The sequence below is a fragment of the Musca autumnalis genome, unplaced genomic scaffold (genome assembly GCF_047663935.1).
Source record: "Musca autumnalis isolate F117 unplaced genomic scaffold, ASM4766393v1 scaffold_5, whole genome shotgun sequence".
NCBI classification, from domain to species: domain Eukaryota; kingdom Metazoa; phylum Arthropoda; class Insecta; order Diptera; family Muscidae; genus Musca; species Musca autumnalis.
The window spans coordinates 170,163,332-170,307,510 of record NW_027412088.1 but is presented as its reverse complement, the minus strand read 5'-3'; the positions used below and the strand labels follow the sequence as shown (position 1 = coordinate 170,307,510).

The 144,179-nt window shown below is 35.0% G+C and overlaps 5 protein-coding genes across 8 annotated transcripts in view; 4 read left to right on the top strand and 1 right to left on the bottom strand.

Annotated features, from left to right (window-relative positions):
- Positions 1-20,954, top strand: part of nw (narrow) — a 22,789-nt gene extending 1,835 nt beyond the window's left edge. The window contains exons 2-4 of one of the 3 annotated variants that reach the window (XM_073958001.1): positions 13,145-13,520; positions 17,648-17,797; positions 19,273-20,954. In XM_073958001.1, the coding sequence (XP_073814102.1) occupies positions 13,145-13,520; positions 17,648-17,797; positions 19,273-20,155 (1,409 nt within the window). In that variant the 3' untranslated portion in view covers positions 20,156-20,954. Of the gene's footprint in view, positions 1-13,144; positions 13,521-17,644; positions 17,903-19,272 lie in introns of those variants that run through there. The other 2 variants (XM_073958000.1, XM_073958002.1) reach the window with 2 other exon arrangements.
- A 15,110-nt stretch (positions 20,955-36,064) lies between these two features.
- On the top strand, positions 36,065-37,220 carry RpS18 (ribosomal protein S18). Its single transcript, XM_073957196.1, has 3 exons — positions 36,065-36,169; positions 36,444-36,629; positions 36,706-37,220. Exons 1-3 carry the CDS (start codon positions 36,167-36,169, stop codon positions 36,973-36,975), a joined length of 459 nt encoding a protein of 152 aa, XP_073813297.1. The 5' UTR covers positions 36,065-36,166; the 3' UTR covers positions 36,976-37,220.
- Positions 37,221-43,592: 6,372 nt separating this feature from the next.
- LOC141406485 (uncharacterized) lies at positions 43,593-44,310 on the top strand. The gene is made up of 2 exons (XM_073992014.1): positions 43,593-44,003; positions 44,072-44,310. The coding sequence occupies exons 1-2, from the start codon at positions 43,734-43,736 to the stop codon at positions 44,222-44,224; spliced, it is 423 nt and encodes a 140-aa protein (XP_073848115.1). The 5' UTR covers positions 43,593-43,733; the 3' UTR covers positions 44,225-44,310.
- Positions 44,311-84,256: 39,946 nt separating this feature from the next.
- Positions 84,257-113,896, bottom strand: LOC141406486 (putative sodium-dependent multivitamin transporter). Its single transcript, XM_073992015.1, has 3 exons — positions 113,443-113,896; positions 91,936-93,113; positions 84,257-85,458 (listed from the first exon to the last, which is right to left on the bottom strand). The coding sequence occupies exons 2-3, from the start codon at positions 92,909-92,911 to the stop codon at positions 84,653-84,655; spliced, it is 1,782 nt and encodes a 593-aa protein (XP_073848116.1). The 5' UTR covers positions 92,912-93,113; positions 113,443-113,896; the 3' UTR covers positions 84,257-84,652.
- Positions 113,897-124,970: 11,074 nt separating this feature from the next.
- On the top strand, positions 124,971-143,903 carry Ate1 (arginyltransferase 1). 2 transcript variants are annotated; one of them, XM_073957547.1, is made up of 9 exons: positions 124,971-125,251; positions 134,630-134,756; positions 134,829-135,193; positions 135,254-135,438; positions 135,803-135,952; positions 136,040-136,221; positions 136,286-136,449; positions 136,515-136,666; positions 143,575-143,903. In XM_073957547.1, exons 1-9 carry the CDS (start codon positions 125,167-125,169, stop codon positions 143,665-143,667), a joined length of 1,503 nt encoding a protein of 500 aa, XP_073813648.1. In that variant the 5' UTR covers positions 124,971-125,166; the 3' UTR covers positions 143,668-143,903. The 2 variants fall into 2 exon arrangements, with proteins under 2 accessions (XP_073813648.1, XP_073813649.1); XM_073957548.1 differs by lacking the exon at positions 135,803-135,952 and adding an exon at positions 135,608-135,754.
- Positions 143,904-144,179: the final 276 nt, after the last annotated feature.

Below are 144,179 nucleotides of genomic sequence, written 5' to 3'. Positions count from 1 at the left end.
AACTGGACTGAACTGAATTTGTCAAAAAATACAAACCCATCATAAATAAGGCGTTCTCTGAAAATTTCTTCTAATTTAAAATATCTTTGAGATTTGGAGTTTTATCCATCGAAAATAATAAATTCCTTTGTTGTTTCATAAAGAAAACTTCAATTTTTTGCATCCAGTTCCCAAAAAAATATCTTTTCCTAATTCCCAAATATGTACAAATATTTTCCTTTTTTAAGGAGAATTTTTTTAAATATTATTTTCAAATGCGAGTTCATTCTCATTTTATATATGAAAAATATATAAAATGAAAAAAATAATCGAGTGGATTTCGTAAATGTAAACGTAGTATTAAATAAAATAATTGTTTTAGGAATGTCTAAATTAATATAAATAACTTGTAATTAATTTCAAAAATGTTTAATTATTTCTAATCCGTTGAAAACTAGAATTTCTTTACAATATTCCACAAGAGGGATTTATATAATTTTGATTTTTTTATAAATTTCAACATTAAAATATATATTCTTTTTCAAAATTCTTAAAACAATAACTGCTCTTCAAAGAATATCTTATAAATTTGGATTTATTATCTTCAGCAAATTTTTCATCCTTCAAAAAATAAAAATTTTATCACAATAAATAAGTCAATATTATTTCTCATGGTAGAACAAGAAAAGGTATCAGCAAAACCCAACTGACTGAACTGAGCTGTAATCTTAGTGTCAAATTCCATACAAAATTGTATATATGTATTTATTTCTATGTTCGATGTATATTAGGGATATATATTTTTTGAAGAACAAATTTATTAATCTGAAAAATGAATGAATAATAAATGAAGTTGAGCCAATGGGGGAATACACCACTCAAACAATCGAAAATGAGATTGAACTTCAACAATAAACAAAACAAACAATCTGAAAAAACTATTTCCCATAAAGACTCCTTCATATCATTGACATGTAACCTCCTCCAGGTCCGAACGACATGTCGCACACTAAAACACCGCTTATAGAGGCGGTACAATATTTGTTAATATGTGTGGTATTTTGTTAAACTTGAAAATAATAAAGCCCTAATAAACATGTACCTTTTTGTTTTCAAAAGCAAACGATTGAAACAGCTTCTCTATTTTCAATGAATTACCCCAAACATTTTTGCAAGAATTCTACTTTGTTTTTTTATTATTAGTTTTTTTAAATTCCAATAATTTATAGACATTTCCTTATTTTGTTTACATTTACCGTTGACACTAGCATTCCAAACAGAAACAAATTTCTATGTGGTTGTTGTCGTATTTGTTGCAGTATTTACTTTACCTGGTTTGTTCTACCATGATTATTTCTGAAAGCAAACATATTCCTTTCAGTGAATAATCATAATTCGATACAAATATATTCTGTGTATATTGTTCTAATACTGCCTTTCAAATGCTAATTTTTCATTATTGTCAATAAGTACATGTTCTTAATAATTCAATCCTTTGTAAACTTAGTGTTATGTCTAGATATTTGTTTAATAACCCTATGTTTACATTAAAGCTTTTTGTTGGGATTAATTTGACGTATACGTAATGGATTTGGCAGTCTAAATCCACCGGTTTAACTAAATCTATTCAAACTTTGCCCTGATTTACACTGATAAATATTATTGCAAAATTTGGCGCCAATCATCTCCTATTGACATACTAATGCTAGGCTTACATTTGCGAAATCCACTCGATTTCAACTGTCAATTCCATTGCTCAAACGTCAAACGAAATCTTATCTGAAATCCATTGGATTTCATTTGACGTTTAACCAATGGAATTGACATTTGAAATCGAGCGGATTTCGTAAATGTAAACCAAGCATAAGTTTGGCATCGATTATACTGTGTTCACGTAGAAATGTTTTATGTTATTTTTACAACGCTCGATGGGCACATTCTGCACCGGTCCACTTTACTTAGTCTTTATTTACACTGTGTAATATAATTGCAACATTGGCCGCCACCCATCTCCTATTGACACACAGAGGTTGGTATCACCTAGCTGTGTCCAATTAGAATTATTTTAATCTATTGGAATCACTAAAGCCATCCAAAGGGATGCATTCTATCTTGGTCTTTTTTACTTAAGTGGGGTACACACGATCAGTTTTGACTGTAAGTTTTGCTCATATAATTGGTTGCTTGCCAGTGTGGCCGTTCATTTTTGTCAGTCATCAAACTGTAGTTGCTGGAAAGTTTGACATTTAACGATATTTCCGAAAAATCGACAGTCAAAACTGATCGTGTGTACCCCGCTTTAGCCTTGATTTGCAGCGTTGGGAGCCACTCGTATTCAATGGATCATGGTGGAATAAGAAGGTGTTACATCAAATCATGTCAAACGTCAAATTTGCTCACAACAATGCATTACTGTGACTTGCTTGTTTACATTTTGTATGTGATTTTATTCACAATAACGCATTTTGACAACTGGTATGAAGATCAGCTTTTTTTGGCGTTACACCTTATTATTCCACCATGCTATGGATGTACTGAGGTTGGCATCGCTTTGGCTGTGTTCACGTAAAATTGTTTTTTTTTTCGGCAAACGTTTCTGCAACGCTCAACAGGCGCATTTTGGTGTGGCCTGCTTTACTTAGTCTTGATTTACACTGGCAAATATAATTGCAGAATTGGGCGCCACTCATCTCCTATTGGCACACAGAGGTTGGCACCGATTATGATGTATCCACGTAGAATTATTTTTTTTGTTTGGCAAAAGTTACTACAGTGCTCAACTGACTCATTCTGGGGCTCAATTCTGTTTCTATTAAAGCCTTTACCTATTTAACTGCGTGTGCGTTCAAAAATACAAAAACAAAATACATGTATTTCAAATTGAAAACAAAAACAAATACATGTATTTTGTTTTTGTATTTTTGAACGCACACGCAACACGCAGTTAATTAGGTAAAGGCTTAAAATGTGAAATGAAAAAGTTTAGAAAGGAAAAAACTGTCAAATGAAAAAAAAAAATTATAAGGGAAATATTTTTCATTTCATTTCCCAGGGGCTGGATTCTTGTTCTATGAAAATTTGAAATGAAAAATATTTCCTTTATAATTTTTTTCATTTTACAGTTTTTCCCTTTATCAAAGTTTCATTTCAAATTTTCATAGAAGAAGAATCCAGCCCCTGGTCCAGTATACTTTACTAAGCCTTAATTTACACTATGTAATATATTTGCAACATTGTGCGCCATTCATCCTCTATCAATACACTGAGAACTTACACATAAGTTGCATTCCAGAATCTGCAATATAGTAATATCTAGTGTTTTTTTTTTCCAGTTTTATGCTAGAAAATCGTTCCTGCAATCAAAAAGACTAGCAAAGCTTTAAACAAAAATGGATATTAATGACAATCTCTTCTCCTATTTTCTGCTAGACACATTTGTCTGAATAGAAACTACATTTCTGTTTGTATGTGAAAGCAATTTTAGACAGTTAGCTATTTTGCTAACTCTACTATCAAAAAAGTATGGGAACACAATGAGAATCGAATTATTTGTTATCATAAGTCATCAGCTAGAAATATGAAGGATCAAAGAACTCATTTGACATATGCTTATTATATGAATGTGACAACTTAAATCACTGGATTTGCTAAATCAAGCATAGTATAAACGTACTATTATTCTGAGCTTTGTAGTCACCTATCATCACAGAACGATAAACATGTAAGAAGATAGTCCTGGTCCACACTAGAGTGATTTCATTACAGAAATTTCAGGTAATTATGCGTTCATAGGTCGAGTTCTATACTAAAGTATTTTTTTTAGCTGCTGTAGTGGGAAACTCGATCTAATAACGCCTAATTTCATGAAATTATTGCATAAGAATCGCTCTAGTGTGGACCGGGACATACTGACAACATTAGCTCCAGTTATGACATTGCAATAAAGTAACCCGCTGTGATATTGAACTAAACTAACAAAAGTCAATAAGCTAATCAATGAATGCAAAATTGTCGGATAGTTATGCCAGGTTTACATTTACGAAATCCACTCGATTTCAACTGTCAATTCCATTGTTTAAACGTCAAATGAAATCCAATGGATTTCAGATGAGATTTCATTTGACGTTTGAGCAATGGAATTGACACTTGAAATCGAGTGGATTTCGTAAATGTAAACCAAGCATTAGAGTGGGTCTTGTATTAACCCTGCGTTTACACATGACAGGACAGTTGAGTTCATGTATTGATTGTCAAAAACCCAAAACTTCCCTGCGTAGGCGTTCCGACAACTGCAAAAACAGGTGTAAAATTATGAATGAAAATCGTCGATTTCTTTTTGTTTTTCATGTTCATGTTCTTTTGTTTTCAACACATTTTAATTATTATCTCACTTCTTTTTCACAAAAATTTCAAAAATTTGTTAACCCGACTGTCTGTGAAAAAATGATGGACAGCTGGAATCCAGCTGACAAAATTATGTTTGGGTTAGTAAATCAGAGTTGTATTTGAAGACAAACAGTCTGATGTAAACGTCTAGTTATGAATTGTACAGTAGAATCCTAGTCCCGTTCCAAACTAGAGTGGTTTCAATGAAGTAATTTCATGGAATTAGGCGTACTTATATTGAGCTACCACTACAGCAATTTCATAAAATTACTTTAGCATGGAACTAGATCTAAAGGAATGTACAGGATCAATCGTTGCTTGCTTTGCGTGCTTTCCAAATGTCAAATTATAAAGGAATTCCAGAGACTGCTAGAGGGGAACGCAGGCGGATTTGCAAAGAGGCTTTGGTATTCCTTTATAATTTGACATTTTTTGAAGAAAGCAAAGCAAGCTACGATTTATTGTATTCTCACCTTAAGAACGCATAATTTCACCACATTTTTTCAATGAAATCGCTCTAGTGTGGACTTTAAAATATTCTAGAAATTTTACAATATTCCAGTTGCTGTTGCTACTTTCGTTCTGAATTTATATATTATAAATCCCAAATAAGTCCTGTATATTTGAAGAAAGTTATCAAACAACATTTTGCAACAACTTGCAAGAAAGTCAGCAGTTTCTGAAAATGTGTGAACAATTGTTGTGTTTACTTGGATTTTTTATTTTTATATTTAAATTTTCGGAGAGGTTCTTTCCAATTTTAACTGAGGACCTAGTATCAGTTAAAGTCATCCGGATGAGCTTTGCGGGGATACCAAATTCAGACATTGCGTGGAATACCTTTGATCGGAGGGGACTGTCGAATGCTGCTTTATAATCGACAAAAAGGTGAAATATGTCGATCTGCATCTCTTGGGTCTTCTCTAGGATTTGCCGCAGGGTAATGGTCAATGGTGGACTTGCCAGGTCTAAAGCCACATTGGTATGGTCCAATTATTTCGTTGACCATTGGCTTTAGTCGTTCGCACAATATCCCTGACACTATCTTATAGGCAATAGGGAGAAGACTTATGCCCCTATAGTTGGAGCATACAGTCTTATCTCCTTTCTTGTCGACGGGACATAGGATGCTCAGGTTCCAATCGTCGGGTACGCGTAAGCCATCGGCTCCTGCTGCTTTATTATTCTTCAGCAGGTTGATTGCTGTCTTTACCTCATCTTGGCCGGGTGGTATACATTCTATACCATCTTCTGGGATTGGATCTGTGGTATCATCGTCTTCGCTACTATTGGATACCAGCAGATTGGAGAAATGTTCCTTCCATATCCTGAGCACGCTATCTGTATCTGTTACCAGATTACCTTGATGGTCTCTACAGGAGGATGTGGCTGTACCAAAGCCATCTGTTTGATGTTTCATTCTTTGGTAGATATTTCGGACTTCATTCTGGCTCCTATACATCTCGATTTTTTCCCATGAATTATCGCATAATTTTCGCAACTTTAGTTTGTGTTTAGAAATTTATCCATTCTCTTGTCTTTAAAAGAAATGCTGTCGCTACTTGTAGGGATCTGCAAACTGACTTGCTTGTAGGAGGGATATCTAAACAAATGCACTACTTGTGCAAAAAACAGGCAGTTAAATTACGACTCTACATTGCAAGACTTCCAAATGACGTTGCTGGTTGGTTCTTATTAAAGTATGTTTACATTTAACTGAATTTTGTAAACCTAGTTGATTTAAATTGTCAGTTCCATTGCCTATACGTCAAACAAATCCTCGTAAGGAAGGTTAACCGGGAAAAAAGGAAAATTAAATATATTGGGCTGTTCCAGAACTGCAAATATCTATTAATTTTTACTATTTTTTCCGATAACATAAAGGAAAAAAGTTATCGTTGTAAAAAATAGTAGATTCTTACAGACCATATATTATGAAAATAAACTAATGTTTCTTGTTGTTGTTGTTGTTTAGTTTTCTAACAGTTTTCTCCCACTTAGTTATTACCAAACAGCCTTTCTCTTGTTTGTTGCGGTATTGCAATATAAATTATTTAAATCATTATTTTTACTTTAGCATATTCTAATAAAACGTTTTTATGGCGGCTTTCTTAGATTTTCCCCCTCAACTTTCTACTTTCATTTTTCATTTGTTGCACCACAAAAAAAAACTTACAATGCATATATCATATTTTCTTTCAAAATTTATGACATTTACATGCCTCGAGTAATATTAATAGTTTCAAATGTCAAACGTGTTCAAAATATTAGTAAATTTGTATTGTTTTCTATAAAAAAAATTTTTAGATTTACATTATTATTTTTTCATTTGGTTAAATTTGAACAATATCCAAACAATGAATATCAATCATGTGCCATAAATTATAGCTAGTTGTAATTTCTTTCATATGTTTATGACGTAGATATTTTTGTTCAAGAAACTTATTAATAATTCTGTTAGCATTCTGCAATATATGTTCGTTTATTTGTGATAAAAATAATAATTAAAAAATCTTAAAAAACCAAAAATTTCTTATTCACAACGAATCTGAAAGATATGTATGTAATTATTCTGGGAAAGTACACAAATCAATATGTTATTAAAGAAGATCAAATATTTGATAACAATTCAAAAGAACCTTGCAGGTAAATGGGTAAAAAGGGTACGTAAGCTAAAAGTTATCGCAAAACCGTTGTGATTTTACAATTTCAAAACACGTACAATATTTAAAAGAGCATTAAGAATATATCGATCTTTTGGGATTTTTTCATATACCTATGTATGTATGTCTTATAACGAGGAGTCCAAATTTGTGCAATGGTTACCATGTCCCTCTTGCACAACGTAGTTATTAGGTTCAAAACTCCACCAAGTTACATTTCCCAACTATATCGGCTGTGTGTAAATTCACTATTATGGTGGTAATATGCACAGTCTATACAGTCGGACACTCAGCCCAAACTAGTTTGCCCTGACTATTTAGTTTGCTGTCAAATACATTATTGTGACATAAAATACAAAGGAAATCAAATAACAATAATGAACAATCTATTATGTTTGTTGTCAAAAGTTGTTAACAGAACTCTGAATGGCCGACCATCTGTATGCCTTGGTAGCCTTGGTAATATGTTTGGTATGCTCCATGTGCATTCTAAATTAAATCCTCATGTAGCTAAAGACTTTCCACAAATTTCCTCTTCAAGGTCAATTTAAGTAGCACAAAAACAACTCAATTTTGGCCGAAAATTCTTCAAGATATCAACATTTGTGTTATTGTGAATAAATCGTATGATAACGTAATACAATTTATTCACAATAACAACAAATTTGACAGATTGAAACCTCGACGCTGGTGTTTTACGTCACCTTAGAATTTCATAATGGTCAACCCTGTCAATAACTGCAACCAGAGGTTCGACGGTCCAATCGACAGAAATATCCTAGCGATCAAGATCTATTTACCAGGTCACGCAAAGAGCACAACAACAACTCTTGCTCTGTTCCAGAACCTGCAAGAAGTTACTATTTTTACTACGATAATATTTTTTCCTTTATGTTATCGGAAAAAATAGTAAAAATTAGTAGATTCTTGCAGTTCTGGAACAGATCATCTATTTTGACCGAAAATTCTACAAGTTGGCCATGGTGGAATAATACCCCGGTTACACTTAACCGGATTAACCAAGGGGGTTTGGGTCTCAAATGTCAATTCCATAGCGCAAACGTCAAATAAATCCTCATGAAGTGGGTTAACCCGGCAAAAAACTCTAATTTAACCGTACTATAAGAAGGTGTTATATGAATAACAATAATTGTGCCATTAATCATACCAAACGTCAAATTTGTTCACAATAACGCATTACTTCGAATTGCAAGTAGTTTGATAATCAGCTGTTTTTGCCGTTGTACCTGTATTATTGTACCGTGAAGTTGCCAAAATATGAATTTACGTTTTCATACAATTTATTCACAATAACAAAACAATTTTCCACATTAAAACTAACCACCTGGCCTTTTACTTTTACTACGCGTATACGTCAAATGAAATCTCATTTGAAATCCATTGGATTTCCTTTGACGTCTAAGCAATAGAATTGATAGTTGAAATCGAGTGGATTTCTTAAATGTAAACCTAGCATTCGTGTAGTATTTAAGGCCAGACAGAATCAATCGTCGCTTGCTTTGCTTGCTTCCCCAAATGTCAATTTTTAAAGGAATGCCAGAGCCTCTTTGCAAATCCGCCTGCGTTCTCCTTTAGGAGGTTCTGGTATTCCTTTATAATTTGACATTTGGGAAGCAATGCAAGCGACGATTGATTTTGTTCTGGCCTTTAAGGTAGAAACACAATGAAATACGCCGCTTTTTTACGCTCAGTTTCATGTAAAAGACTATAGGCCAAGTACTACCTAATTCAAACGAATTAGGCAGCATTTGAATTAGGTGGTACTTGGCCTTTAATCTTATACATTTCATTCTGTTCACACCTTTACTGCCGCCAAGGAGGATTTCTTATTTTCTTTTTCTTTCTTTCGTGTGTACGTCAAATAAGTACTCATAACAGATGCTTTATGCCTTGTTTACATTATAACTTTTTACCGGGTAATGGTTTTGAAACCCACTGAATTCACTAAATCCATGTTTTATGTAAACGTGCTGTACCCCGGCTAAATTATTAAATCCGATTACACTTTTGGACCTTCTTATATGCCATTTAGATATGGCATCATAAGCCGGATTTGGCCCATTATCAGGTTTTATTTGCTAAATCCAGCCAAAATCTACCAGATTTCCCATACAAAAATAAATCCTCCTATTGAGTGGATTTGTTTTAAATCTGGCATAAATCCTCGTTTACAACTCTGTTTTTTGCAACATGTTGCTAGAAAATACGAAAAGTTGCAAGCTGGCAGAAGAAACAAGGTAGATGCATCGGCGAATTGCTACACTAAAAATAATTAAAAATGTAAAAATTTGCAAACAAGGCGGAAAAATTAAATTTGTTTTGATGTACAAAGTTGATATTAATTAACCAAGAATAATATTTATGATGTGTAAACGATAAAATAATTCGTTTATTTATTTTAGATGGACAAACTGCGATAAAATAATTCTTTATTTGCTCTTTAGTTAGCATTAGTAGCATAATGTGCTAACATTTTCAGTATTAAATAAAAAATTTGTAATTTGACGTGTGTTTCTTGAGACGAATTCAATTTACAAAAAATTCTTTTAACGCTTCAAATTCGTTCAGATGGGCTGATGCATCTACCTTGGTAATTGTGCTATGAACAAAAATCAGCTGACTACCATTTAAATCCTCCAAAATGTATATCTAAATGCAATGAGATTTGTACTGGATTTATTAAATCCAGTGGAGCATTTATGGCTAGTCTAAATGAGCTATTAAACGCCTGTTAGACTATACTCTTATAACATGGATCTACTAAATCCACCCTAGTCTAAACGTACTATTAGTATCAATCCTTTCTCGCCGGTGGTTTCATTCGCATGCATCCACTGAATTCACGAAAACTTCTCAATTTAAAATGTCAATTCCATAGCTTTATTTGTCATATACGCTTTAAAATATCAATTCCATAGCGTATACGTAAAATAAAACCGAAAAGATTCATGGCGAGAATTTATTTGTCGTATACGTTATGTGATGACAATTCAAAGTCAGTGGGTTTCGTAAATCTAAACGCACTATAAGTCCTCAATTCTATTGAATATCTGTCAAATAAGTTAAGTATTTCTCTTTGGACTTTGTCAAAGGATTGTACCTGCTTCTCCTTGCATGGAAGTTTTTATGCAATGCCCCGCATTGATGTTCCCCGCTCTTTAGCCACAAATTCAGACTTTTTCCGAACGTAAATTCCCCGTGAGTTTTCTCACATTCTCCTTTATGTTGAAAGGGGAGAGATATGTACCCTGAAGCCTCTGGCTTCGAGGGGTTTGTCATCTTAACCCTTTTGGCAACCCTTTTTATTGCTGTTGGGGTCTAAAGCCTTCGGGACCGAAGAATGCGTATTACAGACTTTATTTACTATCCGTAACCGTGTATGCCACATAACCCCGGATTTGTTATACTACACGATCTGGCCTCTTAAGTATATTTGGATATTTCCTCATATGTCTAATAGCTTATTTATATTATAGGTTTTTGAAGGGTTAACCTTCTTTATGTGAATTCATTTGAAATACAAGCAATGGAATTGACATTTGAAACCCAGTGCATTTGTTAAATCCGGTTATATATAAACGCACAATAAGCTTCGCCCTGATCTTCCTTATTTTTTTATCAGTGGAATTATCTGTGATCTTTCGAGTAACCGACTGCAAAGATAGGCTACCTTTTGAAATTAAAAATTCGTTAGTCATTTTATGAGAAGATCATTTTGTCTGTGGTCTCTCATAGCACTTGGTCTTCTATGACACGATCAGATAATCTTCTGTGAGAATATCATTTGGTTTTCTATAAGAAGATCCCTTAGTATTCTGAGAAAATCAGTTCATCTTCTATGAGAAGATCACTTGATCTTCCATGAAAAGATGACTTAATCTTCCATGAAACCATCACTTAATCTTCTATGAGAAGATCACTTATTCTTCTGTATGATGAACATTTAGCCTTTTTGAGATCTCTATTATAAGATCAATTAGTCTGTGGTCTTCCCGTACCACTTGGTCTTCTATGACATGATCACTCGATCTCCTGTGAGAATATAATTTACTTTTATGTGAGAAGTTGTATTGGTCTTCTATAAAGAGGTGACTTGGATTTCTATGAATAGATCCCTTAGTCTTCTGTAAAAATATCCCTTGGTATTCTATTATAAAAGAATCAATTGGTCTTCTGTGGAAGGGTCACATAAAGGTTACTTGATGTTTTATGAGAAGAACACTTGGTCTTCTATGAAATATCTACTTGCTCGTCTATGACAAGTTTACCGGGTATTCTATGACAAGATCACTCGGTCTTCAATGTAAAGATCAATTGGTTTACTTTGAGAAAATGGCCTCCTATGCAACTTTCTATTTTTTATTTATTTATTTTATTTTTTTATATTCCATGAGAAGTATACTTGGAATGTAATTGGTCCTTTTTGAGAAGTTAACATGGTCTTCTTTAGAAGATAATTTACTCTTCTATGAAAACAGCACTCTGTCTTCTATCTGAAGATCCTTTAGCCATATTTGAGTCTTCTTTTAGACGATTAATTGGTCTTTTATGTAATATCAATATGTTTATCTAACAGAAGATATTCTGGTCTTCTTCTTAAGCCCGAAAATTGTTTTAAGTGACACTGTAAATACAGTCTTAGACTTGTTAATTGTGATTTAAATAGCATTTACACTAACTCTTATTATGATGAAAAACAGCAACATCATTATTTCGATTTATGGATATGACATTGCGTATGTCTTTAGGTCTTGTTAAACGTTTCACCGCAATGGCGCCCAACCTTATAATTGCTGAGTAGTTTGGTTAAAGATTAATAAGGTAGCAGATCGACAGTCAAAATTCTAGGAGGAGTTCAATTGGTCTTCTGTGAGAAGATTCCATAGTGCCGGTCCACACTAGAGTGATTTCAATTAAATAATTTCATGAAATTAGGTGTTCTTTGATCAGTTTCCCCCTGCAGCAAATTGATAAAATTATTTTAGTGCTCGATATAAGAACGCATAAGTCCCGGTCCACACTAGCGTGAATTTAGTAGTGTGGCCCGGGACTAATTTGATGAAATTATTTCAATGTGGACCGGGACATAATATTCTACAAGAAGATCACTTGGCCTACTAATAAAAGATCACTTGGTCATCTATGGCATGATCACTTCTATACTTCTATGATCATTGTCACAATACATTTGTCTAGAATAGTCCCAATTATTTGGTTTTCTTTGCAATTACTTTTTCCTTTGATAATAAATAGTGAAATCCCCTCATCCCATAATAAAGTTCCGCCAACCTAAAAATAATTATGGAAATAAACACAAAATTTCTATAACCAAAAACCAGTTTTCTGGCAACCGAAACTCTTTAACAAATTTCCTTTATTACAATTGAAAAAAAGAGAAATATAATTTCCCTTTTTCTTTCTTCACCCACAATCGTAAAAAAACGCTTACTACTAATTTTCTTTCCATTCAATTACAAAGAAACCAAACAAAATTTTATTTCTTTTTTTCTTTGGCATATTTTAAATCATTGTCCATAATTTTTATGTTCTACAAAGTGGTGGAACAGCTATTGTTGACTTCTCTCCGGGAAAATTCTAAAAAATTTCTTACGAGTTTGTCGCCAACAAATAATTAACATTGGCCAGAAAACACACACAAGACGCAAGTGTGGCTTGACGTTATGAATTTTAATTACAGGAAGTGATTCTTAAGTCAATGTGTTCTGTTGGTGGCTAGAGAGACACATTGAAGTGTAATGGCTAGAACAGTAAGCCAGCCGTTCAACCAGGGTAAATGACCATAAAAAATGGTCATAGAAATAAGGCCTAAAGACAAAAAAATAACTGTTAGCAATAGATTTAAATTAAAATATGGTTACAAGAGAGTTATCCACACAACCATTTAACTTTTCTTTCATCCATCCATTCATTGTTTGTTTCGTTTTGTTTTGGCACATTTTATGCGGGTTGAATCCAGAAGTTAATGAACCCCATTTTATTTGTTATTATTAACACTAAAAAAGGTCATTAGCAATTGTTGTGATAATAAATTTGTTAATTTTTTCTTCTCTTTGTTTTCTTTCTCCCATATACAGGTCAACGTATTACCACCATACACTTGGATGGTGTACAGTACTTCATTAGCCGCATGAATCCCTATTCACCTGAACTAAATTACTTCTTGGCCTATCAATATTGTCGTTCATTGGGTCTGCAATTGGCCTCGTTCGAAACGAAAGAAAAAGCCGAATCAATGACAACATATTTGAAAAATGCCGGCTATGGTAATTATGATTTCTGGACATCGGGTAATCGATTGGGCACGGGCATGTTCCTTTGGATGAGTACCGGTCTGCCATTTAATGCCACATTTGATTTCTTCGAAAATACCATCGATTCGATACAGGCTGGTCTTTTGGATCCTGTCGATCATAACAGCAATACATCACCACAGAGAACTGCAAGAGACAGGTAAGTGAAAGAGGATCTATTTTTTTTTTTTTTGCAAAAAGGAAATGCAAAATGGGAAATTTGTGAAAAATATGGACTAAAGCTAACATAACTTTACGTTATGTTAACATTAGAGCTGTTTGCCGGGTTAACCTCCTTTATCAAGATTTATTTGATGTATATGCATTAGAATTGACATTTGAAAATCTGCTATATATGTAAACGTTCTATAAATCTGATTTGTATATAAGTCGATGGTCACACTAGAGAGTTTCATTGAAACAATTCCATGAAAACAAGGGTTATGTACATTTGTACTGCTGCTTATTATCATGTCAAATATTCTATCCTGATTTGGTTGACAGATGTTTTAATACATATTAGGTGTGTACGATAACTTCGCAAGTGAAAAGTACTTGCAAGCACTCAGCAAGTTCTCAGTAACCTCTCTCCATCAATTTTACTCTCTCGAAGCAAAAAATTTGCAGATTGTTATCGAACAGCAATTTGCAAAAACTTGCAAGAAGTCAGCTGATTTGATAAACAAGAAGTTGTCGGAAAAGATTAAATATAACAATTGCAGGTTTCTAAATTTTTTTTGATTTCTATTTATCACTTCAAACATCGTTTTCCATAATTAATTTAATAATTTGTTCCCTTTTTTATATCTATTAATTTTAATAGCGTTTGTTTATGTTTTTGCCAAGATTTCCGCCACAAAACATTCGAATTTAAATCAGCCGATCGAACTTGCAAATTCTTACAAGAAAAATTTTCCTTGCAAAAACTTGTAAACAAAACTCTCCAATATTCTCTGACAATTGTCTCCAAATTCTCACTCTTTTACTTTGCAAGTTTGTTATCGAAAAGCATTTTGTAAAAGTTTGTGAAAATTTGCACAAACTTTTGGGTTATCGTACAGACCTATTATGTCAAACCAAATCAATATAACGCAATTATTCTGGCCCCATTAAATGTTTCCACAGAAAAAACAGGTGATCATGATTTAAGCTGTCAAAATACAAACAAATAACTACTCAGTTTTGATATTTAAAGTAAATATCAAGTTTACATTAGGTCTTCTTTGCTGGGTTAACCTACTTTATGAAGATTTATACGGCGTTTAGATTATAGTTTTTTGTAGGGTTAACCTTCTTTATGAGGATTTATTTGAAGTATACACAATGGAAATGACATTTGAAACCCAGACCCACTGGGTTAACCCGGTTATATGTAAACGGCCTATTACCTAACGTATATGCATTAGAATTGATAATTTGTATCCACAGGATTCACTTACTCCAGTGTAATGTAAATGTACTATAATACTCCGTTTGCATTTAACCGGATTTAATAAACCTGGTGGGTTTTAAATGTCATTTCCCAATTCCATGGCTCAAACGTCAAATAAATCATCATAAAGAAGGTTCACCCGGCAAAAAGCTCTATAGGCCAGTACAGAATCAATCGCCGCTTGCTTCCCCAAATGTCAAATTATAAAGGAATGTCAGAGCCTCTTTGCAAATCCGCCTGAGTTCTCCTTTAGGAGGCTCTGGCATTCCTTTATAATTTGACATTTGGGAAGCAAGCAAAGCAAGCGGCGATTGATTATGTTCTGGCCTTAATGCAAACGTCATTTAAGTTTTAGTAATTTTTGAAGGAGATCTGTGTCTACCCGGCATCTTTAATGAGCAGAGTAATAATCTGTTTATATTATAGGTTTTTGCCGGATGGAATTGGCATTTGAAATCCAGTGGTTTTATGAAATCCGGTCACATGTAAATTTACTATAATACACTAAAAAGATCCATAGACGAATGCTAGGTTTACATTTACGAAATCCACTCGGTTTCAACTGTCAATTCCATTGCTTAAACGTCAAATGAAATCGAATGAATTTCAGATGTGATTTCATTTGAAGTATACACAAAGCAACTCACAGTTGAAATCCACTAGATTTCGTAAATGTAAATGTACTACAAGCCAATAAGAAATAATTGAACAAAGGAAATTTTTAAAGCATAGTTTACATTCCAGCTTTTTGTCGGGGCATTTCATTGTCCGATATTGCGGCAGCAGATTTATCCTCAAGCCGAAAACACATCCAACGTTTGAGTAAAGTTTTGCGTCATTTCTGGTAATAGAATAAAATACCAAGGATCGAATTTTTCTTTATTCTTTTATCAGAAATGACGCAAAACTTTACTCGAACGTTGGATGTGTTTTCGTCTTGAGGATAAATCTGCTGCCGCAATATCGGACAATTAAATGCCCTGTGTTAATGTGGTTTAAAGACAATTTCTCACAAAATTGAAAAGAGAGCCAGCACTTTAGTAGGTCTCTTATGTAGAAAATGTCTCCTATATGAAGGTCTTCTATCTGCAGAAGATCCCTTAAACTCTTCTATTTAGGAGTCTTCTATTTAGGGGATAACACTATAAATGGTCTTCTATCAAGAGAAGACTCTTTTCGGAGGGCTTCTATGCAGAGAAGACGCCTTTAGGAGGTCTTCTATGTAGAGAAGACGCCTTTAGGATGTCCTCCATATAGAGAAGGTCCCTTTTTGGAGGTCTTCTACTTAAAGAAGACCCCTTTACGAGGCCTTGTATTAAAAGAAGAGCCATTTATCAGGGCTTGAATTAAGACCACTTTAAGGGAACTTCTTCGTAGAGAAGACGCCTTTGCGAGGGCTTCTATGTAAAAAAGACCCCTTTGGAACGTCTTCTATATATAAAAGACCCAATTATGAGGTCTTCGATGTTGAGAAGATTCCTCGAAGATGCCTTCTAAAGAAGATCTCTTCAGTAGGTCTTCTATATAGAGAAGACCCCGTTATTAGGTCTTCTATCTAGATAAATCCCCTTTTCGTGGTCTTGTATCACTCTTGTCTTTTACCGATATTATCATACGCACCCTGCGTCCCAATGATAAGTAAACTATACTACAAATTGTTTCGGATTATTCCATTGCTATGCATGTCTGGCCTGAGAATTCGGTGTTTATCAGAATGGTCTGATGGCCGCCTAACCAAGCACAAGTTTTAATTTTTAAGAATGAAATCTTAAGCCATGTTTACATAGAACCGGTTCATAAAAAACACATAATTTAAAACTCTTTGATCTAAATGACGTATTAGTAAACAGTACATATTTTAGGTGTTAGTCATGGTACAAATACACAGGTAGCCGCATCGGCAATTGTTGGCAACATAAGATGTCAGATTTTGACATCAATTCAAAGCTATTAACACATTATGTTACCATCAGCTGGCATGATAATGCTACCTGTATTATTGTACCATGGTGTTAGTGTAAATCATGGCACAATTAACCAGGTAGTGGCATCGTAAAATTTTCAATATGTTATGTCCAAACTTTCTTTATGTTGTTGGGGAAATTACAAAAAAAAAATTATAAAGGGATTTGACTTTTCATATTCGATCAGCTGGTGTGATGCCACTACCTGGTAGTTCTGCCATGGTGTAAATAAAGATTTAAATCGGATTAATATGTCTTAAATAGCATTTACACTAACCCACCCTGTGTACCAATGATAAGTAAATTATACCACAAATCGCTTCAGATTACTCATAAACCAAACATTAGTTTTATAAACATTTTACTAAAAGCACTTTATTAGTGACACATTTTATTAAAGCTCTTTGATCTTAATGATGTATTTGTCAAAAATATATGTTTTAAGTGTCAGTGTAAACATAGTTTTAGATCTGTTTAATGTGACTGAAGTGGTGCCAACCACTTTCTTTATGAGATAAAGGAATGACAGAGCCACACTAAAGCGCTACAACAACCACATGAAAAATGTGTAAGTGATGCCAAGTTTTTTGAAAAACAACAACATGGCTGGCGCATTAAAATTAAACATAATTTAACTGTTTTGGGACAACGCGTGTCCCAACGTGTCACTAAACGGACCGTATAGCCCTCGCTTATGTGCCGAGGGCTTTAAATATGTTGCCGTCGTAGCTCCTTATTATAAACAGAATAGCAGAAACAAAAATTCCTTAATGTATTTTCTACTTTAACAACATTTCTTTTTAGTTAATTATATATTTATTAAAGTTCCATTTAACTAAATATATTTCTTTTCTTTCTCGCTTTTCTCTTCTCCTTTTCCCCAAACAGCAGCAGCGGCGCCGAAAAAGGCTGTGTCATTTTGAAACAACCCACCTTGAAATGGATGCCCGAAGATTGTTCAGCCGTTAAGGACTTCATTTGTGAGCAGACACGTTGCTATTATTATAATTATGGCAGTATTCCTGTATCATCAGCGCAGGGGTAAGAAGAGCCCTAGTACTTGCTACTCTCACACAAAGTATAGGAGTTACTCTCTCTCACTGTCTATAAATACAATACAAAAGAATGAAAAAAAAAACAACAAAACATCACAGAAAATTACGAAAAAATTTTAAATCTTCCTTCTCAACCATCACCACAAAACCTTAGACTGTAAAATGTTAATATTTAAGCCTTAAACAAAAAAAAATAAAGAATGAAACACTAAAAACAAAACTCTAAAGAACTGCTCCTCTATGGATTAAAATAAAAAAAAAACATGAAACACAAAATATGAAACGCCGTGTCACGCTAAACTTATTTTAGGTGAGCTAAACCCCAAGTCATACAAAAACAAACAATTATTAACAAATATTTATAAGGATAATATGCTTCCTCCTCCTCTCCTGCTTTTGAAATGTATCCACGATCAATCAAGCTAATATTAAATTATGTAACAGCAATTAAAAGTAACGCCATTCTTGATTAGAGTCCGTTTACAATAATATTTATTACCACGATAAAACTCTATTTTGATTTATTTGACAGTTGTGAAATAAGTCGAAATTAATGAGTTTATCATGTTAATAAGTGCTAGTATAAACGTATACTTACAAACTCAGATTTCTAACAATTTTTAACGCTATTCCTACTGTCCTCTACTATTTATATATTTCATTAATGACTCAATGAACTAATTATGAAAGCATTCTTACTGTCTGTCCCCAACTAATTTGCATAAATATTCCCAAGAAGAAAGGTCTAATACTATGTTTACATTTACGAAATCCACTCGATTTCAACTGTCAATTCCATTGCTCAAACGTCAAATGAAATCCGATCGATTTCAGATGAGTTTTCATTTGACGTATACACAAAGGAATTTACAAATGAAATCGAGTGGATTTCGTAAATGTAATCATAGTATAAGTCTTCTAAATGATAACCAGGATTTCAATTATTAACGGCATTCCTACGGTCCCTTACTACTCGTGATTTTTGTTTGCTTTATCTGTCTCACGCTATTGAATAAAATAAAAATAATAACGTATTTCCTACTGTCCCCCACTAACCGCGTTTTCTATATTTGCTTTCTCTCTTGGTATTAATTTCAAAAATAATTGAAAACGGCATTCCTACTGTCCCCAACTACTCCTGTTTTTTGTATGTTTTCTCTAACTCTCTCTCTCCCCATTACAGTTCGCTTCTCTTTAAGGCTCTTTTTCGATAAGTGAGGGAATTTTTCCCCAAAAAAACTAACCAAAATTTAATCCGCTTGTCTCTAATCTCGTAATCTCAGAATGTGGTGAATTGGGGCTTAGCTTTTCCTAAAACAAAGTAGTTGCATTTAAAGTAGTTTATCCGTAATAATATTTTTTGAATACCTTTTTTGTGGCCATTGCAAATGAAACTAACAAAGCCATCTTTCTCTCTTTCTTTCTGTTTCTTTCATTCACTTCACCTTACCATCTACTCAGACGCCCCATCACCACTACCACACCACGCAGCAATATTGCCGATTCTGTACAAAGTGAAAGCAAAATTACCACCACTCCCTTGCCCCTATTGATGTCATCGTATGCCTCTAGCAAAAAATCCAATCAACCCTCCTATGTTTCCCTGAAACTTGATCAAGAGAGAGCCTTAGAGTCAAGCCTTGAAAAGGATAGCCACCAAGAACAACAGTCCGCTTCTTTTGAACGCGACGAACACGAAGATGAAGAAACCGAACATGATGAAGAAGAAGAGGAGGAGGTTAGCAACAGTGCAGGTGTTGATGAATCGGTACAGGCCCGTGTTTTGGCTAATGAAGAAGCTGATCATGAATTGGAAGAGGTTAGTGGCCAACAAAGTCAAGAAGCATCGGGAGAACAGCATGATGATGACAGTGGTGATCATGAAGATAGTCATGATCAAGAATTGGAGGAGGAAGAAGACAAATCTGAGGCCCAACATGATGACAATAACAGCAGCAGTGACAAACAAACTCTCTCCCACGAAGAAGAGGAGGAAGAACCAGTCAATAACTCCGCCGCCCCTGCCTCAAAGGAGAAATCTGCTGAAGTTTATGAAACCGCCAACTCGGACAATGAAATGCCCGGTGTTGAGGTGCGTCTAAAGCAAATTTCCCAAGAAGTGGAAAAGAGAGCCAGCGAAGAAAATCGCCACATTCCCTCCTTGACTCCAGATCTTGATGATATTGGCCATCAATCATTCTTGTCCCTTACCGATCTCATACGCACCCTGCGCCCCAATGACAAGCAAATTATACCACAAATCGATTCGGATTATTCCAATGCCATGCGTGTCTTGGGTGAGAAATCGGTGGTTGTCAGTAGCAGCGGCAACACTAATGAATAGTTCCACAATCCAAAAACAAACCCTCCAACATCCTCACTAACCAAAACACAAGTTTTAGTTTTTTAAGAATTAAATCTTAAACCATGTTTACATCAGGCAGGTTTTAATAAAATCACCTCATTTATGGCGCGTTTTATTAAAACTCTTTGATATAAAAACAGCCTTACAAATCACACAGAGTTGTATTCCACGTTTAAAACAGAAAATCCGTTTCCTTAAGCCAACGCTAAAGTTCCTTGGAAAATTGTTTACAAGAATATTATTTTTGCAAAGCCAAAAAATAATATTTCTTTTTAATGGACCTCACTTGTTTCTCTCTCCGTCCCCAAACCCGCACAACTAAAATACATTTATACTAACATTTATTACCATGATAAAGATTCTATCTTGATTTAAATTTAAATATATAATTTTATCGTGGTAATATATGTTAGTATAATTACATTTTTACCTTTTTCCTCCCACATAACCTCAACAAACAACAAGCGTTCGTCCATTGAACAAATCACTTCTCTTTGGAACTTTTTTGAATATCTAAATAATAACACAAGGGGCCTGAATTTTTTAAAACGACACAATAACAACAACAAAACGAATGCAAATTAATTTTAAGTTAAGTTAAATACAAACACACACAAAAAAATACTGAAAATAAAACAACGATTCGATTGTAGTTTTAATAAATATAATATATACATATTTGATATAGAAATTCTATGTTATAAGTCTCTTGTCTAAATGTAATTTTTTCAAAAACAAACAAAAGTTTCTTTATACGAATAAAATAAAACACAAAAAACATTGTTTTCATTCTAACATAAAATCTGTTGGGGAAATTAATAAAACTACAAAAAAAAAAGACTAATGCTAAGTTTACATTTACGAAATCCACTCGATTTCAACTGTCAATTCCATAGCTCCAGATGAGATTTCATTTGACGTTTAACCTATGATTTTACAGTTGAAATCGAGTGGATTTCGTAAATGTAAACCAAGCATAAACATCCCAGCAATAAAATAGGAAGTTGTGCAATTGGACTTATGATTTCACAACATCTTTCGATGTAGTCCAACAGAGTTATGAAAAATGCACTCCGTTCGATACATTTTATAAGCAGTTGCTTTAGAGATCCCTACAAAACAAAAACAGTTGGTTGATCCCTACCCGTCGCTGCCGACATAATTTCTTCAAAAGAGAAACAAGAAAGGCTATTCAGAGTTCTGTTAACAACTTTTGACAACAAACATAACAGATTGTTCATTATTGTGATTTGATTTCCTTTGTATATTATGTCACAATAATAGCTGCGTTCCTTTACTTACCTGTGGTTAACATTTTTACCATTTGTTACCATTTTTAACCTGCAAAGCAAGTGCAAAAGTGGTAAAACTGGAAGCAATTTTTAAGAGAGTGAGAGAGCAGAGAGTGCGAAAATGGCTTTCTCTTCTACCACATGCTACCAGCAAAATTTCTGCAGGTAAAAAATGGCAGAACTAATTTTTCGACTTTTGTTGGACGATTATATCACAATGAAGAAGAAAATGGACGAAAAACAGAAGAAAAAGTCGAACGCTGACAAAATGTCTGTACGATAACTTCGCAAGTAGAAAGTACTTGCAAGTACTCAGCAAGTTCTCAGTAACTTCTCTCCACTTGTTTTACTCTCTCGAAGCCAAAATTTGCAGAATGTTATCGAACAACAAATTGTAAAAACTTGCAAGAAGTCGGCTGAGTTGACAAACAAAAAGTTTGTCGGATAAGATTTAATTTTACAATCAAATGCCAAGTTTACACTTGCGCTCTAAAATCCACTGGATTTCACGAAATCCTGAAATACATCCCGGTGTTTACACTTATTTTTTTGCTGATTGAACATGAATTTTCAAAACAAGTTGTTGTAAATTAAATTAGTCATCAAGAATATATGGCAATATAGAACTTTACATCTTTATTTCGAAAATTATCGTAAAATTATCTATATATCTACTCTGAAGTCTAGCAAGACTTGCAATTCTCTTTAAACAAAAATAGCGCCGAATAACACCCTATTCTCCTGTTTTCTGCCATACAATTTTGGCCTAGTAGAAAGCAGCAGCATGTTTGTTGGCATCTAAATACGATTGCTGATACGTTGATTTGCTGCAGTTTTTGCAATTTCCGTAATTTTTTCGTTCCCATATTTTTTAAGAAATTTGTATGGGGAAGCAATTTTTGACAATTCGCTCTTTTTTCTAACATTGCCACTAAAAAAGTACGAGAACACAATGAAAAATAGCATTGTAACAAAGTAATTTAATATTTTTTCACATTGTTTACAAATTTTTATACTAAACTTTTTTGTTGCAGCAATTAACCATCTACCTTGTTTATTGTGATACGTGAAAAGTGTTGCAACTTTTGGTACTTTTTCAGAAAAAAGCAGGGATGTATATCATGTGTACTGTGATTTCGCTGAAATCACGAAATGAGATGATTTCATTTTTGTATGCGAAATCATGATAATTTTTGTTTGATTCCGCGCGAAATCACGAAACGCCTTCGAAATCACGAAAAGACGCCGAATGTAAACCAAACAAAAGATTGTTTACGAAAATTTTTTGATTATCCATTGCTCCAAAAACAATTCTCTTTCCATATCATAAATTAACGGCTGGCCGTCCACACAGTGTTTCTCCTATTTGCTGGGATTTGATACCCTAGAACTAAAACAATCATCATAAACTAAAAAAGTAATGCTAATAGTAAGTTTACATTTACGAAATCCACTCGATTTCAACTGTCAATTCCTTTGCTTAAACGTCAAATGGAATCCAGTCGATTTCAGACGAGTTTTCATTTGACGTATACACAAAGGAATTGACAGTTGAAATCGAGTGGATTTCGTAATGAAAACCAAGCATAAATTTATATTTATGAAATCCACTCGATTTCAACTGTCAATTCCATAGCTCAAACGTCAAATGAAATCTCATCTGGATTTCATTTGACGTTTAACCAATGGATTGATTATCCAATTCTCTTTCCATATCATAAATTAACGGCTGGCCGTCCACATAGTGTTTCTCCTATTTTCTGGGATTTGATACCCTAGAACTAAAACAATCATCACTAACTAAAAAAGTAATGCTAAGTTTATATTTATGAAATCCACTCGATGTCAACTGTCAATTCCATAGCTCAAACGTCAAATGAAACCGCATCTGGATTTCATTTGACGTTTAACCTATGGATTTGACAGGTGAAATCGAGTGTATTTCGTAAATGTAAACCAATCATAAGTTATTTTAAAAACTAATAGATGGTTTACATTACGAAATCGAGTCGATTTCAAACTGTCAATTCCTTTGCTCAAACGTCAAATGAAATCGAACTGATTTCATTTGAGTTTTCATTTGACGTATACGCAAAGGAATTGACAGTTTGAAATCGACTCGATTTCGTAATGTAAACCAGCTTTAAGTCATTTTCCATAATTTATTTAGTTATCTCTCCTCTTTTTATCTTGTAATTATTTTAATAACCAATTGTTTGTTTATGTATTTGCCAAGAATTGCAAAGTCCGCCACATGGTTTAATAAGAAAGGTTAGCTAAAGCTTTCTGTCAAATTAATTTTTTTTTCTTTCGACCGTTCCTAAAACGTCAAAACAAAATACACAATCTCTCTATGTGTGTGTGCTGTGTGAATAGGTCTGTTCGTTTACTCAATAATTTGTACAAATTTGTACAAGTCCAGTAACTTCTTGTAAACGACTAAGGTATTTTGCATGGTACTGTAGAGTAAACGAACAACATCCAGTAGCAATTTGCACAAATTGTAATAAACGAACACACATAATAATATGCCAAACAATTTTGAAAACAATCGAATTCAATGATCTTTAAAATTATTTTTTATTTTATTTTTATTTTTATTATTTGCATGGAAGAAATTCGTCAGATTTGCATTGAAACACACATTTTATCATATCCAAAACTCGATTATGTGGAGAAACCTTGACACTTCATTCATTTTTCGCGTTTTCAATAAAATGCTTAAAAATTATATTGTAAACAAGCCCACTTGTTGCTTTTGTTTTTACTAAATTTGACGTTTTAGGAATTCAGGAAAAACGAGGGTTCTATAGATTGTTTTCATTTAAATCTACCTCTTTATTTATACCATGGTCCGCCACAAAACATTCGATCATCAGCTGGCCAAACTTGCAAATTCTTACAAGGAAATTTTGCTTGCAAAAACTTGTATGTTCTCAGTAACAAAAGTCTCCAAAATTCTCTCACAATTCTCTCCAAATTCGCTCTCATTTACTTTACAAGTTTGTTATGTAAAAGTTTTTAAAAATTTGCACAAACTTTTGTGAAATAAAAGACGAAAAAGTTCACTTTAATGCCAAGTTTACACTTGCGCTCTAAAATCCACTGGATTTCACGAAATCCTGAAATACATCCCGGTGTTTACACTTATATTTTTTGTTGATTTCAAACATATCACAATGATCAAGGTAGATGGATATGCGCAGCTGATCGAACATGAATTTTCAAAACAATTTGTTGCAAATTGAATTAGTCATCAAAAATATACGACAATATAGAGCTTTACAACTTTATTTCGAAAATTATCGTAAAATTATCTATATATCGTATTAATTGCATATAGAACCCGTTCCCGTACTCCGAAGTCTAGCAAGACTTACAGCCTGTTTCTGTATGTCGAAAGAAGAATGTGTGCGAATGAAACACGCCCAAACTTTAGTTTTCGAAATAATTTTACCTTTGCTTTTGCATCAAAACAAAAAACAAATTTGAAAAACACACACGAGTTTGGGCATGTTTCATTCGCACACATTCTTTTTTCGACATACAGAAACAGGCTGTTACACTTCTCTTTAAATAAAAATAGCGCCGAATAACACCATATTCTCCTGTTTTCTGCCATACAATTTTGGCATAGTAGAAACTAGCAACATGTTCATTATCATCTAAATAAGATAGCTGATTTGCTGCAGTTTTTGCAATTTCATTCCCTTATTTTTTAAGAAATTTGTATGGGGAAGCAATTTTAGACATTTCGCTCTTTTTTCTAACATTACCATTAAAAAAGTACGAGAACGCAATGAAAAATAGCATTGTAACAAAGTAATCTAATATTTTTTCACATTGTTTACAAATTTTGATTCTAAAATTTTTTGTTGCAGCAATTGACCATCTACCTTGTTTATTGTGATACGTGAAAAGTGTTGCAACTTTTGGTACTTTTTCAGTCACAAACAGGGTTGTATATCATGTGTACTGGATTTCGATGTTGATTTCGCTGAAATCACGAAATGAGATGATTTCATACCCCGGTTACACTATTGAAGGTTAACCCACTGGGTTTAATAGATCCAGTGGGTTAATCTTTGCTGGTTACACACTAATGAATAGTTCCACAATCCAAAAACAAACCCTCCAACATCCTCACTAACCAAAACACAAGTTTTAGTTTTTTAAGAATTAAATCTTAAACCATGTTTACATCAGGCAGGTTTTAATAAAATCACCTCATTTATGGCGCGTTTTATTAAAACTCTTTGATATAAAAACAGCCTTACAAATCACACAGAGTTGTATTCCACGTTTAAAACAGAAAATCCGTTTCCTTAAGCCAACGCTAAAGTTCCTTGGAAAATTGTTTACAAGAATATTATTTTTGCAAAGCCAAAAAATAATATTTCTTTTTAATGGACCTCACTTGTTTCTCTCTCCGTCCCCAAACCCGCACAACTAAAATACATTTATACTAACATTTATTACCATGATAAAGATTCTATCTTGATTTAAATTTAAATATATAATTTTATCGTGGTAATATATGTTAGTATAATTACATTTTTACCTTTTTCCTCCCACATAACCTCAACAAACAACAAGCGTTCGTCCATTGAACAAATCACTTCTCTTTGGAACTTTTTTGAATATCTAAATAATAACACAAGGGGCCTGAATTTTTTAAAACGACACAATAACAACAACAAAACGAATGCAAATTAATTTTAAGTTAAGTTAAATACAAACACACACAAAAAAATACTGAAAATAAAACAACGATTCGATTGTAGTTTTAATAAATATAATATATACATATTTGATATAGAAATTCTATGTTATAAGTCTCTTGTCTAAATGTAATTTTTTCAAAAACAAACAAAAGTTTCTTTATACGAATAAAATAAAACACAAAAAACATTGTTTTCATTCTAACATAAAATCTGTTGGGGAAATTAATAAAACTACAAAAAAAAAGACTAATGCTAAGTTTACATTTACGAAATCCACTCGATTTCAACTGTCAATTCCATAGCTCCAGATGAGATTTCATTTGACGTTTAACCTATGGATTTTACAGTTGAAATCGAGTGGATTTCGTAAATGTAAACCAAGCATAAACATCCCAGCAATAAAATAGGAAGTTGTGCAATTGGACTTATGATTTCACAACATCTTTCGATGTAGTCCAACAGAGTTATGAAAAATGCACTCCGTTCGATACATTTTATAAGCAGTTGCTTTAGAGATCCCTACAAAACAAAAACAGTTGGTTGATCCCTACCCGTCGCTGCCGACATAATTTCTTCAAAAGAGAAACAAGAAAGGCTATTCAGAGTTCTGTTAACAACTTTTGACAACAAACATAACAGATTGTTCATTATTGTGATTTGATTTCCTTTGTATATTATGTCACAATAATAGCTGCGTTCCTTTACTTACCTGTGGTTAACATTTTTACCATTTGTTACCATTTTTAACCTGCAAAGCAAGTGCAAAAGTGGTAAAACTGGAAGCAATTTTTAAGAGAGTGAGAGAGCAGAGAGTGCGAAAATGGCTTTCTCTTCTACCACATGCTACCAGCAAAATTTCTGCAGGTAAAAAATGGCAGAACTAATTTTTCGACTTTTGTTGGACGATTATATCACAATGAAGAAGAAAATGGACGAAAAACAGAAGAAAAAGTCGAACGCTGACAAAATGTCTGTACGATAACTTCGCAAGTAGAAAGTACTTGCAAGTACTCAGCAAGTTCTCAGTAACTTCTCTCCACTTGTTTTACTCTCTCGAAGCCAAAATTTGCAGAATGTTATCGAACAACAAATTGTAAAAACTTGCAAGAAGTCGGCTGATTTGACAAACAAAAAGTTTGTCGGATAAGATTTAATTTTACAATCAAATGCCAAGTTTACACTTGCGCTCTAAAATCCACTGGATTTCACGAAATCCTGAAATACATCCCGGTGTTTACACTTATTTTTTTGTTGATTTCAAAATGTCACAATGATCAAGGTAGATGCATATGCGGAGCTGATTGAACATGAATTTTCAAAACAAGTTGTTGTAAATTAAATTAGTCATCAAGAATATATGGCAATATAGAACTTTACATCTTTATTTCGAAAATTATCGTAAAATTATCTATATATCTACTCTGAAGTCTAGCAAGACTTGCAATTCTCTTTAAACAAAAATAGCGCCGAATAACACCCTATTCTCCTGTTTTCTGCCATACAATTTTGGCCTAGTAGAAAGCAGCAGCATGTTTGTTGGCATCTAAATACGATTGCTGATACGTTGATTTGCTGCAGTTTTTGCAATTTCCGTAATTTTTTCGTTCCCATATTTTTTAAGAAATTTGTATGGGGAAGCAATTTTTGACAATTCGCTCTTTTTTCTAACATTGCCACTAAAAAAGTACGAGAACACAATGAAAAATAGCATTGTAACAAAGTAATTTAATATTTTTTCACATTGTTTACAAATTTTTATACTAAACTTTTTTGTTGCAGCAATTAACCATCTACCTTGTTTATTGTGATACGTGAAAAGTGTTGCAACTTTTGGTACTTTTTCAGAAAAAAGCAGGGATGTATATCATGTGTACTGTGATTTCGCTGAAATCACGAAATGAGATGATTTCATTTTTGTATGCGAAATCATGATAATTTTTGTTTGATTCCGCGCGAAATCACGAAACGCCTTCGAAATCACGAAAAGACGCCGAATGTAAACCAAACAAAAGATTGTTTACGAAAATTTTTTGATTATCCATTGCTCCAAAAACAATTCTCTTTCCATATCATAAATTAACGGCTGGCCGTCCACACAGTGTTTCTCCTATTTGCTGGGATTTGATACCCTAGAACTAAAACAATCATCATAAACTAAAAAAGTAATGCTAATAGTAAGTTTACATTTACGAAATCCACTCGATTTCAACTGTCAATTCCTTTGCTTAAACGTCAAATGGAATCCAGTCGATTTCAGACGAGTTTTCATTTGACGTATACACAAAGGAATTGACAGTTGAAATCGAGTGGATTTCGTAATGAAAACCAAGCATAAATTTATATTTATGAAATCCACTCGATTTCAACTGTCAATTCCATAGCTCAAACGTCAAATGAAATCTCATCTGGATTTCATTTGACGTTTAACCAATGGATTGATTATCCAATTCTCTTTCCATATCATAAATTAACGGCTGGCCGTCCACATAGTGTTTCTCCTATTTTCTGGGATTTGATACCCTAGAACTAAAACAATCATCACTAACTAAAAAAGTAATGCTAAGTTTATATTTATGAAATCCACTCGATGTCAACTGTCAATTCCATAGCTCAAACGTCAAATGAAACCGCATCTGGATTTCATTTGACGTTTAACCTATGGATTTGACAGGTGAAATCGAGTGTATTTCGTAAATGTAAACCAATCATAAGTTATTTTAAAAACTAATAGATGGTTTACATTACGAAATCGAGTCGATTTCAAACTGTCAATTCCTTTGCTCAAACGTCAAATGAAATCGAACTGATTTCATTTGAGTTTTCATTTGACGTATACGCAAAGGAATTGACAGTTTGAAATCGACTCGATTTCGTAATGTAAACCAGCTTTAAGTCATTTTCCATAATTTATTTAGTTATCTCTCCTCTTTTTATCTTGTAATTATTTTAATAACCAATTGTTTGTTTATGTATTTGCCAAGAATTGCAAAGTCCGCCACATGGTTTAATAAGAAAGGTTAGCTAAAGCTTTCTGTCAAATTAATTTTTTTTTCTTTCGACCGTTCCTAAAACGTCAAAACAAAATACACAATCTCTCTATGTGTGTGTGCTGTGTGAATAGGTCTGTTCGTTTACTCAATAATTTGTACAAATTTGTACAAGTCCAGTAACTTCTTGTAAACGACTAAGGTATTTTGCATGGTACTGTAGAGTAAACGAACAACATCCAGTAGCAATTTGCACAAATTGTAATAAACGAACACACATAATAATATGCCAAACAATTTTGAAAACAATCGAATTCAATGATCTTTAAAATTATTTTTTATTTTATTTTTATTTTTATTATTTGCATGGAAGAAATTCGTCAGATTTGCATTGAAACACACATTTTATCATATCCAAAACTCGATTATGTGGAGAAACCTTGACACTTCATTCATTTTTCGCGTTTTCAATAAAATGCTTAAAAATTATATTGTAAACAAGCCCACTTGTTGCTTTTGTTTTTACTAAATTTGACGTTTTAGGAATTCAGGAAAAACGAGGGTTCTATAGATTGTTTTCATTTAAATCTACCTCTTTATTTATACCATGGTCCGCCACAAAACATTCGATCATCAGCTGGCCAAACTTGCAAATTCTTACAAGGAAATTTTGCTTGCAAAAACTTGTATGTTCTCAGTAACAAAAGTCTCCAAAATTCTCTCCAAATTCGCTCTCATTTACTTTACAAGTTTGTTATGTAAAAGTTTTTAAAAATTTGCACAAACTTTTGTGAAATAAAAGACGAAAAAGTTCACTTTAATGCCAAGTTTACACTTGCGCTCTAAAATCCACTGGATTTCACGAAATCCTGAAATACATCCCGGTGTTTACACTTATATTTTTTGTTGATTTCAAACATATCACAATGATCAAGGTAGATGGATATGCGCAGCTGATCGAACATGAATTTTCAAAACAATTTGTTGCAAATTGAATTAGTCATCAAAAATATACGACAATATAGAGCTTTACAACTTTATTTCGAAAATTGTCGTAAAATTATCTATATATCGTATTAATTGCATATAGAACCCGTTCCCGTACTCCGAAGTCTAGCAAGACTTACAGCCTGTTTCTGTATGTCGAAAGAAGAATGTGTGCGAATGAAACACGCCCAAACTTTAGTTTTCGAAATAATTTTACCTTTGCTTTTGCATCAAAACAAAAAACAAATTTGAAAAACACACACGAGTTTGGGCATGTTTCATTCGCACACATTCTTTTTTCGACATACAGAAACAGGCTGTTACACTTCTCTTTAAATAAAAATAGCGCCGAATAACACCATATTCTCCTGTTTTCTGCCATACAATTTTGGCATAGTAGAAACTAGCAACATGTTCATTATCATCTAAATAAGATAGCTGATTTGCTGCAGTTTTTGCAATTTCATTCCCTTATTTTTTAAGAAATTTGTATGGGGAAGCAATTTTAGACATTTCGCTCTTTTTTCTAACATTACCATTAAAAAAGTACGAGAACGCAATGAAAAATAGCATTGTAACAAAGTAATCTAATATTTTTTTCACATTGTTTACAAATTTTGATTCTAAAATTTTTTGTTGCAGCAATTGACCATCTACCTTGTTTATTGTGATACGTGAAAAGTGTTGCAACTTTTGGTACTTTTTCAGTCACAAACAGGGTTGTATATCATGTGTACTGTGATTTCGATGTTGATTTCGCTGAAATCACGAAATGAGATGATTTCATACCCCGGTTACACTATTGAAGGTTAACCCACTGGGTTTAATAGATCCAGTGGGTTAATCTTTGCTGGTTACACTTAGCTTTTCGAGGATATAAACTTTCAGCTGATGTTTGTTTACGTATACATACAAAATAACTGATAAAGTCGTGTGTTACACTTTTACAATTTCTCGTATGAGATATCATCCCCTCTTTGCTCATATTGGTATATTTTACACACAGGGATACATTTTTGTATCATGGTATCAAGCGTACTTTTTGTTAAAAAAGTGTCTAATGAAAAAAAATAAATAATTTTATGATTTTCAAATAACTTTAGATTTATTAACTCCATAAAATCGCATGCGACCAATCGTAAACGTGTAAAACACGACAAACTCTGTTGCAAATACAGTTGCAACTTTTGGTACTTTTTGAGTAGAGTTGGATTTTTTTGCACAAATACCGAATACAACACTGTATTTTTGGTGGATTTGTGCCGGATTTAAAATAAACCCAGTCGTGAGAGGATTTAATTTTTGTATGGCAAATCTGGTCAGATTTGACCAGATTAAGCAATAAATCCTCATAAAGTGGGTTAACCCGGCAAAAAACTGTAGTGTAACCGCACTATCATTTTTGTATGCGAAATCATGATAATTTTTGCTTGATTCCGCGCGAAATCACGAAACGCCTTCGAAATCACGAAAAGACGCCGAATGTAAACCAAACATAAGACCTGATATCAAATCACTTTGATTTTTGTTGAAGCAACTTGCATTCGCTGCCTCAATTACGATGGTAAAAGTTTTTTTAGGGGCAAGTCCACAATTCTTGAGCAAACAGCCTGAAGAGTGTAAAAACCCCCTATGGCACCATATGTTGTGGCTGGAGACCCACTTCCATAACGGTCAATGTCGATCCATTCCTTTTAGTATCTCCTCCGCAAAACTTTTGATCTTTAATCCTAATCAACATTTTTGTCGGTTCAAACGCCCAAAATTTTTAAAACCCCCTAAATACATACGTTTTTTTGGGAAAAAATTGTTTCAATTTACACAGGCTGAGGGATTCTTTGAAATATATTCACACTTGTTTCCACAGTCTATACAGTCGGACACTCAGCCCAAACTAGTTAGCCCTGACTATTTAGTTTGCTGTCCAATACATTAGCTTTGATCCTTTACTTTTTTAATGGTAAGAGTGGTAAAAGAGAAAAGTGTCAAAATTGCTCTCTCATGAACATTTTTACCAGAAAAGTAAAGGAACGGAAAAAAGGTAGATCTGGAAGCAATGTCAAAAAAAATAAATTTTCGTCTTTTATTTCACAGTTTTTAATTTAGTTTTAGGTCTGTACGATAACCCAAGTGAACTTATCCGAAATTTTGTGTGGGAGGTACCGGATGGAGTGGACAACTATAGTCCATATTTGAACCTGTAGTGGGATTCTGTAACTCATTTTTGCAGTTACCGACAAAAATCGGTAAAATAAAATCGCAAAATTATGACTAAAAACATAAAGAAAAGTTGGCATTACTGTTTGTGTCGGTAGAGGCTAGCGACTACTTTCTATCCATCGTTAACTTACCGAAAAATTTCGTTAATTATCGAAATTATAAGCATTTTAATTTTACCGACAATTATCGATAACAGCAAAAATGAGTTACAGAATCCCACTACTGATCTATATTTGGTAGATATATTAGGATGTGCAAAGTATAGACCAATTCGGCCACTCCCTTCAAGAGTTACCGTACGAAAATTTTTTTCGAACATTTTGGAACTTTTGTGGGGAGGTTCCTGAAGGAGTGGACCGATATGGCTTATCTTCAAACTTAAACTATGTTTGGACAAAATATTACTATGGCCATATTTTGGACCGAATCGGCAGATCCGTTCAAGAGTTATCTTGCGTTCTAACCACCTCACACGGTGTCATAGGGGTTTTTTGCAACTTTCGTACTATTTTCCCAGGAAGTATGGACTTGCTGCTGATGAAACTTGTACCGTCGTATGGAGGGCAGTGAATACAAGTTGCTAAAACAAAAATCAAAGCGATTCGATAGATGGCCCTACACTGAACTTTTTCGAAATTTTGTGTGGGAGGTACCCGAAGGAGTGGACCTATTGAGACCATGTTGGAACCTTATATTACTCTGGTGGAAAGTTTACGCTGTACAAAGTATGGACTAAATCGGTCACACTCTTCAAGAGTTATCGAGCGCACAAACTTTCCGAACATTTTCGAACTTTTGTGGGGGAGGTACCGGAAGGAGTGGACCGATGTAGCTCATCCTCGAACTTAAACTAAGTTTGGGCAAAATATTACGAAAGCCAAAATTTGAACCGAATGGGTTCAACCGTTCGAGAGTTATCGTGCGCTCCAGCCAGCAGGACAGACAGACGGACGGACATGGCTAGATCGACTCCAAATTGTCTGAAACACATTTCGTCCAAACATACTTGGGTCTAAAACCATTATTTCGATGAGGCACATTTTCATCGTATCAAAGTGCATATACCCTCCTTAGCCTAAAGGCATGGCAGAATAAGAATGTAATCTCATTTGAAAAAGCTGTCCTTGAGCTGTCAAATACAAACATGCATTCGAAACAATATGAAAGTTGTTGTTGTTATTGTATGACAATGACAACAATAACAAAATATTGTTTGTTTACATTCTCGAAATTTTGTGTATATTATTAATTTTATTAATTTGGCAATAGAAGTGTGCAAAAAAAGAAACCGACATCGCGGGACATGTGGATATATTGGAATACTCACCGTGCTGTTGTTCGTATTCCCCGTATACTTCATGGATGAAAGTTTTCGGCCTGCTTGAAATCATGCCGGCATTGAAATCATGAATGTTGACAGGTGAACTTGTTAAAATTGGGCCTGGTGGTCATGTGGCTGGATTTTGAATAGTGCAAATTTCATCAGCGAAGCCTTGGGTAACTTAAAGTGATTTGTAAATATGTGATATAATAATCAGTTTCAAAAAATATGTTTCTTTTCTTTTTCTTATTCCAAGCCGATCAAATACCGCATCATCCTTAAATACATATATATAAGTAACATTCCATATATGTAGGTGCAAGATACATTTATGCAAATGTGACCAGGGAAAATTGTGCGGGAATTGTGTTTGGAACATAGTGTAGTGAATACCTATGGGAGCGTTCAAGCACACCGACCTGGTACAATCCCATGGGGACCGGTTCTATGTACCGGATTGACTCGGAGTAATCTTCAATTAGGGGCCGCCACATCAACCAGAAAGCTGGAAAGTTGGTTGCAAAATAGAGTACATCCTAGCTGCGCGCTCTCTTGTAAAACTCATAAGTGAATTCATAGAAAAAGATGTACTCCAACGGCAAATGTACTATACACTTGTACTGATTAAACTGCATCCACGGATGCAAACTTTTTGCTGGGTAGGAAAAGATGTACTCCAACGGCACTTGTACTGTACACTTGTAGCGATTAAACTGCATCCACGGATGCAAACTTTTTGCTGGGTACCATGATGAAATAATAAGGTGGCGTAAAACGGCCAGATGATTGGTTTCAATATGTCAAACTTTTTGTTATTGTGAATAAATTGTATGAAAACGTAAACAAACATTTTGACATATTGAAGAATTTTCCGCCAAAAATGAGTTGTTTTTGTGCTACTTACGTGACCTGTTAAATAGATCTTGCTGGGTACTCAGTTTCATTATAAAATCAGATTCTGCATAGTCCCGGTCTACACTAGAGTAAACTTCATTAAAAAAGTTCATGAAAGTAGGTGTCTTAGGCCGAATTCCCCATTACAGCAATTTCATGATTTTACTCTACTATGGAACTCAATCTAGAAACTCATAATTTCATGTTAAAATGTCAGTATAATTATTCTAGTGTGGCCCGGGATATATTAAATATCAGCTTCTGAATATTGATGATTGGTTTTGCTACATAATAACAAGGTAATATTTGCAAAAAAAAAATTATTAATAAACCTAATAGTACGTTTATATGTCCCGGTCCACACTAGAGAGATTTTATTGAAAAGTTTGCATGAAATTATGCGTCTCTAGATCGACTTCTATGGTAGAGTAAAATCATAAAATTGCTGTAGTGGGGAATTCGATTTAAAAACGCCTAATTTCATGAAATTTTTTCATGAAATTCACGCTTATGTGGACCGGGACTTGCGTATACATCAAATAAATCCTCATTAAGAAGATTAATCCTGCAAAAGGCTACAATATAAACATGGCCATAGGCTATAAATCAAATTTAATTAATAGTACGGTTACACTAGAGTTTTTTGCCGGGTTAACCCACTTCGAGAAGATTTATTTGAAGTTTGCGCTATGGAATTGACATTTGAAATCCAAACCCACTGGGTTAGTCTCATCTGGATTTCATTTGACGTTTAACCTATGGATTTGACAGTTGAAATCGAGTGGATTTCGTAAATGTAAACTTAGCATTAAACTTAACCTGACTAACCCAGTGGGTTTGGATTTCAAATGTCAATTCCATAAATGATTTCGTTTTACGAAATCCTAAAATCAAATGAAGTGTATTTACATCTGTTTTTTGCGTCCTTTGCTTATGCACACAATCACACATACACATTTATACAATAACACAAACACACGCACACAATATATTTATTCAGAAAAATAGGAATTTCACAACACAAATGTGTATCAAATAACTTAAATTAATTCCAAAAACAAAAAAACATAATTTTTGCAAGATTTTTAACCATTTATTTTCACTGTTGTCATCGTTTGAGTATTTTTGTTTTTCTACAACACACACAAACAAACAAAGACATCATAAAACAGTTGCATTTTTTGGTAGTTTATGGCGAAAAAGCAGGGTTGCGTATAAAAGTATGGTGTTTTCGTGCGTTGTTTAGAATAAATGACGTAGCTATCGTCATTTATTTTTGTATGGTAAATGACGCAAAATGTTGCCTGTTTTAGCAAATAAATGACGAAATTGGACATTAAACGGGGTATAAAACCCCTCTCGAAACTTTTATACTCTTGATGCGCCATCTACAAGTCACCCACGAAACTGACATTTTGTAGTCATTTTCCAACACTGAAAACTATGTTACTACATTCACATCCAGATGCCGCTGCAACAGCTGTCCCTGTCAAAGTTTGACGTTTGGTCGACATCCGTTTTTCCGTCTTTTTCGGCTTAAAATTGGTCGCTATCAAAAGGGCAAAATGGTACGTGTGTGAAAAAAATCGAAATTTATGCAAAACATCCCACAACAAATGACAAAATCCCAACAAAATATGTTGAAATCGCATACAAAGTAAATATTTGTGAAGAAATTTAAACAAAATTGTTCAAGAAATGCTTGCAAAAATGAAATCTAAATCTATGTGTTGACTAGATATTTTTGTGGATAAAAGATTTGTTGTTGGTGTTTGAAATGATGAAATGAAATTTGGAATATGTTAATCATGATTCTTGTTTATTTTGTGTTTTTTTCCGTAGTCGCTCGTTATCCCAGAAAAGTTCCAACACATCTTGCGTATCATGAATACCAACATTGATGGTAAACGCAAAGTTGGTATTGCCATGACCGCCATTAAGGGTGTGGGTCGCCGTTACTCCAACATTGTCTTGAAGAAGGCCGATATTGATTTGACCAAACGTGCCGGTGAATGCACTGAAGAGGAGGTAAGTTTTGGAAACAATTATAATAGTCATGATTTGTTTACTCATGTTGTTTTTGTTGTTGTTTATATTCTTTTAGGTTGAAAAGGTCGTCACCATCATCTCCAACCCATTGCACTACAAAGTTCCCAACTGGTTCTTGAACAGACAAAAGGATATCATTGATGGTAAATACAACCAATTGACCTCCTCCAATTTGGATTCTAAATTGCGTGACGATTTGGAACGCTTGAAGAAGATCCGCTCTCACCGTGGTCTTCGTCACTACTGGGGTCTCCGTGTCCGTGGTCAACACACCAAGACTACCGGTCGTCGTGGTCGCACTGTCGGTGTATCCAAGAAGAAGTAAATCTCTTACAACTTTTTGGTTTTACATCCTATGCTGCTGTATTTTATATTTCCAACCAAACAACATCTCCAATATCCAAAATATTTTTGGATACTTTTTATTGCCTGTATAATCAGTTAGAGTGTGTTTTCCTGATGAAGGATATCAAAGTGATAAATTTTGTGTAAAACAAAAGTGTGCGCTCTACAAGAAAAAAAATGGAATGAATTATTAAATGAAGGATTTTTATTTAATACAACAACAAATTTGTGTGATTATTGTTTTGTTTTGGAATTTTGAGATATTGAGGACTGAGGTGTTGTAGAGAAATTAAATGGTGCATAACATTTGCATGGACTGTAAAGAAATGACTTCAACTAAGATTTGAAATTTATCGTTGAAAATGTAAACAAATTGTCAAGTGATTAGAATCTGTAGATACATACGCAAATTATAATGCAATTTTGATTCGAGTGAACAAGTTTTAATTACGTGCGACCTGTAGTCTTTTTCTTACTTTCAAGGCCAATATATTGTTGTATTCTGGACAATCTGTTCTATGTGTGGTAATTTCAAAAGAATCTGAAGGTTGCATGTAAATTCGTCTTATGTCCTGTTTAGGGCCCGTACGCGGACGATGCTGATAGGTGTACAACAGATATTCCCTAGATATGAGCCTTCAAAGTTCAACCAATACTAGCGACTTTTTTTCAAAAATTTTAAAGCCGACCATGGGAATTATTGTAAATCACTGGAGGCCTTGATTCCTACTACCCATAAAACCCCAAACATTTCGGAGAGGTGTTCCTAAACTAAAAACTAATTCTGGCATATCTTTTCTTTACCGACCCAACGCAGAAAATTATGAATTATTACCACAGATAGTGCTTTTCATGCCTATTCCAACGATGCATTTCGTTTGTTGGGGAAATGTATACTTACCGAGACATAGGCCTCCGAAGTTCCGAAAATTCCCTTGTTCACTTGGGGAAAAATTTACGATTTAAAAAAAAGTTTGTTCGCGTAGCCGAAATTCGCTCCTACCCACAGGAGAAAGTCTTTAATCCCTGGCCGAAGCCCGTCTACTTAAGAAAAGTACGATTTAAAGGAAATTTTTGTATTTTTTTCTACGAAGGGTCGGTAAAGGAAATATGTTCCCTAATTCCTCTTGACGAAACCTGGAATAGGACCACAGTCACGTTGGGCGACGTTACGTTACGTAATTAAAATACTTGCAAGTATTTTAATTGACAATTTGACGAGCACCAGCAGAGTCGACGCATTAGATCTCTTCATGATACAATTACTTGTAAGTAATTGTACCATGGATCTCTTCCTATATCGTCCAAACCGTAGGGCTCTGGCGGAATCTCAGTGGTAATGCTGAAACATCTGGATGAGACAGGAGTTGCGCATCACGATTGGATCTATGCTCCGGCGACCCGAATTCAACTCGACCAAGGATAGTCAACTCTACAGCTGCAGCATCAAACACCCTTTTCAGCTTTTGAAATCCAGGGAAATCACGGATGAATCATCTGAACTGTTACAACAATAACAAAAGAACAACTCTAGGAACAAGTTGAGTTTACCAACTAAAAATGTAAATTTTTCTTAAATAGCCGGCCTTTGGCCGTGGATTTAAGACTTTTTCCTATGGACAGGAGCCAATCTCGGGCACGGGAACTCAATTTTCTTTTAAATTAAAAATTTTCTCTAAGTGGCCGCCCTTTAACAAGGGAAAATTCGGAACTTCAGAAGCCTATATCTCGGGAAGTATAAACTTCCGCAACAAATGTTATATTATTTGTGATCAGGGTGACGAGACCTACCTGTTAAAAATGTTCATTTTGATCCGAGCATAGTTGACCAGCTCGTCTTATGCCCAACTTTAGTTCAGTGATGGCCAAAAACAGAATTTAACTTGCGCTAGTGTGAGTGGAAATGTAAACAAGACATTAACCTAACGAATGTGTTTACAGTGTACGTGTGTGTCGTATGCCCGCGGACATAGGAAAGTTGTTGTTGGTGGCCATCACAGCTCTAGTTTAGTAAAAAATCTCCGATATTTTGATTGATGTTGTTGCGCTAATCACGGGAATATGTAATTTTCTTGGGGGACGGACCCGGTTATTGGACCCGAAAGTCAGGGTACAAAACTCGGGTTAGACCCGGCTCGACTAAACCGAAAATTCAAAAAAATCGGAAAGTTTTTACTAAACTAGAGTTAAGTCACAACCTATCGCTAGCCACCCCTATGTATCCTAAATCAGGAAAATGAACAGGGATCCCGCCAGGTAAGCGTTCACTTTTGTTGCCCGTACCAGAACCGTTTGAGATTTTACTTCACCGAGGCAGGCATTAGAAATAGCTATTCGGTTGACGATCATCAGCAGGGGCTTCGTCATCACACATATCAGTCGATGACTCAACCAGTCATGCGAAAGAACAGCTGTTGGTGACGCTCGACTTATAAAAAACCTTTGATTCTGTGAATCCCTCACATTGTTTAAGTACATCGAGCATATTACCCTCCGGAAATATGTAACTGCAGTCGGACCGTAAACAATGGTCCAAAAACCATCAGTGAAAGGGAAATTTAGCTGGTAACACCAAACCTCAAGTTCGTGAGGAACTATTCTGACGTAGCTTCAAGAAGAGAAGAAACAATTGTCGATGGACCTATGCAGGTTTCGACCAAAGCAGCATCTTGTTCAGGTAAAGGTGCGTCTTCGACCAAGGCGGGACTAAGTCGCAGTCTTCTATAAAGATTGAGAAAAAGCCAAAATAAGTGTGAAGACTGCACCTAGTGCTTATGAGCATATTTAACACGATTAGTTAGGGAAGGGGTCACTATAGGGTTAGACTTCTAATGTCAAAATGGGATGATCTCAATTTCTTATCAGACATAGCTCCCTTATCCATTTTAAATTTACCAAAAACTTATCATTACTTTGCAAAAACTACTCAATTTCTTCTCTCTATCTGTGTGCGGACACCAGGCATACGTGGAATCCAGGAACTAAAAGTCAACGCCCTGGAAAGAGTGAAAAAAGTGATCTGTTTAAAATCTACCTTTCCTACATCTGACCCCCATCTATGTAGACGGCATTGATATCGTTACGTGTGAGGATGATTGTACGATTTTGGCGTAAAGAATAAAAAAGAAAAGGACAACCCAGTTCGAAATTTCCTCGGCCTTCTTTATTCTTTTATTTTTATTATGTCAAAAATGAAGCAGAAAAGCAAGGTAATGAGGCAGAGCAGCTTATGTACGCAGGTCTTCAGGCAGAGCAGTTTATGTACGCATGCCTTAAGGCCTGCGTACATAAGCTGCCTTGCCTGCTTACCTTGCTTACTTCTGATAAAAGAATAAAAAAGAAAAGGGCAACCCAGTTCGAAATTTCCTCGGCCTTCTTTATTCTTTTATTTTTATTATGTCAGAAATGAAGCAGGAAAGCAAGGCAATCAGGCAGAGCAGCTTATGTACGCAGGCCTTTAAGGCCATGTTTATATTATAGCCTTTTGCAGGGTTAACCTACTTAATGAGGATTTATTTGATGTATACGCAAGGGAGTTGACATTTTAGAACCAGTGGGTCTTTTAAATCCGGTTATATATAGACGTACTATTACATTGATTACTAACAAGTAAATTTTGTCGGCAGTGGGGTTGTTAGTTGGTGTGGCAGTGAATATGTGTGAGTGTATTGGTATTTTTCGAACTGTCATTTGCATGTGTAAACGGGGGGTCAGTAACCAATGCACAGTGTCCGATTTTCCAAAAAAACCTGGTAAAAAATCGAAAAAATATCAATTTACACTAAATATCGTCAGATATTGTTTATAGGATCCCAGTGCGTGTAGTTATGAAAATATATATACATTTAATAAATGGGTATAAAAGCAGGTCGAAATGACCCTATTTGGAATTTTTTTAATATTTAAGTTGTTTATAAATCTATGATAATATGCAAAATAAACAACAACATAAAAAAGGAAGGGTTTTTTTACCAATTTCCATCGAAACATCCTGCACATACTTGCACTTTTCGTTTTTATGTGATATTTTGACTTGCAGGTATATACAGATTTTCTTTCATTCAGAATGTCAGAATATAGTGTAGGGTCACTTTCTGGCACTTTTGGGAATAATTTAGAGTTTTGATGTATTTTAAGATCTACAGTAAAATTTTATGGCGAACAAATTTCTAGAATATTTTGGTCTGATCCAACCACATTTTATAGGAGATTTTAAAGATTTGTGGAAAAAGGGACCAAAAGGACGCATTTTATGACTCGCACGAGGCTTAATTTTTTAAGACAAATATTCCTTGCGTTCTTGTCAGTAAAGTTGCCAAAGACATTATACACCTAAAGTGCAAGGATTCCAAGTGATCTTAACTCAAATATTTCCAAAACTGTAGAAATTGTGGAAGCTTGCACCCCTACCTTAGTTTCTTGGTTTTTTGGCAAAATTGATACCGATATTTCCTTGGTATGTAATGCAAATAGAGATTTCATTTCTTTGGCGACTTATAGTGTAATTTAGCGGAAAACATTTTTGTCTTTGACGCCGTTTTTCTAAAATGATGTTTTGTATTACAAATTTGCCAAAACTCACATGAATTACGACCTTAACCCTAAAATGTGTTTTTAATTTTGCATATTTCTGGAGTTTACGTAAGATACCTATCGTGTTTTGATGTATTCTAGGACCTATAGAAAAATTGATGGCGAACAAATTTGTAGGACATTTTGATCTGCTACGGTCCTGACCGTCTGAGGATTAAATAATATCAAAAATGTAATCAGCGGCACGAAAAACATAAGGACCAAAGATTAGGTCAAAATCCATTCATTTTTAGAGTTTTGGCCAGGTTTTTCGGAAAATCGGACACTGTGCAATGTAAGTGCTTTGAAAGCGCCCCATACACCAGAGTGAGGCAGAGAACATTTTTGGGTCTCTCTTGTGCTCTCAATGAGCGTAAATTTGTTGTTGTTCACAACATGTTAGCATCTACACAGGCTGTGAGCGATAAGAAATTTACGCTCACTTAGAGCACATGGGCTCTCTTGTGAGTCACAATGCCTCCTCCTGGCATACACGGTTGCCACAGTTGGTAAAATATTACCAAATTTGGTAACAATTTATAGGGTTGGTAACTTGGTAACTTCGTTTTTGTTTTGGTAACTTTTTAAAGTTTGATTGAACAAACTATAAATGCTCTGTTCCATAACCTGCAAGAAGCTACTATTTTTTACTAGTATAACATTTTTTCCTTTATGTTATCGTAAAAATTGTAATAATTAGTAGATTCTTGCAGTTCTGGAACATACCATTTGTTATACTTATTCCGTTTCTGAGAATTAAAAATTTGTCCATATTTTAACCTTAAATGCGTTGGGACACACAAACAAGTCTTTTCGCAATATTCACCCATTTATGTTTTTCCTGAGAATATTTTTAAAACGACACCATTATTCAATATTTCTTTGACATTAAATTTTCAGTAACAACAATGTGGTTTTTGTAAATTTGTTAGTTGTTGTAATTCATGCATTTACTGTATATAAATATGCCTTGATCTAGAATATATACATTTTACAGGGTTTCCGATGCATAGTTCGATGTGTAACAAACGAAATGTTGGTAACGTTTTGGTAACATTTACGGAAAATTTTGGTAGACAATTTTTTTAGCCGGTGGCAACCGTGCTGGCATACACTATCAAATTTTGATGTCAACATTTGTAGTAGTATGTGTACATTTTTCAAAATATGAGAATGTGCGTGTGTATTTAATGGATTGAGGAAAATCTAATTAATATGCTGTTTATATTAGAGCTTTTTGCAGGGTTAACCTTCTTTGAGAGGATTTGTTTGAAATATAAGCAATGGAATTGACATTTAAAACCCAGTCGGTTTGTTAAATCCGGTTATATATAAACGGGGTATTATTTTGATTTTCAAAATGAAACCCAATCAATCCGATAAATATGGTTTATTTTCAAAATTGTCAAAAAGAAAACATTGTGTTTGGACAGAAATAAAAAAAAAATAAATGCATTCGTTTTTAAGAGGAAAATTTGAAGATTTCGGTTGCAGATTGAAGGCTGATTGAATACTTTGCTACACACTTATCAAGCACACACGTACAGAAGGAGTTCATCGGATGGACAAACCAATTTGATAATGTATGGCCCGCTGAAAGTAACTTCAAATTTTTTCCGAACGTTTAAGCGGGCCTTACATTATCAAATTGTGTGACGCGTCCCGACAACTGCAAAAACAGTTGTAAAATTATAAATGAAAATCATCGATTTATTTTGTTTTCCGTTCACATATTTTGTTTTTGTTCATTGTCTTTTGTTTTCAACACATTTCAATTATTATCTCACACATTTTAACAAAAAATGTCAAAAATTTGTTAACCCTATTGTCTGTGGAAAACTGATGGACAGCTGGGAGACATGCGACAAATGTATGTATGTGTTAGTAAATCAGAGTTGTATTTGAAGACAAATTGTCTGGTGTAAACGCCTAGTAATATGTATACACAACTGTCTGCAAGTTACTTGCATGTGTAATCATCGGGTAAACGGGGGGGACTCCACTCAACGTTTATTAAATTCAAAGTACTCCAAGAACATAACATCAAATTTTGACAAATTTGAAAATATATTTTTGTCACATTTTCAGTTTATATTTTTTATTTAAATTTAAAACATTAAATTTTGTTGTGTGTGGATCAGAATATTTTTATTTAAAATTTGAAAAATGGCGACAACGGCAAATAAAATGCAATCGAATGCGGAAAGAAGACGAGCCAACTGTGTAATGCAATGTGCAGCACCAAATGCTGCTACATCATCTGGTGCTGGTGGACGATGCTTAAGGCCAGGTCCAGTTGGACGAAATCCATATTTGAATTTCCTAAGAGAATTTCGTAAGAGTAATTGTGGCCTATCGGCGGTGGAAACAATAAGAAAAGGAGCTGAAGAATGGCGAAAATTGCCACCGGAGCAAAAATTAAAATACATAGCAGAGGTAAGGAGGTTAAAACATCAAACTATTGTGGATACAAATAAGATTAAAATGACTTTCATGTTTTTTAGGCATTCTATGCTCCAATACGTAGACGCCGTCGCCGTCGCCGCCGCATGAATGCAGCAATGAGAATAGAGGGCTCCACAAGAACATCGTCCAGAAGAGCTAGACAAAGAAGTGGCTCAAGACGTCGCCGCCGCAGTCAAGTCAAATCGGAATAATATTGAATTGTAATGAAATTGTGCTGTTTGTTAACCGACATGTATTTATTAAATAAAATTAGGCTGGACCTATTAAATAATTGGAATTTAATTATTGTTTATTAAAGAAACGGCAAAAATTCCAAATTACGTCAAACAACCCGTTGCAACACATCTATATTTGAGATTAGCATACTTTTAGGCTACAACTAAAATATACAACTGTCAGAAAGATGCTGTGTTATTTATGTTTAGAAAAAAATTGCTTAAAAACATATTAAAATTTTAAAATTAAAATTTTTTGCCGAATTGCAGCATTTTGGAAGTATTTGACAGAAAAACTTCTCTTGTTATCTGAGAACAGTGATGTTAACAAGAGTAGAGGAACCGGAACAGCAGTCATCATGGATTATAGAAGAAAAATGTTTGATGTCAAAGATGTAGTTGACTGACTACTCATGGGTGCAATAAATTCCTGACTACATCTTTGTATGTAAAAAAGACATGACTTTTACAAGAACGTGGTACGGCTAAGTTTCTGTCTATTTCGCAACAGGATGAAAGGTAATAAATAGGTATGTATTTAAATGTTGTTCAGTTTCTAGAGCTATTTCATTATCTTTTCGTTCTACGCATACGACCGCCTCTATTTCTTCTTCGACTTCAAATTGTCAAGACCACTGACATACCAATTTGCAGTTATTTGGTTCTAGGATGCGAGATCACACAGCCCACATTATCCTGGACATATTTCATTTGCCAGTTTTCTCAGATTTAGAGATTTAGATTATATGTACATACATAGATCTATCTATTTAGAGCCAGCCAGAGCAATTTTTACAGTTTGTTGATGTTGAAATGACCAGGAATCCGGCAATGTATAAAGTAGTTTCGAAGACGTCTTCGAATTTATGGACCATCATTTGAGTTTTGGGTCACCTGACTATCGACATATGTATAACTCAACTGCCTCAACTGTGTGTTGTGGTTGGACGATATGTGACGATGGAAGATGCTGGACTATTACGGATTTATTTGTGAAGTTGATTGTGCAGGTGATCCTGTGATGATGGATGTAAGTTTATAGGTTGTTGCTGAGGTTGTGATGATGGATGTAAGTTTATAATCAAGTTGTTTTGTGTGGTGACTGGTCTAATCTGCAGTGATGTGCGGTGGGTGGTCTATTATGGAGATGTTTAAGTGTTGTTGTTGAGGTTGTGATGATGATAGGTGACGGTTTATAATAAAGATGAAACGGTGATTGGTAAGTCGCAGATTTGTTGATGTAGAGTGGTTTTGGTGGGGTGGATGTGATGAGTAAGGGTATGTGATGATGATGGATGCTGATTTATAAGATGGGTGTTGAAAATGGTGACTGGTCTATTCTGAAGTAATATACGGTGGTTGGTCTATTGCAGGTTTTGTTGATGTAGAGTGGTTTGGTGTGATGGATGCGATGAGTAATGGATGTGGGTGTGCGGTTGCTATGGTTGTGGCAAAGATGTTGATATAGTGGATGTGATGCGGATATGGATGTGTTGCCGCTGAGGGTGTGGTTCAGAGTTGAGCCGATTTCCAACCCCCTGTGCGAAGAAGAATGAGAAACAGAGATTAATTAGTTTTGTTTGCCAAGCCATGTGAGATTTTTGGCAAATTGGTACATGTAGGTGGGGTCTATGTCGGAGAAGAAATTCAGAGTATTTATCTCATATCTACCGAAAAATCGATGTCTCCTCGTGAGTAACGAGGGGCACCTACATAGTAGATGTTCGACCGTCTCTGTTTCTTCTGGATCTTGACATAGCCTACAGTAGTCTACACTACTGTTGTCCCATTTAGAAGTTAGGGACCTGACCATGTTGTGAACGGTAATGAGACCAACAGTGGTCTTTATCCCAAACTTTTTTGATGAAAACAGAGAGTTGGTTCTATGTTGAGAATAGCTGGGCCAGATTGCCTTGGATACCTTACAGCCAGGTTCCATTTGCCATCTTTGCCCCGCCTTCTCAAGGAAGTAACCGCGAAGTTTTCGGATGTAGTAGCACTTTGGTGGTCTGATAGATGACTCAACTGGTAAGTCAGTCGACTGAGAGCCACCCCGTGCTAGTTCATCCGCCTCTTCGTTTCCGTTTATATCACTGAGTCCTAGAGAGAACCCAGCAAAGACCAACGAAGTCGCGTACTTCAAGCAGATTGTTTTTGCAGTCGAGGATAGCTTTTGAATTTATGGTCCATGACTTGAGAGCCTTAAGGGCCGCTTGACTATCGACAAAAATAGTCACCGGTCCTTTAAGGGTACTCCCAAGTTCTTTCACCATCTCCACTGCTTTCCTTATTGCAAAAATCTCTGCCTGAAAAACGCTGCAGTTATCGTTGAGTTTGAAGGATTGCTTAATTTGTGGGTTTTCGCAGAAGACCCCGGCACCTGTGCCATCCTCCATCTTTGAACCGTCTGTATAGATGGCCAGACCGCCAAGAGGAGGGCTACCACTAGACCAGGAATCCCTGCTGGGAGTTGTTACGTTAATTTGGTTGAAGTTGAGTGCAGTGGGTATATAATCACTAATGTGATTAAGTCCACTGAACTCAAGTATATTGGTGAAAGGGGAGAGGACCTTTGCATGTCCTAATCGTGAACACTGCCACATCCCTGACTCTCTAAGCCTGAAAGCCGTCGTCGCCGCCTGAAAGTGGATAGTGATATCCAGAGGTTGGAGATCCAGAATCACATTCAGGGCGGCTTGAGGTGTGCTTCTGATGGCACCGGAGATTAGCAGAGATGCGGCTCTTTGTACACTAGATAATTTTGACAGAAGTGCACTGTTCCTGAGAGCATGCCACCAGACAAGTACGCCATAGGTTAGAATGGGAAGAACCACCGTATCATACAACCAGTATATGATCTTTGGTCTGAGACCCCAACTTTTACCGATACAGTTCTTGCCTTCCTTAAGTCACTCTCGAATCTTGGGAAGAAAAATAGGACCTCAGTCACGTTTGGCGACGTTACGCTTACTTATCCGAAAAGTTGGGCGAGTTATTTTAATTTGGGCGAGTTATTTTTATTTATATATTTTGATTGTTGTGATGTATCTTGGTGGGGGGCCATGCCACAATTACCCAGGTAGAGGCATCGTAAAATGTTGAATATGTTATGTTAAAACATTCTTTATGTTGTTGGGGAAATTACAACAAAAATATTTTTTTTGTAAAGGAATTTGACTTTTCATATTAGATCAGGTGGTGTGATACCACTACCTGGGTAATTGTGCCATGGTGGGGGCAGAATATGTATTGTGTTGTTGTTGTAACTGTGCGCAACTTCACCACCGAGCGATTGGTCAGGTTTTATGACATGCTGAATTTCCGAATTTCCGTTTGGTAGCATCTCACGTTTCTTCGAATGTGCCTAGGTGGAAAGTTGTTGCAGAATGCTATAACTGGGATGTCCTGACTGATGATCTTGCCATCCGCAATTGTCAGGTTAATAGCACATTGTGCTGATGTACTGGTAATACCTTGCATTCTACATGTAGATGGTAATACATGCCACTGGGTTTCGCTGACAAATGACGTCCAGACGGAGGCCGCGTAATTTATGATGAAGCGGCCTATGGCTTCATAGGATTCGAATGTAAGTTCCAGGATATTGTAATAGTTTCACGGTCTTGACTTCCCTACATGTGTCTGCACTGTGTGGATAATTTGTAGGGTTTAGTTGGTATTGTGTACGAGTGTTTTATTTGTTTTATTTGGATTAAATTGGAGTATGTAGGAAATTTGCCTCTTCTATTGGTCGGAGCCACAGATCTATGGGCGCGAAGGTCTGTGAATGTTTGACAAAGGTCTGTATGACTATTGACATGTTGTCTCTGTTATCCTTGATAGGTGTTGAGTATCGTTGGAACAAGAATCAACAAACAAGAATCTACTTATTTTTACTACTTTTCCCGTGAAAAAAATAGCAGCTTCTTGCAGGTTCTGGAACAGAGCAGTTATGATATACATATTTTTTCTGCTTTTTTTTAGAACAAACATTTGCTGTTTAATGTGGACTTTACCACTGGGAAAATGTCAGTTGAAACTGCTGCACAGCAACAGCAGCAGCAACAACAACACCCACAACAACAACAATGGCCAACATCACCACAATATCAATGGCCAACAACACAATGGCACAACCACCCATACCAACAACAATACCAACAACAACAACAACAATACCAACAACAATACCAACAACAACAACAACAATACCAACGACAACAACCAGAACAACAACAATACCAACAACAACAATACCAACCAGAACAACAATACCAACCAGAACAACATTACCACCAACAACAATACCAACAACAACAATACCACCAACAACAATACCAACAACAACAATACCAACAACAACAACCAGAACAAATTACAGACCTACGAAGGCAATTTTTAAACCGCCACTTTGCTGCACGCAGCAATGATTATAAAATAAATAAATATACATGGCGCAGACCAAATTACAGAAAACAAAACAAACAAAATGAGCCAATAACATCCGCCGCAGCCGCCGCAAATCAAAATCAACAGCAGCAACAACAACAACAACAACAAGATGAACTGCCAACAACATCCGCCGCAGCCGCCGCAAATCAAAATCAACAGCAGCAACAACAACAACAAGATGAACTGCCAACAACATCCGCCGCAGCCGCCGCAAATCAAAATCAACAGCAGCAACAACAACAACAAGATGAACTGCCAACAACATCCGCCGCAGCCGCCGCAAATCAAAATCAACAGCAGCAACAACAACAACAACAACAACAAGATGAACTGCCAACAACATCCGCCGCAGCCGCCGCAAATCAAAATCAACAGCAGCAACAACAACAACAACAAGATGAACTGCCAACAACATCCGCCGCAGCCGCCGCAACAACAACAACAACAACAAGATGAACTGCCAACAACATCCGCAAGTCAGCAACAACAACAAGCTGCAGCGGCTGCGGCAGCTGCTGCCCATCATTGCAACAACAACAGCAGCGGCAGCCAACAACAGTTGCAACAATAATAATTTTTTTAATTTAATTTAATTTTTATATTTTTTTATGTTTTAGTTTATGAATTTATGAATTTCAATAAATGAATAATATAATAAATAAAATTTAATATAATAAATAAAATTGTTTTAACAGAGGGGGGGGGGGGGGGGGATGTGGGTTGTAAATATGAAAGCATGAAAAGCAGAAAGTTATCGTACAACAATTTGTAAAAAGTTTTTGCATCACTATTCAGATAATCTGAAATAATTACTCAAAAAAGAAATTCCCCAAAAATCCACAAATATTTTTCCCCATTTCAGAGAAAAATTCCCCAATTTGGCGAAAAATCCCCAATACTGATACAACAACACTGGTGAGAACATAACCTAAAACAATATAACAGCTGTTGTTTTGGCGACAATCAAAACAATAGTTTTTGAACTCATGTTCAGTGTAGATTACACAATCAAAACAATAGTTTTTGAACTCATGTTCAGTGTGAGATCAAAAACCTAAAACATAACCTAATAACCGTTACATCCTGGCAACATCAATTTCCGTACCGTATGATCGTATTCGCCGATATGTTCTAAAATTTTCCAAATGAATGTGTACATAGTTGTAATGAATATGAGCATCTAAGGGACAAATTCATTACTAAGTTCTTCTAAGGTACATATGTATGTCTATGAAACAAGATATCCGTATCAATCCAGTTGATCGGTAATATGAGACGTCAAAACAATTTAATATTAAAATTTAAAAAAGAAAAATATAAGAAAATATAAAGTGTGTCTGCGTACTCGATAATTTGAAATAATTATTACAAATGTTCAAATTTTGACAGTAGTATAAAGGAAAAGTTGCTGAAAAAATTGTTTCAGCAACATTTAGTAAGCAAAAAGACACACCAATAATCTCGATAATCAGGACACCACATCCGAATTATTCAATTGTCCGGATTACCAAATGGTAACAAGAATAAATTATATTCTCTATTTGTACCATGCTGTGTTCTAAACAAGATTTATTATGTAAGGTAGGACAGTAAGCCCAGATGACTATTAAATTTGCTGTCAAAACACATTATTGTGCATGGTTTAATAAGAAAGGTTAGCCAAAGCTTTATGTGAATTTAAATTTTTTCATTCGAGTATGCCTAAAACTTCAAAACAATATAAACAAACTGTGTATGTGTGAGTGGTGTTTGAATAATATGCCAAACAATTTTAAAAACAATCGAATTCAATGATTTTTAAAATTGTTTTTAGACCATTTGTATGGAAGAAATTGGTAAGATTTGCATTGAAACAAGCAGTTTATCATATTCACAACTCGATTATGTAAAGAAAACTTAACTCTTCATTCATTTTTCGCGTTTTTTATAAAATGCTCAAAAATGCATTGTAAACAAACCCACCGGTTGCTTTTATTTTGAAGTTTTAGGAATTCAAGAAAAACAAGGGTTCTATAGATTTTTTTCATTTAAATCTACCTCTTTACTTATACCATGATTATTGTGATTTGAAATTCAAAGAAAATCAAATAATAATAATGCTAAAATTATTAAGTTTATTGTTAAAAGTAGTCCAACCTTGGTTCTAACTGTTACCAATTGCGAACAAAATATTATTTTATTTAAATAAATAGGTATTTGCACAAACCATTGTATTGATTTACTTTCTTAATTTTCTGTGTTATAATGGTATTGTTCTCAATGCCGTTACGCAAATGCCCCAACATTATCACGTGTTTGACCCACATTGATGATGATTGGCGGATGATTTTTTTTTCAATGTTAATTGTTGTGTTTTCCAATAAAAAAATCTTTCCACAGAAGTGAAAGATGTCTCAATATATAATTTGTTATGGGGTTTCTAATATTCTTCGTTCATCACACATTCATTATTAGCAATTAAGACAAGTTGAATTGAATTGAATGCGGCGTAATGAAATTGTTGATACCACACCACCATAACGCAAAACATTTAATTGGTTTAAGAGCGAACGAAAGAAATATTCGAATAGCAATTAAAACAAGTTGGGGGTTTGTTTTTGTCTATTTCAATTAATATGGTGTCTGGGATGGTAATAACTCGTGTTATTTTTATTTGCATATTGAAGTACCCGACTTGATAAATGCGTTTAATATGAGGTCTCCAACAAATAGAACAAAGTCAAGGTTCTGTTTGTTTCCAAATAATTGTTATTTCAAATTTAATTGTGTATTTTGAGTAAATTTGAGTAATGAGTAATACTCTGAATAATTCGCACGTGTTTGTAACATCTAAAGTTTTTCAAATTCGTCATTTCATTTATATCAGCTACAGTACATACATACATATGTACATACAGTTAGTCAATTTAATTATTGCAAAACCAAAATTATTACAACATTTTAAATAAAACATGATTTTATTGGTATAAATAAATATCATTATTTATTAGTTTTATTAACAGTTTAATTCTTACAAACATTTATTAATAAAGTATAAAGTAGCTGTGTCCTTTTACGTGATAATTTGTAATAATTATTACGAAATGTTACTAAATGCTGTCTTTTAACACAAAAGTTCAGTAAAAGAGAGCGAAATGAGAGAAAAATTTTGACAGTTGTTTGCTGAGAAATTGCTAAAAGTCGCTGAAAGAATTTTTCCCAGAAACATTTAGCAAGTTCGATCAGCAGTTTTTAATCATCTGCTAATGGTCAGCTGCTCAATGTTTGTCTGATTTTTGTGGAACAAGTAAAAAAGTATCAGTCGGCTTCGCCGACAGAGATATACCCTCAGCCTGTGTGGATTGAAATACTTTTTTCCAAAAAAAAAAAACAAAAACTAATGTATTCAGGGGGGTTTTCCATGGTAGAACAAATACAAGGTAAAGTTAATACTACAACAAATACAACTCGAACAACAACCACAAAGGAATTTGTTTTTGTTTGTAAACCTTAGTGTCAACGTAAATGTAAACCAGGGTCGAGCTTCTTTGCTTAGATCGTATAGTGAGGGCGCCCACTGAGTTGTTTTTGCATTTGCTTCTCTCTCTCACGTACAGTGTAAATTAATGAAAACAAACAAAAACATAATGTGGTTGTTGCTTTTTTCACTCATACGTTCATACATGTCTTCGCTTTGGTTGTATTTCTGTGGTCGTCGCTGATGTAAACAAAACAAGGAAATGTCTATAAATTATTGGAATTTAAAAAAACTAATATTTTTTCACATTTGATTGAATATTTTGGAAAACATGAATGAAAACTCGTTAGATTTTCAATATGTTTCCATATCATTCCACTAAATGCATAATTTCTCGCAGAAAGTAGAATACTTGCAAAAATGTTTCGGGTCGCTGGTAATTCATTGAAAAAAGAGAAGATGTTTCAATCATTTGCTTTTGAAAACAAAAAAGCACATGTTTATTAGGGCTTTATTCTTTTCAAGTTTAACAAAATACCACACATATTAACAAATATTGTACCGCCTCTATAAGCGATGTTTTAGTGTGCGGCATGTCGTTCGGACCTGGAGGAGGTTACATGTCAATGATATGAAGCCGTCTTTATGGGAAATAGTTTTTTTTTCTGATGAATAAATTTGTTCTTCAAAAATATATATCCCTAATATACATCGAACATAGAAATAAATACATAAAATGTCGAATGGAATTTGACACTAACACTACAACCCAGTTCAGTCAGCTGGGTATTGCTGCTACCTTTTCTTGTTCTACCATGGGGGTTTTCAAAAATTTGGGCGTATCGACAAAAGTATATATAGGATTAAAGCTCAAAAGCTAAGTTTCGACAAAATTGAGAGATCCTAAGTTTGGACCAAATCGGTTGCTACGTCTATGAGAAATCGCGCGTACCATTTTGCCGAATATTTTCGAACTTTTGTGGGGAGGTATCGGAAGGAGTGGACCTATAAGCAACACCTTCGAATTTCATCTAACATGCGTAGAAATATTATAATATCCAAAGTGGGGACGCAGTAGTCAGTTCGAGCACTCCAGCCACTATATACATATGGTTACATAGGAGTTTTTACAACATTCTTGCTGTTTTCTCAGAAGTATGGGACTTGCCCGTCGTAATTGAGGCAGCGAAAGCAAGTAGCTTCAACAAAAATCAAAGTGATTCGAGAGCAGGTCTGAATGTGAACTTATCCGTAATTTTGTGTGATAGGTTCCCGAAGAAGTGGTAGATATATTAGGATGTGTAAAGTATGGACCAAATCGGTCACTCCCTTCAAGAGTTATCATGCGAACAATTTTTTCGAACATTTTTGAACTTTTGTGGGGGAGGTACCTGAAGGAGTGGACCGATATGGCTTATCTTCGAATTTAAACTATGTTTGGACAAAATATTACGAAGGCAAAATTTTTTATCGAATCGGCAGATCCGTTCGAGAGTTATCTTGCGCTCCAACACCACACACGGTGTCATAACGGCTTTTTGCATCTTTCAGGCTATTTTCTCAGGAAGTATGGACTTGCCCCTGATGAAACTTGTACCGTCGTATGAGGGGCAGTGAATACAAGTCTCTGCAACAGAAATCCAAGCGATTCGAGAGCAGATCCTAATCTGAACTTATCCGAAATTCTGTGTTGGAGGTACCCAAAGGGTTTACCGAATGAGTCCATATTGGAACCTCATCTAAGTCTGGTACACATTTCACGATGTGCAAAGTATAGACCAAATCGGTTGCTCCCTTCAAGGGTTATCGTACGTACAAATTTCCCGAACATTTGTGGGGGAGATACCGGAAGAAGTGGACCGATAGAACCCATCTTCGAACTTAAACTAAGTTTGGACAAAATATTACTAAAGCCAAATTTTGGACCGAATCGGTTGATCCGTTCGAGATTTTTTTTTGTGCGCCACCAGCCTGACGGACAGACAGAAAGACGGACATGGATAAACCGACTCCAAATTGTCTGAAACACATTTCATCCAAACATACTTGGGGTCTAAGACCATTATTTCGATGAGGCACATTTTGCCCGTATAAAAGTGTTTATACCCACGTTAGCATAAATGCTGAGGGTACAAAAAGTATGGACCAAATTTGTTACTTTCATCGAGAGATACGCACCATTTTTGCGAAAAATTTTGAACTTTTGTGCATCAATATTTTTAAACTTGATCTAAATTTGGACAAATATTAAGAGAGCAACATTTTTGACCAAATCGGTTGATCGGTTGAAAAATTATGAAATTATGAGAAATTCAGTTATAGGTTTTTTGTGGGGGTTTTCAGACATAAACCACTATAACTTAGCCATTTGTTAACCGATTTAAAACAATAATAGCTTATTCAAAAGATACTGTTCAGGCCTTTAAAGGAAGAAGGATCAAAATAAATCCGTTGTGAAAAAAAAAGATATGCCCGTTTAAAGTTGAAAATATAAGAAACCCAGATTTTCACTACTTTTACCGTTATAAAAAAATAAAACAAAGTGACCCAAACAAACTAAAGGTATTTTCGTTCTCCATGGATCCCAACACGATGGAATTTTGCATCAGAACGCTTGAATATTTTTCTGGTCAACTTTTGTAGCACAGTGTCATTTATCGACACTTTCCGAAAAGTTTGCACCTTCTCAAGACCAAAACTGTCTGAAAAAGCGTTCCAATTCTTTTGCGATGTATTAGAGAGTTCTTAATTACTGTCTTGGCTACAATTTTTGTCTTTGTGTTGGCTCGAAAATCTCAATGGACCGGCTGTTATATGCCAAGATGTCAAAAAAACGTAGATAAAAAATTTAAAGTCAAAATCGGGAGGCTCGATTTTCATCGTAGTCATATGGTCCAGTAGACATTTTTGCTCAGTTCAATCCCAGGAATCAGAAACGCGAAGGGCTCATTAAGGTTTTCAAATCGCCCCAGCCTAGTGTGTATATTTACTCTTTGAAATTTGTCATAATGAGAACAATCAAAACAAAACATATAAAAATGGGTTTGACACAAATCGGTCACTAACAGAAAAAATTTTAATCAGCTGTGAGCTCTGCCATACCTTTCTTATTATACCATGAAAAAACCAAACATTAGCTCTGTTCCTTTACGTGCAAGAATCTTCAAGTTTTACCACTTTTTACTCGAAAAGCGTTCCTTTACTTCATAGACCATACAATTCATATGGGAGCAGTTTACAACTTTTGCTACTTTTGCCGGTTTTACCACTTTCAAAAGTAAAGGAACAGACCAATTATTGAATGAATTTCTAGTAGTAATTCCTAATTAAAAAAAAAATGAAATTTTTAAAAATTCATCGTTTGCAATAATTTATGTATTTTAAAATTGCATTTTATAGTACGTTTATACATATATAACCGGATTTAGCAAACCCACTGGGTTTCAAATGTCAATTCCATTGCTTATATGTATTTTAAATAAATCTTCATAAAGAAGGTTAATCCAGCAAAAAAGCTATAATGTAAACATGCCATTACTTATTTAAAGCAATAATAATCCTATCCACAACGCTTTAGAATCTAAAAAAGTGAAATTGTGATATTTTCTTGGTCAAAAATGTTAACGTTTCATGTTGTTTTTATTGAACAGCTGATTAAAAGTCAGCTGGCCGAATTTACAAATTTTTACGGAACAAATTTTTCCAGCAAAAATTTGCAAGTTTCCGTCACAAAACTGTAAACAAATCTCTCTCAACTCACTCTCTTTTACGGGATAATTTTCCCAGCAAAATAAATTGGAAGTAGTGCAATGTGGACTAGTTCTGTCACGGCATGTTTTGATGCAGTTCAACCAGAGTCGTGAAAAAGGCACTCAAGTCCTCACATTTTAACCGCATTTGTATGCAATCCAAAGAATCACATCCACTTGTCACATTTTAACAGCATCCGGATGCAGTTCAGCGTAGTCGTGAAAAAGGCACTCCAATTCCTCACAATTTAGCAGCATCCGGATGCAGTCCAAACGGAGTCGTGAAAAAGGCTACATTTTATTAGCAGTTGTTAGTGATCCCTACATGTACATAAATCAGTTTGTACATCTCTACAGGCAGCGGCATACATTTTCCAAAAAGAGATAAGCGTGTTAACATTTCCAAACATTTGTTAATACAAACTAAATAATATTTAATTTGTGAACATTTTTCCGGTAACTCACGAGAAGGAAATTTCCGATTGGAGTGCTGTTGGAGTACATGTCGAAATCTTAACTGGTGATGGGAAGACAACCCATTTAGCAGATGAAGTAAAACAGTTCAGCTTGGATTAAATGCAGAGCGGAGGAAACACGCATGTTTGCGATTGAATTCAATAGAGAATTTTCATAATTTGTGTTAATGTAATACAGTTCTTAATATTTTTGTTTTACACAAATAATAAATGCATTTTATTTGTTCTGGGATATGTTGTAATGGCTTGCACAATTTCCGCAGAATGCCTGTATCAAAACATGTGCTTTGGACTGCCTCCTATTCTACCCCAAAGGGTTAGTTAAAATGCAATGCCAAAGGGTCAGTTAAAATGCAGTGCAATGGAGTGCCTCTTTCAGTAGTCACGCTCTTGTAAAAATCATGAGTGAAAATGCATAATTTGATGCACTTCCAGATCACTTGTACATATCATTTAACTGCCTCTTTGGAGGCAAACTTTTTGCTGGGTTGTTAACGGACAGCCATGGTAGAACAATATAAGGTTACAGCAATACCCAGCTGACTGAACTGAGATGTAACGTTAGCTTCAAATACCGTACGACATTTTATATTTTTATTTATATTTTCGATGTATGTTAGAGATATATATTTTTTTGAGGAAAACATTTATCATTCAAAAAAACTTTTTCCCATAAAAAATATCAATGATATGTAACCTCCTCCAAGTCTGGGGCCTAATTACGACATTCGATTCGATCAAGTATTTACTCGTGAATGAAAAAAATCGAACTATTAAAACCTATGTGTTCTTATAAGAAGATTGAGAAGGTAGATGTTAAAAAATGTGTTTATTTTGAAGCAAAAACTAAAAAAACATATTTATTAATGTAAAAATTGTAAATATTCGTTGAAATTGTTGGATAATAATTCCGGAATGAAGTTGTGCTAGAAAATTGTACGAAATGATTTATTTTTGTAAAACTTGTTGACATTGTTATAACAAATTGCTAATGTATCCACCATAGTAAATGTACAGTTGTTGGCGCGAATAGGTTTTCATAGCTTGATTTTTTCATTCTCGAGCAAATACTCGATCGAATCGAATGTCGTAATTAGGCCCCTGAACAACGTACGGCACACTATTGGTCTGTTCCTTTACTTTTGAAAATGGCAAAACCGGCAAAAGTAGTAAAAGTTGAAAACTGCTGCCATATGAACTGTATGGTGTCTAAAGTAAAGGAACGCTTTTCGAGTAAAAAGTGGTAAAACTTGAAGATTCTTGAACGTAAAGGAACAGAGCTAATAACACCGCTAATAGAGGCTTTACAACATTTATTAATATTTGTGGTATTTTGTTAAATTTAAAAAAAAAATGAAGCCCTTATATACACGTACTTCTTTGATTTCAAAAACAAAAGTTTGAAACAGCTGCTCCTTTTTTGATATGGAAACATTCAAACTAAAAATGTAACGAATTTTCATTAATGTTTTTCAAGCTGAAATAAACACAAAGATGTTTTTCAAAATATTCAATCAAATGTGGAAAAATATAAATTTTTTAAATTCCAATAATTTATAGACTAGGGTTATGACTTTTTGACATTTTTCCTCAAAAATGATTTCCTGTAGCAGGGATGAATGAACTTTTGCCTATTAATCACTATGCTATCGTTTATTCCATTGAAATATAAAAAAAGTTCACGCACAAATCGATTTTAAAAAAATAATTTTTTGAAAAAATATATGAAATGAAAAAAAAAAATGTTTTTCAAAAAATTATTTTTTGTTGCACGAATGAATAAATATAAGCCTACTAATAACTATAATAACGTTTATTTCATTCAAATATTAAAAAAGTCGCGAAAAAAGTCACTTTGAACAAATTTTAATTTTTTTGTCTTTTTGTTAAAAAATTATATTTTTAAATAAAAGTGTTTACGACATTTTTACGATTCTCAGAATTGAAGAAAAATAGTGAGAAATAAATTTTATGTCATTTTAATTATCTCATGTGGCTCTAAAGTTTATTTTCAATTATATATCTGTTTTCAGTGACTTCAAAAAATTGTCCATAATTTTGATAAATTCAAATTTTAAAATCATTTTGCGCGTGAGGTTTTTTCACCGAATCACATTATAATTAAGATTTTATGTAATCTTATGGCAAAACTCATCACGCTATGATACAGGGATATGAGGTTGTAAAAAAGTCATAACCCTATTATAGACATTTCCTTGGTTTGTTTACATATACCGGTGACACTAACATTACAAACAAAATCAAATTTCTATGTGTTTGTTGTTGAGTCATATTTGTTGTAGTATTGACTTTACCTTATATTGTTCTACCATGTCGAACAGCATTGAGCAAAAATTTGTACGAATTTTTGGATTATTTTACAGACATTTTGTTGCCTAGTGTAAACAAAGACTTAAACCTTATCTAATAAGACCTATTTGGTGTAAATGCGACTTCACTGCCCTTTATAAATTTATTTTTGTATCAAATATTTCACTCCAATATATTTGTTTACAATAAAAAACGATTCTCACCTATTAAACAAATTCCAATTGGGCCAGAAAATGAATTTAGTTGTCAACGGAGGGCCACATGCATACATATTTGACCGGTACATATGTATTTCTTCATATCACAGTTACGTGCCAGTGGGGTTATATAAGTAACAGATAAGCTATTTTGTAACATTTAATTTTTTGTTAATTAAATTACAGTTGGTAGCTAAAAAATCATATAACCAAAAATATAGAACATTGACTTCGTAATATGACTAATTGAAAGATATGCAGATAGTGATATTGGAACATTATCACCTAGGGTCCGAACTCACATTTCTATTCTGTTCACACACTCATAAAAAATTGCACATGAATTTTTTGTATTGCTTTATCGTTGCTGCTGATAATGGATTGTTAAATAATTTCTGCATTGTTGGTGTAAAATAAAACTAAAAAACGAGGGAAAAATAAAAATAAAAGCAATTGATCCGTCACTAGACCCAACTATGTGCTGTAGTGTCATAATATTAACTCCAGTTTAGTAACCTTGAGAATTTAAGTGATAGCTGATAGAAACTGATTAAAAATAGTGATTCTCTTTTTTTTGGTGCAGTGCAATGAAAATATCCAATTTAAAGGTTTTTGGACGAAAATATATTCAGGGAAAGAAAAATAAGTGTAAAATCGGAGTTCAGTTCGACCGGGCAGATCAGTTTTAAGAAATTTCGGTGGAATGATGTGTCTGAAATTTTACAATTCTAAAAATCGAAGTTTCCGTTCTAGGGGGTCTATATGAAAACGTGGACCTATAACGACGGTCTATGAGGGCTATATGAAAACGTGAACCTATACCGACAAATTTCAGGTGGAAAGTTTTATATCCCAGCATAGACTAAATACCAGATTTAAGCCATTTCAGTGGGGTATTGAGGCCACAACCTTCAAAATACCGAAAATCGGGAGGAACTGTTCTATTGGGACTATATAAAGACGAGAACCTATTCCAACAAATTTCAGGTGGAATGTTTTATACCCTCAACGAAAACAAAATAGGACATTTTAGCCATTTCGGTGGGATATTAAGGCCACAACCTTAAAAATACCGATAACCGGCTTGGTACCATTCTATGGGGGCCATATAGGCGTGGACATATTCCAACAAATTTCAGGTGGAACGTTATTACCGTTTTATGGGGGCTATATGAAGACCTATAGGGACAAATTTCATGTGGAAAGTTGTATACCCCCAAAAAATACTAAATACCAAATTTAAACCACTTCAGAGGGATAATGAGGCTAAAGTCCTCAAAATAATACCGAAAATCGGGAGGTACCGTTCTATGGTGGCTATATGAAGGCGTGAACCTATACCGACATATTTAGATGGGAAAGTTGAATATCCCCAACGAAGACTAAATACCAAATTTCAGTACTTTCGATAGATTATTGTGGCCATAACCTTCAAAATACCGAAAATCGGGCGGACAACACACTTGCGCCGCATAGCTTACCACAGACCGACTTATGGCGTTATATGTGATCAACAAGGTTTCCTTGTCTGCACCCCAAGTGCTGCTGTCTAGGGATTTGAGGAGGACCTTGTTCTTGCATCTAAAATGCGCAGGTGACGTGAACGTGCTGTCGAATGTGACCCCTACAATTTAGGGTAGTTAGTGGTCGAAACTTTGTTACCATCGACCAGGGCATTCTAGGAGTTCAGCCTTTCACAAATTTCATTAAGGACGGCAAGATCGTACAATCATTCGCATGCTCAACGATTTCAATGCCGTCTGAAGGGGTGGAATACAGGAAAGGTAGAGGATAAACAGTTTCTGAGATATTCCTCTCTAATTGAGGAAATCCCTGTTTCCCTTCTGTGTAGGTGACCATCAGTCAAAAGACATAGACTTTTTGGCGCGCATGTGATTGAATCTCATTCCTTCTTCTCCTCCATTGACCCTACAGTCCTGTTAGCTTACTGCAAGAGCCTAAATTGGTTCTGGGGCAGATCAACATAGGCTTTGAGTAGTCTATATATACTTTTTATATTTTCCTCTACAATCACTCATTCTTCTTATTTCTCTCTCTCTCTCTCTCGTCTCATCACTCTCCACTTCCCTCCTTTCCCGTCTTTCCAACCTAACACACCATCTCCTCCCATACAGCACACTTCATCATCATCAACAGCTCTGTATCACCATCTGCAGGCAAAAAGCACCATACAGAACATACATCACAGCTCATGTCTCTTGCACACCATCATCACCGTATGCACATATCACCATATACCCATCATCCGTACATCATTATCTACAGACACGTAACATCATACAGCCTCATCCATAACAAACATCACATCACACTTCTACTTCACATCATCACCATTTGCATGCACGCATCACCATATAGCCGGATCCACAATCACTTCATCCATAGCCGACTTACATTCCCATCACATCATAACATCATCATCACATACAACACATATACCTCAATAGTCAGGATGATCACAATGGACCTCAAAGGTCTCCGAGTGGAGTGGCTGCCAGCACGGCAGCTGCGCATCCTAAACCTAACCTAACCTAATATGTGTGGAGATGGTTTGCAGCATTTCTCAAGAGTCAAAAGCGACAAAAGCGAAATCGGCCCGTCAGGCTACTCTTCTCTTCGCCCTGCCACTCCCTGCATGCTCGCCATTGTCGTTTTAAATAGCTTGCACACCTCTTCGGATCAGTTAGCATAGGTTGCCAAACGTGACATAGGTCCTATCTTTCTTCTTCCCTGGGTTCGAAAGTGACTTATCCATTGTCCACAATTCATTTATCCGGGTTCCAATGTTGCAACAATATTGCTACTGCAAAATTTGGCTATTTGACCAGTAGGTACATATATAGCGAACAGCTACAGTAGTGATGTTGTTCCGAAATGTCCTTTCTGCTACCCAAACATCAGAAGGATTCTGGCCGTTCTTTGAAACTTTCCTATGATTGATGAAAATGTCATAGGGTACCTCCTCGATAAAAATTCGCTAAAATGGTATGTGCTATAACACTCGATAGGAGTAGCCGACGATTAAAAAACCTTGCGCACCTTTTCGGATCAGTCAGCGTAATGTCGCCAAAAGTCCTATCTTCCTTCTTTTCAGGATTCGAGACCGTTGCCCACATTTCACTTATTCCCGTCACACTGTTGCAAATCGTCAGATGATCTGGCCACTTGTTCCGCCTATGATCACCAACCAATCTGTTTACTTTAAGTTTCAACTCCTTGAATCTGGAGTTGGCTTGTCAAAGTCCATCACTTTTATATGGAAGTCCCGCCGCCGCTGCTGGTAAATAACGAGTGGTTGTAGAAGCGATGATGTCACAAAACGTAATTTTGGATAGTTCTCTGAAGCGGTGATAGGTGAACTTTCTACAACTAAGCCATGACTTATGAAAATACGACCTTCAGAGGTTATAAAGTTCGAAGATGGAACATATCAGGGTGCACTTTTACAGGTACCTTCCTTTACCAAAGTTCAAAATTGTTCGCTAAAATAGTGCGCATAACTCCCGAAGGGAGTTTCCAATTTACTCCACTTCGTAATATTTCTTCCAGACATAGATCAGGTTTTAGTATGGACTATATCGGGCCACTCCTTTGGCTTGAACAAAGCGCGAATTTAACCATGGGTTCAACTTACACAAAAGTTTCAAAATTTTTCACAAAATTGAAGTTTAAGGGCATGTCTCATAGTTGAACAAACAAGGTAAAGTAAATACAACAACAAATACAACTCAACAACAACCACATAGAAAATTGTTTTTGTTTGTAATGTTAGTGTCACCGGTATATGCAAACAAAAGAAGGAAATGTCTATAAATTATTCGAATTTAAAAAAACTAATATTTTTCACATTTCATTAAATATTTTGAAAAAAACATCAATGAAAATTCGTTTCATTTTCAATTTGAATTCTTCCATATCATTCCACTAAATGGATAATTGCTCGTAGAAGGTAGATTTCTTGCAAAAATCTTTGGGATCACTGGAAATTTGAATTGAAAAAGGTGAAGCTGTTTCAGTCTTTTGTTTTAAAATCTCAAGGCACATGTTTATTAGGGCTTTATTTTTTTTTTAAATTTAACATAATACCACACATATTAAATGTTGTACCGCCTCTGTAAGTGGTGTTTTAGTGTACGACATTTCGTTCGGACTTAGGTTACATGTAGTTGATATGAAGAAGTATTTATGGGAAATAGTTTTTTTTCGAAATGATATATTTTTCCTCAAAAAATATTTGTCCCTAATATACATGGAAATATATAAAATGTCGTACGTAATTTGACATTAATATTACAGCCCAATTCAGTCAGCTGGGTATTGCTGTTACCTTATATTGTTCTACCATGGGCATGTCTCGGATTGTTTTGAAATGTTTTTCAGTAGGTTTTTCCAGCGACTTTCATTACCACGGTACAATTGTTTTTTCAGAATAAGTCCATATTTCAGATAGTGAAAATTGCTGAATTGGACAACCAGTCCATGCTTTGTTGGTCTAAATATTATCTATGTTTGTGTATATGTATATATTTCCAAAAATATAAATATAAGTACATAATTATGTACATATGTATATTCATTTTCTTTATCTACCATGTTATGCGTTGTTTACAGTGACTTGAAAAAATCACTTCACAAGAAATTGGAATTTACATGTGAACATTTTCATCCAAGAATTTTTCACAACTTTCGACATGGATAATCACCGCAAGAGTGTATCGATCAAATGAAATCTTTGTATGTCGATAAAGCACCATCCTACAGGACTATGAAAAACTGGTTTAATGAATTCAAACTTGGTCGGCAATCGCCAAAAATCTAATGTCGTAAGGGTAACTGAAAATCGGTCGTTGTGTCATAAAAAATTATATGCCTTGCATGAACGGATAATGCGAGATCGCCAGTTTAAATGCCGTGAGATAGAGGCATCCTTGGGCATTTCCTCCACCAACTAACATTTGATATTGCATAAACACCTGGCCGCAAAAATGGATTTTTCTAGTTAGATCCAGCAAAATTGGACAATCTCTCAAAAAAGGCTCCTGTGAATTGGTTCAAAAAAATTGCGCATAAAATCGATCGCGGTTGTTCAAACGACATTTATAAGATGGTCACAGGCGACGAATCTAGGATCTATACTTAGGAGCCTGAAACAAGGCAGAAATCGGCCGTTTGGGTGTTCGATAGAGTTGGGCAATATAGTTCCCGGAGCGGATCAATCTTTCTAGTTCCTTTTTCGAAAAGTTCCTTAATATAGTTCCATAGTTCCAAATAGTTCCGAGAGCGATAAAGTTCAATGAATCTTTCTCTTTTATCGTTTTTTCTATTTCCTTCGTTCCAAATAGTTCCAAGAGTGAAGTAGTTTAACCAATCTTTTCTTTTAGTATAATTTTTGATTATTCAATAGATAAAACGTCCCTTTATTGTAAAATTTTGATATTTAAAGAAGAAGTATGGTAAATGACGTTTTAGAGTCCCTTGGCGTAGGCAACCATGTCGCCCCAGCAGCTTTGCGACTTTTTAGACATTTTGTAAATTCTTAAAAAATATATTTTAAAAACAAAATTATAAACATTTATATATCAAAACTTATAGCCAAGATATGCTTATATTTTTTCCAAAAATAACGGTATTGTTATTAGGACATTTTGAAGAAAAACGTGGCACACCCTTCCCATGTTACCATACATATGTACATAATTATGTATACTGATTTTCTATATCTACCACCCGTAGAATTGCTAATGGAACAAATCACAGTCGATACCAATTTGAAGTACTACTTCAGCAGAATATCATAAAAAACAACATAAATCATTTAAGCGTTCGTTTGTTCGTTCATTCATTTCATCGACACTTAACTAGGTCTGGCTCGCCGGTGGTAAACAAACAAAAACCACCAAAAAATATATTAATTATAAATACATCATGACTTGCTAAATTTCACCACAAAAATACCAACAACAACAACAATGGACTATCCAGAGAATTCATCGATTTGCTAAATTTGTTAACATTGGCAGGTCTATAGCTTTCTTTTAGCAACACAAAAACAAGCGTGAACTTTGAATTTCTTTTAGAAAAAAATCAGTGAAGTATTTTGAAGAACAGAGATTTCATTAGATTCTATGATGGATTGTGTCTGGAAGAAAGAGAAATCTGCAACAAATGACCTTAAGCGAAATTGTATAAAATCGTCTATTACATAGACAAGTTAGAAAACAATATAGTCTGCAGATATCCACATCTCAGTTACCGTATTAATACCTCATGAGCATTCACTTATGCTTGGTTTACATTTACGAAATCCACACGATTTGAACTGTTAAATCCTTTGCGTACACGTCAAATGAAAACTCATCTGAAATCCATTGGATTTCATTTGACGTTTAAACAATGGAATTGACAGTGGAAATCAACTCGATTTCAACTGTCAATTCCATAGCTCAAACGTCAAATGAAATCTCATCTGGATTTCATTTGACGTTTAACCTATGGATTTGACAGCTGAAATCGAGTGGATTTCGTAAATGTAAACCCAGCATTACTATTAATCTGAAATCGCGAGTAACACACAGCTCTTGAAAGCGGAGAGAGGAAAACGTCTGTTTCGCAATGAATAGACAGAAGTGGTGCGAAAAATAGAGAAGTAGAGTCAAAATGAAGTTCGAAAATTTTTTCAAAGAGTGAATTCCAAACGATAACTTTTAGATATTATTTAGGAAATCTAGTAGCACATATGTAAGAATACTTTTCCAGCATATTGCTACACAATTGCAATGGTGACAAAGATGTCTTACTTAGCTGGCCCATTACAGAACATTTGTTCCATAGACCGAACTAAGGAAAGATCTCCAATTCTCTCTGTTTAGTGCTTCGCTTTCTGGAATACCGCGCCTTGTCATCTCTTCATCCACTTGTTTGTGCCATCTATTCTTTGGCCTGCTAATTCTGCATGCACCGCCAAGGGGCTCAAATTTATACGCCTTTTTTGTGGGTTCACTATCGCTCATTCTTTTATATGGCCTAGCCAACGCAATCGCTGCATCTCGATACGTTTAACTATATTGATTGTATAGCAGATACAGCTCGTGGTTCATACGACGTCGTTGATTGGTCCGCAGATCTTTCGAAGAAATTTTCTCCAAAATACGCCAAGCACTGCCTTATCTGCTTGCGCAACTACCCAGGCTTCGGAACCATACATCAGCACGGGTAGTATCATTGGTTTGTAAAGGGTTATTTTTGTTTGACGAGTTGTGGCTTTATTTTTAAAGAGCTTACTAAAGGCAAACTAGCATCTGTTGGCCAATACAATTCTTCTTTTTATTTCACAGCTGATGTCGTTTGTTGTGTTTACGGCGGTGCCGAGGTATTCGAAGTCTTTTACTACCTCAAAATTATAGGAACCAACTTCAACAGTTGGTCCGAGCTCAATGGACGCATTGCGCGTCGACACCATGGTCTTCTCACCGTTTACCGCCGGACCCACTTTAGCAGATTCTCCTTCGATCTTCATAAAGGTATCAGTTACTTCTTTTACTGATCGTCCCATGATGTTTATATCATCAGCATAAGCAAGTAACATGTGGCTATTGGTGTAGATTGTGCCACTTCTTTTGACGTTTGCCTCTCGTATAACCTTTTCCAGCAGGATGTTGAAAAGATCACACAAAAGGCTGTCTCCTTGTCTGAAACCTCTTTTGGTACAAAACTCTTCGGAAAGGTTCTTTCCTATTTTAACTGAGGATCTCGTGTCAGTTAAAGTCATTTTACAAAGCCAGATGAGCTTTGCGGGGATACCAAATTCAGACATGGCTTGGAATACCTTTGAACGTAGCGGGCTGTCGCGACAGCCTTCAACATGTCGAAGGTTGCTTTATAATCGACAAAAATGTGGTAGGTGTCGATCTGCATCTCTTGGGCCTTCTCCAGGATTTGCCGCAGGGTAAATATCTGGTCAATGTTGGACTTGCCAGGTCTAAAGCCGCATTGGTATGGTCCAATTATTTCGTTGACCATGGGATTTAGTCGTTCGCACAATATCCCTGATACGATCTTGTAGGCAATAGGGAGTAGACTTATGCCCCTATAGTTAGAGCATGCAGTCTTATCTCCTTTCTTGTGGACGGGGCACAGTATACTCAGGTCCCAATCGTCGGGTACGCGTTGCCAGATGGAGCTAACTAGCTGATGCATACACCTTATTAGCGTGTCGCCTCCGGTTTTAAACAGCTCGGCTGGTAGGCCATCAGCTCCTGCTGCCTTATTATTCTTCAGCCGGTTTATTGCTGTCTTCACCTCATCTTGACCGGGTGGTATACATTCAATACCATCTTCTGGGATTGGATCTGTGTTATCTTCGTCGACTTCGCTACTATGGATACCAACAGTTTGGAAAAATGCCCTTTCTACATCCTTAGCACACTATCTGTATCAGTTACCAAATTACCTTACTGGTCTCTACAGGAGGATGTGCCTGTACCAAAGCCATCAGTTTGATGTTTCACTCTTTGGTAGAATTTTCGGACTTCATTCTGGCTCCTGTACATCTCGATTTTTTTCACACTCACGCTTTTCCATCTCCCTCTTTTTCCTGCGGAAAAGACGTTTCTCCTTTTCTCCCCATACCTCTCTCATGCGCTACGCGTTGCTACGGATTGTAAAGTAGCCCTATATGCCGCATTTTTCTCTTCGGTAGCAGCACGACACTCCTGATCATACCATGGATTCCTTGGTGGAGGTCTCTGGTATCCATATATGGATTTTGCGGCTGTTTGCATAGAGTGAGCAATACTTTGCCATTGCGCTGATATATTATCGGGATAAGGAGTGCTTTGATTAAACAATTGGGCTAATTGAGTGGAATATGCTGTGGCTATCTGTTGTAATTGCAGCTTACCGAGGTCTAACTTTCGTGTTGTGTCTGTTCGTACTTTATTTGCTACGTTTAACCGGGTGCGTACCTTTGCTGCAACAAGGTAGTGGTCCGAGTGTATGTTTGCTCCTCGGAACGAGCGCACATCCAACACGCTCGATGAATGTCTTCCATCTATTACAACGTGATCAATTTGATTTCTTGTTTTCTGATCTGGATCTGATCTTCCATCTATTACAACGTGATCAATTTGATTTCTTGTTTTCTGATCTGGAGACAGCCAGGTGCCCTTATGGATGTCGAGATGTTGAAATCTGGTACTGCTAACTACCATGTTTTTTGCCGCTGCGAAGTCTATAAGCCTCATACCATTGTCAGATGTTTCACTGTGGATACTGAATTTCCCGACTGTTGGGCTAAAGATATTCTCCTTTCCAATATTGGCATTAAAATCGCCTAGTATAATTTTAATGTCATGGGCAGGACAACTGTCATAAGTTGCTTCTAAGCGCTTATAAAATAAATCTTTGGTCACTTCGTCCTTGTCATCAGTGGGAGCATGAGCGCAAATAAAGCTGATGTTGAAGAATTTTGCTTTTATTTGAATTGTAGCTGTCTTTCATTCACAGGTGTGAAGCTTGAGAACAGGTGTTTTAACCTCCGACCAACTACAAATCCGCAACCAAACTCATGCTTTATGTCATGGCAGCTATATTTGTGTGCGTCACCTTTAGGTGTTGTTGTGACGACTTTCACATTCAATCGTATTTCCTGTATGGCAGTAATGTCGGCCTTGTACTTTTCAAGTACATCTGCCAATGCGTAAACTGCACCTTTTCTATAAAGAGTGCGAACATTCCAGGTGCAGATTCGCAGATCACGGTCCTTAAACTTTTGCGGCGGCCGTTAACTTTTGAGGGATTTGTTTTTCTTTTCTGTTGTTTTTTTCATAGTATGCTGCTTTTTCTAGGGGAGGGTTACTAACCCTGCGCCCAAACCCAAGCTTTTAACGTTCTTATGGGTGAACGCGCGATACATTTTAGCTCACTACCTTTAACGGGTGTTAAAGGCAGTTCCCCAGGTGACACCACGGGGAGGTCAGTGTCCACTTGAGATGAATGAGGGACCAAGATAAATCCTGGACTTTGCCATGTTAAAGCCGGTCAGGACCGTTCCTTGGCATCTTTCATCCCCTACGTCATCCTGGTACGTGCGATATCTATTAAACGGAGCAACCTTCGGATCTCATAATATTTGCAAATGGATCATATCGGTCCACTTCTCAGGGCACCTCCCACACAAAAGTTCACCATTGCAGTGCAATTTAAAGTGTGTTCGAGAATTCTTTGCAAAGGTATTCTTTTGTGGTTCTTTTTACATCGATGGTAGAAAAGCTCTAAATTATACTGTGACCAACTGAAATGACTGGAGGGCGCAATATCTATCGAAAAGAATATCGGCTCATTCTTACAGGTACCTCCTCAGCAACAGGGTTTAAAATGCTGATGCCATATTAGCAAAAGCACCGAATATTTTTTTTTTCATTTATTCATTTATTTAGTCAATGGACATTCATTATCCTTACAGACTAAGATACAATATCTAGTTACAAAATATATGTATATCAATTTACATTAAAAGAAAAAAAATCATATAAGATAGATTTAAAATTCTCTTTAGGCATGCTAAAATCAATTCTTGGTTTATACTCTTTTTGCAATTTATTATTGACTGAGTTTAAACTCAAAAATGTACGCGTTAAGGGCCCATTGCGGCCATAATTAGTGCGGTGGATTGGAACATCAAACAAATTAACCATACGTAATCTTCTCGGAGGAACAAACATTGGAACCAATGTTAGTAAATCAGGAGAATAGATCCGGTTATTAAGTATATCAAAAATGAAACAAGCAGATTGACACTTTCTTCGAGTTTCCAAACTTTGCAATCCCAGTAATAAACACCTAGATTTATATGAAGGTGGATCAACAGAGAAATTTTTAAGGGCAAACTTTGTAAAGCTTCTTTGGATTCTTTCAACACGTGATATATGGGAATTACTATTAGGGTCCCAAATAATTGACGCATATTCGAGTTTAGATCTAACATAAGCCGTATAAACAATTTTTATGGTATATGGATCTGTAAATTCAGCGCAATTTCTTTTTATAAATGCTAGGACCTTGTAAGACTCGGGAATTATGCTGTTCATATATGGAACAAATGACATAGTCGTATCAAAAATAACGCCTAAATCACAGACATTGCTCGACTTTTTAAGAATATTCTTTCCAGTTTTAAAAGTTGTCTCAATTGGGTTTAGACATCTATAAAATGAAACATGAGAACATTTTGAAAGGTTCATACTAAGTTTATTCTCCTCACACCACAAAACTAATTTGTCAAGATCATTTTGCAAATCCATAATATCACATAATGATTCTACTTTTTTAAAAAATTTCAAATCATCTGCATATAAGAGAAATTTAGAGTTATGAAAACAAGTAGAAACATCATTTATGAACAAATTAAAAAGAAGTGGACCAAGAATACTACCTTGGGGTACACCGGATGTTTGAAGATAAGGCTTAGATTCAAATCCTTCAACTTTAACTTTGCATACTCTGCTTGTGACATATGAACGAATCCATTCGAGGAGGTTCGAAGTAAAACCTATGCGTTGTAATTTTGATTATAAAATGCTATGTGAAACTCTATCAAATGTTTTGCTTAAATCAGTATATATGGAATCAACCTGGCTACATTGCTCAAAAGCTGATAAACAATAGTCCGTAAATAAAGTTAGATTTGTAGTAGTGGATCTACCAGAGAAAAACCCATGCTGATGTGGCGTTATAATCGACTTGCAAGCAAAAAATATTTTTTTATGAATTATGTGCTCAAACACTTTAGATACAGAAGACAGTTTAGAGATGGGTCTGTAACATGTTACATCTTCTTTTCTGCCATCCTTAAACACAGGAGTGATTGCTGATATTTTCCACTTATCAATAAATGATATTTTCACGTAGAGAAATGCGAAATATAAAAGATAAAGCTGGTGCAATACTTAATGAACACTTTTTCAAGAAATATGCACATAATCCATCAACATCGCTTTTAAAACTATTTTTGATCATATTAATAGCTTCTATAACGTCATCATCACACAAAAATATATTACCTATTTGCAGATTTGCCTGTTAAAATTTCTTCGAAATATGTTTAGCAACCATGAACAACGGCAACATGTAGCAACAAATTTCACAAAAATATTGCTAGCGATGCTGATGCTATTTGATATTGTCGCTTTAATAAAATAGCATCGGGCACGCATACTCATATTTTGCAGCACACATGATCAACACATATCAGAAAAGAGAATAAGCAACAAAGTTTCCACTTTTTCGTTCAAAGGACACGTGAATTTTTGGTGAAGCTGTTCAATATATCGTCTGCTCCGTCGGAAAAGGTCGAAAGTCCCTTTCAATAAATTTTTCAGGAAGAAGAAAAAACATTACAGCGCTTTCTGTATTAAAGATTTTATTATTTTCCTTGTACAGTTTTGTATTTTTGTAGGGACTTACGACCTTTTCCTACAATTTACGGACGTTTTTAAAATAAAATATTTATACTTTACAAACCAATGTGGAAAGGGTTGTCCAATATTCGTGTAACATCGCGAAGTATTCGTCGTAGACCCCCCTCCCCTTGCCATTTTTATACCCTCCACCATAGGATGGGGGTATATTAAGTTTGTCACTACGTTTGTAACTACTCGAAATAATCATTGTAGACCCCACAAAGTATATATATTCTTGATCAGCGTGCAATTCTACATCGATATAGCCATGTCCGTCTGTCTGTCTGTCCGTCTGTCCGTCTGTGGAAATCACTCTAGCGTCCGAACGGATTGACGTAGTTTGATGAAATTTTGGGAAAATATGTTATATTTACGTAGGACTTTTGGTATTGAAAGCGGGCTATGTAGGTCCACGCTTTCGTATAGCCCCCATACAAAATGACGCGTGACGCGTCGTCGTTTTAAGGAATTTTTAAGATATTTGGCCCATTTTACCACCGAATTGGTTGTAATTTGGTACTTTGTGTCTCCAGAGGCCAAAAAATATTCCTACCAAAGTTGGGTTATATAGGTCCATGTTTTGGTATAGCCCCCATATAAGGCCCCATATAAAGTACGCGTCATTTTAATATATTTTGAATGTATTAAACCCATTTGACCACAGAACTGGTTGTAATTTGGTATTTTGTGTTGTAACTTTGTATTTTGTGTTTCCAGAGGCTAAGAAACATTTCTACCATAAAATGTTTATATAGGTCCAGGTGTTGATATAGCCCCCATAATACAATATCTCCCGATTTTCGATATTTTGAACGTTTTAGCCTCATTATCAAACCGAGATGGCTGAAATTTGGTATTTAGTCTTCTTTAGGTGTATAAAACTTTCCCTAGAACGGTACCTTCCGAATTTCGGTATTTTGAAGGTTGTGGCCACATTAATCCACCGAAATGGCTGAAATTTGTGGTGGAGGGTATAAAAAGTTCGGCCCGACCGAACTTAACGCTTTTCTTACTTGTTTCATATAGCGATCTAGCTATGTGTGTCCGTTAATCCATTAACAATTGTAATAAAACTCCAGGCCTCAATTTTGGACCGATCGTCACGAAATTTTGTGGAGAGGTCGTTATATATAAAAGACAATGTGTGTATGTCTGTATGTTCCGCATAGACTCAAAAACGGCTGAACCGATTTTTTTGAACATTTCAGAGAATATACAAGGAACAACCGAGGTGGAAATAGGCTTTATATTTTTTGAATTTCGGAGGGGGCGGGAGCAGGTCCTTTTTAAAAAAAAAAAGAAGCTTTTTTGCAAAAGTTATGAAGGTATCGGTCAGAAAATTAATTTTAGAGGCAACGGTTGTTGAATCTCCGACCCTAAGTACTTATTCCATGTAATTTTCAGATTATGCACAGGGATGTCCCTTGGTGGAAGTAGGCTATATATTTTGTTGAATTTCGGAGGAGCTGGTTAAATGCGCTATATATAAAACTTTCGAACGATTCCGTTCCCCAAGCAATAAGACCCGACCAGAGTAAAATTCTAAGTCGGTATAACCATGACCGTCTGTCCGTATTTTGAAATTTTTTTTAAGATAGATCTTCGTGATTTGGTATAGAAGTTTCTATTACTTCTAGGAAGTTTAGTATTGACGCCTTCATATAGCCCCCATAGAACGGTAACTCCCGATTTCCGGTATTTTGGAGGTGTGGCATCAATATTCCTCCGAAATGGCTTAAATTTGGTATTTATTCTTCGTTTCGGGTATAAAATTTCTCCCATAAATTTGTCTATATAGGTCCACGCCTTCATATAGCCCCATAGAACCGTGCCTCCCGAATTTCCGTATTTTGAAGGTTAGCCACATTGTTTTACCGAAATTGCTGAAATTTCGTATTTAGTCTACTTCATAAACGAAAGGAAACTAATTGAAGTAAAATTCAATACAACTCACGGTGGAGGGTATAACAATTTCAGTCTGGCCGAATTTAACGACGCTCTTACTTGTTATTGATATTCACTTGCATATCGGCCAACAACGTGGACTGGTTCGGCTAATATTTAATATAAAACATGACATGATTACGACCTTTTCCTTCAATTAAATTTCATGATTAGTTTCGTTAATGTACGTGGTTTCTTAGCTACATTGTAATCCCAAATAGTGTCCTTTTTTGTCTTCCCAAGTATTTCTGCCCCAACTCACTGCATCTTTTGTTTTTGTCTGCAAACCATGTAGAATCTTCAGCATGTAATGTCTTCACGCGTTTAGCAAGTTTATCATCAGAGCTTTCGGAATCTTGGTGAAAACCATAGTGAACTAGACCCATGACACCATCGTCTAATTCCATTCCAAATTCATACTGCTCTTTGTTAGCAAAAACCATGATGTCTTCTTAGGGGTCGATCATCGATAACAATTATCGTTGAGTGGCGTTGCCAGTTGTCAAAATTGATCCACGTATGGCAACTCTCCACTGAAGTTGCGAATCTCAGTTGACGAAGCGGCTGTTTTTCAGCAACCACAAATTTTCAGTTGCAGTGAACATTTTCGAAGAAACAAGAAGTAAAATAGAAGGAAAAATTTATTTAATTTATTATTATTGATTCTTTGCATCATTAATTAATTTTGTGTATCAATATGGTAAAAATAACGACAAAGCAACAGTTCGAAATATTAATTGATAAGCTGAGTGAAAATCCAAACTTAGCCCGAGGAGTTCGGGTTTTTGGTGAAACCAAAGCCACAGCGGATGAACCGTGGAGGTCCATTTCAGACAGTTTAAACAGCCATGGACCTCCAACACGAACACCTGAAGAGATGCAGAGAGTCTGGATTCACTTTAAAGCAAAGTTAAAAAAGAAAATGCCTCAAAATAAAAGAAACTTCAACGTCACTGGTGGTGGTCCATCACAAGAAGTGAATTTATCGCCTTTGGAGCAGACTGCAGCAAATCTTTTGCAAATGAATTTGGTGACAAGTCCAGTAGGTTCAGTTTTTGGTATTGTGGAATCATGGGATGAAGATGAAATAGAAATAATGTCAACTTTTGAAGCGGAGCAAGCCGTTGTTTCTTCTCCCCAACCAGAAATGGACTGAAATAATTTACTGATTATACAGATCTTTCCACATGAACAAAACATACAGTGCAGATGGCAATTCCAATGGATTCGATTGGCCCTCAAATTTCTTCTAACAGATTTAATGTCCTGTACACTTTCTTCATCATCAAAACATAGTTATCATTTTTGGGACAGCAAATAAAACTTGACGATCCGAAGATTCAATGGCCAGGTTATATTCCAATCTTGGGTTGTTTTCCAAATTTGCTCGAAAACTCAACCAAAATATTAAAATATTGTCCAGAATACACAAAAGAGTTATCCAAAGCGCAAATTATTTTAAATAGTTTTTTTTTGCGAATAGAGGTCACAAGTTTGAAAAAACACTGATCGATAACATGTTTATCGACCACCCAGTTGAGTTGACATTAATGGTACAACATTTCATCTCAGTCGCGCAGACAACTGACAACTCAACTCAAGTTAAGTGGCAATGCAAGATAGACCCATTAGTTTAATAACACTTCAATCAATTATTATTTTAGAATCATTTAATAATATAAACATTGCGCTTACCCGTCCGTTAGAAGGTATTACTTTATTGAATTCAGAATACAAACCAATCTCGTTATGTGAATAAATGTCCCTAGGGAAACCATAAATTACCGGCTGATAAAGTTAATGGGTCTATCTTGTATTGCCACTAAACTTGAGTTGCGTTGTCAGTTGTCTGCGCGACTGAGACGAAATGTTGTACCATTAATGTCAACTCAACTGGGTGGTCGATAAACATGTTATCGATCAGTGTTTTTTCAAACTTGTGATCTCTATTCGCAAAAAAAAAACATTTCAAAAATAATTGCGCTTTGGATAACTCTTTTGTGTATTCTGGACAATATTTTAATATTTTGGCTGAGTTTTCGAGCAAATTTGGAAAACAACCTAAGATTGGAATATAACCTGCCCATTGAATCTTCGGATCGTCAAGTTTTATTTCCTGTCCCAAAAAATGATAAGTTCGGTGGAATTATTTTTTGATGATGAAGAAAATGTACAGGACATTGCATCTATTAGAAGAAATTTGCCATCTGCACTGTAAGCTGATGATCATGTGGAAAGATCTGTATAATCAGTAAATTATTTCAGGTTTAAGGCGTATTTTGGATTGCCAAAGGATACCGTAGTTTAGGTTGTGGAAACGTTAAAGGATGACTTCAAAGAAAGTTACAGATCAACAGGAATACCCCCACTTTTAAAAGTGTGCGCAGCGTTGCGATTCTTGGAGGAAGGAAGTTTCCAAAAGTCCCATGGCAATGATTTCAACAATTGCATGGCTCAATCTACATTGTCGAGAGTATTGAAGGAAGTTGTCCACTTGATAGAGGACAAATTGTGCCAAAATTGGATCGTTTCGAAGTTGACAGAGGAGGAAAAAAAGGCAAAATAAAAACCATTTTTATTCAAAAACGAAATTCCCTGGTGTAGTTGGCTATATAGATGAAGGATGTTCGTCATTTGTACTTAAACTGAACCTACTGTATTTGTCACCAAATTCATTTGCAAAAGATTTGCTGCTGTCCGCTCCAAAGGCGATAAATTCACTTATTGTGATGGACCACCACCAGTGTCGTTGAAGTTTATTTTATTTTGAGGTATTTTCTTTTTCGACTTTGCTTTAAAGTGAATCCAGACTTTGCCACTCTTCAGGTGTTCGTGTTGGAGATTCATGGCTGTTTAAACTGTCCGAAATGGACCTCCACGCTTCATCCGCTGTGGCTTTATTTTCACCATATTGATACACAAAATTAATTAATGATGCAAAGAATCAATAATAATAATAACAAAATGTTTATTTTTCCTTCTATTTTACTTCTTGTTTCTTCGAAAATGTTCACTGCAACTGAAAATTGGTGGTTGCTGAAAAACAGCCGCTTCGTCAACTGAGATTCGCAACATTAGTTGAGAGTTGCCATACGTGGATCAATTTTGACAACTGGCAACGCCACTCAACGATAATTGTTATCGATGATCGACCACTAAGTAAGATATACGACAGTAAAAACAGTAAACATTTTGATTTTTTTACACATTTTTCAATACATAATGTATTTGCACACATATAGCATCCCAATTTGTATCGCTTATAGGGGAAAATAGATTTCAAATGTAAATTTTCGTTGCAATATAGAAATTATCACTTTTTTGTTCAAAAGTTTGGTCCACAGGCTCCGCCAAATATCAACCGATTATCATCCAAAGGTGTAGGCTAGTTCTTTACATTGTATCCCAACCATGGATGACGTTAAACATTATATCTGAATTACATTAACTGTAGTATTCTTTTAAAGTATACATTTTCCTGTAGACTTACGACCTTTTCGTACTCAAATTTGTACGTTTTGTGGACTTACGACCTTTTCCGACAACGCGACATACCTTTTTATACCCTCAGCATTTCATACGGGCAAAATGTGCCTCATCGAAATAATAATTTTAGACCCCATGTATGTTTGGACGAAATGTGTTTCAGACAATTTGGAGTCGATTGAGCAATGTCCGTCCGTCTGTCTGCCTGTCTGGCTGGCTGGCTGGAGCGCACGATAACTCTCGAACGGATAAACCGATTCGGTTCAAATTTTGGCTTTCGTAATATTTTGTCCAAACTTAGTTTAAGTTCTAAGATGGGCTATATCGGTCCACTCCTTCCGGTACCTCCCCCACAAACATTCGAAAATGTTCGGAAAATTTGTGCGCACGATAACTCTTGAAGGGAGTAACCGATTTGGTCCATACTTTGCCCATCGTGAAATGTGTACCAGACACAAAATTTCGGAAAAGTTCAGTTTAGGGCCATCTCTCGAATCGCTTTGATTTTTGTTTTAGCAACTTGTATTCACTGCCTACCATACGACGGTACAAGTTTCATTAGGGGCATGTCCATAGTTCCTGAGAAAATAGCCTCAAAGTGGCAAAAAACCCCTATGACACCATGTAAGGTGGTTGGACCGCAAGATAACTCTAGAATGGATCTGTCTGTTAGGTCCAAAATTTGGCCTTCGTAATATTTTATCAAAACATAGTTTAAATTCGCTGACGGGCTATATCGGTCCACTCCTTCAGGTACCTCACCCACAAAACTTCAAAAATGTTTGGAAAAATGTTTCGCACGATAACTCTTGAAGGTAGTGACCGATGTAATCTATACTTTGCACATCCTAATATATCTACCAGATATAGATCACGTTCGAATATGGACTATATTTGTCTACTCTTTCTGATACCTCTCACACAAAATTTCAGATAAGTTCACTTTAACACCTGCTCTCGAATCACTTTGATTTTTGTTGAAGCGATTTGCATTCCATTACGACGGTAAAAGTTGTTCAGGGACAAGCCCAAATTTCTTGGGAAAACAGCCCGAAAGGTGTAAAAAATCCCTATGTCACCCCTAAGGGTACCTGCCCAACAAAAGTTCAACATTTGTGTCTTAGTGCAGTTAATTCCTAATCCACATTTTTGTCGGCAAGTTCAAAATGTCCACAAAATTCTGAAGAGACCTTAAATACATTCGATCTGTCCGGAGGTGAAAGTTTCGCTTCACAATGGCTGAGGGTATATATCTGTCGGCAAAGCCGACTGACACTTTTTTACTTGTTGAAATCAAAGAAGCACATGTTTATTAGGGCTTTATTTTTTTTTTTCAAATTTATCAAAATACTACGCATATAAGCAAATGTTGTACCGACTCTATAAGCGGTGTTATAGTGTGCGGCACGTTGTTCGGACTTGGAAGAGGTTACATATCATTGATATGAAGAAGTCTCTACGAATGATAAAAAATGAAAAGATTATCGGCTCATTCCTGCAGGTACCTCCTCGGCAATAATTTTGAGCTTTAATCCAAATCCGTATTTTTGTCAACTAGTTCGTTCGTCCAAAAAATGGCCACAAATTTCTGGGAACCCCCTAAATATAAAATCTTTGGTGAAGCGATTTTCGTTGTGCAGCCGGTATTCGATCTGTCTATATATTAAAGTTTCAGTTCACACATGCTGGGCGTATATCTCTGTCATTATATTTTTCACATTTTTTATTCTTTTTTCTAGCTTCTTTCCAAGGTAAAAAAAAAATTGTGAAAAGATTTTTGTTGTGTTGCCGGTATTCGATCTGCCTATATATTAAAGTTTCAGCTCACATAGGCTGAGGGTATATCTCTGTCATAATATGTTTGTTTTCATATTTTTTAGTCTTATTTCTCACTTCTATCCACTGTGCATCGACAAGGCATTCCTCATTTCCAACGTCATTCCAATGTCGACGGTGGTATAAGGTGATTTTTTCAATAAACCTACATACATATAGATCATGGGCAGACTAGTTCCAAAGTTCAGCACTGATATTAACGCCACGCCAAAATTTTTTAGTTATCATTCAAAACATTGTTGTTGTTTTTATTATATAGCTTAGTCACCTTGCTAATTGCCACCTGCTGAAGAAAAGAAACTGATTTTTTTCATCACCCGCAAAGAGATTAGAAAGTGTTGAGAGAAGTGGAGTTAATAAAACCATAATAAAGATCATATAAATGTAGTAAAATAATTTACTAGTTTTATTTTTATAATTGTTTTCTTTTTTTTTTGTACAAATATATATTTTTGTTAAACATTTTTATGTCATTTAAACAATTAAGTTTTTGTTAATTTCTTTATTTTAAAAACAATGTATATTTATGTGTTTACATGTGTATGTGTAGGTATATCAACAATAATAATTTGCAATAATTAATCGTACGTGTATTTTTATAAATTTTCCTATTATTTTTGTTTGTTTTTGTTTCAGTTTTTGTTTTGTTTCAATTTTTTGAAATATTGTCAGATCAACAAAAATTGCCCACAGACAACAGCATTTTTCCGCATTCTGTAAATATAATTAGAAATACGCTCATACGCAATTTACATACATACATTTTTACATTTATCTCTAAATATGTATACAAGTAAACAACTACTTAACCTAATATGTGTATAAATTTATAAATATTGCACATACATACATTTATACACAATAATAATATTATTTTCAAAAAATAGACGCAATTTTTTTTTTGTTTCTTACAAAATTTCACATTTCGGCGAAAATAAAGCAGATTTTGTTTTTGGTGTGCACATTATGTGCAAATAAATTTCTACATACATATTTTTCTACAATTACAATGGAAGACTTTGACGCAGTAATATTTTTATTATTTCATATACTTATATCTAGAGGATAGATGTAGGTGCGAACATTTATTTTTATGTTTAAAAGTGCACATGTACTATGTCTGTGTGTTTGTGTTTTTATGTCGTTGCATTATTTGTTATACAGACATCTAAATCTAATTTTGGTTTTCTTTTTTTTATAGACCCATATTTTATTTTGCCAAATTGTAAACATTTCTGCTTCTTTCATTTTTCAACATTGTTTCAAAATTGTTGTCATTAATTTTTATTTACTTATTGGCCCCAACAAATACTGTATTGGACCACTGAAGGACACACGACCCGACAGACGTTTGATGCATTCTGTTAAAAATTGTTGAGTATTTAAATACATTTAATATTGAGACTACCTACATTTCAACAACATTTTCAAATGTTATTTAAGAGAAAATAAAAACGTTTAATGTTTATGTTTAAACAAAAAAGATATATAAAAATAAATCGTTTGCATAAACGTATTTTATTCCAAAATAATGTTTCAAGGACTCTCGCTTGTGGAGTCGTTAACCTCTTAAATTAGCAATATACAAAACCAATAAATACTGCTTCTGTAGAAAGGGTGCTTCTAGAGTCCCTCTCTGATAGCAAGGGTGCTTCTATAGACCCTTTTTGAAAGAAAGGGTGCTTCTATAGACCCTTTTTGAAAGAAAGGGTGCTTCTATAGACCCTTTTTGAAAGAAAGGGTGCTTCTATAGACCCTTTTTGAAAGAAAGGGTGCTGTTATAGACCCTTTTTGAAAGAAAGGGTGCTTCTATAGACCCTTTTTGAAAGAAAGGGTGCTTCTATAGACCCTTTTTGAAAGAAAGGGTGCTTCTATAGACCCTTTTTGAAAGAAAGGGTGCTGTTATAGACCCTTTTTGAAAGAAAGGGTGCTTCTATAGACCCTTTTTGAAAGAAAGGGTGCTTCTATAGACCCTTTTTGAAAGAAAGGGTGCTTCTATAGACCCTTTTTGAAAGAAAGGGTGCTGTTATAGACCCTTTTTGAAAGAAAGGGTGCTTCTATAGACCCTTTTTGAAAGAAAGGGTGCTTCTATAGACCCTTTTTGAAAGAAAGGGTGCTTCTATAGACCCTTTTTGAAAGAAAGGGTGCTGTTATAGACCCTTTTTGAAAGAAAGGGTGCTTCTATAGACCCTTTTTGAAAGAAAGGGTGCTTCTATAGACCCTTTTTGAAAGAAAGGGTGCTTCTATAGACCCTTTTTGAAAGAAAGGGTGCTGTTATAGACCCTTTTTGAAAGAAAGGGTGCTTCTATAGACCCTTTTTGAAAGAAAGGGTGCTTCTATAGACCCTTTTTGAAAGAAAGGGTGCTTCTATAGACCCTTTTTGAAAGAAAGGGTGCTGTTATAGACCCTTTTTGAAAGAAAGGGTGCTTCTATAGACCCTTTTTGAAAGAAAGGGTGCTTCTATAGACCCTTTTTGAAAGAAAGGGTGCTTCTATAGACCCTTTTTGAAAGAAAGGGTGCTGTTATAGACCCTTTTTGAAAGAAAGGGTGCTTCTATAGACCCTTTTTGAAAGAAAGGGTGCTTCTATAGACCCTTTTTGAAAGAAAGGGTACTTCTATAGACCCTTTTCAAAGAAAGGGTGCTTCTATAGACCCCTTTTCAAAGAAAGGGTGCTTCTGTAGACCCCTTTTCAAAGAAAGGATGCGTCTATAGACCCTTTTTGAAAGAAAGGGTGCTTCTATAGACTCTTTTTGAAGAAAAGGTGCTTATATAGACCCTTTTGTAAAGAAGGGTGCTTCTGTAGACCCTTTTTGAAAGAAAGGGTGCTTCTATAGACCCTTTTTGAAAGAAAGGGTGCTTCTATAGACCCTTTTTGAAAGAAAGGGTGCTTCTATAGACCCCTTTTCAAAGAAAGGGTGCGTCTATAGACCCTTTTTGAAAGAAAGGGTGATTCTATAGACCCCTTTTCAAAGAAAGGGTGCTTCTATAGACCTCTTTTCAAAGAAAGGTGCTTCTGTATACCCTTTTTGAAAGAAAGGGTGCTTCTATAGACCCTTTTTGAAAGAAAGGGTGATTCTATAGACCCCTTTTCAAAGAAAGGGTGCTTCTATAGACCCCTTTTCAAAGAAAGGGAGCGTCTATAGACCCTTTTTGAAAGAAAGGGTGATTCTATAGACCCCTTTTCAAAGAAAGGGTGCTTCTATAGACCCCTTTTCAAAGAAAGGTGCTTCTGTAGACCCTTTTTGAAAGAAAGGGTGCTTCTATAGACCCTTTTTGAAAGAAAGGGTGCTTCTATAGACCCTTTTTGAAAGAAAGGGTGATTCTATAGACCTCTTTTCAAAGAAAGGTGCTTCTGTAGACCCTTTTTGAAAGAAAGGGTGCTTTTAGAGACCCTTTCTGAAAGAAAGTGTGCTTTTATAGACCCTTTCTATAGGAAAGGGTGCTTTTATAGACCCTTTCTGAAAGAAAGGATGCTTTTATAGATCCTTTCTATAGGAAAGGGTGCTTTTATAGACCCTTTCTGAAAGAAAGGATGTTTTTATAGACCCTTTCTGAAAGAAAGGATGTTTTTATAGACCCTTTCTGAAAGAAAGGGTGCTTCTATAGACCCTTTTTGAAAGAAAGGGTGATTCTATAGACCCCTTTTCAAAGAAAGGGTGCTTCTATAGACCCCTTTTCAAAGAAAGGGTGCGTCTATAGACCCTTTTTGAAAGAAAGGGTGATTCTATAGACCCCTTTTCAAAGAAAGGGTGCTTCTATAGACCCCTTTTCAAAGAAAGGTGCTTCTGTAGACCCTTTTTGGAAGAAAGGGTGCTTCTATAGACCCTTTTTGAAAGAAAGGGTGATTCTATAGACCTCTTTTCAAAGAAAGGTGCTTCTGTAGACCCTTTCTGAAAGAAAGGGTGCTTTTATAGACCCTTTCTATAGGAAAGGGTGCTTTTATAGACCCTTTCTATAGGAAAGGGTGCTTTTATAGACCCTTTCTATAGGAAAGGGTGCTTTTATAGACCCTTTCTGAAAGAAAGGATGCTTTTATAGATCCTTTCTATAGGAAAGGGTGCTTTTATAGACCCTTTCTGAAAGAAAGGATGCTTTTATAGATCCTTTCTATAGGAAAGGGTGCTTTTATAGACCCTTTCTGAAAGAAAGGATGTTTTTATATACCCTTTCTGAAAGAAAGGGTGCTTTTATAGACCCTTTCTGAAAGAAAGGGTGCTTTTATAGACCCTTTCTGAAAGAAAGGGTGCTTTTATAGACCCTTTCTGAAAGAAAGGGTGCTTTTATAGACCCTTTCTGAAAGAAAGGGTGCTTTTATAGACCCTTTCTGAAAGAAAGGGTGCTTTTATAGACCCTTTCTGAAAGAAAGGGTGCTTTTATAGACCCTTTCTGAAAGAAAGGGTGCTTTTATAGACCCTTTCTGAAAGAAAGGGTGCTTTTATAGACCCTTTCTGAAAGAAAGGGTGCTTTTATAGACCCTTTCTGAAAGAAAGGGTGCTTTTATAGACCCTTTCTGAAAGAAAGGGTGCTTTTATAGACCCTTTCTGAAAGAAAGGGTGCTTTTATAGACCCTTTCTGAAAGAAAGGGTGCTTTTATAGACCCTTTCTGAAAGAAAGGGTGCTTTTATAGACCCTTTCTGAAAGAAAGGGTGCTTTTATAGACCCTTTCTGAAAGAAAGGGTGCTTTTATAGACCCTTTCTGAAAGAAAGGGTGCTTTTATAGACCCATCGACCTCCTCGGGAATCGTATGCACCAAATCTATTACTCCGTTCAAGAGACTACAAATACGTTGAGTCTTAGATCATGACTTCGATGGGAATATATTTGACCTATGAAAATATGTATTTGTCATAACGCTGAGGTTATAATAAGAAATAATAGCCCTTCTCCATTTTTTTGATACAAATTTTCCGACCCCCATGCTTTTACCGCTGCATATCTCTCTTAAGCAATCTTATTTGTATATCTAATTAAAGTTTTTGCTTTCTCTTACTCTTTCTTTGATTCATCGCATCGGTTCGTCATTTAATTAACATCAGAACAAACTTTGATCAGTTGCGTCATAAAATCATTTACTTATGACTCCCGAAAAAGCGCCAATTAACGTCACAATAAAAGATAAGAAGCTTAAATGTGGGCAATGTTTTATAACTATGGGCGTGAGGTACCTACCACCACCATATACGAAAATGATAAACAAATTTCTGAAAATAAAATTCCGAAAAATAAGAACTTATCATAGATACAAATTTAAGGCCTTGCATAGAAACAATTCAAAGAAACGACCAAATTTATGATTGTCCATGGACTGGTTGCATTATAAGGTCAGTCAATTTCATTGGCTTACAATTACATAGTTGGTGAAATTATATCAAAATAAAAACTTGTAAAACTTTACAAATATAGGAAAAGAAAGTGGTCAAACTTGTAGATTCTTCCATGTTCTGGAACAAAGCTTTTTTTATAAATTTAAATATTTGTTTTCTTTAACTCCAAGGCACTGTTCCAAATCTGATATTGGCTCAATAGGTTCGGCTTTATCGGTAGATTAATAGGTTGACTCCCAAATAAAAAGTGACAAAATAAAAACAAAACAAAAAAATTATAAAATTATATATCTTTGTATTTCGATTAAAAGCTAGTATTGGAACTTTTAAAGTTCATTTAAACGAAATATTACATTAATAAATACTATACAAAACAGAAGGAAACGAAAACAAAAATTATAATAATATAGAGAAACAATAATAATAAATTGTAGAAAAAATAAGTATATAATATTAAGTGACAATTACAAATTATTGTTAAAGCTTAAGTAATTCCTTTTGCTATTATTTAAATAAAATCTATTATTAAAAATAATTTACAACTACACGCAAATAGAAAACAGAAAAATCTTATAATTTAAAAAAATCTCTATAAACAATATTAAACATTTAAATACAAAACACTACCCTGCTTTTAAAAACTAACGTAAGTATTTATGTACCTGCATAAGTTATCCTAAGACCATTGTTGTGGCATCACAATAATTTAATTTACTAAGCTCATCGTTGGTGTCACGCTCCCTCAGCCTACGCGACAGTGGCGGCACAAACAAATCATAATCGATTTGTCTTCTCAAGGAATCCAAATAGATTTGTGAATTATCAGCCAAGTGGAAATATTCCAATAGGCGGCTGGCACCATAACCCACCACGAGGGTGAGAGTGAAACCCAACACCGAGAACCACAAATACGACAAACGATATAACCAAAAATACTCCTTTGGTGCTGGGATATTGGCGGGAGTTGTTGAATTAAAAATATCCTCCACAAGACTAAGAGATTCCGCCACCAGGGTAACATTGGCCTTGAGGCAACCTTCATCACTTACAGGCAATGTTACGGGCGGTGGTTTTGGTCCACCAAAACCAATCCAAAATGAGAATGCCAATCCCAGTAGGAGACCTATTAGGACACCTCGTTGATTTGCTCTTGTTGTACCTACACCCAGGGTGAATACCGCCAACAGGGGACCACCCACAACTCCGAAAATTGTCAACGAAGCTTGCAATACACCACCCATTGAACCGGCGGTAAATGCCAATGCTATGCAAACAATTCCATAAATGCAAGCCATTATTTTACTGGGTAATGTTGTACTGGAATCTGTCATGGTTTTGTTGAAGATTTTCTTATAGGCAGGTTTTATGTAATCTTCCAGTGTGACGGCGGAAAGGGAACTGACGGATGAGGAGACGGTGGAAAGACTGGCGGAAAATATGCCGGACACAAAAAGACCACACAAACCGGGATAATCACCTGAAATGATAAGGGAAAAATGGAAGGGACAGAGATTAGAAAAAGAAAGAAATGTTTATAAGGTTGGAGGAAGAAATAGAAAGCGTCGGACGACTCAGGCCACAATTTTTGAAAAAACATTCTCTAAAAAATCCACGATTTTTGACAAAATATTCATTAAAAATGCACGATTTTTGAAAAATATTCTATAAAAAATCCACGATTTTGAAAAAATATTCTATAAAACTTCTTTTTAAAAATTTTAAGATTTTAGAAAAAATATTCTTTAAAAATCCACCGATTCTTCAAAAATATGCTTTAAATATTTTTAAAGATTTTTGAAAAAATATCCTTCAAAAAAACATTTTTTAAAAAATCCTAGTTTAGTTGGTTGCCTAAAAAATATTTTATAAAAAATCCAAGTTTTGTTGGTTGCCCTAAAAAATATTTTTTAAAAAATCCACGTATTGTTGGTTGCCCTTAAAAATATTTTTTAAAAAATCCACGTTTTGTTGGTTGCCCTTAAAAATATTTTTTAAAAAATCCACGTTTTGTTGGTTGCCCTTAAAAATATTTTTTAAAAAATCCACGTTTTGTTGGTTGCCCTAAAAAATATTTTTAAAAAAATCCACGTTTTGTTGGTTGCCCTAAAAAATATTTTTAAAAAAATCCACGTGTTGTTGGATTGGAGGAAGAAATAGAAAATATGCAAAAGAAAAAAATATGCAGCAAAGCGTCGGACGACTCACGCCACAATTTTTGAAAAACATTCTTTAAAAAATCCACGATTTTTGATAAAATATTCATAAAAAATCCACGATTTTTGAAAAAATATTCTAAAAATCCTTTTTAAAAAATTTTAGATTTTTAAAGAAATATTCTTTAAAAAATCTACGATTTTTGAAAAAAAATATTCTTTAAAAATTCACCGATTCTTTAAAAAGACGCTTTAAAAATTTTTAAAGATTGTTTTTTTTCAACATTCAAAAAATATTTTGTAAAAAATCCACGTTTTGTTGGTTGCCCTAAAAAATATTTTTTAAAAAATCCACGTTTTGTTGGTTGCCCTAAAAAATATTTTTTTAAAAAATCCACGTTTTGCTGGTTGCCCTAAAAATTATTTTTTTTAAAAAATCCACGTTTTGTTGGTTTCCCTAAAAAATATTTTTTTAAAAAAACCACGTTTTGTTGGTTGCCCTAAAAAATATTTTTTAAAAAATCCACGTTTTGCTGGTTGCCCTAAAAAATATTTTTTAAAAAATCCACATTTTTTTGGTTGCCCTAAAAAATATTTTTTAAAAAATCCACGTTTTGTTGGTTGCCCTAAAAAATATTTTTTAAAAAATCTACGTTTTGTTGGTTGCCCTAAAAAATATTTTTTAAAAAATCCACGTTTTGTTGGTTGCCCTAAAAAATATTTTTTAAAAAATCCACGTTTTGTTGGTTGCCCTAAAAAATATTTTTTAAAAAATCCACGTTTTGTTGGTTGCCCTAAAAAATATTTTTTAAAAAATCCACGTTTTGCTGGTTGCCCTAAAAAATATTTTTTAAAAAATCCACGTTTTGTTGGTTGCCCTAAAAAATATTTTTTTAAAAAATTCACCTTATTGTTGGTTGCCCTAAAAAATATTTTTTAAAAAACCCACGTTTTGTTGGTTGCGCTAAAAAATATTTTTTAAAAAATACACGTTTTGTTGGTTTTGTTAGTTGCCCTAAGAAATATTTTTTAAAAAATCCAAGTTTTGTTGGTTGCCTAAAAAATATTTTTTAAAAAATCCACGGTTTGTTAGTTGCCCTAAAAAATATTTTTTAAAAAATCCACGTTTTGTTGATTGCCCTAAAAAATATTTTTTAAAAAATCCACGTTTTGTTGGTTGCCCTAAAAAATATTTTTTTAAAAAATCCACCTTTTGTTTGTTTCCCCAAAAAAAAATTTTAAAAAATCCACGTTTTGTTGGTTGCCCTAAAAAATATTTTTTAAAAAATCCACGTTTTGTTGGTTGCCCTAAAAAATATTTTTTTAAAAAATCCACGTATTGGTGGTTTCCCTAAAAAATATTTTTTAAAAAATCCACGTTTTGTTGGTTGCCCTAAAAAATATTTTTTAAAAAATCCACGTTTTGTTGGTTGCCCTAAAAAATATTTTTTAAAAAATCCACGTTTTGTTGGTTGCCCTAAAAAATATTTTTTAAAAAATCCACGTTTTGTTGGTTGCCCTAAAAAATATTTTTTAAAAAATCCACGTTTTGTTGGTTGCCCTAAAAAATATTTTTTAAAAAATCCACGTTTTGTTGGTTGCCCTAAAAAATATTTTTTAAAAAATCCACGTTTTGTTGGTTGCCCTAAAAAATATTTTTTAAAAAATCCACGTTTTGTTGGTTGCCCTAAAAAATATTTTTTAAAAAATCCAAGTTTTGTTGGTTGCCCTAAAAAATATTTTTTAAAAAATCCAAGTTTTGTTGGTTGCCCTAAAAAATATTTTTTAAAAAATCCACGTTTTGTTGGTTGCCCTAAAAAATATTTTATAAAAAATCCACGTTTTGTTGGTTGCCCTAAAAATATTTTTTAAAAAATCCACGTTTTGTTGGTTGCCCTAAAAAATATTTTTTAAAAAAATCCACCGATTTTTGAAAAATATGCTTTAAAGATCAACGATTTTTGAAAAAAAAAATGTTCTTTAAAAGATCCACGATGTTTAAAAAAAATATTCTTTAAAAAATCCACAATTTTTGAAAAATTAATCTTTAAAAATCGACGATTTTTACAAAAAAAATGCTGTAAAAATTCAAGATTTTTGAAAAAATATTCTTTAAAAAAATCCACGATTTTTGAAAAAATATTCTTTAAAAAAATCCACGATTTTTGAAAAAATATTCTTTAAAAAAATCCACGATTTTTGAAAAAATATTCTTTAAAACAATCCACGATTTTTGAAAAAAATATTGTTTAAAAAATCCCAGATTTTTGAAAAAATATTCTTTAAAAAATCCACGATTTATGAAAAAATATTCTTTAAAAAATCCACGATTTATGAAAAAATATTCTTTAAAAAATCCACGATTTATGAAAAAATATTCTTTAAAAAATCCACGATTTATGAAAAATATTCTTTAAAAAATCCTCGATTTATGAAAAAACATTCTTTAAAAAATCCTCGATTTATGAAAAAATATTCATTAAAAAATCCAGGATTTCTTTAAAAAATCCACGTTTTGTTGGTAGCCCTAATTTTTTTTTTAAATCCACGTTTTGTTGGTTGCCCTAAAAAATATTTTTTAAAAAATCCACGTTTTGTTGGTTGCCCTAAAAAATATTTTTTAAAAAATCCACGTTTTGTTGGTTGCACTAAAAAATATTTTTTAAAAAATGCACGTTTTGTTGGTAGCCCTAATTTTTTTTTTAAATCCACGTTTTGTTGGTTGCCCTAAAAAATATTTTTTAAAAAATCCACGTTTTGTTGGTTGCCCTAAAAAATATTTTTTAAAAAATCCACGTTTTGTTGGTTGCACTAAAAAATATTTTTTAAAAAATCCACGTTTTGTTGGTTGCCCTAAAAAATATTTTTTAAAAAATCCACGTTTTGTTGGTTGCACTAAAAAATATTTTTTAAAAAATCCACTTTTTATTGGTTGCCCTAAAAAATATTTTTTAAAAAATCCACGTTTTGTTGGTTGCCCTAAAAAATATTTTTTAAAAAATCCACGTTTTGTTGGTTGCCCTAAAAAATATTTTTTAAAAAATCCACGTTTTGTTGGTTGCCCTAACAAATATTTTTTAAAAAATCCACGTTTTGTTGGTTGCCCTAAAAAATATTTTTTAAAAAATCCAAGTTTTGTTGGTTGCCCTAAAAAATATTTTTTAAAAAATCCACGTTTTGTTGGTTGCCCTAAAAAATATTTTATAAAAAATCCACGTTTTGTTGGTTGCCCTAAAAATATTTTTTAAAAAATCCACGTTTTGTTGGTTGCCCTAAAAAATATTTTTTAAAAAAATCCACCGATTTTTGAAAAATATGCTTTAAAGATCAACGATTTTTGAAAAAAAAAATGTTCTTTAAAAGATCCACGATGTTTAAAAAAAATATTCTTTAAAAAATCCACAATTTTTGAAAAATTAATCTTTAAAAAATCGACGATTTTTACAAAAAAATGCTGTAAAAATTCAAGATTTTTGAAAAAATATTCTTTAAAAAAATCCACGATTTTTGAAAAAATATTCTTTAAAAAAATCCACGATTTTTGTTGGTTGCCCTAAAAAATATTTTTTAAAAAATCCACGTTTTGTTGGTTGCCCTAAAAAATATTTTTTAAAAAATCCACGTTTTGTTGGTTGCCCTAAAAAATATTTTTTAAAAAATCCACGTTTTGTTGGTTGCCCTAAAAAATATTTTTTAAAAAATCCACGTTTTGTTGGTTGCCCTAAAAAATATTTTTTAAAAAATCCAAGTTTTGTTGGTTGCCCTAAAAAATATTTTTTAAAAAATCCACGTTTTGTTGGTTGCCCTAAAAAATATTTTATAAAAAATCCACGTTTTGTTGGTTGCCCTAAAAATATTTTTTAAAAAATCCACGTTTTGTTGGTTGCCCTAAAAAATATTTTTTAAAAAAATCCACCGATTTTTGAAAAATATGCTTTAAAGATCAACGATTTTTGAAAAAAAAATGTTCTTTAAAAGATCCACGATGTTTAAAAAAAATATTCTTTAAAAAATCCACAATTTTTGAAAAATTAATCTTTAAAAAATCGACGATTTTTACAAAAAAAATGCTGTAAAAATTCAAGATTTTTGAAAAAATATTCTTTAAAAAAATCCACGATTTTTGAAAAAAATATTCTTTAAAAAAATCCACGATTTTTGAAAAAATATTCTTTAAAAAAATCCACGATTTTTGAAAAAATATTCTATAAAAAAATCCACGATTTTTGAAAAAAATATTGTTTAAAAAATCCCAGATTTTTGAAAAAATATTCTTTAAAAAATCCACGATTTATGAAAAAATATTCTTTAAAAAATCCACGATTTATGAAAAAATATTCTTTAAAAAATCCACGATTTATGAAAAAATATTCTTTAAAAAATCCACGATTTATGAAAAAATATTCTTTAAAAAATCCACGATTTATGAAAAATATTCTTTAAAAAATCCTCGATTTATGAAAAAACATTCTTTAAAAAATCCTCGATTTATGAAAAAATATTCATTAAAAATCCAGGATTTCTTTAAAAAATCCACGATTTATGAAAAAATATTCTTTAAAAAATCCACGATTTATGAAAAAATATACTTAAAAAAAATCCAAATTTTTTCGAAAATATATTCTTTAAAAAATCCACGATTTATGAAAAACTATTCTTTAAAAAATCCACGATTTATGAAAAAATATTCTTTAAAAAATCCACGATTTATGAAAAAATATTCTTTAAAAAATCCACGATTTATGAAAAAATATTCTTTAAAAAATCCACGATTTATGAAAAAATATTCTTTAAAAAATCCACGATCTATGAAAAAATATTCTTTAAAAAATCCACGATTTATGAAAAAATATTCTTTAAAAAATCCACGATTTATGAAAAAATATTCTTTAAAAAATCCACGATTTATGAAAAAATATTCTTTAAAAAATCCACGATTTATGAAAAAAATATTCTTTAAAAAATCCACGATTTATGAAAAAATATTCTTTAAAAAATCCACGATTTATGAAAAAATATTCTTTAAAAAATCCACGATTTATGAAAAAATATTCTTTAAAAAATCCACGATTTATGAAAAAATATTCTTTAAAAAATCCACGATTTATGAAAAAATATTCTTTAAAAAATCCACGATTTATGAAAAAATATTCTTTAAAAAATGCACGATTTATGAAAAAATATTCTTTAAAAAATCCACGATTTATGAAAAAATATTCTTTAAAAAAATCCACGATTCATGAAAAAATTCTCTTTAAAAAAATTCAGTATTTTGGAAAATTTTCTCTTTAAAAAATTCACTATTTTGGAAAAAAATATTCATTAAAAAACCCAAAATGTTTACAAAGAATATTCTTTGAAATATCCACGATTTTTGAAAAAACATTCTGTAAAAAATCCAAAAATTTTGAAAAAATATTCTTTAAAAAATCCACGATATTTGAAAAAATACTTTTTAAAAAATCCACGATATCTGAAAAAATACTTTTAAAAAATTCACAAATTTTGAAAAAATATACTTTAAAAAATCCACGATTTTTGAAAAATATTCTTTAAAAAATCCACCATTTAAAAAATACTCCTCAAAAAATCCACGATTTTTGAAAAAATATTCTTTAAAAAATCCACCATTTAGAAAATCCACGATTTTTCAAAAAATACTTCTTAAAAAAATCCACGATTTTTGAAAAAATATTTTTTTCAAAAAAAAAATATTCTTAAAAAAAATCCACTATTTTTGATAAAAAAATATTCTATTAAAAATCCACGATCCATATCAATTTTTTTTTTCATTTACTCACCCATTGTGTCCACCGCAAACAAAGGCATCAATTGATCCCGCGATTTAATACGCCCATCCAAAACCGGATCACAATTCCGATAGTAATAGAATATTGCCAAACCACTGAACAGCGTGCTAAAGCTTAAACAACTCAATATTGGTAAATTCCACCATAGAGCCGATTGGGCACCTTTCAAATTCTTCACACTCAGCAAACGTTGTACCTGCGTCTGATTGACACCATACAGCGATAGATAAGTAACCATGCCACCAATAATTAAACTCCACCATGTATGACGTACAGTGGGATCAGGTGAAAATTCATCAAAATCTAAACGTCCACTATCCGCTGCAACATTCCAAATTTCCTTTAAACCACCAGCCTTAATGGCCGATACAATTATCACCGAATAGATGCCGGCAAACATAAGAACCGACTGGAAAACATCTGTTATCAGGACCGCCTTCATACCACCCACAGTGGAATAAAAGGTACAGACTATGCCAATTGTCAAAATGGCTGTGACTTTACTTATTCCCGTAACCGCCTCCAAGGCCAGGGCAGGGGCATACAACACAATACCCATATAAAGGATCATTTGTAGTGAAAAGGCAATAGATGCCGCCATACGCATGCTATGACCAAAACGTCTCTCCAGATATTCATAAACAGATGTGGTGCGCATTTTATAGAACACCGGCAGGAACAAATAGGCAGCAATCGGCGTACTAATAACATAGGAAATATTTATCACACAAAACATTGTGCCATATTCATAACTTTCTTTCGATACACCCAATAAGGTAACGGCAGACATAAAACTGGCCATCAAACTGAAGGATACCGGCAGCGCGGACATACTTTGATCGGCCATGAGATATTCTTTGGTAGTTCTTTGTTTACCACCGGACAGGCGATAATATATGCCTATTGCAGCGGATATTAGAAGAATGGTGATCAGCACCGCATAATCCCAACCATCGAAGTTGCTCATTTTGAAGGCAGGTGTTTTGTTCTCTTTCTATTCTTTTAGGTGGTAGGGGTTAGGTGGGAAAAAATAATGATCTCAGGTCTGGGATGATTGTTGAATGTTGATGATTAAGGCAAATTTTGATAAAAATTATTGGCACTTGCGGTGATCACAGCATATTCCAAACCTTATGGTGTATATTCAGGAACAATTTTAATGTATCTGCCTAAAAATATGAAAAGAAAACAAGGGGATTATTTAGTATAATTTACCAGAAAGCAAAGCCGAGATGATAACTATGATAAGTCAAATTAGTTCGATTTGTTTTACTTCAATGCCCTGTTCCAGAACCTGAAGACAACTCTCAAGTAAATCAGTATAGAGTCATTATGGAGAAATTTTGACAACGAATTTTTGCATGGGAGACTGTTCCAAGAACCCTTTAGTAGGACTTGGATTTTTATCTTTAATGATTTTCCAGTTTCCACAATGTAATCCTAATGTTTTTTGTGGTGCCAGAAAAATTCTCTTCATGATACTCTTCCGACTGGGTTTTATTATTTTTCTTCAATCGCCCATTTGATGGGTCCAAAAATCGTTTCTATTTCTTTTTCGACTTGGAATTTTTTACCAACTCTTCCTAACGTAACTTGACTCTAAGAAGAATAACTTCCTTGCTGATGTACATAAATTCTAAAGGTTTCCGAGGTAATCCTAATCTATTTCGTGGTACTCTTCGGACTGGGTTTCATTAAAGGGGTAAATACAATCGGTCTGTTGAGCGTCATTTTACGCGTCAACACAACAACCACATGAAAAATGTCTAAAGGCCTGGGTACATAAGCTGCCTCGCCTGCTTGCATGATACAATAAGAAGGTAGCATTATCAGCTGATGGTAACATAATGTGTCAATTGCATTGAATTTATGTCAAATGTTGACATCTTATGTTACCAAAAACGGCAGTTGCTGCTACCTTCTTATTGTATCATGCCTGCTTGCATTGCTTTCTTCTGATAAAAGAATAAAGAAAAGGGCAACGTAGTTCGAAATTAGCTTGGCCTTCTTTATTCATTTATTTTTGTTATGTCAGATATGAAGCAGGAAAGCAAGGCATGCAGGCGAGGCACCTTATGTACCCAGGCCTTAAGTGATGCCAAGTTTAATTTTGAAGTTTTTATGTGGTTGTTTTCAACGCGTTACGCGAGTCAGAACAGACCGATTGTATGTGACCCTTAATTTCTTCAATCGCTCAATTTTTTGAGACCTGACGCAACATCATATCCTCCTAACTGAGGTCGATTCTCGCGTTTTTCCCAAGGCAACTCTAATATTTTTAGTACCGATATTTAAAATCTCTTCATGGCACTCGCCCATTTGATGGGACCAATAATGTTTTCTATTTCTTCGTCGCTTTGGATCCATTTACCAAATCTTTCTGACGTAGCTTTATTTCCAGATGATGCCAAGTTTAATTTTGAAGTTTTTATTTGGTTGTTTTCAACGCGTGACGCGAGCACAACGGACCGATTGTATGTGACCCCTAATTTTTTCAATCGCTCAATTTTTTGAGACCAAGAATATTCTCTAAAGGCCTACGTACATAAGCTGCCTTGCCTGGTTGCCTTGCTTGCTTCTGATAAAAGAATAAAAAAGAAAAGGGCAACCCAGTTCGAAATTTGCTCGGCCTCCTTTAAGGTGTGAGTACATAAGCTGCCTTGCCTGCTTACCTTGCTTCCTTCTGATAAAAGAATAAAAAAGAAAAGGGCAACCCAGTTCGAAATTTGCTCGGCCTTCTTTATTCTTTTATTTTTATTATGTCAGAATTGAAGCAGGAAAGTAAGGCAATCAGGCAAGGCAGCTTATGTACGCAGGCCTTAAAGGTCTGCGTACATAAGCTGCTCTGTCTGATTGCCTTGCTTTCCTGCTTCATTTTTGACATAATAAAAATAAAAGAATAAAGAAGGCCGAGGAAATTTCGAACTGGGTTGCCCTTTTCTTTTTTATTCTTTTATCAGAAGTAAGCAAGGTAAGCAGGCAAGGCAGCTTATGTACGCAGGCCTTTATTCTTTTATTTTTATTATGTCAAAAATGAAGCAGGAAAGCAAGGCAATCAGGCAGAGCAGCTTATGTACGCGGGCCTTTAAAAAAAAGAATAAAGAAGGCCGAGGAAATTTCGAACTGAGTTGCCCTTTTCTTTTTTATTCTTTTATTAGAAGTAAGCAAGGTAAGCAGGCAAGGCAGCTTATGTACGCAGGCCTTTAAGTCGTTATCGACTTAACTCCTGATGATTTCCAATCAGACTTGCTCTACTTCTTCCAAGAAGCATTTAGTAAGGCTGCGCTTTTTACCGAATCTGCCTGACGCAGCATCCTATCCAAATGAATATTCTGTAACTGAAGTCGATTCTCCCGTTTTTCCCAAGGCAACTCTAATCTCCAAACACAATTCCAACCACAAGGAGAGTGCCATCCTCTTTCTCCTCCCTGTGGAAGACTTCCCACCTCTTCACTTCCAAGGTCTCATTTTGCTTGTCAAAGACCTCGAGCATGCGTTCTGTCTCGAACTTGCAGCCATACCCTTTGACGTAAACCGTCGCTTTAGTCAGGTGAGGTATCTCGTCCTTCCTCACCAGCTTCAATTTGCCGCCTTCCCAAGGAGTTGTTGATCACTTCCTCGAGAGCGGCCGGGTTCGCGTGCGTTCCCAAGTGGTATACTAAAAGGTCCCCTTTGAGCTCGCTTCTGACACTTTTTATTGGCCCACTCTTTAAAATGTGTTCCAGTATTTTATCGCTGACCATATTTTCGATGGCCTGCTGGTGCTCTTTAGGTAATTTACCGGACCCTCTACTGGTATCGATCACTGCATAGCACCTCTCGTCCCTGTAGTTCTTCCTGTCCACATTGGCGTAAGTAGATGGCGGCTCCGAACCAGTCTCTGCGCCCATCTTCCTCTTCTGGAATGCCCTGGGCTTCTTATCAGAGCCCTTGGAACTTCCAGAGGATTCCGCGGTCGCGCTCACCTTCTTCGTGTCCGAGCACTCCTTTTCGCCCTCCGTCGAAGGGTTCTTTGGGCAGTCTCCTTCGCGTGAGTTTTGAAAGGAATTTCTTAGGGCATTTGATGGTGGGAAGCTCATTTTCTTCTTACTTGGTTTGGCGGTATTTTCTTCCTCTGGAGATCTGTACCTCTTCGCCGCTTCCGAAGAAGTGGAGGGATTGTTGATCTCTTTTGGGGCGGCCCGCTGTTCTTTATTTAGCTGTGCCTGGATCCTCCTGTACCTACGTCTCTGGGCTCCAGTCCACCGAACTTTTTTATCCGTTGTAAGTTTAGATATGCTTTCGCTTACCTCTTCTACCATCTTGTGGACCTCCTCGTTAACGGGCTTCTCCACAACGGTGGTGTTGATTTTGCAGCTGCTGTCTGATTCGGAGTCAAGGCCTGCGTACATAAGCTGCTCTGCCTGATTACCTTGCTTTCCTGCTTAATTGTTGACATAATAAAAATAAAAGAATAAAGAAGGCCGAGGAAATTTCGAGGTAGGTGGTCGTGCCACTCCACCCTAAACGGGTCATGTCACAAGTGATTTCCCTCGTAAATGATAGAGTAGCACGACCATCCACCTCCCTGTATCCGCCGGTGGGGACGCGCCCGGTTGGAGAACAGACAAACATCCTGATGTAAATTCTCAAAGTTTTGGAGTAATTCTAATCTATTTCATGGTACTCTTCAGACTGTGCTCATTAATTTCTTCAATCGATCAATTTATAAGACAAAGAAAAGCTTGCCTTGCTTGCTTCTGATAAAAGAATAAAAAAGAAAAGGGCAACGCAGTTCGAAATTTGCTTGGCCTTCTTTTTTCTTTTATTTCCGTTGTCAGAAATGAAGCAGGAAAGCAAGGCAATCAGGCAAGGCTGCTTATGTACCCAGGCCTTAAGGCCATGGTGTATTACGTCTCGAATGCCGTCTTCTTTAAAATCGACAGAATAAGCGACTTCCAAGAAGCTCGTTTACTGGATACTCAAAAATCGAGGTCATCGGAGCGAAAGGGCAACTACGGCCCACATTGGTTTAATCCAGGAACTTTGGACCGTACAGAACCACGTCTCTGGGCTAAACTATATAAATTTCCAAGTCTGGGGACACGAACGAGAATCTTTATAATATCCCACAAAAACGTATGTTTTCTTTCCCCAATACAATATAATATGTTGCCGAACTTTCGCAAATATCAGAACTCCGTTCAGGGTAAACGAGTTTGAAATCCCAAGGAATTTTGTCAAGGGCACAAATTCCTAAAATGAGGATAAAAAATCTCAAGGCATCGGTAAATAAGCGGCTGTTTTTCTTGCTTGACTTAACCTTATAACAACAAAAAAATATCAGTTGTGTGTCGATCAAAATAATTACGGTGCATTATTCAGTGTGAGGTCTAGAACACCAATGCAATTAAAAGGCGTTGTGTACAGTCCAAATTATAATAATCTTTTCTGAATCAAATTTTTGAGTTTCACGTTTAATTTTAGTTTTGATTCTTCAAAAGTAAGATCAAAAGAACACTCCTGAACGATTAAAACATTTTTATTTATACAATTCCACAAAATAATGGCCAAATAAATTTTAGAAATAATGTACTGTATCTTCCGAAACTGGTGGAGTAACGCCCCGCAATTTATGTTATAACTTACTTTTGACATGTACTTTAATCCTATGTTTTCAAAATAACTATTGGCGCATGGAAAAAAAATGTGAGTATGAGAGGGTTAAGCAAGAATATCACGCTTTTTATGTATAAAGATAATGTTAGTTTGAGATTATAGAATTCTTTGAAGAACCAAATTATGAACAACTTTCTCGGATTCGAGGATATTGTTATGATATGTTACTATGATATTTCATGCCGCTTATGTATCTATTGCTTCGTTTACATTTACGAAATTCACTCGATTTCAACTATCAATTCCTTTGCGTATACGTCAAATGAAAACTCATCTAAAATCAATTGGATTTCATTTGACGTTTAAGCAATGGATTTGACATGGAAAATCGAGTGGATTTCGTAAATGTAAACTTAAACGCCTGTTAGACTATGAACTTATACTATGATTTAAACTGTCAATCCCATACAATATCCGTCAAATAAAATCCTGTGGATTTAGAACTACGATTTATTTGATGTATATACTATGTAATTGACATTTGAAGTCGAGTGGATTTATAAGTCTAAACGTACTATTACTATATGCCAAAGTCCCAATTTACATTTGGCGAGTTTACTTGCGGCAATTGTCATTTTGTAGGAGAGAGAGGTGAGGCATATGGTAACCCTTTGCCTCTCAGCACCCTTTCTCACCTACAAACTGACAATTGCCGCAAGTAAACTCGCCTAATGTAAATTGGGACTTACATGCTTTCGAAAAATATGTTTAAAAGGATCCTAAAATATTTTCCTCCTTTTCTCTGAAAATTGTATCCCCAATTTGGTCCATTCTTTTTCCAATCAAGTTAAAAAAAAAGTATGTAAATCCAAATTAAGCCAAGCTCTGTGAGATAAAGCTTTCATTGTTAAAAAGAAAACAACTTCGACCCCATTTGTTGACACGTACGTAGGTGATAAAGACCATTCATACAATTGGAGGACAAATAACAGTTGATTGTGAAAAAATTCTTTACTTATCACCGATGTGTGGCTATTTTATTTTGCCACTTTGACCGTTTGCATAAAAGAAGATGTGAATTACACTGTGATACAAAAGTGGACAAAATTTTTTTGCAGGGGTTCTGATGAATAAATTCGGTATTGTCGGAGTCCATGGAAGACGAAAATACCTTTGGTTTCTTTGGGTCACTTCGTTTTTTGATTTTATAACGGGAAATGTAGTGAAAAACGGGGTTTCTTGTATTTTCAACTTTAAACGGACATAACTTCTTTTTTCCACAATGGAAATTTACAAGTTATTTTTTATTAAAAAGGTGAAAATCATGGCTTTCGAAAAAGCCATAATTCTTAAAAATCGGGTAACAAATGGTTGAGTTATAGTGATTTAAGTGTGACAAAAACGCATTAAAAAACAGAAAAATGCTGTTCCTGGTGCTCTAGGTTGCGTAGAAGACACCAAACTGCATAATTATTTACTTTTATCAAGAAGGAAATTTAGTTGGCTTTACAAAATGGGGAAAACCAATGAAATCGGTTGAAAAATGCGTGAGTTATACCATATTTAGTGTTTTAACTTCTTGGTTTTCCCTTTATAAAAGATTGGTACCTTGTGCGTAATTATTAATCAGACAAATTCAAACTACAATCATACGCGCCAAGGTACCAACTTTTATAAAGGAAAACCCAAAATGTTAAAACACAAAAAATGGCATAACTCACGCATTTTCCAACCGATTTTTTTGGTTTTCCCGATTTTGTAAAGCTAACTAAATTTCCTTTTTGATAAAAGTAAATTATTATGCTGTTTGGTATCTTCTACGCAGCCTAGAGCACCAGGAAAAGCATTTTCCTGTTTTTAATGCGTTTTTGTCACACTTAAATCAATATAACTCAACCATTTGTTACCCGATTTTTAAGAATTATGGCTTTTTCGAAAGCCATGATTTTCACCTTTTTAATAAAAAATAACCTGTAAATTTCCATTGTGGAAAAAAGAAGTTATGTCCGTTTAAAGTTGAAAATCCAAGAAACCCCGTTTTTCACTACATTTACCGTTATAAAATCAAAAAACGAAGTGACCCAAAGAAACCAAAGGTATTTTCGTCTTCCATGGACTCCCACAATACCGAATTTATGCATCAGAACCCCTGCAAATTTTCACTGTAGCACAGTGTTATTATCTGCTAATTGTTGATACATTGCTGCATTTGTTTTTTTTTTATTACATGGCAGACACTTACATCCTGTTTATGTCGTAAGAAATATGTAGGGAGTGCTAAGTCAAGAGAGATTAGAGGTGCCAGTGTTAGATTTGAATTTCGAATATCAAAAGATATTATCTGACAAACTAAGGTGGACACGAGATTTATCCAAAGGAGTGATGAACATTGCTGCAACCTTTCCGCATCTTAATATTTCTCTGATACTTATACCCCGTTTGCACTTAACCGGATTTACAGGGTGTTTTTGTAAAAATGCTTGCCTGTTACACGAACCGTTCGTACTAAAACGTATACGTTCAAAATTTGGTTCTTGTAAAATTTTACGAACCATTCGTTTTTATCTGAAAGCTTTCGTCTATTTCATAAAAGCTTTTATATTTCAGGGTTTCCATGATACTTATTTTGTGAATTTTGCATATGCATCTACACGTAAAATGTGTTACTTGATGGCAATCCCGATAAACAGATGAAAAACAAAAAATAAGAAAAAAATGTAATCAAATTTGTCCAAACATAATTGTGATAATAGCCCTGTTCCTTTACGTTCAAGAATCTTCAAGTTTTACAACTTTTTACTCGAAAAGCGTTCCTTTACTTCAGACACAATACAATTCATATGGGAGCAGTTTTCAAATTTTACTACTTTTGCCGGTTTTACCATTTTCAGAAGTAAAGGAACAGACCAAATATAAAGAAACGGATGTACATATACGCGTGTGCTTCTATGGAAATAAATAAAATTGCATTCCCTTCCAGTTTTCGTGTGTTTTGTGCCATTTATTACTCAAATTATTTAATTTTCATTCAAAACGATGGGTCTTTTCCATTCGTTTATTTTTGACGTATTCGTTCGTCTGATTTTAAGTCTGTCTGGTTACTTTCCCAGCAAGAATTGTCCAGCAAGAACTTTCTCAGAGAGTAAGGGGTTTTTATTCTCTTTTGCTAGTAAATTGTAAAAAGTAAACAGACACCTTCCCAGCAAAAACCAGCAAGCAATCAGCTGACTTGCCAAAACAGAACAATTTGTCCGCCAACAAAGGAAGCAAACACGTTGTATTTTATTAAAAATAAAAAAGAAAATGAAACAAATAAGTATTTTTCCGCTTTACAAATTTGCTCTCCATAAAACAATACAATTAGACAAAGCTATTTCCACAATAAAATTGTTTTTAATGTTCACAAACATAAATCAACAAAAAACTAAAAACAGCTGATTGATTGTTTTCAGGAAGAAGAAGAGCTTGCAAGTGCTTGCTAGAAGAAATTTGTCCAGCAAGAATTTGCAAGCTCTCAGTGAAAGAACGGTCAAAATGTCTCTCTCGAGACATGAAAACCAAATTGTGTCTTCGTTCATGAAATCGACGAACGAATGGGCAAAAACTTTTTACAAAAACACGCTGTTAATAAACCCACTGAGTTTCAAATGTCCATTCCATAGCGCAAACGTCAAATAAATCCTCATAAAGAAGGTTAACCCGGTAAAAAGCTGTAGTGCAAACGCCGTTTTAAGTCAAGTTCCAAGATAGACTATATAGGACCACTCCTTGGATTATCTCCCCAAATGCATTTATTCATGAAGGAAATCTCAAACGGTTTGGCATAACAATCAGTCAGGTACTCTTCGTAAAACAGCTAGGAAATCTCAAATTATGAGTAAGATGAAACTCAGTACTGATTGGGATGCCTACAAAGATAACATCAAGAGTGAAATCGAGAAAGCTAACAGAGCTACGAGTCTGGAATCTTAGCTTATAGAGTCCATAAAGGGAGTAAATGAAGCGGCCAGTCTTCTCAAGGTAACATCTAAGGATCCCAAATTCATGGGTAGTGTATAAATGGGAGTAAAACTACAACCGACACGTCTTCTAATATATTATTATTCTATTCACTTACTATATGTACTTGTTCCACTGCTGAGTACATTTTCAATTGGGCAGAGTCTATGCTATCAATGAATCTTGAAATTAGTACACAGCTACTACGGAAAAGAAATATGGAGGAGCTGACAAAAAAATGTCTTATTGCATTCTACTCCTGCAAGAATTCCATGGGGATAACCTGGGGATTCAAGTTATACTTTCTTGCACAACTGTCCGAACTATCAGTATACAAAAGCCTGCATCAATTCTGATTATCGGAGCAATCAAAAGCAATTCTCAGGCTACGTTGAACGTATTCCAGAATCTCCAACCTCTAGACATCCTGGGGTAATATTCTGTAAATTTTTAACAACTTCACTCATTGTTTATTTTTCAAAAATTTCATTCACTTCGCTTTTAGGCTCCGAAAGTCAGCAACGTGGCCAACTTCACAGCTTGGACATGCGAATGTCTCAAATTTAACTGATAGTTAACCTGACTCAGACGACAGGAATCGCCTTAGGGATTATATGACCACTTCATTCCTATTTTACTCACTCTACTATTTTTTCCCCCCCAGAGCTGGATCTGGATTCATGATGGATGAATGCAAGGGCGCCGGTTTCTACTGCGAAATTCCACTAATCGAACACTCATACAAGCTAAATATTCAAGCAGAGATTCTTGCTATAGTGTTACAAGACCAATATTATAAATTGTAAACACTTTGCGGTTATATTTGGAAGCAATTATAGAAATGTTTTCTGTCTGAAAAGTAATAATTTAGAATTCGATATACATATAAAGTAGAAACTAGTCGTTACAAAGTTTGCAGGAATATTCATATAAGCTTCGTTCCCGCACTTTTTAATGGTAAAACTCGTAAAAGAGAGAACGGCAAAAAATTTGTTCTCTTTTTTGAAATAGTTCGGGAACGGAAAAACGGAAAATACGTCAAACAAACTGGAACAAATGTCAAAGTCGGCGTATCAGCCAATCAGACGCCGGCAACCATGTTACTATTTTTTTACTCGCCCAAATTTGTCGTGTAAAAAGTTTTTAAAGAGAGCGTCATTCAGCGCCATTTTTGTTTAAAGAGAAGTGAACATTTTACAACTTTTTTGTGTACGGGAACGCTTTTTCGAGTAAAATGTGTAAAAGTCGTAAAAATTGTAAAAACTTTTTAGTTCTGGAACACAGCTATAATTTACAAACAAGTGACAAATTTGCCGACGTCTCAGCGTTCTAAGCCACCATCAACTTGTAGAAAATTCCGAAGACAAATATTTATGATAAAAATCTCCGGATAGTCCTTAGTCACACTAGAGAGTTTTTATTGAAAAATGTCATGAAATCAAGGGTTCCTAGGTCGAGTTCCATACTAAAGTAATACCTGTGTCTTTTTACTTTTTCAGTAAGATTTACTCAGTAACTTCTTTTCAGAGAGTACGAACAATTATACGGAAAAAGAGAGAAAAGTAAAAAAGACAGCATTTAGTAAATACACATAAACATTGAACATCTGATCATTAACAGGTGATTGAAAATCAGCTGATCGACCTTACTAAATGTTGCTGGGAAAAGTTCTTCTAGCAACCTTTAGCAAGTTCTCAGCAAACAACTGTCAAATTGTTCTCTCATTTCGGTTTCTTTTATTGAACTTTTGTGTAAAAAGACAGCATTCAGTATTTAGTATTACAAATTATCACGTAAAAAGACACCTAATATCAGCTTTGTTCCTTTACTTTTTTAATGGTGTCAAAATTGCTCTCACGAAACTCGGGAAACTCGACCTATAAATACCTAAAAGTTTCAAGAAAACCACTCTAGTGTGACCTTCGACATACAGAGAGGCAAATACAAATGAGGTGTGGAAAAACCTACCTCCATAGTATGAACATTGAAAAATATGTTACCATCCACTACCAGAGGCCGGGATTACAACATTTCTGGGTATACTGATTTTGGCCGATTGGTTAGATAAGACATTATTAGTTTTATCGACGAGGGAGAAAAACTGAAAAATTGCTGTAGTTTTAAACACAAATTTTGGTGATCGACAGTATCGAATGCTTTCGAATGATCAAAAAAGCAAGGAAGCATTCTTTATTCACATGAATCTCGGTCCTAATAGACTCAGAAACATCTAGCAGGGCAGTAATATAGCTGTGGCCCACCCGAAACCCTGACTGAACAAGTGAAGGTACTGCGTAATTTGTTTATGAACAATCTTCTCAAAGATTTTATAAATGTAATACAATATTGCAATTGACCGAACTTCTTTATTCGATTTGGAAACAGGAATAACCATGACATACTTCCATAATGTTAGAAAAGTACTAGATGTTAAAATATTAGGTCTGTACGATAACCCAGAAATTTGTAAAAATTCGTACATATTTTTACTGAATGTTGTTCGATAACAGAATTATCCAGCAAAAGAGAGCGAGTTAAGAGAGATTTTTTTTTGGCAGTTCTGTGATTGAGAACTTGAAAATTTTAGCTGTGAAAATTTGTCCCGCAAAAATTTGCAGGTCTGATCAGCTGAATTTTAATCAGCTGTTCAATGTAAACAACTTCAAATGTTAACATTAGGGCTGTCTGGTTACCCTAAAATTTGCAACAACTTGTACCAATTGTTGCTGGAAGTCGTCTGTTAACACAAAAAACAGCAGCAAAAGAGAGCGATTTGAGAGAGACATTTTGACATTTCTTTCACTGAGAGTTTGCAAATTCTTGCTGGACAAATTTCTTCTAACAAGCACTAGCAATTCTTCTTCCTGAAAACAATCAATCATCTGTTTTTACTTTTTTTGTTGATTTATGTTTGTGAAAATTAGAAACAATTTTATTGTGGAAATAACATAGTCGAACTGTATTGTTTTATGGAAAACAAATTTGTAAAGTGGAAAAATACGTTTTTGTTTCATTTTCTTTTCTATTTTTAATAAAATACAACGTGTTTGCTTCCTTTATTGGCGGACAAATTGTTCAGTTTTGGCAAGCCAGCTGATTGTTTGCTGGTTTTTGCTGGGAAAGTGTATGTTTACTTTTTACAATTTTCTAGCAAAAGAAAAAATCCCCTTACTCTCTGAGAAAGTTCTTGCTGGACAATTCTTGCTAGGAAAGTAACCAGACAGACTTATTTATGACCAAAAAAAAATTCACAATTGCACATTTCTAAAGCGTTGTGGATAGGATTATTGCTTTAAATAAGTAAAATGTAAAAATTTTTGTTTTTGTTCTATTTGGTTTAAAATATCAAAAGAAACAAAAACAATTTTCATACATTTTCGGAAACAGCCGACTTTCTTGCAAATTGTTACAAAATGTTGTTCGATAACTTTCTGCAATTTTTATTGCTTGAGAGAGTAAAATTCATTGAGAGAGGTTGCTGGAACTTGCTGAGTAATTATTGCAGGAAAAGTTATCATACACACCTATTATTGAAGAGGAATGTTATACAATTGGTCTGTTCCTTTACTTTTGAAAATGGTAAAACCAGCAAAAGTTGTAAACTGCTCCCATATGAATTGTATTGTGTCTGAAGTAAAGGAACGCCTTTCGAGTTAAAAGTGGTAAAAATTGAAGATTCTTGCACGTAAAGGAACAGAGGTAATGCTATTAAAGGAGGAAGAAATATCTTTATAAACTTAGGATCGATTCCATTGGGACCAAGATCAAAACTGACAAATGTTTTGTTGAGTTCATCAGCGTCAGATTTAATAATAATAATCGTTAATAATTTTCTATTTACTTTTGGAATATAAAGCCGAAAACATATCCAACGTTTGAGTAAAGTTTTGCGTATTTTCTGGTAACAGAATAAAAGAACATCGGCAACATAGTTTGAATTTTTCTTAATTCTTTTATCAGAAATGACACAGAACTTTACTCAAAAGTTGTATGTGTTTTCGAGTTAAAGGCTAACTAAATCGATTGAAATAATCGGGGTGATTATGAATGTAAACTCCCCGTGCGTTTTGTCTTTCTGCCGTTTCAACTTAAAGGAAAAAGTGAGAAAACTCACGGGGAGTTGATATTCATAATTGGACTGAATATTCGGGTTTCGCTGTAGAAATGGAATTATTGACTGTTCTTCTCGCAGCACGAAGTTCTTCATACAGATCTGATGTTTTAAATCGCTTCCTTCTGGAATATGCTTTGTCTCTGTCTATTATGATTGATATGGGAATTAAACCAAGGTTTAAGATTTGATCAACAGTTTAAATTTGCCAAAGGGTCTATCTTTTCGTATTTTGACACACAGTATACAAATACGACAATATTTTGAAGAGAAAACGAAATGTTTCGTTATGTGGAAAATCAGGAGATATGTATTTCATACTTAAGGTCTGCGTACATAAGCTGTTCAGCCTGATTGCCTTGCTTTCCTGCTTCATTTTTGACATAATAAAAATAACAGAATAAAGAAGGCCGAGCAAATTTCGAACTGGGTTGCCCTTTTCTTTTTTATTCTTTTATCACAAGTAAGCAAGGTAAGCAGCCAAGGCAGCTTATGTACGCAGGCCTTTAGTCCCAATTTACATTAGGCGAGTTTACTTGCGGCAAGTCTCAGTTTGTTGGAGAGACACGTAAGGGGAATGGAAATGGAAAAAATTGGTCGTACCGGCAATTTTCAGGCAATTCCTTTTATATTTTTCGTATTTGACATTATTTTCATTGTTTTGAAAACAAAAGTTGTCGGAATAAAGTTGCTTTGTATAAATGCAAGAGGCAAGTTTAAAAGGGAACGAGAAAAATTGCCTCAAGTAAACTCGCCTAATGTAAATTGGGACTTAAGGTTTATTGACAGGGGTGCCAACTATTCTGTGGTAAAAATCGCTATATACCACATACGTACCATAGGTATGTAGCGATTTTTGCCTCAAAACAGTTGAAATCCCTCGTAAAAAAGTGTTTTTTGTACGTCAAAAATCACCACAAGTAGCGGAAAACCACCACATTGATATCCCTGTTAATTGATCTTGTCACTTTCTTTGTTTGATGTCATATTGAAAATATAAGGTCTGTTCCTTTACGTGCAAGAATCTTCAAGTTTTGCCACTTTTTACTCGAAAAGCGTTCCTTTACTTCTGACACCATACAATTCAAAGCTCTGTTCCAGAACTAAAAAGTTTTTACAATTTTTTCCACTTTTACACATTTTGCGTTCCCGTACACAAAATTTATATGAAAATCGTTTACAACTTTTACCACTTTATAAAGTACGGGAACAGGCCACAAATGTAAGCAGCTTACAACTTTTGCCGGTTTTACCATTTTCAAAAGTAAAGGAACAGACCAATAGTAAATAAAATCTTATTGAATATCTTTAAAATAATTCGTTTTTGTTTAAACAAAAAAGAAAGCGAAAGAATTATTCACTTTGATACTGATGTAAATTGTCGAGATAGTTGCCCTAAATTTATGTACATCGCTGCTTCCTTGTCTCCAACTTTCGTCAGTGGCTCTGGGAAATCAATTTCATTTATTTTGAACTTAGTTTTATGTCAGCAATCAAGACAGACACATGCTTTAAAAATGAGATGTCTGTCTGCACCGTAAAGGCATCGGAATTCTTCCATACAAATCAGGAAATTAGCATAGATATCACATTTTATTTGCTTTGATTGTAAGAATTATGTTTGAAATGAAATTCGATAGGAAAGAAAAATTTGATACATTCATTGATGGGAGCGAAAGAGGAGTGAAAATTAAAAGGTTTATGGGGTGGAAAGTTTCACATGGAAAAAAATAAAAAAAAAAATACAATTTTACTATACCTTGTTCTGTTCCAGAACTGCAAGAATGTACTAATTTTTACTATTTTTTCCGATAACATAAAGTAAAAAATTGGTCTGTTCCAGAACTGCAAGAAACTACTAATTTTCACTATTTTTTCCAATAACATAAAGGAAAAAATGTTATCGTAGTAAAAAATAGTAGCTTCTTGCAGGTTCTGGAACAGAGGATATGTTATCATTGTAAAAAATAGTAGCCTCTTGCAGGTTCTGGAACAGTGCACCTATATACGGAGAAACTAATCAATTCTATTTATCTATTTAGAATAGTATGAACATTTAGAATAGTAGGAACATCTACTGCAAGAGAAAATCTAATTGGAATCCTGCAGGTGCGATCTCGCATAACTCTTCTGCTCTCTCTAGGGGACTATCAACAAAATTTCAATTACTTCTTCTGTTTCAATATTCGTGATACCTATTTGACTCTTGAAAAAATTTATTTTAAATAACATGTCGTTTCACTTTCAACTCTCACTATCACCGTTGTGATTAACAAAAACCCAATAAGAACAAAAACAACAATAAAAACAAGACATTAAAATACATTGTATTAAGTATAGTACATATACTTAATTCGTAAAAATTAAAAACCAATCATTGTTTGCTGTTGTTGTTTGTCATATCTCTTGACTAGGCAACAACAACCAGTCAGTGTCGTTGTCGCCGTTGTACGTCAAAGCAAAGTTCAAGTTCATTGATCAATGTACGAAAAGAGAATCACTCATTTCATTTTTTGGAGGTTCTCCAAGCAATAGAAGGAGAAATAGGCACCACATACATATGAGGAGAATGGGAGATTAAGACAAATGTCGTTTAGGCCTGAGTAATTTTGTATGTTTGTTGATGTTTTTCTTTGAGATATGGCGCCAAAACAACAGCTTATCAAATGTACGGATCAAGATTTGTGTGTGCAATTGTTTTGTTAGAAGGAAATGCAATAGGTAGGTATTTGTGCTCTTCTATAAACATGAAATGTGTAATGCACATTCAAATTGTTTACAATCAATTTTAAACAACAAATAACGATTGCATGTTTCCAGACTGGCATTAACTGCAAATAAGCAAAAAACATGTGCGATTTTAGACAGATGGTCTGTTCCAGAACTCCCAGAATCTACTAATTTTTACCATTTTTTCCGATAACATAAAGGAAAAAATGTTATCGTAGTTAAAAATAGTAGCTTCTTGCAGGTTCTGGAACAGAGCAAGAGTTGTCAATTTATGAAGTAATATTTAAGGCAATGGTGGGCAAATTGCGAGAGACTCACGTATTTTTTACACTTTTGTGTATGAGGCCGAGCATTTCTGCCCAACAGTGATTTAGGGTGACAAAACGGATACAGTGGTGGGTGTCACTAAAAATTATGCAACCTGAACTAAAGAAAATGTAAACGTTAATAACATCTAAGTGAGTTGAGATTTGTTAACCATTCAAAAAGCAATTTTGTGGGGTGAAAGGTTCTGATTAAGATGGCGTACAAAAATATTCCATTTACAGTACCGTAACTAAAATTTTACCAGAAAACCATGGTGGAATAACAAGGTGTTACATCGATAACAATAATCGTGCCATTTACCAGACCAAACGTCAAAATTTGCGAACAAATGTTGACGTTTGGTGTGGTAAATGGCCTACTTTTTCCGTTGAAATCCCCAATGGAAATTTCTATATCATATTATTGATTGCAGCAATCATTTTTAATATCATTTTCATCCGGTTTTGTAGGGGCCATGGCACAACCACCAGATAGAAGCATAAGCCAACAACTACAACAAAAACAAGTTCATGGGCTGGATTCTTCTTCTATGAAAATTTGAAATGAAAAACATTTCCTTTATAATTTTTTTCATTTGACAGTTTTTTCCTTTATAAAAGTTTTCATTTCACATTTTCATAGAAACAGAATTGAGCCCCAGTGCTGTGAAATGTCAAAAATGTTTTTAAAAATAATGCGATTGAAATAATTTTCCAACAAAATTTCATTAGACATTATTACAAAAAACCCTCAAAAATTCAAAATTTTTCATTTAAATGTTTGTTTTTTATTTTTGTGTTATCAATTACAACAACTTTTTTGACAGCTCGCAGTACATCAGCTGGGCTGATGCGGGTACCTTGTATGATTGTGACATGGTCGGGCCGTAACACTTGGTCTGTTCCTTTCCTTATGAAAATAGTAAAACCGGCAAAAGTAGTAAAAGTTGTAAACTGCTCCCATATGAATTGTACGGTTTCTAAAGTAAAGGAACGCTTTTCGAGTAAAAAGTGGTAAAACTTGAAGATTCTTGCACGTAAAGGAACAGAGCTACTGTACTATGCATGTGTTTCATAATTTGCATTTAAATCTAGCTGTGATGATTCTGTCGGATACAGCTTTGTGTTCAATCATTGTATTTTTTGTCCATACCGAAGAGCACATCTGAGAGAAACCTGTATTCCAGGGGCTCAATTCTAGCTCTGTTCCAGAACTAAAAAGTTTGTACCATAGTATAAGTAAAGAGGTAGATTTAAATGAAAAAAATCTATAAAACCCTTGTTTTTCTTGAATTCCTAAAACTTCAAAATAAAAGCAACAAGTGGGTTTGTTTACAATGCATTTTTTGAGCATTTTATAAAAAACGCGAAAAATGAATGAAGAGTTAAGTTTTCTCCACATAATCGAGTTGTGAATATGATAAACTGATTGTTTCAATGCAAATCTCACCAATTTCTTCCATACAAATGGTCTAAAAACAATTTTAAAAATCATTGAATTCGATTGTTTTTAATATTGTTTGGCATATTATTCAAACACCACACATACATACACAGTTTGTTTATATTGTTTTGAAGTTTTAGGCATACTCGAATGAAAAAATTTAAATTGACATAAAGCTTTGGCTAACCTTTCTTATTAAACCATGGTTTGTACAATTTTTACCACTTTTACATATTTTGCGTTCCCGTACACAAATGCTCTGTTCCAGAACTACTACGTTTTACTACGATAACATTTTTTCCTTTATGTTATCGAAAAAAAAATAGTAAAAAGTAATAGATTCTTGCAGTACTAGAGCAGACCAAATATTTATATAAAAATCGTTTACAACTTTTACGACTTTTACCACTTTATAAAGCACGGGAACAGGCCATCTGTTTCTATGAAAATATGAAATGAAGACTTTTATAGCCCTGCGTTTACAAATGACAGGACAGTTGACTTCATGTATTGATTGTCAAAATCCCACAACTTGCCTGTGTGACGTAGGCGTCCCGGCAACTGCAAAAACAGTTGTAAAATTATGAATGAAAATCATAGATTTCCTTTTCTTTCCCGTTCACAAATTTTGTCTTTGTTCATGTTCTTTTGTTTTCAACACATTTCAATTATTATCTCACACATTTTTACAAAAAATGTCAAAAATTTGTTAACCATACTGTCTGTAAAAAACTGAGGGACAGCTGGGAGACAGCCGACAAATGTATGTATGTGTTAGTAAATCAGACATGTATTTGAAGACAAACTGTTTGGTGTAAACGCCTAGTAAAGGAGAAAACCATGGCATAATTACCCAGGTAGTGGCATTGTAAAATTTTGAATATGTTATGTCAAAACTTTCTTTATGTTGGTGGGGAAATTACAACACAAATAATTTTTTATAAAGGGATTTGACTTTTCATATTCGATCAGCTGGTGTGATGCCACTACCTGGTAGTTCTGCCATGGAGAAAACTGTCAAATGGAAACATTTTATAAAGAATCTAGTTTTCATTTCAAATGTTCGTAAAACAATAATCCAGCCCCAGTTTCTACATTCCGTAAGCTTGCCTTTTTTAGGTAATTTGATCATAATGCCTTCATTGATTCTACTGGGTAGGGACTCACTTGTCCAAAAGCTCTGAATTACCGGTCGTATAATCTGCGCACTGGTTTCGGTATCAGCTGTTATTGAACCTTCTTTGGCACTCTTGTTTTTGAGCTGTTACGTTTATTTCTGATTTCCCTCCTTAAAATCGGGTCAGATTTGACCGGATCAAGGAAATAACTCCTTATAAAGGAGGTTTATGCCAAGTTTACATTTGCGCTCCAAAATCCACTCTATTTCACGAAATCCTGAAATACATCCTGTTGTTTACATATATTTTTTGTTGATTTCAAACATATCTCAATAATCATGGTAGATGAATATGCGCAGGTGATCGAACATGAATTTTCAAAACAATTCAATTAGTCATACAAAAAATACGACAATATAGAACTTTACTGCTTTACTGCAAGACTTGCACTTCTCTTTAAACAAAAAGAGCGCTGAATAGCAAACACCCTCCTCTCTTGTTTTCTGCTATACAAATTTGGCATAGTAAAAACTAGCATCATGTTTATTGGCATCTGAATATGATAGCTGATACATTGATTTTGTCATTTCTGCTGGAGTTTTTGCAATTTCCGTCATTTTTTCATTTCCGTATTTTTTTACGAAATTTGTATGTGAAAGAAATTTTTGACAATTCGCTCGTTTTCTAACATAACCATTAAAAAAGTACGGGAACACAATGGAAAATATTAATTTATATTTTTTTCACATTGTTTACACATTTTGATACAAAATTTTTTTGTTGCAGCAATTGACCATCTACCTTGTTTATTGTGATACGTGAAAAGTGTTGCAACTTTTGGTACTTTATTAGGCAAAAACAGGGTTGTGTATCATGAGTACTGTGATTTCGATGTTGATTTCGCTGAAATCACGAAATGAGATGATTTCGTTTTTGTATGCGAAATCATGATAAATTTTGCTTGATTCCGCTCGAAATCACGAAGCGACGCCGAATGTAAACCAAGCATTACACAGCAAAAAGCACTAAATGTAAAATTTCTACAGGAGGGAAATTGGGCAAGAGTTTGCGATTGCGATTTTAGATATTATTATCGGTTTATACCTATGTTTCAAACATTTTATTAATATTTTTATTAAACAATAAATTGTATATTTCATTCCAGCACCCATGACAATTTACAACTTCTTTTGACTTTTTAAATTCGATCAGATGGGCTGATGCATCTACCTTGGTAATTGTGCTATGAACAAATATCAGCTGACTGCCATTTAAAGGCCTGGGTACATAAGCTGCCTCGCCTGGTTGCCTTGCTTTCCTGCTTCATTTCTGACATAATAAAAATAAAAGAATAAAGAAGGCCCAGCAACTGGGTTACCCTTTTTTGTTTTATTCCTTTATCAGAAGCAAGCAAGGCAGGCGAGGCAGCTTATGTACCCAGGTCTTAAGTCCTTCAAAGGCACATCTAAATACAATAAGATTTGTACTGGCTTTATAAAATCCAGTTGAGGATTTATGGCTAGTCTAAATGAGCTATTGAGTACTGTAAATAAAAACCATATGTGAATTTATGCTCTCCTCAAGAGAAAAGCGGGAGATACTGCCGGTTTTTTGACGTTTATCAATATTTCTTAATCTTTATTGCGCCTCTACCAATCTTAAATCGACAATAATCCCAAACGAATAAGAAAACGATTAACTTTCCATTCGGATTTTTAACAACAACAACAAATAATCAAAAATTTTTGTTTATTTTTTTCTAAAAATATTTAGTTTGCATTTTGCTTCATGGTCATCATTATGGAGCACACTTAAGCTTTCACCAAAGATAACAATAACAACAACACCATATTGCCAAAAAAATAAAGTAACAGCTGTTTTCTTCCTTCTCTTTATTTGGAGAATATTGCCATTTTGCCACCAAAACAGTAGTGGGGGAATTTATCACGTGTTGTATTTGTTTTGTTGGCTGTCATTTCTTAGCTTGTCACACTATTATACAATGCAGTTTGCTTGCTCTTAAACAAGTAATTGCACATGCGCCCTATTTACCAGAGCAAGATATTCAGATTTTTGCATTGGAATGCTGAATAAAACAAGACAAATTATTTCAATTATTGTGGGGCACATTTTTGTTATTGAGTTATTATTTTCCAGTAGCTACGCGATTTTTTTATTATTGCTGATAATCACCTTTTATTTAATTCATCGGCATTACAAAATTTCACTATTTTCAATGCGAAAAAAAAACACAATACATAACACATTTATACTAACAACAGTAGTGGGGTTGAAGAAGAAGAAACTAAAGAGCACAATGTTTTTTTTCGCTTGCTTGCTAAATTTTTTTCTGACGTATCTTTTTTGACGTCACGACACAATCACTAACAAAATTTCAGTTAACTCTACACATGTTTCATTGTTGTTTTTAGTTTTTTTAATTTTCTTTTTGAAAGTGTGCAGATTTTTTTCGGTAATTTTTTACGTTATTTTTAATAGAGTAAATCGCAAGGTAACACAGATTAATAACGCATTGTATTTTCGACTACCGTTAAATCAAATATCCGCATCACACCACCTCCGGATGTCAAAAAAACACTAAAGGCCCCGGCACATACGGCGAGTTGAGCGTTGCGTTACAACAACCACATGAAAACTGCAAGAACAAACTTGGCATCACTTACACATTTTACATGTGGTTGTTGTTTTCAACGCGCAACGTGTCACAAAACGGACCGTATGTGCCGGGGCCATAAAACACAGTCGGTGGCTAGTGGTTGATTTGTTAAGAAATTTTAAAGAATAAAGCTCTTTGTGTTATCAATAGCTCTCTCAGTATTTTTTCTACTATGGGGGAGCAGCGTTGTCAGTATTGGGGATTTTTTCCCCAAAATTGGGTATTTTTTTTTAAATGGGGACAAAAATATCGATTTGGAGATTTGGGGAAATCTGAAAAAAACTAGGTGATTTTGGGACAATTCTTTTAAGGTGCTTTGTTAATTTACCTCATTTATTTGACAGATATTATATGGAATTGACCACTTAAAGCATGTTTTACAAAAGATGTTAGACGCATGGTACAAATACACAGGTAGCCGCATCGGCAATTGTTGGCAACATAAGATGTCAAAATTTGACATCAATTCAATGCAATTGACACATTTGCTCTGTTCCAGAACCTGCAAGAAGCTACTACTTTTTACTACGATAACATTTTTTCCTTTATGTTATCGGAAAAAATAGTAAAAATTAGTAGATTCTTGCAGTACTGGAACAGACCAATTATGTTACCATCAGCTGGCATAATAATGCTACCTGTATTATTGTACCATGGTTAGACGTAAACGCCGTTTTACTCGTATTTAATATTATCTCAACTGCCAGTATAAAACGGCTTTAACATACATATAACATGTTTTATAAAATATGCGTCATTTAAGTTGTCAACTCCATAGAATATTGTCCCGCAAAAATTGCAAGTCTGATCAGCTGACTTTTAATCACCTGTTCAATGTAAACAACTCGAAATGTTGTAATTTTTGACCAAGAAAATTTCACAATAGGATTAAAGCATTAAATAAGTAAACTGCAATTTTAAAATGTATGTTTTTGTTCCGTTTGGTTTAAAATATTAAAAGAAACAAAAACAAATTTCATACATTTTCGCAAACAGCCGACTTTCTTGCAAGTTTTTGCAAAATGTTGTTCGATAACTTTCTGCAATTTTTCTTGCCTGAGAGAGCAAAATTCACTGAGAGAGGTTGCTGGAACTGACTGAATATATATATTTTATTTGAAATTAAGTCCATATTTACATAAGGTAAGTTTCCTTGCGGCAATTATCAGTTTGATGGAGAGGTGAGGCATATGGTAACCCTTTGCATCTCAAAACCCTCTTTCATCGCCTGGTTCCGTTGCTTTCCTGATTAATTTCTGACATAACATACAATAAAAGAATAAAGAAGGACGAGCCAATTTCGAACTAGATGGCCCTGTTCTTATTTTATTTTCTGTTCCAGAACTAAAAAGTTTTTACCACTTTTACACATTTTGCGTTCCCGTATACAAAATTTATATGAAAATCGTTTACGACTTTTACAACTTTTACCACTTTATAAAGTACGGGAACAGGCCATTTGTTATGTCAGAAATGAAGCAGGAAAGCAAGGTCACCAGGCGAGGCAGTTTATGTACCCAGGCCTATAGGGCGTCGACTTCCCCACTACAGCAATTTCATGATATTACTCTACTATGGATCTCGATCTTTTTCAATGAAATCACTGTAGTGGACCGGAATTAAGCAGCAATCACAACGAAATATTGTTCTTACTTTACGCGTTAAGGCCTGCGTACATAAGCTGCCTCGCCTGCTTACCTTGCTTACTTCTGATAAAAGAATAAAAAAGAAAAGGGCAACACAGTTCGAAATTTCCTCGGCCTTCTTTATTCTTTTATTTTTATTATGTCAAAAATGAAGCAGGAAAGCAAGGCAATCAGGCAGAGCAGCTTATGTACGCAGGCCTTTAGTCTTGTCACTTTTATTGAGGCGTTTAAGGAACTGATGAAGAAGAGTGGCTTCTAGCTCATTTAGACTAGCCATAAATTCTCAACTGGATTTAATAAATCCTGTACAAATTTCATTGCATTTAGATATATCTTTGGACGATTTAAATGACAGTCAGCTGATTTTTGTTCATAGCACAATTACCAAGGTAGATGCATCAGCCATCTTATTGAATTTGAAACGTAAAAGGAAGTTGTTGTAAATTGAATTGGTCACAAAAAAAACGTCAAATTACAAATTTGTTCTTTTATATTGAAAATAGCTGTGTCTTTTTACTTGATAATTAGTAATAATTTTTACTAATGTTGCAGATTTTGACAGTTGTATAAAGGAAAAGTTGCTGAAAAAAATGTTTCAGCAACATTTAGTAACTCTTATGTTACACGCTAAAACTTTCATACGAAACTTTCCCATTATTTTGGCGTTCATAGATCGAGTTCCATACAAACGTAATTTTATGAAATTACTGTAATGGGGAACTCGACCTAAGAACGCCAAAATAATGGGAAATTTTCGTATGAAAGTTTCAGCGTGTAACATAAGAGTAAGTAAAAAGACACCAATAATGCTAGCACATTATGCTACTAACGCTAACTAATGAGCAAATAATGAATTATTTTATCGTTTAGACATCGTAAATATTAGTCTTGGTTGATTAAAATCAACTTTGTATATGAAAGCAATTTTAATTTTTCGCCTTGTTTACAAATGTTGACATTTTAAATTATTTTTGTTGTAGCAATTCGCCGATGCATCTATCTATCTTGCTTCTTGTGCCAGCTTGCAACTTTTTGTATTTTCTAGCAACATTTTAAAATAAATTCAATCAATACGAGGATTTATTTTTGTATGGGAAATCTGGTAGATTATCGCCGGATTTAGCAAATCAACCCTGATAATGCGCTAAATCTAATGAGGTCATGTCTAAATTGCCTATTCACCCCAAATTATAGTTATCTCTGCCTTCGCCCGAAGTAAGTCTCGGTCCACACTAGAGTAATTTCAATGAAATTTTTTTGTGAAAAAACACATTTCAAGGAACTAGTTTACATGCTTTCATGTGTTCTGCAATTTGCTTTGATGCAATATTCAATCAGACCTTTTTATTTTACATTTTCATTTTCGATTGCTTGAGTGGAGTATTCCATGGTATAAGTAAAGAGGTAGATTTAAATGAAAAAAATCTATAGACCCTTGTTTTTCTTGAATTCCTAAAACTTCAAAATAAAAGCAACAAGTGGGTTTGTTTACAATGCATTTTTTAGCATTTTATAAAAAACGCGAAAAATGAATGAAGAGTTAAGTTTTCTCCACATAATCGAGTTGTGAATATGATAAACTGATTGTTTCAATGTAAATCTCACCAATTTCTTCCATACAAATGGTCTAAAAACAATTTTAAAAATCATTGAATTCAATTGTTTTTAAAATAGTTTGGCATATTATTCAAACACCACACACACATACACAGTTTGTTTATATTGTTTTGAAGTTTTAGGCATACTCGAATGAAAAAAATTAAATTGACATAAAGCTTTGGCTAACCTTTCTTATTAAACCATGGAGTATTCCCCCATTGTCTCAACTTCATTTATTACCCTCTATTACAGAGAGTAATGGTTTTCAAAACGAACTGAGTGTTGCAAAATTTTTCTGATCGCTACCAATACCATGATTTCATCCCGGCGAAGGGAATTATCTTCAACAATAAACAAAACAAACAAAAAACAGCCGAGGCACGGGCGAATGGAGCTGTGTTAAAAACAAAAAAACTAAATTCCAATAACAACCTCACAGGCAACTGTGTTGGTGTTCTTTTCAACTCACAGAATTCGAAGAATTCTTAGTTGATACGTGCTGACATGTTGCAAAATATTTTGATTTTGGTGTTTCTTTGGAAAAGCCGAAATGTGAGTGTGATTCTCATTCATATAAGAATACTAGACACTTAATAGTACGTTTAGACTTATAAATCCTTTCGATTTCTATTGTCAATTCCATAGTATATACGTCAAATAAATCGTAGTTCTAAATCCACTGGATTTTATTTGACGTATAGGGTATGGGGTTGACAGTTTAAATCATAGTATAAGTCCATAGTCTAAAACGCCTGTAAAAGAGTTCGGTTTTTCGCTAAAAAGGCATCATTTCAAAAACTGAGAAGCCAATTGATAATTCCCTTCGCCGGGATGAAATCATGATATTGGTAGCGATCAGAAAAATTTTGCAACACTGTCAGTTCGTTTTGAAAAACATTACTCTCTGTAATAGAGGGTAATAAATAAAGTTGAGCCAATGGGGGAATACTCGAAAATGAGATTGAATCTTCAACAATAAACAACACAAACATTTTACATTTTCTTCAATTATCAAGTGTTAACATTTTGGTCTTCAAATATGTACAATATGAAGCAGCAATGTATGGACTTTAGCCAAAATAAATCGTCCAACAATTAGTCCCGGGCCACACTACAGTAATTTCACTGAAATTTTGATATGAAATTATGCGTCTCTAGATCGACGTCCATAGTAGAGTAAAATGACAAAATTGCTGTAGTGGGGAATTCGATTTAAGAACACCTAATTTCATGAAACTTTTTAATGAAATTCACGCTAGTGTGGACGGGGACTTAAAAACCAACAGTGAAATTAAAACTATTTGTTATTCTTTTGTAATTATTTATTTTAAAATGTTTGGGTATTTTCTGGCGAATTTCAATAAAATCTGTGGAATTTTTCTTGGAGAATTTGGGGACATGCGGTTGAAAAATACTGGCAACATTGTTGGGGAAAGAGAAAAACGACATGGCCAGATTGACTTTCTCAATTGTTACAGTAACCGGTTACCAACCAAAATGACGGCTATTGTTAAAAAGGCGCCAAAATCAGTGAAAGCTTTATTGTGTAGATTTATTAGAGGTGGTAACGAAAATTATAGAAAGAAAATTGTTTGTAGAGAAAAGTAGATGTGGGATATATGAAATGGTGAAAAAATAAAACAATTAATGCTTTGTTCCAGAACCTGCAAGAAGCTACTATTTTTTACTACGATAACATTTTTTCCTTTATGTTATCGGAAAAAATAGTAAAATTTAGTAGATTCTTGCAGTTCTGGAACAGAGCATAAAAATACACCTACACTCTGAGCAAAATAGGTAAGTTGTTTTCTACTGTTACATTGTGCAACCCTGAAGATGGAAACAACTTCTACTAGGCATTTTGTGAAAGTACATGTCTCACGTACATCAGTTTTGACACCGGCGTCGAATTAAAAAAATTTTTAACTGAGCGTTGTTGTATGTCCGTTTTTTATACTTTCAAACTGGAAAGGACAATTTTCTTCTCAATTTCTTTTAAAATTTCCTTTCAGTTTAGACACCCAAATAAAAGTTCCAGAACTAAAAAGTGTTTACAATTTTTACCACTTTTACACATTTTGCGTTCCCGTACACAAAATTTATATGAAAATCTTTTACGACTTTTACAAGTTTTACGACTTTTACCACTTTATAATAGTTGTGTCTTTTTACTTTTTCAGTAATAATTATTCAGTAACTTCTTTTCAGAGAGTAAGAGAGATTTTACTCTTTGATACGAAAATAGAGAAAAAAGTAAAAGGACAGCATTTAGTAAACTTTAGCAAGATAACAGTTGATAACCAAAACAAAAACATTGGCGCCAATGCATCAAAGAAAAACTAACTCCAAAGCAAAAAAGTTCTTCAATTTTAAGCAAAATAAATAAAAGATTATTAATATATTAATAAAATAATCACCAAAAATATCTGAATCGTGATGTTTATAGTATTTTTCCACAAAAATAAGATAAACATTGAGCAGCTGGCCATTAGTAAATGATTAAAAAACAGCTGATCGAACTTGCTAAATGTTGCTGGGAAAAATTCTTTCAGCAACTTTTAGCAATTTCTCAGCAAGCAACTGTCAAAATTGTTCTCTCACTTTGCTCTCTTTTACTGAACTTTTGTGTAAAAAGACAGCATTTAGTAACATTTCGTAATAATTATTACAAATTATCACGTAAAAAGACACACCTAATATTTAAATTATTTGTTTTCTCTAAAATATATCTCAGACATTCAGAGACATTCGCCAAAGCTAAAAAATGTATACATTTTGTATGTATGTTTACTAATAATTTTTACAGACATATGTATTTTTGTTGAATTTATTTTTTATCACAAACGGATTCAATTCAAATGTATGCGATGATGTTAATTTGCCGACGGAGAAAATAAAATGAAAGAAAATGCAAAAAATCTGCAAAGAATAAAGAAACAAAACAGAATTTGCGAGTACAGGAGTGTGTATACCCCCCCTCTTATTCCTCTCTAATTCCTCGCCCATAAACTCAATTTTCTTTCCCATCAACTTTCCCTGTATAAACACGGATTATGCAACACACAGAGAAATAGAACAAGATAAATTTTTGGACGTCATTGCCAAACGTAAAATTTGACCCAAACGTTGGATGTGTTTACAGCTTAACTTTTCTCTCACCCGCAAAATCGAAAACCTGCGTAATTTCTATTCATATCAATAAATTTACGTTTGGGGGTTTTAATCCGATAATATCGATGGAAAAAAACTATCTATAGATATTGAATTTTTTTAAAAATAATAGATACTATCGATAGTTCCATCGATTTTTAGAACTCGCAAACTATCGATATTGCCAAAATTAGATATTTTTGATATTTAATTTCAAGAAATCAATAGCTATCGATATTAATGTTAATTTGTCGTCACAATTAATTTGGAAATAAAAATGGCGGAAAGGTATATGGTAACATGGGGCGGCTCCGCCAGCACCGATTTTCTCGCAATATATAAGTGCTAGAAAAAATCCGTTAAAGGCAAAATTATAAGTTTAATGAAGACCTATCGTCCCAAAATTTGGCACTTGTGTCATCGGTATGACGCACGTGATTTTGTGTTTTCAGGGTATTGGGAAAAATAATTATGGTAGGTACTTTTTGTGATATCTTCTTTACCTTCTGTGATATCAAAAACACATTTTATACCGGTAGAAGACAACTACTGAAGAATATAAATCCCAATAATTCGCATGAAAAAAGCAATTGCAACTGTCAATATATTAATATTATGAAATACAATGTAAGGGGTGGGGCGCCTACGCCATGATATGGGCGTGGTGGTTTAATGTTACAAATTTATTATGTTTAACTTAAATTCTTTATACTATAGATATACCACACTATAATGTGAAGTTAAAAACAAATATTTTCCTAAACTTATCTTGTTTTAGTTATATTATGATTGTTGTACCTAAATTCAAAGTACTTACTTTATTTAACCGCTAGAATTGGTTACTTTTTGTGAATCATTTTTGATTATTCAATAGACAACATTTTCCTTTTTAGCATAATGTTGATATTTAAGGAAGAAGTATGGTGAATTACAGTTTTAGAGTCCGTTGGAGAATATTCAATATCGATGGCGAAGCTGCCCCATGGGTGGGGAGGCTTCGCCACTTTCTAGACATTTTGTAAATTCTGAAAAATAATATTTTAAAAACAGCATTATAAACATTTATATATCAAAACATATAGTCAAGATATGATAATATTTGTACCAAAAATAATATTTTAAAAAACATGAACGGTGTCGGTATGAGAACATTTTGAACAAAAACGTGGCGAAGGCGCCCCATGTTACAATATGCTTTTGTAGACGTTTTTCACAAGTACTTCACAGCAATTTATGTATAGGAGAAAAAAAAACATTGCTTTTTATTTAATGTAAAGACACAAAAATACAATTTACTATCCGATAAATTTGTACGTGAGACTACCGACTTAGTTTCTCACAACTACAAAACCAAAAAGCCGCGTAATTTTTATTCATTGCAATAGTTTTTATGTTAGGAATTTTTCATCCGATAATATCGATAAAGAAAACTATCTATCGATGTTGAATTTTTAGAAAATAGTGCCATCGATTTTTTGCCAGCTCTACTAGGCATATAAGAAGCCTCGCCTGCTTGCCTTGCATCTTGACAACTATGGTCTGTCCCAGTACTGCAAGAATCTACTAATTTTTACTATTTTTTCCGATAACATAAAGGAAAAAATGTTATCGTAGTAACAAATAGTAGCTTCTTGCAGGTTCTGGAACAGAGCACTAGTGTGATAGTCAGCTGTGTTTGTCGTTGTACTTGTATTATTGTGCTATGGGCAACACCATGGTAGGTCCATCAGCCAACAACTACAACAGAAAGCAATTCAATACTTTGAAAAGTCAAAAATATTTTCCAAAAATAAAGCGATTCACACAATTTTTTTCAACAATTGCTCTGTTCCAGAACCTGCAAGAAGCTACTATTTTTTGCTACGATAACATTTTTTCCTTTATGTTATCGAAAAAAATAATAAAAATTAGTAGATCCTTGCAGTACTGGAACAGACCAAATATGAATAATTTCAATATACAGTGAATCACAGTCAAAAGTATCCACTTCAATTTCTTTCATTAAAACTGCCATTGCTTAAAGTTAATTAATGATAGCGATTTCATTCTTTTTTTATATTTTTACATTAGGGTCTTGACTTAAATATAATAAAACAAAATTAACGAAATTCGGGTAAATTTAGATAAAAAAAATAAAAATTGTTAAACAACATCGACTTCTACCCCACAGTGGAAAGTATCCACTCTAAAAGTTTTATGAAACAAAAATGATTTCTTAGGGTTTTAGCACTTGGTAGCTTTTAGCCTTTTTGGCAAAGATGTAACTAAATTTTTGCTGCAAGATACACATAGCCCAGAAAGTCTGCGTATTAGTTTATACATTGAACATATTAGTTTATACATTGAGTGATAATTAACTATAAACAAATCGGAATTTTGAAGTCAAAGCCCAGATCTGGACGGTCAAAGCTCAGTTTTGGACGGTCAAAAATATTATCAGAACGGGAGGAGCGTAACATAACTAATATAGTTAAAACAAACAGTCCGATAATTACTTCGAAAATTGTTGAAAATGGCATCCAAAAAAAGTATTTGTGCACAAACCGCCAGAAAAATACTGCATAAAGCTGGATATCACGGTATAGTCGCACGGTGAAAGCGTACATATCACTAGTGAACAGGCAGAAGCATATTGAATTTGCTAATGAATACATAAACAAGCCTCCAGTATTCAAGTCATATTTTCGGACGAAAGCATGTTCTATATGTTTGCAATAAAATGACTTCAAACTGTTTGGAGAAAGCTCGAACAGCGCTTGAAAAACAAAATCTTGTTTTACACTGTAAGAAATGGCGAGGGTGCTGTTTTGGTTTAGGGGTGTGTAGCAGCTTCTGGAGTGGGCGAACTTGTATTTATTGAATCGACAATGGACAAGTATGGTTAACTAAACATCATGACGCGCAATTTGAACCAAAATGTAGAAGAACTTGGCTTAGCTACGAAATTTTGGTTGCAACAACATAACGTTTCGAAGCATACTGCATAGATTGTAAGGTTTTGGCTCCTATATAATGCCCAGATCTGGATTTTGACGTAAAAATTCTGGTTTGTTCACTCTATGTATAGACTAATATGTTCTACAAACAGTTTCGCCAATATTTCGATAGCTTTTTACATAATTTACCTAGAATTTTCCTTTTATCGATACCAATTTCTTTGCCCTTGTTTTTCATTCTTGAAATAATTTACTTTTTAACGACAGTTGTGACAATTGCTCTGTTCCTTTACGTGCCTGAGGTTACCATTTCTTACCATTTTTAACCTGTTAAGTGTTCCCTTACTTTTAATAGCATACAATTCATATGATAGCAGTTTACCACTTTTACCATTTCTGCCACTGTTACCATTTTTAAAAGTAAAGCAACATACCAAATATTTATTAAAAATAGGAGAAAACTTCAAACAAATTCAAAAAAACTAACGGTATTATTGCAACATACAAAGTGAACGCAGACTTTTTGGGGCTCTAATTTAGCAGTTGTAACACTTTTTTACCGTTATCTTCGCAATAATAATAAAATATTTTCTGGAATTTTTCTTTTTATTCTGGTACTAAAGAGTGTCAATAACTTATTTATGAAAGAAAAACTGATCTCATTTACCAATTTATTAAAGTTTTAGCATCATTTTTGAAAACTAGTAAGGTGAACGCAGACTTTATGGGCTATGTGTATCTGAATTTTTCCCCATTCTCATTGCAAGGCATTTTTAAGGATTTCTATACTGTAGATGTTATGACTTCTTATATTTGTTTCCAAAATACTCCATAAATTGCCCATAGGATTCAAATCCGTGGATCGGGGAGGCATTTGAATCACTTTTGGATAGTTATATTGCATCCATTCTCGAAAAATTAGTGATTTGTGCTTGTTGTCATGTCTTGATTGGAATGTTGTCCCAAATCCCATTTTTTTAGCGCTACATTTCAAATTATCCTTCAGAATGTTTAAATAATATATCTCATCCTTATTTCCTTTGATAAAAGCAAGATTTCCGTACAGCAAATACGGTCTTTGACCCTAAACACACAATTCCAACCGTAAAGCACAGAGGAGACTCTGTTATTCCATGGGGTTTTATGAGTGTTTCCGGTGTGGGGAACATTCTGAAAGGATAATTTGAAATTTAGGCGCTGAAAAAATGGAATTGGGACAACATTCCAATTTTATCAATATATGAGCCCGAGCACAAATCACATATTTTTCCAAAATGGATGCTATGTAACTGTCCAAAAGTGATTCAAACACCTCCCCGATCCCCGGATTTGAATCCTATAGATAATTTATGGAGTATTTTGGAGACAAATACATACATATGTATAACAAATAATATTTAAAAACTTTTTTGACAGTTTACATTACAAAAAAAGTTGCTTTGTTGTAGCAATTCGCCGATGCATCTACCTTCCTTATTGTACCATGATATAAACGTACCATGGTACAATCATACAGGTAGCATTATCATGCCAGCTGATGGTAACATAATGTGTCAATTGCATTGAATTGATGTCAAATTTTGACATCTTATGTTGCCAACAATTGTCGATGCGGCTACCTGTGTATTTGTACCATGAAACGTACGTATATTCAATCCATATAACCCTTCAAACAGACAACAACACGCTCCATCTGTAGAACCCAATTATTTTGCAACTGGAAAAATCAATCTATAGAACACTTAGTTTTGCAAAGATTCGTTTTTTGCTCAGATTCTATTTATTCGTGTTCCGTTGAGTTTGTTGTGCTGGCCGTCGCTTATTATTGTGTTATTTTTTTTATTGTAATTCACGGAAAAATTGATTGTTACTACCAAAAAAAAGAAGGAATCCAATTTAAAGCCTTGTTATGGACTATACTATCGTGGATTTTTATGGACCACAGAAATCTAGATGTGGTTATTGCAAGGGTGTCGAATGTTCTGTGGGAGATGGTAAGTTCGTAAGTTTAATTGCGTAGTGTTCCCTTCGTGAAAGGGAAGTATAGAAAGGGAAAAACACGGAATGAATGTTCATTCTGATTGGCCTTCTATACGTTTTTTCGTTTTTTGCAATTTTCTTTTCATAATTTTAAACAATTTAATTCACTTTTGTTTAATTATATTACAGAGGACTTTTTTATAACAGAAAATCTGAGCCACAAACGTATGACGATAGATAGCATTTGTTGTTGTTGTTGTATTCTTGGCTACCCAGCAAAATGTTCGATGCCAAAGATTCCATTCAATCATGGGTTGGCATGTCATCTCTTTAGCATCTTCATCGATGAATTTTATATGAGCGTGGACCCCAAAAGATGCTATTCATTTTTGGATCCAAAGCATGTCATTTACACCAATGCTTTGGCATGTCATTTTCACCAATGTTTTGGCATGTCATTTTCACCAACCCTTTGCAATGACATTATCATTACGACGAGAGTTTTAACAACGTTGGTTGTGATTTCGAGTCTCCGACAACATCAAGCCAATTGTAAATAATTAATCGTATATATTTAAAAAAAAAGTTTTATAAATAAAACCACAAAATGCATGGTTCAAACGCTGATGAAAAGATCGGATCTTTCACGACTTCTTTTGCATGGGTTCAAAAGCTGATGAAAAGATCGGATCTTTCACGACTTCCTTTGCATTGATACAAATGATAATGAAAAGATCGGACCTTTCACGACTTCGTTTGAACCAATTCAAAAGATGCCATGAAATCACGTCATCGCATGGAACCCCTTCCCTCAAATTTTGCTGGGTAATTCATCTTCTGTGTTGGCTTTTTGTAGTGAGCGACGCCACCACTACTAAAAGTAGAATAAAGATGTGTGCAAAAACAGGTGCTTGATGCATTGTAATGCAGATAATCGAACCATATTGGGGGATAGTCTCTATAAAACATATACATAAATGACCGACCTTAAGGTTTTTTCCCTGTATTTAACACATTGTCAGTGGTTAATCATCATTTCCTTACATCTTTCCAGCGGAAGGGAAGTTTAGTGGCAAGTCTTTGTTTCATTTGTTGTAAATAATACACCTACGAAACAAGTTAATTTAGTGCACTGTTGGGCAGAAATGCTCGGCCTCATACCTACACAAAAGTGTAAAAAATACATGAGTCTCTCGCAATTTGCCCACCATTGATTTAGTGCTAGCTGTGTATTGTGTTGCACTTGAAAGTATCTACAATGTGACTAATGGAAAAAGTTCTTTGTATGGTATTAGATGAGACTGCCTGCCTCTCTATGAGTTCATTCTACGTGTTGTTAGGTACCTTGAGAATGACGTGTTTTGTTGCTGCCCATCTATTGCAAAAGAAAACAAAAATTTGCTGTTATATTTTTGTATTTTTTTTTCTAAAAATACCCCAAAAGTGAATGCATCGTTTCCATCAAAACAAAATCTAAATTCAATGAACTCAAGATAGCTGTGTACGTCAATATTAAGAAGACGACCTAAATTGTTTTTATTTATTTAAATAATGTCAATACTTCCTTTATATAATTTGTAATTATTGGATGATTTTTGCAAAGACATTGTATGAGAGTGAAATTCGCACATTGACACAATACGTAATCGCATGCATTTCGTGAAAGGTTTTTGAGTTCAGACAGTCCAGTCATATCGCTTTAGACAGGTTCATTGTATAAATCTTTTATCAAAATCTGAAGGAGTTTTTCGGCAAAAGTTGAATACTCCACATGGATTCAGAATCTCAATATTAGATGCCTTTTGTTCAGATGCATATCATTGGTCCACTTGATATGAATGAGGAGCCCAACATAACTAAATTTTTCCATGTTAAATCCATAGACGCTTTTCCCAACATATAATTTTTACTCATTTTAACAAATGGTTTACACCGTTATTTATTAACCGTTTCCGCTGTAAAAAAAATATGTAAATGGATTAGAAAATAATATTTAAATAATCAAAAAATAAAACATGTTTAATGTGTTGTATTTGTTTTTTTAAAGCAAATTCCGCAAACATACTCATAATTCCCATAAGATGAGACGCACCAAAACAGAATGAAAACAAAAACAAAAAATTTTTTGTGTTATAAATCATAGCCGGTTTTTTTTTTTTGTTTTCATTGGACAAATCTATTTTAAAGGCACCAGTTCTGGCACATCAACTATTTATTAATTGTAGTTTTTTTCAAAAGTAGTTACCAAACATAAATAATGTAGATATTTATTTGTAAGCTCTCTAAGATTGTAAAGAATATAGAAGAGGAAATCTGCTAAGATTGCTGTTGTTAACAAATTTTATGTAAATAAGCCAATGTCAAGGCCAAACAAATCTTTTTGTAGTTTAAACGTAAAGCAAGTGAGAGAGGTATAGAGAGAAAAAAGTTCAAACTACATATTTTAAGATAAACCCAAACAGAAAATGGGCAAAATATCGTTTTGATTTAATTTATTTTTCCTTGTGTTAGCAGTAAATAATGATTAAATAAAAACGAATCATTGCTGTACTGTAAATACGTTTTGCCTAATTTTATTTTTATAATTTTAAACACGTGCCTTAAACAACAGCTTGGTGTATTGACATAAATTAGAGGCACAAAAATACATTTTATCAATTATATTTTTAATAAATACTGAACAGAACATTTAATATATGAGATTTTTGAACTTACCGTTAATTCATGTCTTCACAAACAAGAATTGTGGGATCGTGTTGAGTTTGATTGTTATGTGACTGTTCCATGCCATGTATCGGATTGCCTGGAACCCAAGAATATTGATTTAAGTGCAAAATAAAATACAGCGGTGGTGAAAATAACTAATTTTTGATCCCACTAATGTATGTGCGAATATCAGATTTAGGAGCAAACCAAGAACTAATAGTTAACAGCAAATTATCTCCAGATTTTTTGAATTTGTTTGCCTTATATTGTCCTAAAAAGGCACATATGAGAAGTCATTACTTCCCGAGATGTATGCCATTAAAATAAACAATTGGGGAAATATACAGGGTTATCATGAATATTACCCTCGGAATTTTCCGCACGGAAAATAATTTTAAAAAGTAAAATTATTTTAAAATTAATAATTTAAGATTTTGAAAACTACTAAAATCATTTAATTATGGAATATTCTTACCGAATCGACAAAAATATTCCCTTTTCGGACATAAATATGAAAATAAAAAATTATTAATTTGAAAATGTTGCCTTTTTAGGCGAAGATCATTTTTTTTAGTATTAATTATACCCTATACCACAATGTGGAAAAGGGTATAATAAGTTTGTTTTCCCAAAAATTCATGTAACGCCGCGAAATATTCGTCGTAGACCCCTCATGTGGTATACCAAACTTCATATCTCGACGAGATAAAGCGATTTAGCGATGTGTGTCCGTCCGTCCGTCCGTCCGTCTGTCCGTCCATTAAAAATTGTAATCAAGCTAGAGGCCGCAATTATGGACCGATTGTCACGAAATTTAGTATGGAGGTCGGGTTTGGACCAGAATAGAACTGATTAGTTTTTGGCGATGATCGTGAAATGTTAAAGGGATGAAATGGACCAAAAACAAAATTTTTGCTCGATTTTGTAGCCGCTCTGTAGGTCGCAATAATAGTCCGATCGGCGCGAAATTTTAAACGTAGTTTTGGTTTGAGATGAAGAAGTAGCGTGCAAGTCAACGGTATGATCGGATAATATTTAGCGGGTTAAATTGATCAAAACTTTTGTGTGAAAATTGGTAAAATTTCTAATGCACATCTTATAACTTTATCCCAAGAAGACGCGTTTAGTGGTATAGGGTATCACATGGTCGGCCCCGTCCGACTATAGTCTGTTCTTACTTGTTTTTTTTTAATTTATTAATCGAGCTTTATGATCTACTATAATTCAAGTGAAAAAGGAAAGTGAAAGTTTACCGAAGGCGAAACATGCATGTCACATAGTGGTGGGTTCGAATCGTCGGCTTTCCTTTTTCACTTGCATTATAGTTCATAAAGCTCGATTAATAAATTAGAAAAAAAATTAATAGGAGGGTTGGCGTTTTTTTTGTTTGGGATGACGACTTCTATTTTGTTTTTCAAAATAGTCAGGCTTAATCCCATAGTCGTTGTTTTAATATTTTATTAAAACAAATTTAATTTATTAGTGGGAAAAAATTGGCGATGTTTACCAAGGGGTAAGGCAGGGAAGACTATAGTTTCAGATCTCGCCACAGATCTTCATCAGTTCCCTTATTTCTTGTTTTTCAACAAGAAACTTTTTATACCCAAGTGTCAATTGCTAGCTCAAATAGATACGTGCGCAAAGAAACACTCTGATCGAGAATTTCTTTGGCACTACCTAAACTCTAGCAACTTCACTTGCAAACAAAACCAAATTTTTCCCACTGCTATGCGTTCGTCAATTCTCGACGAAAAAGCACATAACTAATTTGTTGGTATTGCATACTACAGCAATAAACAACATTTTGACGGTGCCCGGTCTCACAATTAGGAGGGTTGGCGTTTTTTGTTTGGGATGACGTCTTCTATTTTGTTTTTCAATACTAAAAAAAAATTTTAAATTGGGGAAAGTGAAAATAAGAAAATTTTGGACATAAGTAGGGTGTAGGGGCGACCTCGCAATTTTTCTGAAATTTTTATTACAGATTGGGGGTTTTTACTGAACACAAGAACATATTTCTTTTATCTCGGAGAAGTCTATACATTCCCAGATATGGGCCTTTAAAGTACAAAAAGCTATGTATGCGAGAATTCCGACTACTTCAAAGGTTATTTTCGTACCTAAAAATTCAATAACGAAGTCCGTTCTATTGCAATTCTAAATTACTCTCACAGGAGTATCAGATTCCCGAGAACTTCCAGGACACATTTGGTCTTTTCCACAACCTCCAAGAGTCTACTATTTTAGAAATTTTGAAATGTTTTTAAAGTTTTTTTTTTGTACGGGAACACACATTTTATGTGTAGTCAATATTGAGCCAGGTTTCCGCGCTGACTGACCATAAGTTCCTAACAGCTTTAGTTGCAGTTTCTGAGGAAAAAAATACTGCGAATTGCACCTCCGTTAGAGGTAATGTTTGCACCTGAGAATGTGCCTAATTCTCACCCCCACTGGTCACTTAATTTCATTGCGAGCTGTTGTCCGCAGCCTACAACATTCATGCAAACAGTGTTTCGTTCCAACCGGCAGAATTCCTCTTATGAGAACAAACTTCTCATCCAGGGCATTCAGATTGGCACAACTATGCTACCAACTTCACGCCGAAACCCCAAATTATGGGAGAATTGAGCAGCTGTGTGCCAGGATAGACGTGCTTGTTCTTGAGCACAGGCATTTCCAACGGTTGGATCATCTGAAGTACTAAGTCAAGTACAGAGTTAAATAAAAATCCTCATGCTATGGCCTTCGATCGATAACGTCCAGTGTTCTGAAGCCAAAAAAGTATGCTATTGAATTTCCATCTTTGCAGAACGGGATCAAGCGGTCCGTTATCCGGAGATGCAAGAGTTTCAAAAGAGATCTGCAACATATTACCAACATATTACCTTTACATCAAGTGAGGTTAAAACTTATGGCATTTCAATGCTCATTTTAAAAAAGCTTGCTGCAACAGGCTTGACCTATCTGACTAGAGTTATCAATTAGGCGACCAAAGCATTCGATACGTCGATCATTCAACCTTCCAAAAGATGTCACCCATTTGAATGATAATTTCCTTAATGGTAGGAAAGCTTTCGCCGAAGCTAAAGGTCCAAATATGGCATAATCGAACATGGAAAGGACGTTCCGGGACATCATCACTGCTGCAGCCGCTCGCCATATCCCTCTGCTGGTCGAATACCCGAAGTAAGACCAAATTTCCCAGCAGAGGCGACGAGATTAGCAAATGAGCGTGATGAGCTTCGTCGTATCAACCCCAATGACCCCAGAGTCAGGGAGCTAACACTGGAAGTTAACAAGGCTGGTCGGCGAGCATAAGCGGGCCAAATGGTTAAATCATCTGAAGAGCTGCAACATTGGAGCCGGTATAGGTGAATTGTGGGCAACGGTTAAGTCACTCTCGAACCCTGGAAGAAGGGAAGATAGGACCTCAGTCACGTTTGGCGACGTTACGTTGACTGACCCGAAGAGGTGCGCAAGTAATTTCAATCGACAGTTTGTCGAGCATCCCGAGAGTGACAGGGCGAAGAGAAGAGTATTACGTCGCATCAGATCTCTTTCTGCCGAGGATGAAACACCACAATTTACAATGGATGATGTTGCCAATGCCATCAGGAACGCTAAATCATCTAAAGCGTTGGCCCCTGACGGAATCTCCATGGTAGTGTTGAAGCAGCTGGATGAGCCGGGAGTCGAGTATCTCACCAAAGTCTTTAACTTGTCGCTAGCCACCCTCGTTGTTCCCGAAGTCTGGAAAATGGGCAGTGTGGTCCCACTACGGAAGCCAGGCAAGGATGCCAGCATAAGTGAATCGTACAGACCGATTTCGCTTTTATCGCCCGTAGCAAAGACACTTGAGGACTTGCTCCTCCCCAGTATCAGAAATAGCTATCAAGTTGCCGATCATCAGCATGGATTCCGTAAGCAGCACAGCACGACGACAGCGCTGCACGCCATTACCACATATATCTGTAAAGGACTCAACCAGAGACGGCCGTGCGATAGAACAGTGATGGTGGAGCTTGACTTATCAATAGCCTTTGATACAGTCAGGCACTCCACGCTGTTTGAGGACATTGAGTAGACAACCCTCCGGCCAAGCTTGAAACGTTGGATAGTCAACTATATGTGTGCACGCCAGTCGTACGTGAAATTCAGGAATAAGAAGTCCAAACCCCGTAGAGTGAAACAGGGAGTTCCCCAAGGTGGGTGATATCTCCGGAACTGTTTAACCTCTACCTCTCCTGTATTCCACCCCCTCCAGACGGCATTGAGATCGTGACGTTATGCGGATGATTGCACGATCCTGGCGTCGGGTACCTATCCTGATGACATCTGTGAGAGACTGAAGAACTATTTAACCGATCTTACCACCTTTTTCCATTCGAGGAATATGCAGATTTCCGCCACAAAATCTACAGCCACTCTGGACACATGGACAGCGCAGTTTGGACGTGAGTTGAATGTCGTGGTCGACGGTAGCAGAATTCCGACCACAAACTGCCCTAAAATTTTAGGGGTCACATTCTGCGACAAGTTGAAAAGTAGGAACAAGGTCCTCAAGTCCCTTGCCGGGAGCAGTTGGGTTGCAGATAAAGAAACCTTGTTGGCCACGTATAACGCGATAGGTCGGTCTGTGGTAAGCTATGCGGCTCCAGTCTGGTCCCCGAGATTGTGTGATACGAACTGGAAAAAGATTCAAACTTCCCAGAATACCGCCATGAGAACAGCGACAGGTTGCCTCCTCAAATCTTCAGTGGACCATCTACATGAGGAGGCAAAAATTCTTCCTGTAAAGCAACACAATGAGATGCTTTCGTTGCAGTACCTGCTTGGATGTTATCGTGTGAGCCATCCCAATCACCATCTTGTGGGTAGGCCCGGCCCATTCAGGGAGATCAGGAAGGATATCCATGCTCTAGAGGGAGAGGTCCAACGATACAGGAGAGAACCCCCAGATCAACAAGCAGGATTGAATAGCATTCACACGGACGCAGTTGCCAAGGCCTTAAGCAATTATAGTGTGAATAAAGTACTCGGAGTACATCCTCCATCTATCGCAGCTGAGGAGCGTCAGCTGCCACGACAAACCAGAGTAGTTTTGGCTCAACTACGCTCGCGATATTGCAGTCGCCTAAATTCGTATTGGGCGGAAATCGATCGCGCCGTGCAAGACATTTGCCCAGTATGCGGCATGGGCTCGCACGACACCCCAACACCTTTTTAACTGCCCCGCCAAAATTACCCATCTAACTCCAGTGGATATGTGGTTACATCCCATCGAAGCAGCCATTTTTCTGTAACTGGAGATAGACCCAGAGCCAGATTGAACAGAGGAACGAACATATAAACATAATAAAAACGCTGTTACAACAACAACCAACTCACTTCCTCTACGAGAGAAATCAACACATAGCTTGATATTTTCGTCGCCTATGGGGGCAGATAATCTCCGTCTCTTTTCTTCTCACGGCAACCACATTAACAAGAAGGTAAAATCCAGGAAAAAAAAGTTCTAAAAGCATTAGCTGACCAATAATAAGGAGACACTGATAGCCACATATAAGGCCAATGGTCGATCTGTCTTTAATTATGCCGCCCCTTCCTGAGTGGCAACAATGCTGAATCCTATAAACGTCAACAAATATTGATTGATTAAAAATAAATTGCGTTCAGATGACAAATGTGGATAATCTACACCAGGATGCTTTCAGTCAGGCAACATACTACATAGCTGACTAAGAATTCCTTCTGGCATGTTATCAGCCGAGTCATCCTAACCATTACGTTGTAATGGAAGACCACGAGATGCTCGTCCATATACCAAAAAGTATAAACACGTGTTCCCTCTTTATTTTCGTCTGCCATGGTTGCACGAAATATTTTGAACACCAGTGAACTAGACGCATTGGTAATGCCGTTGGGTGCTATCGTAAGGACATACAACACCTCGAAAGCGAAATCATTTCATTCAGGACCAACTAAGGCCCGTTTACAGTAGCATTCTCAACTCCCACAGAGAACGTATTGTTGACGGTGGTCTAAACAGGTGCCCCTCAAATTTTCACAATTGTATAATTGAGAGCTTGCTATGTATAGTTGAAAATGTTTCCAGTAATATTTAGAAAGTAGAAAAATCGAATGTGTTCTAATTGCTTTATAAATATTTATGTTTATGGTCCTATGCACTATTACCGCTATATTAAGTTAATTTCCCAATGCATGTATAATTTGGTTTGAATGACGTTCTGTGTATTGAATGTTTATAAATTGAAACTATAAATAACTACATGTACATAAATTGGGCTATGTTAAAAGTGAGTGGCCTTCATGCACAAAAACAGTTTTGCATTAATATTAATAATATGTGTATCTATTTAATAGGTCAGGTATTAGTGTTAGATTAGGTTTGGGGATGTGAAAAAACTGATTACATCACTACCAAAACTACTGCCTTCCTGATCGCGAAGAGCTCATCATCATTCACAAGGATCAACTTGTATTTTTGTTGAGCCCTCTCTGGGATTTGACGATAGGTGAAGATAGGTTGGATCTAGTGGTGGAGTTCTAACGCTAGGTGTCGCTAGAGGGGTCCCTCCCCTGCCTTAATAACGAAGTCGAAACTATATTGTATTGCTCTGATATGTTCTGAAAAATATTCTAAACAATTTTCAATTTTTTTTCAGGCATGCACGCTTACATCATGACTCCTCGGGATTATCAGGATTTAATTGATCGTGGCTGGCGTCGCAGTGGCCACTATTGTTATAAACAAGACAATACAACAACGTGTTGTCCCCATTATACCATCAAGTAAATGCACATTTGATTTTGCACCAATCATACAACAAATTAATTTCTACACTATCTTTTTTTTCTTTGCAGATGTGATGTATCGGAATTTAAGTTATCCAAATCTCATAAGAAAATTATAAAACGTATGAATCGTTTTCTGCGCGATGGTAAAAGGGATAAAAATGAAGAGGGGCAATCTACACCAAATACAAATGGTAATGCCATGGGGGATGGACATGGTGGCAGCAATGAAACCATGGGTTGTGGTATACGTGAAGAAGTACAAGCGCCAAATGTTCCTCTGAAAGATATCAATTTGGAACAATTTGCAAAAGCCAATGAGGACAAGAATTCCGATAACATTGCCGCAGCAAAAGAGAAAACACCAAATTTGGATGTACAAAAGCCGAATAAAAAATCAGCAGAAGATGATACTCCAAATAACAGTAGGAAATGTATGGCTGACATTACGATATTTTGAAATTTGATTTAATTTTTTACATAATTTTTTTTAGCTGATAGTGATGGTTCTAAACCGCCCTGCAAGAAGGCCAAACAAATGCGTTTGGAACGCAAATTGGCCAAACAAGCCGCCAAGGGCTTACCAGCTGTGATTGAAAAGAAACCTCCCAAGAATCAAGAGAAATCCCTAAAAGAATTTCTCAATGAGGCAAAACCCGATGACAAACATAAACTTAGGGTAAGTATTTTGTGATTTATGTGTGTTTTGTATGTGTGTATGATAGCTTGCAACATTTTTAGGTAGAAAGGATGTTTTGTAGATTTTAGACACATTCTTTTTCTGTTTTGTTTTGTTTTGCAATGTAACTCCTCAAAACAACTATGTATTCCATTTCACCTTTTTACAGATTGTTCTAGTACCTTCCAGTTCAAATATTTACACGGATACCACATTTGCTTTGTATTGTAAATATCAACTAACCATACACAATGATAAGCCAGAACGTCTAGAACCTAAAAAGTTGCAACGCTTCCTATACAAGTCTCCCTTAAAGGTAAACTTGTTATTTGTATTTTAATAAACATTTCCCTTCTTATTACAGTTTGAAATGATTCATGTGAGAAGTGAAGAGTTTACGAAAACTTTACCACAAACATATGCTCTATATAAGAAATATCAAACACGTATACATAATGATCCACCCAATGCTGAATCAGAATATTTGGATTTTTTACAACGGTCACCATTGAAGGTGGCATAAAAATACATTTTTTCTTCTTTGTTTATTTTATTTGTCATTTATATTAATGAATCTGTGTTTCCTTTTTTGTTAATATAGCTTTCCAAACCTTCGGATGGACCTCCCTCCGGATATGGTTCCTTTCATCAACAATACTATTTGGATGATAAACTTATTGCCGTGGCTGTTATTGATATCTTGCCATATTGCGTTAGTTCGGTATATTTCTTTTATGATCCCGATTACAATTTCCTCTCTTTGGGTACCTATAGTTCTTTGAGGTAGGTATGGCTTCAAACATAGACCTTTATTGTACTAACTTTACTTGTACTTTCTCACTCACAGGGAAATTGAATTGGTCCAAGAGTTAAGCAAAACCGTTCCCAACCTTAAGTATTATTATATGGGTTTTTATATACATTCCTGCCAAAAAATGCGTTATAAGGGCAAATTATCTGGCTCGTATTTATTATGTCCCGAGGCATATACCTGGCATCCGTTATCAGATGGTATGTGTGTTTTGTTTAAAATATATTTTTCATTGAAATTTAAGTTTTTGTGTTGTTCTTTCCAGAGATCCGTTTGAAACTTGAAGCCAATAAATATCAACGTTTCAATGAAGATCCAAATGCCGGTGATCCAAATTTGTTTAAAGAAAGTGATATGGATTTAGTATTACTGTTGATAGATCAAAGTACTTATGTGAAATATCGTGAATATAAGCAGGTATGTATAATGCAATGCTTTAATTTTTTTTGTTTGTGCAAAAAAAATGTGTAATGTGTAGTGTTGTTTGCAATATTATAAAAGAGTTGCTTTGGATCACATTTATCGAAAATTGTTGGGAGTAAAAGATACATTTATGGCTACTCCGCCTAGCATGCGAGAAAAAAGATTTATTTCGAGTTATCACACCATTCACCATCTAAAAGCGGATATGTTTTTCTCATAAGCCAGAAATTTGGGATTCAGGACAATGTGCGATGTCACCACAATTAGTAAAACCCACATTTGTGTCGGCTCAAATAAATACTTCGAAGTTGGCTCCTTTTCAGTAGTTCGATTCTGTAACTAATGTCCAAAATCAATGGAACTTTAAACGCAAAATTATGAAATAAAACAGTAAACATATGAAGACCGTAATGTTTTTGTCGGCAAGTCTTAGCGACAGATACATTTTGCTAGCTAACTTACCGAAAATATCGGGTAACAATAACAGTTATTGACCCTTAAAATTTTCCACTTACGGACGATTGTCGGTAATTCTGCCGTTAACTAGTTACAGAATCACCCTGAATCTACATTTACCACATAGTCAGTCCTCTTAATCTTTGTCTTCACGAAATATACCCTGAGAACGAAAGCACGAGACATGTAAATCCTGTATAAAATGTTATAAACTTTTAAAATATCATGTTACCCTACTGTAGTGACACACCTCTTGTGGAGAAATTTGTTTAAATCAAGATACCTTTTACTTTTGAAATTCTTATTAATCAAATATTTTCAATATTTTTTTATTCGAGAATTTTTAAGTTTTGAAATAGCCACAACCGGCATTTGCTTTTGTTAATAAATTTTCATATAAATAAAAATAGTTGAACGCTGTTTTATCTATAAACTCCGAACCATACTACCATACAATTTAGTGAAACTCTTTTTAAAACTCTGCGAACCAAAGTTGTGCTGATATAAATGAACTGTCATCGGTAAAAGTTTAATAACAAAATTACTTTGGTGCACTTAATAACACAGTATGTGTGTTCGTATTTCTGTAAAATTTGGATTTGGTTCAATATCCAGTTTCCGCGGGCTGTATCATAGGCTTTTGCTAGCGACAGGTTGAAATTTTATGGGTCCAACTCTTGATGATTTAGCGTTCCGAATGGAAGTTGCAACACCAACCATCGTAAACTGCTGGAAGAGATAATCAGGGCAATCATCAATATTTCGCTCGGAATTCTTCGCGCGGAAAATAATTTTAAAAACTTAAATTCTTTTAAAATTAATACTTTAAATCGTTAAACTACGAGAATCCCTTAATTATGGAATATTCTTGCCGAATGGACAAAATTGTTCCCTTATTGGACATTAATATGGAAATAAACAGGTATCAGTCGGCTTTGCCGACAGAGATATACCCTCAGCTGTGTGGATTGAAATACTTTTTTTTTACAAAAACAAAAATTATGTATTTATTAGGGGATTTCAAAATTTTGGGCATATGAACCGACACAAACATGGATAGGATTAAACCTCAAAAATTTGCGGAGATATCTACAGATAGGGCTCTTTTACCTTACTAGCCTACGAAAAACATAATATCGCTGTAAACAGGGCCGCTTGGAAACCCTTCGGTAAAAATGTCCAAAGGATCCTCGAACAGACCGTTAACCACACAAAAATGTTGAACATTTGTGTGGGTGGTACTAAAATTTGAACATAAACTAAGTTTCGACAATATTTAGAGATCCAAAGTCTGGGTCAAATCGGTTGCTATGTCTATGACATATCGCGCGTACCATTTTAGCGAACATTTTCGAACTTTTGTGGGGGGTACCGGATCCGGTCGAGAGTTATCTTGCGCTCCAACTCCAACTTTTCAGGCTAATTTCTCAGGAAGTATGGACTTGCCCCTGATGAAACTTGTACCGTCGTATGGGGGGGCAGTGAATACAAGTTGCTACAACAAAAATCAAAGAGATTCGAGAACAGGCCCTAAACTGAACTTTTCCGACATTTGTTGTGGGAGGTACCCGAAGGAGTGGACCGACTGAGTCCAGATTGGAACCTCATCTAAGTCTGGTAGAAATTTCACGATGTGCAAAGTATGGAACAAATCGGTTACTTCCTTCAAGAGTTATCGTGCGCACAACTTTTCAGAACATTTTGGAACTTTTGTGGGGGAGCTACCGGAAGGAGTGGACCGATATAGCTCATCTTCGAACTTGAACTTAGTTTGGACAAAATATTACGAAAATTTGAAACGAATCGGTTCATCCGTTCAAGAGTTATCGTGCGCAACAGCCAGCCAGACAGACATGACTAAATCAACTCCAAACTGTCTGAAACACATTTCGTCCAAATATTCTTGGGGTCTAAAACCATTATTTCGATGAGGCATAAATGCTGAGATTATAAAAATTTTGGAAAAGGAAACAAATTCCACACGGATTTTTATTCAAGGTTGTCCTAATTATATGACGTTATGCTCTTCTATTTGCCCCGCCACTCTGTTGTTGTTGTAACAGTATATTTATTACATATTTGTTTCTAAGTTAGTTTTTCTGTTTAATCTGGCTCTGGGTTTACCTACAGTTCTAGAAATGTGGTTTCTTCCATGGATTTTAGCGACAAAGCTACTGGAGTTAGTTAATTAGGTTTGGCAGGGCAGCTGAAAAGATTCAGTGTGTCGTGCGGGCCTGTACCGCATGGGCACATGTTTTGCTCGGTGTCATCGACCCTAGTCATATAGGAACTTAGACGGCTTGACTATCCCGAGCATAGCTGACCCAAAACTACTCTGGTTTGTCGTGGCAGCTGACGCTCCTCAGCTGCGATAGATGGGGGATGTTCGCTGAGCACCGCATTCACACGATAGTTGTTTATGGCATATGCGACTGCATCTGGTGTCGGAATGCTATTCAAGCGTGCTTAATAGCCTTGCTGATCTAGGGGTTATCACTTGTAACGCTGGACCTTTCTAAAGCATTATTATCTCTGCTGACACGACTGGGTGGGGAGGTCCTATTCCAACCATATGGTGATTGGTATGACTCTCACAGTTACACCCGAGCAAGTACTGCAATTAGAGAATGGCATGTTGTTGTTGTTGTAACAGTGTTTGTTATTATGTTTGTAAGTTCGTTCTTCTATTCAAACTGGCTCTGGGTCTATCTCCAGTTCCAGGAAAGTGGCTGCTTCGATGGGATGTAACCACAGATCCACTGGAGTTCGATGAGTAGGTTTGGCTGGGCAGTTGAAAAGGTGTTTTGTGTCGTGCGGGCCCATGCCACATAATGGGCAGATGTCTTGCACGACACGGTCGATTTCCGCCCAATAACAATTTAGGCGACTGCAATATCCCGAGCGTAGTTGAGCCAAAACTACTCTAGTTTGTCGGGGCAGCTGACGCTCCTCAGTCGCAATAGATGGGGGATGTATTTCGAGGACTTAATTCACACTATAATTGTTTAAGGCCTTGGCAACTGCATCCGTGTGAATACTATTTAAACCTGCTTGATACGCTTGTTGATCTAGGGGTTCTCTCCTGTATCGTTGGACCTCTCCCTCTAGAGCATGGCTATCCTTCCTGATCTGCCTGTATGTGTCGGGCCTACCCAGATGGTGATTGGGATGGCTCCACGGTAACATCCAAGCAGGTACTGCAACGAAAGCATCTCATTGTGTTGCTTTACTGGAAGAATCTTTGCCTCCTCAAGTAGATGGTCCATTGGCAAGTTTGAATCTTTTTCCAATTCGTATCACAAAATCTCAGGGACCAGACTGGCGCCGCATAGCTTACCACAGACCAACCTATCGCGTTATATGCGGTCAACAATGTATCTTTATCTGCACCCCAAGTGCTGCCGGCTAGGGACTTGAGGACCTTGTTCCTTATTTATGGTTTGTCGCTGTGGCGTGCGCGCACTACGTGAAGATAGTGTCGAATGTGACCCCTAGGGGATTTGGACTTCTTATTCCTGAATTCCACGTACGACTGGCGTCCACACATATAGTTGACTATCCAACGTTTCAAGCTTGGCCGGAGGGTGGTCTGCTCAATGTCCTCAAACAACGTGGAGTGCCTGACTGTATCAAAGGCTTTTGATAAGTCAAGCGCCACCATCACTGTTCTATCGCACGCCCGTCTCTGGTTGAGTCCTTTACAGATATATGTGGTAATGGCGTGCAGCGCTGTTGTCGTGCTGTGCTGCTTACGGAATCCATGCTGATGATCGGCAACTTGATAGCTATTTCTGATACTGGGGAGGAGCAAGGCCTCAAGTGTCTTTGCTACGGGCGACAAAAGCGAACTCGGTCTGTGCGATTCACTTTTGCTGGCATCCTTGCCTGGCTTCCGTAGTGGGACCACCCTGCCCACCTTTTCAGACTTCGGGAACAACGAGGGTGGCTAGCGACAAGTTGAAGACTGTTGAGATACTCGACTCCCGGCTCATCCAGCTGCTTCAACATTACCATGGAGATTCCATCAGGGCCCAACGCTTTGGATGATTTAGCGTTCCTGATGGCATTGGCAACATCATCCATTGTAAATTGTGGTGGTTCATCCTCGGCAGGAAGAGATCTGATGCGACGTAATACTCTTCTCTTCGCCCTGTCACTCTCGGGATGCTCGACAAACTGTCGATTGAAACTACTTTCGCACCTCTTCGGGTCAGTCAACGTAACGTCACCAAACGTGACTGAGGTCCTATCTTCCCTTCTTCCAGGGTTCGAGAGTGCCTTAACCGTTGCCCACAATTCACCTATACCGGCTCCAATGTTCCAGCTCTTCAGATGATTTAACCATTTGTTCCGCTTATGCTCGCCGACCAACCTGTTAACTTCCAGTGTCAGCTCCCTGACTCTGGGGTCATTGGGGTTGATACGACGAAGCTCATCACGCTCATTTGCTAATCCCGTAGCCTCTGCTGGTCTTACTTCAGGTATTCGACCAGCAGGGATATGGCAAGCGGCTGCAGCAGTGATGATGTCCCGGAACGTATTTTCCGCTACCCGAACATCAGAAGGATTGGGCAATTCTCTGAAGCGGTGATTGGTGAACTCTCTGAAACTCGGCCAATCAGTTTTTTTATGATTGACCGAACGTGCGGCGTTCAGAGGTGATGAAGTCGGGTGCTCTGCTAAAGGAGACAATTATGGGGAGATGGTCTGACCCAAGTGAAATGACGGGTTGCCAGGTAACGTCATTTGTCAGACCAGGTGACACGATGGTTATGTCAGGCGAACTGTGACACTCTCATCTAATTCTGGTAGGGGCGTCCTCATTGACCGTGCAAAACGTGAGCTATGAATCTGCTCAGCCAGCGCTGTACCTCTCTGGTCGTTTCCGAGGGCCGAATGCCACATCTCATGATGCGCATTAAAATTCCGCAGGACCAGACGATTATGACCTTGCAAGAGCGGGCTAATGTCAGGCCTATAATCAGGGATACAGCTATTTCTCGACGGGATGTATACGTTCTCGGCAGTTCCACACCTGACTGCTACCCCCATACATTCCATGTACGGCAGGCTCAAGCGAGATAGGTCTGTATTGAACAGACTGGTGCAAAAGGAAAGCTAATCCCCCACCTCCACATCTGGTGCGATCCTTTGTAACCATCACAACGTACTGAGCTGCCCATTACGTAGGCATCGCTTACACGTCATGATCCGGAGCATGACGGGTAAAAAGTTGGCATTAAATACCAGCTACAGAATATTCTTCAACAGCAGCTAGTATATTTATATAATACTAGGTTATATCTTTTTAAAGTTATAAGCATTATAATTATTATAAGTTATAAGCGTTATAATGAATGCATCCACGACCATAAGGGAGTCATTACAAACGACCAGGACGTTCTTAATAGACGACGAAAAGGGAGTCTTTATAGACGACCTGAAGGGAGCCTTTATAGACGACCAAAAATATTTGGTCTTAACATATATTGTGTCCAAAACTATTATTTCCATGAAAACGATTTCGATCGTGATTACTGAGACACCTGTAAGACTCCGTAAGGTTAATAAAGGCTCATGATGTTTTTTATTTATTTAATTGTCTTTTAAGATTCTTTTTATTCGCCGGAACAGATTTGGTCATCTATAATCAACATATATTATGTTTAAAAAATATATTATATGTAAAATCTCTATTTAGTGAAAAGAGGATGGTTCAATAAGATTCCTCAAACTTATAGCTTCATCGTTAAGTAATTGTGTTCCCTATTTAGGACCTTTTATTATGTTGATAGTTTTTGCATGTTCGCCACAACTTTATATGCATGCCTACGTTTTTTTCTTGTTCGTTTTTGTTTGCTTTTGTATCGTCTTTTTTTATTCTACACCTTCTTTGTATGGCAAGTTTAGTTGGAATTAAAACACACAATTTCTAATATGAACATACAAAACATTTCACAGAAATCGAATAACTTGTTGGATGCTATAAGGAACAGAATATTTAAGGTAAATTGGTATTGTGTATTAATTCATACAAAAATATTTCGTTTTAAGTTAAATACGATTTAAAGTTAAGGAATTCTTAATACAAAAGCTTATATTATATCTTGCAACAATGTTTAATTGATAAAAACTTGGCTAAGGCCCCTCGTAAAACAATCTTGAAGAATTTGTGGAAAATCGATTGCATACTTTTAGGCTCATTGAGATAAGGGCAAACATGCTTTTGGCAAAATCGTAGCAGCCGCAGTGTTGGGTCTTCTTTTCACATATAGCAATGAGATTTTACTTTTATGCTACCCCTTCCAATGTTGAATAATATACACACAAACAAATATTTTGATTATTGTGGCTACTGTTTTTATTTTCTTTACATGACTTTTGTTTTTATAAAGAATCGTATATTCTCCTGTTGATTTTCTTCTACCGTTTCTTTATCTTTTAAGGTCGCTAAGGCTCATGAACGTGCAGCAATTTTAAAATATGGCCAATTGGTGGGCAAACCATTGGCCCATCGTATGCTCTATGTAAAAATGTAAACAATAACTACAACAACAAAAAAACTTATATATTCATTTGAAATGAATACCAAAACAACTTCATTTATTATTATTATTATTCATATAATATTGTTTAAAAACAAATTAAATATACATGCATTACTTTAAATTTAATTGTTATTGTTAAAACTATTTAAGTTGCATATTTAGTTAAAATGCTTCAAAATTAAATTAATTTAATTAAAAAAAATTAATAAAAAAATCTATTAAACAGAGAATTCAAATGTAGTTTTAGTTAATTAAAGAAGTGAGAGAATTACATCCACATGAAACTCGTTAAAAAGAAGGATATTGGATAAAAACACTCACTCACAAATTGAAATGTTTCATGGCCTCAAGACAAGACAAAAATCCTTTTCAAGCTGAACTATAATAACTCAATTCAAATTGCCTATTAAGATGCCCTTCAAGCCATCTTAAAGACTCCCATCTATAAAAACTCCTTGTAAGTAATATAAAAAGATCTTCAAGTAGTCTATAAATTGTCGTCT

Coding starts and splice junctions, on each gene's coding strand:
- RpS18 (XM_073957196.1), top strand. Junction 36,630..36,705: donor GTGAATGCACTGAAGAGGAG/GTAAGTTTTGGA, acceptor ATATTCTTTTAG/GTTGAAAAGGTCGTCACCAT.
- LOC141406485 (XM_073992014.1), top strand. CDS start 43,734: ATGGCGACAACGGCAAATAAAATGCAATCGAATGCGGAAAGAAGACGA. Junction 44,004..44,071: donor AATTAAAATACATAGCAGAG/GTAAGGAGGTTA, acceptor CATGTTTTTTAG/GCATTCTATGCTCCAATACG.
- LOC141406486 (XM_073992015.1), bottom strand. CDS start 92,911: ATGAGCAACTTCGATGGTTGGGATTATGCGGTGCTGATCACCATTCTT. Junction 85,459..91,935: donor GTTTGCGGTGGACACAATGG/GTGAGTAAATGA, acceptor TTATCATTTCAG/GTGATTATCCCGGTTTGTGT.
- Ate1 (XM_073957547.1), top strand. CDS start 125,167: ATGGACTATACTATCGTGGATTTTTATGGACCACAGAAATCTAGATGT. Junction 136,222..136,285: donor GGTACCTATAGTTCTTTGAG/GTAGGTATGGCT, acceptor TCTCACTCACAG/GGAAATTGAATTGGTCCAAG. Junction 136,450..136,514: donor CTGGCATCCGTTATCAGATG/GTATGTGTGTTT, acceptor TGTTCTTTCCAG/AGATCCGTTTGAAACTTGAA.